This window comes from Mesoplodon mirus, assembly GCF_964341445.2.
Source record: "Mesoplodon mirus genome assembly, contig: HAP1_SCAFFOLD_664, whole genome shotgun sequence".
NCBI lineage: Eukaryota > Metazoa > Chordata > Mammalia > Artiodactyla > Ziphiidae > Mesoplodon > Mesoplodon mirus.
In genome coordinates this window covers 181,445-325,623 of record NW_028295365.1, presented here as the reverse complement: position 1 = coordinate 325,623, position 144,179 = coordinate 181,445, and the positions used below count along the sequence as shown (strand labels likewise).

The 144,179-nt window shown below is 37.9% G+C and overlaps 3 long non-coding RNA genes and 1 pseudogene across 11 annotated transcripts; 3 read left to right on the top strand and 1 right to left on the bottom strand.

Annotated features, from left to right (window-relative positions):
* The first annotated feature begins 3,699 nt into the window (after positions 1-3,699).
* Positions 3,700-45,671, top strand: LOC309797506. Of its 8 annotated transcripts, XR_014292674.1 has the most exons (5): positions 27,660-27,674; positions 37,364-37,408; positions 41,311-41,384; positions 43,836-44,044; positions 45,562-45,671. It is a non-coding gene; the product is annotated as an uncharacterized lncRNA (long non-coding RNA). The 8 variants fall into 8 exon arrangements; XR_014292672.1 differs by lacking the exon at positions 37,364-37,408; XR_014292673.1 differs by lacking the exon at positions 41,311-41,384 and having other exon boundaries at positions 43,823-44,044.
* Positions 45,672-59,869: 14,198 nt separating this feature from the next.
* LOC309797509 lies at positions 59,870-77,488 on the top strand. The gene is made up of 3 exons (XR_014292677.1): positions 59,870-59,937; positions 62,393-62,583; positions 77,402-77,488. It is a non-coding gene; the product is annotated as an uncharacterized lncRNA (long non-coding RNA).
* A 16,375-nt stretch (positions 77,489-93,863) lies between these two features.
* Positions 93,864-118,512, bottom strand: LOC309797511. The gene is made up of 3 exons (XR_014292686.1): positions 118,366-118,512; positions 108,703-108,778; positions 93,864-93,969 (listed from the first exon to the last, which is right to left on the bottom strand). It is a non-coding gene; the product is annotated as an uncharacterized lncRNA (long non-coding RNA).
* A 23,972-nt stretch (positions 118,513-142,484) lies between these two features.
* Positions 142,485-143,499, top strand: LOC309797508 (ferritin heavy chain-like; annotated as a pseudogene). The gene has a single exon. The product of its transcript is annotated as a ferritin heavy chain-like (transcript).
* The last annotated feature ends 680 nt before the right edge of the window (positions 143,500-144,179 follow it).

The following is a 144,179-nucleotide window of genomic DNA, read 5'->3' as shown; positions in this document are numbered from 1 at the left end:
GAAAACAAACAGCCATAATAAAAACTCTGTTTCTTCCTAACCATGGACAAACTAAATGGCAAGAGATCCAGGCTTTGCATATTGACTTTGGCTTTGGAAAAATAAGGGAAACTCTAAAGGACAATATGCCAGTCCACATTTCCTGACACGCACAACACGGATAATCTCACTTACCTTGTGCTAAGTGAAAGAAGCCAAAATCAAAATGTTACATACTTGTTGATTACATTTATATGACTTTCTGGACAAAGTAAAACTATGGGGACAGAAAACTTATCAGTGATTGTCAGGGGGCTACAGGTTGACTTCCAAGGGGCAGGGAAAAATTTTCAGGATGCTGGAACTATTCTCTATCTTCATTATGGTGGAGGTTGTAAGACTATATCCATTTGTCAAAACTCTTAGAACTGTACGCTAGAAAGGGTGAATTTTACTGGCTGTAAATTATACCTCAATAAACCTGACCGAAGAACAAATAAATGTTCTTAGTGTTCCATAAGAAGAATTACAAGTAAAATATGAAATAATGGTCAAACCAAAACGAAAAGCCACAAATACCTGCAAATCATTTCTTGAGGGTGGAGAAAATCAGTCTCAAATTTCAAATTGATTTACCTTGATAGACAGCCTCTTAATCTGTATGTCTAGAGCGAAAATATCAAGTTTATCCTTTTATACAAACTGTTTCCATTCAATCTTTTTTTTTGTTCACGACTAGATTCATTTCCGCCCTACTGCTCCTCATAGTTTGAACAATTTATCATGGCAAAGCGTGCTTTCTCTGATCGGGTATTATATTAGTACATCGCTGTCAATGATTGCGCTGTAGCAGTTTTTTTCATATAAAACACACTCTACCTTTGGTACAATTAGGGAATGCCTAAGAGTGGAAATGATGGAGAAATTAGGAACATAAAAACTTTTGGAGATAACGTACTCCGAATTAGTTCGGAATGGCCAACTTTTAAAATAGTGTGATCAGGTACAGATAAGGTTTGTAGCCCCTCTTGCCTTGCATGTCCCCCTGTCCCCATGCTCATCAGATTGTATGGAAAATTTTGCCTCACCTGGGTGTCTTCAGTCTGTGAGTTCCTTAGGAGCAAGAGACATATTCATTTTTGTATCCTATTTCCTAGCACAGTGCTTGTAGGAACTAAAAATTGCTTCTGAATGAATAAGTGAAAACTGACGGCTGTCTAATTATCCTAAATGAATCATTTCCATGTAAAAACGGACTTTTGCAAGGAGTTGGGCAAGTGACGTGGATCCTGACGCGCCAAGACGGACACGTGGGGCCATTCGTCTGTGATACTCTGCAGGTGTAGCTTTTCTTGGAGGCATGTGGCTGGACTTGAAGTCTCCTTGAAACCTGTTCTAGTTGCTGGTTGGTTAAAGTAAGAAATTCTCAAAGCTTTTAATGCATTAATTAAAATTTGTTTAAAGTAGTATAATAATGAATATTAAGTCATTTAGGGGAAAAAGTGATGCATTTTTAAAGGTTCCTCTGCCTTGCAAATATAATGAATTAGCAAAGGTTACACATATTTTATAGACACAGTTTTTATAGGACTAATTGACTTTCTTTTGAAGCACTGGTATATTGTTGCCAATTCAGATCATTCCATAGTTCAAATAAGAGGTCCCTTTTCCTCATGGCTTTTTAGGGAAGTCTTTTAAAGTAATACATGAAAATCCGATTAATATATAGTCTAGTTTTCATAATTGTATCTGTTGTGATTCAAGGACTGATTTAAGATTTCTGTTTTATTTTATTTTTCTTGTTTTGTGGCAATCACAGACAGTTAGCCATGTTCACCCTCTGATACCTATGACACAATTTTCATATCACAGAAGGCAGAACTCACCTTACCAAGCCCTCAGGATTGTTTACTGATTGTAGACTCAGTTAATTCTTCTCAAACAGTGCAAACAGTCAAGGTCAGCTCCTTTTTGTTGATTTGTTTCCAAGAGGCCTCGTAGGATACTGCCCACCTGTGTAGCTCCATTTCACAATTTATCTTGGCTGTGTTTCCCTTCACACATTGTATTTATCATCATTTCACTTATCCCAGACTTACTAATCAATACATCAATTAACAAATATTTGCTGAGTTCTTTTTGTGGTGACACATGATATTTATCTTGCCCAGGAGACATTGCCTTTCCTATGGTAACTACATTTAGGTTCCCCTTTGGGGCGTCTCTCCCTACATCTCTCAGTCATGTGCTTTGGAAGCAGCAGAGCTCCGGCAGTGGGCACATGACTCAGACTGGCCAATCAGTGTAGTCCATTTCTCTGGCCCCAGTGAATTGTGTGGTGATGGGCACACGACATAAAACAGTCCATTAGGAATGAATTCCATGACCTTGGACTAAAACTGTTGGGAAGAGAAGCTGTCTTTCTCCCAGGGTTACTAACCAGGTGCAGTATTTCTGGGGCTATCTTTAATCCCACTATTAGAGGATCTTTGAAGAATGAAGCCAATATAGAGAAAACCAGACCCAAGGAATGGAGAAAGAAATTCTTATGTCCTCTTTAAAAAGCCTGATCCGGGCTTCCCTGGTGGTGCAGTGGTTGAGAGTCTGCCTGCCGATGCAGGGGACATGGGTTCGTGTCCCGGTCTGGGAGGATTCCACATGCCGTGGAGCAGCTGGGCCCGTGAGTCATGGCCGCTGAGCCTGTGCGTCCAGAGCCTGTGCTCCGCAACGGGAGAGGCCACAACAGTGAGAGGCCCGCGTACCAAAAAACCAAAAAACAAAAAAGCCTGATCCAACTGTGTCTGAAGCTGATATCAGGCTACACGTGTACCTTAGAACATACACAATTTCTGTCCTTCACTAAAAAGGACTACTGATTAAAATACTCACGTGCAAAGATTCTGAAAAATACAAATTTCTGGTTTCCAAGGGTTTACAATAGATCAGAAAGAATAAAATATAATCATTTCAAGTTAGCATTACTCTTCAAAAGTATGCTATTTTTTCACTCTAACCCTGAAATTATGTCAGGATTGTTTGCATATATTCCTTTCTTCAAAGATAGATTGCAGAGAAGAGAGCCTGGTCTTCTATTCACCTCCATTTTCTTAATATCTAGCAAAGTGCTTGTACATGGAAAATAGTCAATAAATTTTTATTGAATTTATCTGAAAAGACAACTAATGGTACTCAGGGATTTATGGTAAATGCCAAATGAGTAGTTTAGATCATGACATCCTATTTTATGTTAAATCACATTTTTTGTCCTCTGGGCCAGGTCTTCATTCAGATTGCTACCACTAGATAATTTGTGTTTTGTTTTGCTTTCTTGAGCAAAGCCATGGCTCAATACTAGACAGAGGCAGCTTTGTGGGGATAGAAGAAGGCGAATTGAGAAAGCCTCCAGGGATTTATGTTTTCCAAGGAATATGCTCCATTATCAAAATAATGTTAAATTATCTTGTTCACTTATCAACTTTAAATTGATAAACCATAAAATTTTAATGAGGAAAAGAGAGAGGAAAATTCACTCCCAATAATCAAAAGTATATGCAGTAATAATAATATCTTGATCATAATCATTGTTTTTGACCTTTCCTAGCTCAAATAACTCAGCCACTTTTACATAGTTGCAGTGTAGAACCATTTTGTCACTAGTTAATTAGAACCAAATGCCCTGACAAGGTCTGATTCTTTCTTTATTCTCAGAGCTGTGAATCTTTTTTCTTCCTGGACCAAACTAAAGTGAACTTCGTTCCTGTCTGATATTTATCCAGCTTCAAAAGTGGAAGCACCTGAAGCTACTTTGTTCAAGGTAAGAGAACTAGATATCTGCAGTTAATATTTGTTTCTTTTAAATTTTAATCGATACAGGCATGTGTGGTCTTATATGAGGATGCATATAAAACAATGCTCAAAACAATGCTTTTATTACAGTAGCTAAGATTCACAGAAGGAACTGAAAATGCATGAGTGATATTCAACACCTCTATCTTTTTCTCTTGGGTTATGTCATTCTATAGGATGAAATAATGATGGTTAAAGTTTAATTCGTTTCTATTTTTTAAACAACTTTATTGGAGTATAATTGCTTCACAATGGTGTGCTAGTTTCTGCTCTATAACAAAGTGAATCAGCTATACATACACATATATCCCCATATCTCCTCCCTCTTGCGTCTCCCTCCCACCCTCCCTTCCCCACCCCTCTAGGTGGTCACAAAGCACTGAGCTGATCTCCCTGTGCTATGTGGCTGCTTCCCACTAGCTATCTATTTTACATTTGGTAGTGTATATATGTCCATGCCACACTCTCACTTCACCCAGCTTACCCTTCCCCCTCCCCGTGTCCTCAAGTCTATTCTCTACATCTGTGTCTTTATTCCTGTCCTGCTCCTAGGTTCTTCAGAACCTTTTTTTTTAGATTCCATATATATGTGTTAGCATATGGTATTTGTTTTTCTCTTTCTGACTTACTTGACTCTGTATGACAGACTCTAGGTCCATCCACCTCACTACAAATAACTCAATTTCGTTTCTTTTTATGGCTGAGTAATATTCCATTGTATATATGTGTCACATCTTCTTTATCCATTCATCTGTCGATGGACACTTAGGTCGCTTCCATGTCCTGGCTATTGTAAATAGAGCTGCAATGAACGTTGTGCTACGTGACTCTTTTTGAATTATGGTTTTCTCAGGGTATATGCCAAGTAGTGGGATTGCTGGGCCATATGGTAGTTCTATTTTTAGTTTTTTAAGGAATCTCCATACTGTTCTCCATAGTGGCTGTATCAATTTACATTCCCATCAACAGTGCAAGAAGATTCCCTTTTCTCCACACCCTCTCCAGCATTTATTGTTTCTAGATTTTTTGATGATGGCCACTCTGACTGGTGTGAGGTGATACGTCATTGTAGTTTTGATTTGCATTTCTCTAATGATTAGTGATGTTGAGCATCCTTTCATGTGTTTGTTGGCAATCTGTATATCTTCTTTGGAGAAATGTCTATTTAGGTCTTCTCATTTTTGGATGGGGTTGTTTTTTTGATATTGAGCTGCATGAGCTGCTTGTAAACTTTGGAGATTAATCCTTTGTCAGTTGCTTCAAATATTTGCAAATATTTTCTCCCATTCTGAGGGTTGTCTTTTCATCTTGTTTATGGTTTCCTTTGCTGTGCAAAAGCTTTTAATTCATTAGGTCTCATTTGTTTATTTTTGTTTTTATTTCCATTTGTCTAGGAGGTAGGTCAAAAAGGATCTTGCTGTGATTTATGTCATAGAGTGTTCTGCCTAGGTTTTCCTCCCTTTCTATGGTTTTATTAGATAACTAACATCATAGGTTTTTCATGAGACGGACCCCTGAAATAAGTTTGAATTTCAGCACCACCATTTGTCAGAGCTGTTAATTGTAGACAAGTCACTTACCTTTTCCAGCCTGTTTTCTCATCTGTTCCTCATGGAGTTGCTGTGAGGACCGAGTATTCTAATGTATGTGAGGTCAAAGGACAATGGTAGTAGTAGCAATAGTTACAGATTAGCTGGAGTGGTAATTCTGTACAAGCTTTCCCTATATCCTCCCTAGGAAACTTGATGTAAAGGCAGTTCCATTTTTCCCCAATGTTGAATGGGCCATATGGCTGGCTAGGCCCCCTCTTTCTTCACATTCCGCCTGTGTCCCTCAGGGATGCGTATGCGGTTGAACTGGTATCCTTCCAGGATGGAGGGAAACTGTTCTTCAGTTCAGGGTACACCTCTAGGAAACATGGGAATGACAAATAATAAAAAAGAACCAGCCCCAAATGCTGTCAAATTGTGAGTACAAAACTAGTGTTGGTTTTCATGTCGCTGAATTTTTTGTTAAAGAAATTAAATTCTAACAAAACTAGCTTTGGTCAAAGAAGTTGACCCAATTTCATACAAGAAATAAGGATGTTACGGGGAATTGAACTGTTTATTGCTAGAATAATAAAGACAACAAGAGGAAGAATTATGGTCTCTTTTGTTCTCTCTTGAATCCCAGCTACTAAAGTTGTGCCTGGACTATAAGAGGTGCTCAATATATAATTATTGAATAAATGAGTGAATGCTGCTAAAAAAAAATAACAGGTGGACTTGGGCTGATTTTTAAGCATGATAAGTGTGGCCATGTAAAATAAACTAGATAGAAGCAACGTAGCTAAGCCAGGAAGCTGAAATTCCTCTTCTCTGAAGATCTCTAAGAGTAGGTTCAACTCCCATTTCTCCAAGATCCTGTCAGTTTACCTTTTGAAAAGAGGATAGGCCAGATATATTCTGAGGTTGAAAGGCTCTAGAACTCTCATGGAAAGTTCCATATATGCGTGAAAGGTCTTTCCTCATCTTGAAACTTGGAGAGCTTTGCCAGACACCACAAATATTTATCCACAGTTAGTCTTTTACCCCCAATCATGCCTTAAGACAGATTTTCCTGCTACAGATCCATTTTGCTTCTGACACTATTTTGTTGCAAGCCACCAGTTACCTGTGTGTGCAGGTGATAATGACCCCAGTGATATTTATTCATAGTTCACTTTTCCTTCACAGAAAGCAGGAAACAGTTCCTCATTAGTATCTGGGCCATATGTAAATAGCTGAATGACATTGTTGTTTTCTGTCCACAAAGGAGAGAAATTTTGCTCAGGGTTTCACAGATAATACTGATTTTTTTGTGTCCCAGATCATGTTCAGGATATCATCATACATTGTGGTTCTACTTTCCTTTTGAAAATAATGTAGTAGATCAAAGTACTTATTTCTCTTATGTGAATAATGCTTTATTCATTTAAACTCCTAATATGAAACAAGAATATTTATTAAAAGATTTCATGGAGGAAGAAGAAGGATAGACTTCCGGGGAAGATGGTGGAAGAGTAAGACGTGGAGATCACCTTCCTCCCCACAGATACACCAGAAATACAGCTACACATGGAACAACTCCTACAGAACACCTACTGAACACTGGCAGAAGACCTCAGACCTCCCAAAAGGCAAGAAACTCCCCACGTACCTGGGTAGGGTAAAGCAGAGAGATTCCCGCACAGAGGATCGGTGCCGACCGGCGCTCACCAGCCCGAGAGGCTTGTCTGCTCACCTGCCGGGCTGGGCGGTGTTGGAAGCTGAGGCTCAGGCTTCGGTCAGAGCGCAGGGAGAGGACTGGGGCTGGTGGTGAGAACTCAGCCTGAAGGGGGCTAATGTGCCACAGCTAGCCGGGAGGGAGTCCGGGAAAACTCTGAAGCTGCCGAAGAGGCAAGAGACTTTTTCTTCCCTCTTGGTTTCCTGGTGCGCGAGGAGAGGGGATTAAGAGCGCTGCTTAAAGGAGCTCCACAGACGGGCGCGAGCTGAGGCTGAAAGCCTGGAGCCCAGAGATGGGCGTGGGACGCTGGGGCTGCTGCTGCCGCTGCCAAGAGACCTGTGTGCGAGCACAGGTCACTGCCCACACCGCCCTTCCGGGAGCCTGTGCAGCCCATCACTGCCGGGGTCCCAGGATCCAGGGACGGCTTCCCTGGGAGAACGCACGGCGCGCCTCGGGCTGGTGCAACGTCACGCCAGCCTCTGCCGCTGCAGGCTCGCCCCGCACTCCGTGACCCTCCCTCCCCCCCGGCCTGAGTGAGCCAGAGTCCCCGAAGCGGCTGCTCCTTTAACCCCGTCCTGTCTGAGCGAAGAACAGACGCCCTCCGGCGACCTACACACAGAGGCGGGGCCAAATCCAAAGCTGAGCCCCGGGAGCTGTGCGAACAAAGAAGAGAACGGGGAATCTCTCCCATCAGCCTCAGAAGCAGCGGATTAAACTCCACAATCAACTTGATGTACCCTGCATCTGTGGAATACATGAATAGACAACACATCATCCCAAATTGAGGAGCCAGGAGTCAGTGCTGTGCCTCTGAGGTGGGAGAGCCAACTTCAGGACACTGGTCCACAAGAGACCTCCCAGCTCCACATAATATGAAACGGCGAAAATCTTCCAGAGATCTCCATCTCAACACCAGCACCCAGCTTCACTCAACGACCAGCAAGCTACAGTGCTGGACACCCTAAGCCAAACAACTAGCAAGACAGGAACACAACGCCACCCATTAGCAGAGAGGCTGCCTAAAATCATAAAAAGTCAGCAGACACCCCAAAACACACCACCAGACATGGACCTGCCCAGCAGAAAGACAAGATCCAGCCTCATCCACCAGAATACAGGCACTAGTCCCCTCCACCAGGAAGCCTACACAACCCACTAAACCAACCTTAGCCACTGGGGACAGACACCAAAAACAACGGGAACTACGAACCTGCAGCCTGCAAAAAGGAGACCCCAAACACAGTAACATAAGCAAAATGAGAAGACAGAAAAACACACAGCAGGAGAAGGAGCAAGATAAAAACCCACCAGACCTAACAAATGAAGAGGTAATAGGTAGTCTACCTGAAAAAGAATTCAGAATAATGATAGTAAAGATGATCCAAGATTCTATTTCCAAGATCCAAAATCTTGGAAATAGAATAGACAAAATGCAAGAAACAGTTAACAAGGACCTAGAAGAACTAAAGATGAATCAAGCATTGATTAAAAACACAATAAATGAAATGAAAAATACTCTAGATGGGATCAATAGCAGAATAACTGAGGCAGAAGAACGGATAAGTGAGGTAGAAGATAAAATAGTGGAAATAACTGATGCAGAGCAAAATAAAGAAAAAAGAATGAAAAGAACAGAGGACAGTCTCAGGGACCTCTGGGACAACATTAAACGCACCAACATTCGAATTATAGGGGTTCCAGAAGAAGAAGAGAAAAAGAAAGGGACTGAGAAAATATTTGAAGAGATTATAGTTGAAAACTTCCCTAATATGGGAAAGGAAATAGTTAATCAAGTCCAGGAGGCACAGAGAGTCCCATACAGAATAAATCCAAGGAGAAATACGCCAAGACACATATTAATCAAACTGTCAAAAATTAAATCATATTAAAGAAATCATAGAAAAGCAGCAAGGGAAAAACAACAAATAACACACAAGGGAATCCCCATCAGGATAACAGCTGATCTCTCAGCAGATACTCTACAAGCCAGAAGGGAGTGGCAGGACATATTTAAAGTGATGAAGGAGAAAAACCTACAACCAAGATTACTCTACCCAGCAAGGATCTCATTCAGATTTGATGGAGAAATTAAAACGTTTACAGACAAGCAAAAGCTGAGAGAGTTCAGCACCACCAAACCAGCTTTACAACAAATGCTAAAGGAACTTCTCTAGGCAAGAAACACAACAGAAGGAAAAGACCTACAATAACAAACCCAAAACAATTAAGAAAATGGGAATAGGAACATACATATCAATAATTACCTTAAATGTAAGTGGACTAAATGCTCCCACTAAAAGACACAGATTGGCTGAATGGATACAAAAACAAGACCCATATATATGCTGTCTACAAGAGACCCACTTCAGACCTAGAGACACATACAGACTGAAAGTAAGGGGATGGAAAAAGATATTCCATGCAAATGGAAACCAAAGGAAAGCTGGAGTAGCAATTCTCATATCAGACAAAATAGACTTTAAAATAAAGACTACTAGAAGAGACAAAGAAGGACACTACATAATGATCAAGGGATCGATCCAAGAAGAAGATATAACAATTGTAAATATTTATGCACCCAACATAGGAGCACCTCAATACATAAGGCAAATACTAACAGCCATAAAAGGAGAAATCGACAGTAACACAATCATAGTAGGGGACTTTAAGATTTCATGGAAATTTTGGGTAGAAAGCAGTGCTCATTTTATAAGCAATTGGAAATCAAATGGTAATTATTTTGAGAAAGAACTTTCTTATTACTGTGGTGGGCTACTGATAATTGTTTAGGATAAGGTAACTAATTTAATAATTAAGTGACTATATTTGTTGCCAAAATCTCTGAAAATGGACAGGTTTCATGTTAAATGGTCTAATGTATATGAAGCCAAAGCACAATTTTTGTTGTTTTTCTTGTTTGATTACTTAATAGATACAGTACCAGAAATAAACCACAGCCTAGAAGCCCTCATCATAGCTAGAATACATCTCAGGAAGACATAATTGGAAGATAAGTTTGAACCAATGAAACCCACAGAGCAGAAAGATACCATTACAGATCTAAAGATCATATATCTTATACATTTTAAGATAAAGTTGATGAATCTGAAGGACCCAGATCACTAAAACCAATTTGGTTACATTGCATATGTAAAGAAAAGACAATGGGTCTAGTGAAACTAACATGACTAACATAGCAAAAGACTTCAGTGCTCTCTAGTTTGCTTTGAAGGTATAATTTATGAAGATGCTTTAAGGTCATATGTAATACAAATGACAGTATTTCTAGAGATATATTTGTGCTCTGTAGGATTCATGAGTAATAATGCCTGGAGCACTCCAACAAAGGTAGTTGCATGAATTAATGGAGCCATCTGGGCATCAGTCCAATAAAAATGTTGGCTGAATGCTTCCTTGGGGGGAAAAGATGCTGAGAACAGGATAGTTATAAGCAATTGATGCTGGTTAAATAGAACATCTTCCTTACTCTTTTCAGCTTGCTTCTGAACTAAGTCAGCTGTGTGTCTTTGAGAGAGGAAGAAGAAGACTTTAAGGGGCAAGTTTACTTTAATGCAAAGAGTCAATTTTCAAATAACGTACTTCTTTTTGGGTAGACTGACCTGAGTATGAAAACCCAGGCTTACTAGCAAGCCCTTAGTTATAAAGTCTCTGCATTTAATGCTGATATCTCAGATTTATGCTGCACACTTCCTATAAGATCAAAGTACAATATGTAATTCTCAATTTCAATGCAACTACATATTTGAATAAATTTATTTTGTGTTGGAACAGTGGGAAGAAATGGAGTCAGTTAACTAAGTCTAATAGGAAGAGTTCCCTTCTCTCTTGGCTTGAGGTCTTCCATGGGGACATAAAGAAATAAAAACTCTAGGCTCATAAGAACTTCTGTGTCCCACTTGCCAATCAAAAATAGAAGGCAACTGGTTGTCTTTAAGTGATTGGTAGTGAGCATGGAAGAAAAGAGCATGCTGTGGAATAGCTGAGCTGGGTGGAGTGTCACATGCTTTTTAGAATTGGTCTGAAGGTCACTCTCTCCATTTATAGCCATGGAATGGATGGAGACCAAATTCAGTGTCAGAATGTTTGAAATCCATCCTTATTCTACAACTTTCTAGCCATGTTACTCAGGGCAGGTGGCTTAACTTCTCTGAGGAGAAGTTTAACTTTTTTAATTTACACAATTGGAAAAATAAAACTCTCCTCTGTGTCTTACAATCATTTCCTGAGACGCTATTGAAATAATGTATGCAGATGTGTTTTGCTGGTTGAGGAGAACTATGCCATTGTGAAGTGTGGACATTATTATTCTCTCTAATGGAAAGCTCCCTGAGGGTTTATACCGTTCATGAACCTCTTCCAGCTGCCTACTTTATTTCCCAAACCCTCCTCCTTTGGCTCTTCTTTTTGTTCTAATTACATCCAGGAGGACAACTCCATTAGGAATTAACGAGCTTTAGTACCTTCATTTGCCATCTGCTCCCCTCCCCCTTTTAACAAATGAAGGTGTGTCTCAGCCTCAAGACCTTATGTTGACTGTAGCGAGGCAGATGCGAGTGATTCAGATGAGAAAGATTCTTTATTCCATGGTACCAAGGTCACATTTGGATTTGGTGCTGCTTTTGGAAGCCAGATGGTGACTGGAAGGTGAGAAGAGCCTCTGTTTAGAGCCCTGCTATGGAACACACTGGCCCCACTGGCATTCATTTATTCAAGCAGGCATTTATTCATTCAATTAACATTTACTGTGTCTGTTATATGGCAGACACTGTGCTAGATGGCAAGGATATAAAGTTGAATGAGATGGACTCTTTTCCTTGAATTGCTCACAGCCTACTGGAGGAGATAAATACATGTATCCAGGTAACTATAGTGCAAATATTTGATGTGCTCTAATAGTCCTATAACACTGAGTCTAGGTTCAGATATAGGGAAAGTTAAAAGAGCTGAATTGCTCTCACAATTGGGCTTCTCAGAGAAAGGACTGTCTTCTCAGTTCCCTCCATGTCTATTAGCAAAAGGAACTGGTTTGTGGACCAGTGAGTATCTAGTTGATAACCCCCAATTGCACATCTCTCTTTTCCTTTATTCCTATATCTGCTGTGTCCAGTTTGGGAATCACCTAGGACATAACTGCAATACTGGAAGTATTTGCAAATGTAGAGAATAATAATCTCCCCATCTCTATTTATAATAACTGTGTACCATCTATTGTTTAATGAGGAGGGTGGTAATTAGGGTCCTAATAGATAACAGATGGCTCACAAAACTGTTACGAGGGTGTGAGTACAGCCCCATAGGAGGGATTGTGCAGGAACCTGGGGCTAGGAGCTGAGACAATCTCTATGTCCAAAGGGAAGAAGAGAGGGATCAGTTTTAGGACCCCAGCAGAAAAAGGACCCCTGGAGAATTGGTCTCCTTGAGAGGTACGGTAACCTTCAGTAAAAGGTCATAGTTAGCCCACTTGGAGGCTATCTAGCAGGGAGAAAGCCAGGGAAACAAATCCCCTGCCTTCACTTTCCTCCTCCCTCCCTCCCATCTCTCTGATGCTCTCCATGGCCCAGACCCAGTTAGAAGTCTCAGGGGCTGGGATTCTGTCAACCTCACCCTTCCAGTTCACCAGAGAAGGGTGGAGAGGGGACCTGGGAGGGCAAACAGAAGATAACCACCCAGGAGTGATCAGGATCCTCACCTGTAACATGACCGTGTAAGAATGTAGACTTGCCTGCCCCCAAAAGTTATGTTAATTATGTATATATGTGTGTGTGTGTGTATATATATAACATAAATTTTTATGCACATTTTATTATGCCTACATATATATGCACATATATACATGTGTGTTTTTTTAAAATAATAGCACACAAGTTCTGTCCAGTAAGTCCCCTACATACAAACCTTCAAGTTGTGAACATTCAAAGATGCAAACATGCATTCTCATGTCCAATCACGTAAGTTCAAGTGTCTGGGGTAAATTGTCACGTGCATGCATCTTCTACAGGTGGTTGTGCTTTTGTGTAGTTTACAGAACTGTATAGAGGACAGTAGTGGAGTATCTTTATTTCAAGCCCAGGATGTCCAGAAGCAAGCGTAAAAGCAGAGGTAAAGTAGCTGGTACCACTGTACTTTTCAGAGTACTGTACTGTAAGATTAAAAATGTTTTCTTTATTTTTTCTGTTTGTTTTGTATGTATTATTTGTGTGAAAAGTATTATAAACCTATTTCAGTACAGTACTATATAGCCGATTTGTTAGTTGGGTACCTAGGCTAACTTTGTTGGATTTACAAACAATTTGGACTTAAGGAACGCGTTCTCGGAATGGAACTCATTTGTATGTAGGGGACTTATTGTTTAACTTTCTTACTTGAGATGCTTTACCAAACACTCTTTTTTGTCCTTTTTAAAAATACTTTCTTAGTTATGGAAAATGTCAAACACACACATACATAATAAATCCCTAGATGCCCATTATTTTGCTTTAGTACTTATCAATTCATGACCAATCTTGTTTCATCATGCTCACATCCAATCTTCATAATCCTATGATTTTGAAATACATCCCATGTTTGGCTTTTGTTAGGCCAAAGGCATGTTAAAGCTATTTTTTAAAATGAATCCCCTTTCTCAATCACAAATTAAGCATATATTTTTAAGAGCTGAATCATAGGCAGTAATTAATATATTTTAAAAGGTCAGTCAGCCTCTCTTAACCCTAGATTGTTTTAAAATGATAAATGATTGCAAAACACAATGAATAACATGATTTATATAACTGTTTACTGTGTTATAGTTTAAAAATACTGGCTTATACCTTTTTTTTACCTCTTTTTCTTTTCATTGTTTGGTAGTTAACTAAATTCCTAAATGAAGATTTCTTCCGTTTTATTTATCCCCCACCCCTATATTGGGAACCTATCATGGGGTACCAATCAGTATATAGAACATTGTTCCACTCTGATTTGTAATGTCCCATCTTCCATATATCAGATTTAAATACATGCATGGGCCTGTGTTGGGAACCTCTTTTTCTTCTGTTGGTTTATTATTTTTTAAATCATTGTGCCAACATCATACTTTATAATATACTATAAAGTATCACTTTATAATAATTCTTCATATCTGGCATTTGGAGTCTTTAGAAGTATCCTAGCCTTTCTTGGCCCGCTCTTCCATATAAATAGGTTCAGCTTGTCAAACTCCATGGGGAAAAAATCCTATTGGTATATGGCAGTTGATTTCTAAAATGATCTGAACTACAAAACATATTTGTTGAGAACTTTGAAAGTTTTCTAGAAGTTTATGAACTGAAGGCTTCATGAGGCTTAAGACAAGCAGGAATAAAATATGATTTTCTCTTTGTGCATGTGAAAGCTTGATTAAAAGAAAAAGAATATATTTTTGTAATATTTGTGTGTCGAGCATAGGATCCATATCTTTTTGTTTAATGTAGTTTTCTACTCACTTTAAGATCTTTCTTTGCAATATGGGCTCTCAGTGACTAAAAAGGCAAGGTTGAGAAGAAATGAGAAATGATTGACAGAATATCTCAAGAGCTCAGTGGTCTCAAAAAATATGCACCATGGACCCAAGGGGCAATGAATAGAAGGAATATATTAATTGGCCGGTGATTTAAAGTTATTAATGATGAAGACCATGGCTGCAATACAGCTGAGTCACCAGTCATTTAAAAATGTAGGATCTGAATGCTTAGGAATTGTATTAGTTATCTGTTTGCTGAGTAACAAATTAGTGGCTTAAAACAACCCAGGTTTTATGGGTCAGGAGTCCAGGCACTGGGTCCTCTGCTTGGGGTCTCACCAGGCTCTGATAAACGTGTTGAGTGGACCACATTTTCATGTGGACATCAGTCTGGGGGGGAATGACTTCCATGCTCATTCAGGACGTTGGCAGAATTCATATCCTGGTTGCTCCAAGACTGGGGTCCCCAGCTTTTTGCTGATTGTCACTGGAGGCCACCCCAGATCCTAGAGGCAATGCAGTTCCTCCCTGTGGGCTTCTTCAGTGTGGCTGCTTGCTTCAGCCAGCAAGGAGGGTCTCTGGCCTGTAGAAGGCCTGGTGCCTCTTTTATGAGCTTTCACCTGATTAAGGCCACACAGGATAATCTCCTTTTTGATTTACCCTTTTGACTTGGGACCTTTATAACATCTGCCAAACCCCTTCACCTTTGCCATATTCAATTGTTTAGAAAAAAGTCACAGGTCCTGTCTATGCTCAGAGGGAGGTGGTGATCATACAAGGTGTCAACACCAGGCGAACAGAGTCATAGGGCCACGCTAGAGGCTCTTTGCATAGGGCTAAAATAAAATGGCAGAAAAATTGTCATCTGTGGTCACAGTTCTGGCCACCTGGTTCTTTAAAAGTAAAGGGCGTTTCTGGGATGAGACCTGCAGAGGCAGAGGTGTTAGGGTGAGGTGGGTGCAGCCCGTTTTGCCTTGTGTTTGTGAGAAGCAGAAGGAACACACATTGCCCTCCCCGAGCTTTCAGGGTATCTGTGCTGTAGGGCTTGGGAGCTTGCTGTGGGCTGTCTCCCCTTCAGAGCAGTAGATGTGGGGACGCAGACACGTGGCTCTGACGGGCAGGCAACACGGATCTCCTTGCAGTCAGCAGCCAGGAAAGAGTTAAGCCTTGGCTTTTGTTCCTGAGCTAGGAGATTTGGATTAGATGCTTAATTGCTAGTGGAACCTCGTCTGTAGGGTACACGCTTAGCGACCTGAGACAGTCAGAGACCGAATTTAGTCCCTACTCTTAGGCCTGCTCCCAAGGACAAGAAGCAAAGGAGTTGTGAGGTCCATTGTTGGCACAAACGCTGGGTGAACAGTCACCTTCCTGGCCCAGCAGCAGTTTCCTGGTGCAGGTGATTCTGTGGCATTTGTGCTGTGCAGCTCCCTTCACCTTTCTGGCCCCAGCCGGCAAAAAATTTCTGGCACAGCAGGGAATTAGTGCCTAATGGCAAGAGAAAAGGAAATTAGCATTTCCTAACAGCTAACCAAACACAAAAGCCTCCCCCAGCCTTGCATGGAACACCTCTGACCATCCATCCCTCTATGGCCGAGCCCTGCACCTTACAATTTGTGATTAATTATACAGGAAAAGAGAAATCTGTTTCTCTGGGAGAGCCTCTGAGAACCTGTTGGGGAAAGCTTTCTGGCTGAGGCAATGGTGAAAAGGAATTACCTTTCCTTTTCTTCTGATTTTGCAAAACAGCTGGCAGCAGACACTGGCACATAGAAGGTGTGTAGGAAATGTGTGTCCAATAAATGAATAAATTTGTGAATGAAAAAAAAAACTGTGAAACACTTACACAAGAATATTCTTCTTTCAAAAGAATAATGAAAAATAATTTCATTCAATAAGAGTCATTCTTAGTTACTGATACATTCAATTTAAAATGTTCCATTTTTTTCTGATACTTAACAAGTTATTAATTAAATGTTGCTCACTTTTAAGGTCAATCTGTGAGACATTATTTATCATGTCTACTCTAAAGTTCCAGCATCAACTCAGGCGGGGCTTCACCATGTACTGATCATGGGACCTTGGCCTCTCATTGACTCAGTTTTCTCATTTGTAACATGGGTATAACAATAGGCTTATTTCATAGGCCTATGAGGAGGAAAACCTCATATATATTTGTGTGTGTCTATATATATGTATTTAAACAGTGTCTTAGAATAGTGTCTGGCACATGATAAGCCTTATAGAGTATTGACTGGTGCTACTAATACTGATATTATGAGAACTAACTGTTGAGAATAATCCTTCATATACTGCTTTGTTCCACTGAAGATAAAGGAAACCAATAGAATACTAGAAATCAGATTAAACACAGAAAGCCAGTAAAATATACCAAGACAGAAGATGATGAGTGTGTAAAAGCATAGAAGAAAAAAAAACGGTTTTTGTTTTTCTTTTCCTTTTTTAAAGAAGGAAAGAGCCTAGAAATAGGACAAAAACTATTCGTTGGCTATACTGACATGGAGATCGCTGGTGACCTCCATAAGTAAAATTTCAGGACAGTGGGCAGTGAGATTACGGTGAGAGAAGTCAGATGGATGTAAATTATAGAGTACATGGGACGTGAGGACATGGAAACAATATATGAAGATAACAATTTTGAAAAGTTCAGACATGAATTGGCTAAAGAAGATATGCAGGGAGGAGGGGAGGAGGGAGGCTTTCATGTTGCACGTAGAGTTTTTAACATTTTAAGTTGGAGTCACTAGTCTAGGATGAGGTTGAATTTTGGCAAGAATCGTTCCTAAGGAGTAGATGGGCTGTAGAAAACGCAGGGCTGTGACGTACTTGAGGAGATGAGAGAGAATGAAATGCTTTCTGCAGTGCACATGGCCTTTTACCTTTAACTCCTGTAGTAAAAGGGAACACAAAGACCAACGCAAACGCTAATGAATTAATGGATTTGGCAGTGGACTATTTACTGACTTCTGTGTTCTTAATGAGTCATGAAGCACCTCACCAGCTCAGAGAGAAGGAAGTAGAGAGGATGGAGGAACATTTGAGGAGGGCAGGTAAAGCTTCTCAGAAAATAGTCCTTAAGGAGAATTAGAAAGAACGTACTGTAGGTCAGAGCACTATTTCCAGTCTTGAAAATCCATTTGAAGCTGGTGATTATTAATTTATTGGAACACCAATTTGCCCTGCCACATGATTTTTCTCCAGCTACCTGGATATAAGTTACACAGAGCCAGAAAAGAGTGAGAGATAACAATCGAGGGAAAATACAATTAGTATTTTTTTTACCTTTTTCTACTTCCCCGCTCCAACTCTGGGGAGCCTTCATGGACATGGCTGCCCTCCCAGACTCCAGCAGCACTCTGTTATCAAAGAATTCAAAGAAATGGAACATAGGTTTCCAACGTATTAATTTAGCAAAATCAAAAATTATATATAATGTCTTCTGTTGGCAAAGATTTTTGCAATATAATTTGGTTCCATCTTTTGACAAGTAATTTGGCAATGTCTAGCAAGATAAAATGTTAATAGCTTTTTACACATTAATTCTAATTCTGGAAGCTTATGCCAATAAATAATTTATAATCCAGAAAATTATTATATAAAGATGCTCATTGTCATGTCATTTGCAATAACAAAAAATTAGAAACACCTTTAATTGTTAACAATAGGAAAACAGTTTAGGAAATTATATCCACTTAGTAGAAAATTACACTGTTACTATATTATAATGCTTAATAAAGAAAGAATGAAGAAAGCTGACCTAAAATTGTGTCTTCCTTATGACAGTAATTATGTAAACATATAAATATTTATTAAAACTTAAAATCAAAATAAGGTTTTAAAAGCTCTGTACCAGTAATGGGGATTTTATGTTTGTTTCAAAATATTTTTTAACATAACTCTTATAATTTTGTTTTTTCTACTCCTTTTCTTAAGAATTTCTTATTATTACCTCATTTTTCATTTCATAGTTTCAAATAAAGTCAGCAATTTTATCATCAGAGAAGATTAGACTTATTTCACAGTACATAATTCCAAGTTATTTGGTAGAAAAAGACCATATACACTTGTAGGTGCTTTCAAAATAAAATTTCGAGAATTTTTTTTTTTTTTTTGCTTAGTCTTTCCTAGTATGGAGATTAAGCAAACGACCTAAAATTGCTAGCCATTCTTTTTTCATTTTTCTCATTTTATTCAATTATCTTGCCCTTCACAGAAATGATAACAAATGAGTCTGCAGTTGCATCTGCCAATTTCTTAAATCCTCTATTATCCACAATATGAAATCATACTGATATGAATGCTTCCAGTATTCTCAGGGCTCTTTAGTTATTATACTTGAGCATTCTGTATGAAGTATCTTATGTAAGTGTAAAATTTAGACACAACTTCTGGAAGCTTTTGATTTCTTAGTTCAGAAGTGAGAGATGCTTAGTCCAGCCATATGATTAACAATTACTTGTATAGTAGGAAGCTCCTAAATTATTGTTTTATGGATACCTGGCAGTTTTCTTGCCATTTCTCAGAAGTTCTCTATTAAACACATTCTCTCTCTCTCTCTCTGTTTCTCTGTTTCTCTCTCTCTCTCTCTCTCTCTCTCTCTCACACACACACACACACACACATTGTGATTAAAAGCAGACTTTGGCATTATGAAGTCTAAGGTTCAATTTCCAGTTCTGTAGTTTCTGGGCCACTTCACTTGAGGCAAGTAACCTAATGTCTCTGAAGCTTGTTATTTTCATCTGTAAAATGGAGATTACAATTATATCAGACAATCCTCAAAACATCTGTAATGATTTTAGAGTTTCAGAGTCAGGTACAAGCAGGCACTCAGTAAATGGCTAGTGCTTTTATTACTTTATTATTATTTAGGTCTTGGTTTTCCTTGAGTCTGTGAGTCCCCGTAATGAAATGTAATTTCCAGTAGATTAACACCTGTTTTCACCAAAAATTTTAACTGAGTTCATTACTTTCTGTGCAACCCAGATTAGTTTTCTGCCTTTTTTTCTGTGCCGTATGTAGGTGTTCAATAGATTTATTTAATAAATGTATGAATGCATGAGTGCGTAGATGAATTTTTAAATGCTTCTTTTTGAGAAGGTAGAACACATGTGACACAGTAGAACAGATAAGAAAATAGTCCATGGAAAAAATGGCAAAGTCACGTATGTGCCCAGGGCCAGCCTAAGAAGAGTTGCTTTTTTTTTTTTTTAAGGGAAAATGTGTTGAATAGCTTATTTTAATTATTTTTAAAAGTTAAGTACAGGTACCTCCCTGGCGGTCCAGTGGTTAAGACTTCGCCTTCCAATGTAGGGGGTGTGGGTTCAATCCCTCGTCGGGGAGCTATGGTCCCACATGCCTCGCAGCCAAAAAACCAAAACATAAAACAGAAGCAGTATTGTAACAAATTCAATAAAGACTTTAAAAAGTGGTCCACATCAAAAAAAAAAAGTTAAGTACAAAAATTTGCTGATGATTTACATATTTAGCACCAATAAAATAATGTGAGATTAGCTGTACTAAAACAGAATGTTGAGCTACATTCACATTAAGTGACATTATTTAGTCTAAATTTGTGGAAAACTTCTGAGATGGCTGATAAAAAGTAAGATGGTGAGTGACCTTTGAGCAGAAAAAGACAGAAAGAGAAATGGCCTTTTCTACATCCTATTGTGCCTCTAAGTAAAATGCTGGGTAATCTAGCTACAAAGCTATATTTCATTTGGCTTTAGGCACCTACTGTGATTTACCTTGTGAAGATCAGATTTTGCCATGGAGAGGATTTGTAAAAGTATCACACATTCCAGTACCGTTGGCAACCACAGCTACCAAAAACTGCAATTTAAATTGATGAACCTAATATCAGATGATAGTAGCATTTCCTTGTGGGTGTTTTGGGAAAAGGTGGGTAGGAAATGTATAAAAGTGAATACTTTATTCACTGAAATAGCAATTCATCATTTTGAAAACATAAAATACATTAAAGTTGTTATAGCATCAGGCATTAATATTTCACTGTACTTTAGACATTGCCTACAATCAACATTTTCTGCCCTTTGAAACAGAATCATGCTTGTGGTATGCATTAATCATATAAAAGATTAAACACTGAAAAGAAATTCAGCCTTTAAAGACAATTTGCTTTGATTTATTCAGTGGGTTCTTCCAAAAAGTTAATACCAAGAATTATTGCTTGTTGAATTGGAGTTACAAATTCTTTCAGAGTTTCTTAGTATTTTCTGTAATATCAGTATCAAGGAAGGTAAAGCAAATTTACATATTTATTAGGAAATACAGGTACCTAATCATAAAACAAGAAAACACAGTGTTTTTACAGACTTTATTTTTTAGAAGTGTTTTAATTTTACAGAAAAATTGAGAAGATAGTATAAAGTGTTTCCATGTACACTATACCCATTTCCCTCTATGATGATCAACTTATGTTAGTATGTTACATTGTTACAATCAATTAACAAATATTGATACATCATCATTTACTATACTCCATACATTAGTCCAGTTCCTTAGTTTTTACCTAATGTCCTTTTTCTATTCCAGGATTTCATCCAAAACACCACATTACATTTAGTTGCCATGTTTCCTTAGGCTCCTCTTGGGTTTGATAGCTTCTCAGATTTTCCTTGGATGACCCTGACAATTTTGAGTAGTTAGGTTTTTGTAGAATGCCCACTACTAGAATTTGTTTGATGCATTTTTCATGATAATATTGGGATTATGTGTTTGGGGGAGGAAGACCACAGAGTAGAAGGGTTATTTTGTCAGATCACATCAAGTGTACAAAGTATCAATATGCATTATGAATGCTGAGGTCAACTTTGATCACCAGGCTGAGGTAGTGTTTTTCAGGTTTCTCCATCGTAAGATTACTGTTTTCCCTTTTTCATACTGTACTTTTTTGGAAGGAAGTCAATATGCTCAGCCCACAACAAAGGAATAGGGAGTTATGCTTAAGATGGAGTACTACATAAAGTATTTGGAATTCCTTTGCACTGGAGATTTATCTATTCTCCTGCATTTATGTATCCAATTATTTATTTATATCAGAAGAACTCATGGATTTTTATGTTATACTTTGGGTTATAATCTAATTCTACTTTAGTTACTTTGTTCCTCAAATTGCTCTAGTCCTGACCCTTGTGAACTCTTTTCAGTTGGCTCTTGTGCCACTCTGAGGTATCCCCATCCTATATATTTTTTTGGAACTTCCTTACTTTCTGACACTATAAGATGGTCTTGTATACAAATCTTGTATATTTTCTGCCCCAGTCCTAGAATCAGCTATTTCTTCAAGGATAACTAGGTCTTTTTAGTGGAGAGCGGTATTAGACAGCAGGATCTGGGTGTGGGGTGTGCTAATTGCTGCTCGGATGTCATTGCTTCTAGATCTTCTCAGCTGACAGAGCAAAGAGATAATATGTGTGTACATTACCCATGTATATGCACATATCTATAAGTATCTCTCTACATAACCATGTGTATTAAGGTAATATGAAGCAATATTAAGCTAAACATAAATGTATATTGATGGTTCCAACTTTAATCTGTTACCACATAGATCATCTTAGCCTCATCTCTTGCTTATCTTTAAATTTCAACTCCAGCAAAACACTTGGCTTTTAGAAGTATGAAAATCAAATTGTAGCAACTTTGGGAAGCCACATCATTTAGCAGAAAAATTTTTTAAAGGGCAAGGTGTATATCATCAAATTTGAATTTACAGTCAGCAGTACTTTTTAACATCAAAAGGCCTCCAGACCTCTGCTTCCAAGAAGATGAAGTAGCCCATTTCTCCCAGGTTCTCCCACTTAAAACTAAAACCCTGAACATAACAACAAACAAACATAGGAAGACGCTGAAAGGTGGAAATGAGAAGGCAGACTTAACTAGGGACTTTGGGACTTGAGGAATAACATGGTGATGAGTCCCCTGTGTTTCCTGTTGGTTCCCATACATCCTGGAGAGGGTATTACAGGAACCCCCAATCAATAACCACCAACAGAACAACAGACAAAAAAGCTTCCAAAAAACCCAAAAAAACCCTGTTCCCCCTAGCCAAAGTATGAGGAAAGGTGTTGCTAAAGACAGAAGACATTTGGGCAATAATATACACACTACTCGAGCCAAGTGCCAGTGGAATATACACACAACTCGAGCCAAGTGCCAGTGGAATATTGCACCCATCCCCTATGTCCTGTGGTTTCAGTTGGGCCAAGGTAGGATTTGATCTTCCATACCACCCCACTCCTGCCGTCCAGAAGAGCCAGCGCTCTGATTCCCCACCAGGGTTGTTTCAGTGTGGCCCAGTGGTGAGCTGAGCCTCCACCCCTTTCCATTAGCAAAGAGACTTTAAAAGGTGGTGCCTGACAGGCTAGTTAACACTGGGCTGCCCTCACACAGTCGTAGGGTCCAATGGTGGGACTTAGCCTCCATCTCTCCCTGACATCAATAAGAATAGGGTGTTACAGGTTGGAGGGAGTAGGCACCCCACTAACCCCCAACACATGGTGTCAGTGAGACCCACTGGGGTGCTGAATCCCCATAACCATCCTGAGGCAGTAAGACAGAATGAGATGCCCAAGCAGGGCTAGTTGGCAGTTCTCTTCCTCTTACCCTGGTGTCAGTGGGGCCAGCAGGTAGCTGACCCTGTACCCACACCCGGCATCAACAAGAAGGAATGAAGTGGGAGGAAGGACAGAAAGCACTTCACTTCTCCCCTCCCCTGGTGTCAAGAAATCTACTGGGGAGATGAACTTCCACTCCTACTAAAAGGCAACACAGGGCCTCCCTGGTGGCGCAGTGGTTGAGAGTCCGCCTGCCGATGCAGGGGATACGGGTTCGTGCCCCGGTCTGGGAGGATCCCATATGCCGCGGAGCGGCTGGGCCCGTGAGCCATGGCCGCTGGGCCTGCGCATCCGGAGCCTGTGCTCCGCAACGGGGGAGGCCACAACAGTGAGAGGCCCGCATACCGCAAAAAAAAAAAAAAAAAAAAAAAAAAAAAAAAAAAAAAAAAAATAAAAGGCAACACAATGATATTAACGTTCCCACTTTTGGGGGGAAGGTGTCAGAAGGGCCAATAGGTTAGCTGAACTTCTACTTGATCTGTCTGCAGTGAGACAATGTAAGTGCCCACTTTTGCTGGGGTATTGTCAGTAGGGCCCAGTGGAAATCTGTACATAACCCCCCAGTCCTCATACTACGCCTCAAATAGGATGACTTCCTTCTAAAAAGTAATAATAAAATTAAATGGGTTACAGAGTCATATAATAACTCACAATGTTTAGAATACAATGGAAAAATACTCATGACACCAAGAACAAGGAGATCACAGAATAAATGAGAAAAGACAATAAACATACACCAACACTGAGATGAAACATCTATTGAAATGATCAGACAAGGATTTTAAATAAGCTGTCACATAAATGCTTCAATTAGCAATTATGTGTTCCTTGACAGAAATGGGAAAAATAGAAAATGTAAACAAAGAACTAGAAGTTATAACAATAAAAACAAATGAGAACAGTAGAACTGAAAAATACAACAATCAAAAAACTTTGCTGAAGAGTAGAGTGGAGATTACAAAGCATAGAATCATGAACTTAGAAGAGATCAGTACAATGTACCATATGTACAGAGAAAAATAGACTGAGGGGTAGAGATGGGAGAAAGAACAGGATCTCAAGAAGCTGTAAACAGTAAGAAAAGCACTAACATTCATATCATCAAAGTTCCAGAATGAAAACAGAGAACAAGTACGACTGACAAAGTATTCAAGAAATCATGGCTAAAAAGGTCCCAATTTTTTAGAAGACAAACACAAATTCAAGAATCTGAGCAAACCCAAAGAGGAAAAACGCAAAGATATCCTTGCCAAGATGCGTCATAATTAAACTTCTGAAAAGTAGAGACAAAAAAAATCTCGAAAGTGGACAGGCAGAAACAATGCATCACTTATTGAGAAACACCAATTCCAATGACAGCATATTTCTTGCCTAAAACTCTGGAGTCAGAAGCATTGACGTAACATTTTTCAAGTGCTAACAGAAAAGAACGCTCAGCCACAAGTTCACACTTTCTATATCCACTTTCTTGTTTGACTTGTATTAATGGACTACTCACTCATCTTTCTATATCCGGGACTGCCGTCAGCCTTCTCCAAAAATCTAGTCACAGCATTTCCAGAGTGATCTTTCTGAAAATGAAACAAATTTTTCTTATAAAAATATCTGATTGTGTTATGAAACTTTTCTCTCTTCTAAGTTACCAGTTAAAATCCTTCAATGGATTCCCATCTTTCTTGGAGTAAAATCTCACATCCAAACTCTCTTTGTCCTTTTGGGCTGCTGTAAGATTATACTGCAGGTTGGGTGGCTCATAAAAAACACGCATTTTTTTCTCACAGTTCTGGAGGCTGCAAGTGCAAGAATAGGGTGCCAGTATGGTCAGATGAGGGCCCTCTTCTGAGTCACAGACTTCTCATTGTAACCTCACATGGCAGAAGAGCTTCAGGAGCTCTGTGGGGTCTCTTTTATAAGAGCACTAATACCATAATCATTTCCCAAAGGCCCCACATACTAATATTATCACCTCCGGAAATTAAGATTTCAACGTATGAATTTGGAGGGGAACACAAAGACTAGACCATAGCACTTACTATACATACATGGACCATTCATGGTCTGGCTTCTACTACCCTCTCCATCGTCTTCTTTTCTTACACTCCAGTGAGCATTTCTTTCTTTTTTTCTTTTTTTTTTTTTTTTTTTTTTGCAGTACGCGGGCCTCTCCATGTTGTGGCCTCTCCCGTTGCGGAGCACACGCTCCGGACATGCAAGCTCAGCGGCCATGGCTCACGGGCCCAGCCACTCTGCAGCATGTGGGATCTTCCTGGACCGGGGCACGAACCCATGTCCCCAGCATCGGCAGGCGGACTCTCAACCACTGAGCCACCAGGGAAGCCCCAGTGACATTTCTTATACTGATTATGAATGGAACTCCTTTCTGGACTGATGCTTAACCATTCATTTTCTGGCAAACATGAATTTATCTTCTCTTTTCCTCAAAAATTCACCCTTCCTTCATGTTACATATCCATTTCAATTGCCTTCTACAGGAAGCCCTACTGATATCCCCCATATACTACTGTCCACAGCATGAATTAAGGTCTTACCGTGTCTTCCTATATCACTCTGTAATAATTTTTATGGTAACTATGGATTTTTTTATTTGAGTGTCACAATACATTGACTTCTAGGTGGCACGATAATGATTTTAGTAACAGTAACACTGGTGCCTAGTTTAACCCATGGCATACTTTAGGTGTTCAATAAATGTTTGTTGAATGAATGAATGAATGAATGGTCAGTTTGAAATCTTAATCATGTTACTTTTCAAAAACCTGTTAAAAAGATATCCACAGTTTTCCAGAAGATTAGGGACTTAGGATCTTCAACTTGATTTAATAGAGGAAATTTTTACTCATACATCATGCTTAAATACCTCAAAGTAAAACCATTAACCCAGGAATTTAAGGTTACCCATTTGGACTTGCAAGCCAATAATTAATATCTCCTGCCCCGACTGTATTAGATGGTTTCAATGTTCCACTCATATCTCCCCAGCACTCATCATTCCAGTATATGCTGATAGAATCATGCTACCACCTGCAATTTTCCACCTTAGGGCAGGCCAGAAATGTACAGGAGTTAATGTATCTGGGTGTAGCTTTCAACCAAGGAAAGAGGGGACTGGAAGATAAGTACTTCAAGTTTCTCACCGATTCTTGGGATAACTCTGAGACATGTTCTGTAGAGTTTCACAGAACTCCCCTGACGTACTGGCAGCAGTTCCCTGCAGGAGTAATTTATTCAGTAATGCACCTCTGTTGGCTTCCTTCCATGCCTCCATTCTCAATTCCCACTCCACTTCTGAGTTTTCTGGAAGCACCTCCCAGATGAACAGTTTGCATTCAAATTATTCCCCCAGGTTCTGCTTCTAGGGGAATTCAATTTACAGCCTCCTAACAATCCAGTGCTCCTTACAGAGCCATCACTGGTACAAGTACCAAGGCATGGCACATTATGTATCACCCCTCCTAAATCCTAATATTTTTAAACAGATAGGAAAGAGCATGACCTTGAAGAGAAAAATCGTTTATATGAGAATAGCCAATGGATAAAGGGAAGGAGAGACAGTGCCATTTGTTTTCCATTAATGATAGTGTGAAATTTATGGGCAGATGATCTAACAGGTGTGACTATAATTTGAGGAGCCTGCTCCCTTGGTTACAGAAGACTGCTATTGTTATTATTATGGAAGCACAACCTCATGACTTTATTGCTTCACTTGATGTAGCCTTTTCCTTTACCCTTAAATCTTTCTACATCACTGAACTGCAACCAATGGATTTATTTTCTCCCTATAGCTCCATCACAAAAAAGACACACATGTGCACACACACACACACAGAGTTTTGTGTATGCCAGTGCTAGAAAAGACAAGCTCATGGTGCATGTATGCAATGGATATTGTACATTACAGGTCTCTGTGAAATAGTCTTCTGCAGGTTCCTATGTTTACTTTATGAATAATTAACTTTAGTAAAGTTAATTTCCTGAAGATCTTGATGAAGACTGAAGAAAAGACGTAAATTTTAAAGAAAAAGACTTAGAAACTTGCTCTTTTTGCCCTCTCTTTGTGTCTTAATGAACAAAGGATAACTGGGCCTTTTTTGAACTCTTTGCTTGAGTTGAAGACACAAAATGCAACCTGTACTCTTATAATATGTTCAGTTTATGAGTACACAAACTTATAAACCGTGAATTTCCCTAAAATTATTATACCATTTAGAAGATGTTTGCTTGGACGTTTACTTAAAACCAAACAATTGAGGTCTATATGTCCAAATAATTTCCTTCTCTCTTGCTGTCTCCATTTCAGTTTCCTGAGTTTCTGGGAAGGCCTGGTTTCCCCAACGGAATGATTTCTGATAGAATTCTGGAGGTCTGACCCAAGAAAAAAAATCCAGTATAGCCAATGAGTTGAGGACAAGAAGGTTTCCAATCAGGTAGGAACATTTAATCTCATACATTACAATCACCTTAAGTAAGGTGTGCTGATAGCTGGATATGATTTAACTGCTTGGAAAAAGATGCATATATAACCTACCCCACAAGGAAGCTGTTCTCAATTCCCTTAGAGGTTGTGGTGTTTATCAGAGAGTGCCTTGGGAGAAAATGAATACAATAACAGTATGATGCTTTTTTTTTTTTCATTTTTAGCTCATTGTTGCCAAGTACACTTGGTGACCTTGGTGCCTGTGGTTTAATCCCAGGAGGTTAGACATGTGGAACAGCACATTAACCCTTTTTAGTATTTTCTCCCAAGACAAATCATTTTTATAGGTTGTCTCCATGGTCTTCTAGTTGCTTATCAAAATTAAGCATCAAGTCTCCGAAGTGAGCAATAGCCCCAGTCAGTGTGAGGAAATCAGCTTGGTTCTTATTGGGGTACATCTTCTTGGTCTTGGCACAAAGTGAGTTCACATAGGGAGTTAGAAGGAGAAGAATGGGGCATGCGAAAGGGGAGTTCTCTGTTCTCATTTACCTATGCATGTTGAAACTCCACTAACAGTTTTATTTTCATTAGCAATTTGTGATAAAAACTTAGGGTAAAGGGAATAATGAAGCTGTCCCATTATATGGCAGGACAAAAGATAGTAGTGACATCAAAATCAGGGCCTATCCATCTCATTTGCAGTTATATACTCAGTGTTTAGCATAGCATTTGACCCCCCATCAGTATTCAATAAGAAGATGCGTGTTGAATGACTTAGGGATGAATTAATGAATGAAAAAAGTTAATATGGTAGAAAATGTGTTTTATCCTTGTATTTTTGTGCGTTGACTTCTATATTCCAAGACCCAGCACTGTAACTGACACATAGAATATAAGCAATAAAATTTTGTTGAAAGAATGAATGAGTCCCCACAATTCTAAGAATAATTTTAAGACCAACACAGACCCCATATCTGCCAAGGTCTATGACAGAAGTATCCAGAGATGAAAGCCTGGATCTCAGCTAGTGCTAGAGCTGACAGAATTTATCTAGTTTTCATAATTTACAGCTCATCCCATTACATCTAGGCATAGTACCTACGTGAGCCATACAATTAAATGTTGACTGAAAAAAAATGCACAACCTAAAAGTTGAGAATTATGTTTTATTTGGAGGACATACTGAGGACTTAAGTCAGGAGACAGCCTCTCAGATAGCTCTGAGGGACTGTTCCGAAGAGGTAAGGGAGGGCACAGGATATTTAGGGGTTCTTGCAAAAAAAACCCCAGGTAGTTGGAACATCAAAAGATTACTGTTAATTAAAGAAACTAGACATCTTAAGTTAATAAATTTAGCACTTTTCTATATATGGTGAGATGCAAGAATCTGGTCTCATGGAAATCATTCCCTTGATATGCACTTTAATTATCTAGGGCCAGTATCCTGTTTTCTCCATCCTGAATCCCCTCAGGGTGCAGCATTGGGGGTGGCTTCAGTGGCTGATGGCTTGATGGCTGTAACATCCTTTGTTACTGAAACCGCAGGCTACATTCTTTGTCCACGTAAATGACTTGAGTATGGATAGTAAATCTGTGGATTTGCAAAACGTAATTCTTGGAGCATTTTTAGAAGGACAAAGTTAAGGGCAATTTCAGAATCACTAGCAGCTAAAATTGCTATTTATACTTTTCCACCGGTAGGTAGTAACCTGCTGTTGCTATCTTCAGTATTCCCAAGGGATAACAAAAGCCATTTAATTCAAGAAAGAAATGTAAACTTTAGCACAATGCAACTTCCACAAAACCAAACACACACCGAACTCTCACAGATATGAAGTAATAATCTAAAATAGAATCCTGGAACTAACTGGAAAAAAAGAGCAAATGTACTCATATTGGATAATTTTATTCTTTTATTAATGTTTGATATATAGATATGTATTTATTAATAAAATTCAGAGGTGCTATATGGAGAAATAGCTTTGTACGAATATTGTCTTTGTATGTGTTTATCAATAATGTATGAGATTGCCTCCTATGCTCCTTTTCCTTTATTCTCTTGCAGGCAGTAGATGTAGTTATCAGTTGTTTTTAAAATTTCTAGGCAGCCAAAGGACTAGCATCACTTAAATAAAGAAGGCAAATTGTCCCAAAGTAGGAACAATTTTCCTTCATTATGGAACATAAAGTCCTCATATGAAGGGGGAAGAATTTCATAGCTAAAAGCTTTCAACTACAGAAGATTTATGAGTAACTATGTATGTTGTTTCAAAGTGGACTCTCTATAATTAATGTCTAGGGGTTATCTTTGGTATATAATGGATTTTGATTTTTTTTATATTATTAGATAATATACAAAATAATATGTTTAATTATATGTAAGTTATGAGAGATAATAAAAACTCCTGCAAACACACCACCGAAACTAAGAACTAGAATCAAAACTGCTGAGTCTTCTCTCTGTTCTCTACCCTGATCCCACCTTCCTGCTTTCACCAAAGAAATCACTCTGATCTTGGCTTTATGTTCAACATCCACATAATTTTGCTTATTATTGAGATTTATAAAATTGATATCATACTTTAGTCTTCTGTGCTTGCTTTTTTTACTCAACATTATGTTTCTAAGGTTCATCCACTTTGCTTTAACTAGTGTTCATTCATTTGTACTACTGTATAATATTTTATTGTATAAATACAAGAAAATGTGTTTATTATTCTATTAATGATATTTGGGTTGTTTTGGGCCTATTACGGACAGTACTTCCATGAACATTTATTTTAATGTTTCCTGGTACACATGTGCAAGATTTAACATAAGTAAAAGAGTAGACATACTAAGAGTAGAATTGCTGAGTTGTAGGGAATTCAAATATTCAACTTTAAAAAATAATGCCAAAATGTTTTCCAAGTTATGGAATCAATTTTCAGCCCTTTTGCTCTATAGCTTCACCAGTTAGAATGGCCATTCTAGTCTTTTGTTCCTTGTATTAGTCTGCTCAGGTTGTCCTAGCAAAATACCTCAGATTCAGTGGCTTAAAAAACAAGAGATTTATCTTCTCACAGTTCTGGAGGCTGGAAGTCCAGGATCAAGATGTTGGCAGTTTTGGGTCCTCCTGAAGCCTCTTTCCTTGACTTGCAGATGACCACTGCTTTCTAGCTATGTCCTCACATGGCCTTTTCTCTGTGTGTATACATCCCTCTTATCTCTTCCTCTTCTTACAAGGACACCAGTCATATCAGTAAGGGCCCCACCATTATGACCTCATTTAACCATAATTATGTTTTTAAAGTCCCTGTCTCCAAACAGCCACATTGGGAGATGGGGCATCAACATACGAATTTTAGGGAACACAATTCAGTCCATAACAGTTTTAATTTGTATTTCCCTAATTACTGACAGGCTGCGAATCCTTTCATTTGTTTAATAGTTGCCTCTGTTTCCTATTCTGTGAAGTCCAGAGAATATCTTTTGTCCATTTTTCTACTGTTTATCTTTTTCTTACTTATTTCTATGGTTCTTTAAATACAAGCAAATAATCCTTGGTCAGCTATATATGACACAAATAAGTTATTTCATTCCTTATCTTTTGATAAATAGCGGCTCTCAATTTTAATGAAATCAAATGTATCTTTTAGCTTAGTGTCTTTTTGTTCTACTTAAAATGTCCTTCCCTAGTTTAATGCTACCCAGATATAGTATATTTTCTTCTGAAAGTTCTAGTGTATCTTTGTTTTATATTCAAGCCATTAATGCACTTACAATCGACTTGTCTGTATTATCCAATTTCTTTGTTTTCTTATGAATAATTAAGTTTTCCAGGACCATTTTGGAATGAATGGATTTTTTAGGTGTGTCTCAGCTGTTCTTGCACATTCACATAAATTTCAGAATTGGCAATCCTGTAAAACCTCTATTAAGTATTTTTATTGTAATTGTATTGACTATATAAATTAAGTTGGGGGAAACTTACACCATTATGATGAGTCTTTTCTATCCATAAACAAGATGTATCTCTCCATTTATTTAAGACTTCTTTAATATCTTTCAATAAGGTTTTATTTTCTCCATAAATGTCTTGCACAATTTTATTTAGATTTATTCCTAGGTAGTTTTTTTTTCCATTTTAAATAATTTTTAAGCTCTCTCTTTGTTCCTGGATTTCTATAGAAATCCAATACATTTTTGCATCTTGATCTTATATCTAGCCATCTTGCTAATATTGTTTTTTAGTAAGAGAGAGGATTTTCTTAGCAAAGAGGAATAAATGTAAAATTAAATAAAAATGTTATCGGTCAGCTCTGGTCAATAGAACTTTCCATGATAATGGAATTGTTCTTAGTGCTGTCCAAAACTATAGCCATTAGTCACATGTGTTTTTAAATTTTTAAATGTAAGTTCAATAAAATTAAAATTTAAGTTCCTAAGTCAAACTTGCCCACATTTCAAGTGTTTAATAGCCACTTGTGACTAATGGACACTATACTGTACATTGTATGTCTAGACTATTAGACTGTGAAGCCATGGCGTCCCAGGATTTTATCTTTGTCAATGGCATAGTGAGATCTTTCATGTGACAGTTATTCTGTTATTAAAAAGAGAAGTTACTTAACCTAGTCATCCCTAACTTTTTAAAATAATCCAACATAGCTTTCACCATCCATGAATTTCTTGAATCATATTTATGTTTCTTAACTATTTCTTGTGTCAAGTGTTCACTTTGTAACAAGTTCACTGTCCTAAAATGGCACATACCAAAGTATCAAGAGTTTCCCTTATTCCTGATAAGCTGTGATTGGATGAAGAAGACCTTATTACCCTGCCTATCTGATTTTTATTATAATCAGATGTTAATCTGTATCAGTCTCCATATTCAAAATTACCTTCAAAATTATATGTTATTCACATGATGGTTGTCTTTATTTCATTTAGCTAGTATCATGACCTTATAAATGCAGTTTTGGTCATTTTCTCCTAAAATCTCATATTTATCTGTGTGGAAATACATCTCCTACTTCTTTGCCCTCTTATAAACTCTTCCTGTAATTTAATCCTCATGAGCTTTATTTCCCCTAATTTTAATTACTTGATATTTTGTAAACCATTTAAGAAATGACTGGTATGCTCTTTTTTTCAATCATCTATACATTTAAACAGTGTGTTGCAATAAGAAATAGTACTGGTAATCAGAAGACCAGAGTCCTAGTTTTACCCATAAAAATGAACTATATGTGCATTTAAATAAGGTTTATTCTGATTCTAAAATTGTTATGATTATTTAGAAAATTATGTTTGAAATATGACATTATTCAAAACCAATAGAGGTTTGAAATCTATTAAAAATCTACAAAGAATTCACCTATTTCACCTTTTTCCCTGATTTGATATTAAACTGTAATCCTTCATCTTTCACTTACAGCATGCTGTAGCTGCTGTTGACACAAAAACAAAATATAATGTCTAAATATTGTGTGCTTGTTTTTTAAATGAATACTTTTGTTTAAAATTGTCTTTTACATAGATCTTGATTCCCTTTTCACAACTTCTCCATTCCCCATGCTACTGCAATCAATCACTCATGATAGAAAATTATTCTCTTTTCTGTTTGCTAAAGCTCTTTTTAAAATACCAAGTTTCAAATTATCATCAATTCAAGAAACTTTGGGAAATGAACTTCATAATTTCCAGAACGAATATTTTGTTTCACTGGCTACCAGGACACCATCTTTTCCTAGATTTCTCCCCTCCTCACTCACCATTCCTTGGAAGTATCCCTTGGTGATGCCTCCCATCCCTCAATGTCTGTTAGAATGCCCTAAGTCTCATTCCTGGCCCCCTTCTCTCTCCATCTACCTTAACTACTCATGAGTTTTAATCTAGTCCCATTACTTTAATGGGAAGATGACTTATGACTCCCCAATTCATACTTCTAGCCCTAAGCACTCACCTAACCTCCAGACTCCTAATTCCAATTTCCCACTAAATATCTCCAATCTATGCATAATAGACATTTCAAGCTTAGCAAATAAAACTAAATATTTTGCTTTGATCCATCCACTGCACTCCAGTTTTTCCTGGCTCCATAACTCATCCAGTTGCTCAGGCCAAAAATGTTAGATTCATCCTTAAACTCTCACTTTCCCACAATTCCTATGTCCAGTCCATCAGAAATTCTTGCCAGCTCTAACTTGAAAATACATCCTGAATCCACCTACCTCTCACCTTACTCTTGCCGTCTTTACTTACTCCAAGCCATCATTGCTTGCCTCATCTAATGCAATAGGCAGCCTCTTCCACAACCTCCTTGCTTCCTCCCCTCTTGCCCCAATCCTTATAGTCTATAACCAATACAATAACCAGAATAATCACAAAAAAAACATGAATCATATCACATAATTTCCCAAAACCTGTTCCCATCACTTTAGAATAAAAATTAAACTTTTTACCTGTCCTACATGCTTTATTCAGTATTTCTTCTGCCCTACTCTCCAAGCTCATTTACTACTACTATTCTCTCACACACACATCCAGATTTTCTTTCTGCAGTGGCTTTCCCAACATCAGGGCCTGTGCACTTGCTATTCCCTAAAACCTGGAAGATTTTAAAAATCTGTAAGATTTCTCCAAGAAGATCTTAGGAGGTATTTACATTTCATTTTGTAGAGACATTTGGTAGAAGACATTTTTGCAAAAGATAGATACATTTTACTTTGGCGGCTATTCACACATCTGGCAATTTCCAAGTTGGTTAAATAACAAATGTGAATTGATGAAGCTAAAATAAAAGAACTGTAGTTGTTGAGACCTATGTGTTTTAAACCGTGAACTATGAGGAACTGTAGACATGCAAACTACACCATGGTTTCAGTGTTAATGTGTGAGAGTTAGCTAAGGTATTTTCCAAATACTCATTACTCTCTAAAGAGCTTCTGAGCAGGAAATCAGGACAGGGCCTGTGGACCTGAATTTTATCCAGTACCTCAGTTGATTCTGTTGCAAATGGTTTTCAGTCAGCCCTTTGAGAGACACCAAGCTGGGGTATTTGCCCAGATATGATTGCCAGTGGTCATGCAAGTCACCAATGAGATACAGTCGAGAATCAACAAATGACTGAAAAGAGTGACAAAAGAAGAAGAGGATCCAGTAAGGACCAGTAGAGACACTATCCCAAGCACTCTTGGCTAGGAGTTTTACAAATCCATTCATATACATGGACTGATAGTTAACAGCCAAATGGCACTGCATATTTTTGTAAGTTGCTGAGTATTAAAGTGTATGGCTAAGCATCATAAGTTTTGTTAAATTCTATTTTGGTTGCTATAAAATTAGTTTTACATTGTGTGTCATAGATGTGGGGATATAGATGTGTAAATATATGTCATTGTTTCAGTTCTTCAGCTGATACTTCATAATGTCTTTGTAACTTCTAAATGAAGGACCTCTTCAAACATTGTTTAGAAAGAAAAGAATCTGTTTACCTCTGTCCACCTCCCTGTCTTCATCCCCTTCCTTGTCCCTTCGCTTCTTTTTTTTTATATCTTTACTGGAGTATAACTGCTTTATAGTGCTGTGATCCCTTCCCTTCTTGAACAAATTAGTCCATTAAGTGAGGTAAAATAACCCTTTGTCAGCATGGGGGAGGTGGGCATTCAAGGAACCACATGACTTGGCATTGGGTCTCAGAGTCTGAGAAAGGGGAGAGGATGTCTGCATAAGGGAGCCTGGTGTTGACTGCTGAAGTCTGATTCGTGTGAAAGGGCATCCACATGAGGAAGTGGCCTTGGCAACCACTCTGTACAGATAGTCATAACCCATGCCAGGTGGAGAAAATGGGTGGGATGGGAAAGTGGCAGCTACATGAAATTACTTAAATACAGGAAGACTGATCAAATAAGTAAGGATATTAAGGATATGGTAATCAGTGTTATTTTAATATCTGTGGAGGGAGTTAAAATATGAAAAGGGCAAAAACTAGAAGGAAAGGGTGTTGAAAGGGAATGGAGGATGTTAATGTGAACAGATGATTTTCAATATAGAGACATTATAGAAATAAACATAGACAATATGTATGCATATGTTTATGAATGTGTTTATGAATATGTGTAAATGGTTATGAATGTGCGTTTTCATATGTGTGTATGTATATATGTACCTAAATCCCCTAGCTCTGCCCATTGAGAGTACCTGGGACCACTACTTCCCAAGAGCAATGAATACACCTAGTGTCCAGATCTTGGTTTCTAAATACAGCTCTCCAACTGAAGAAACTAAAGCTCTTTGGAGAAATGGCTGATTCTAGAACCACTACAGGGAAAATATAAGTTGACCCTAGAACATATTATTGTTTCAAGAAGTAAGGGATCAGCCATAAAAAGAAATGAAATTGAGTTATTTGTAGTGAGGTGGATGGACCTAGAGTCTGTCATACAGAGTGAAGTAAGTCAGAAAGAGAAAGACAAATACCGTATGCTAACACATATATATGGAATCTAAAAAAAAATGTCATGAAGAAACTAGGGGTAAGACAGGAATAAAGACACAGACCTACTAGAGAATGGACTTGACGATATGGGGAGGGGGAAGGATAAGCTGTGACAAAGTGAGAGAGTGGCATGGACATATATACACTAGCAAACGTAAAATAGATAGCTAGTGGGAAGCAGCCGCATAGCACACGGAGATCAGTCCGGTGCTTTGTGACCTAGAGAGGTCGGATTGGGAGGGTGGGAAGGAGAGCGATGCAAGAGGGAAGAGATATGAGGATACACGTATAACTGATTCACTTTGTTATAAAGCAGAAACTAACACACCATTGTAAAGCAATTATACTCCAATAAAGATGTTAAAAAAAGAAGAAGAAGGGAGATATCAAAGAATAATTGGGAAACATCAAAGGATATAGAAGCCAAACTGAAGGGGTTTCCACTGGACAAATCTTGAACAACCTAAGCCTCAAAATAAATAATGGTAGAAACGTATTATAGTCAATTGAATAAAATAGGAGTCTATGAGTTCATACTGATTTTAAGAATTAAATTGAGTAAATTATGTTTGATGAGGAACAGGATATTTACATAATTACAAAGTGCCTTACCACAAAAATTATTAATAATGAAGGAGAAAAAAATAACGTTACAATGGAGAAGACTGGGTGATACACCTTAATCAAATGAGTAACGTGATATTCCAGTAAGGTTACAAGTTAAAAGTTTGCCGAAATTGTTTGATAGGAAGCAGTGAGAAGAACAGAGCTTCACCACTGAGTTATTCCTGCCAAATACACATATCCTGAATAATCATGAGACAAATACAAACGGCTAAATCCTACAAAATAACTGATCCATATTCTTTAAAATTTTCTAGTTCATGAAATTCAAGGGAAGCCTGAGAAAATTTTCCAGATTAAAAAACTAAAGAGACAGGACAGCTAAATGCAACATGTGACACTGGGCTGATCCTTTTATTATGAAGGACATGATGGGGATAATTGACAAAACTTGAAAGGGGTCTGAGGATTAGGAGCTCTGTGGTCATGTGTCAGTGTTAATTTCCTGATTTTCATGATTATATTTGGATATATGTTTGTAGGAAATACTAGAGGATTTGGGGGAGACATTGCATTGTGTTGGCAACTACTCTCAAACGGTTTGGGAAATAAATTATTTGTATTGTCCTTTCAATCTTTTTTTAATTTTTGAGATTGTTAAAAGAAGGCAAAGAAAGAGGAGAAGACCCCTGAGTCAGGTAACCCTCCTTTTCCTGGCGACTGCCATAGTTAAAAGCTCAGTTTACAATGGTGGTCAGTTTTTCAGTCTATTTGTGCTAATTTCTGTTACTAACAACATAGCATCTTATTTTCTATTTGAGGTTTTTGGCTTTTTCCTAATTATGCTTTTGCCTTTTATTCTATCAAATGTCTATGAATTTGATAAAGTCCTCGGTATTAAAACAAAATCAGTAAGATTCATAAAAATAAAAATAAGTTCTTGGAGAAATTTATAAATTTCTACCTGCATTCAAATTGGAGTAAGTTGGCAAGAAATTTATAAGGGGAAAATACTATAAGGAGCACTCCCATTCAGAAACTCAAAATGGTTGCACGTGTTTCTCCTGTAAGAGGTCTGTGATGAAACAGCAGGATGAAGGTTATATGTCCAAACTTAAATGCAATCTTTTAAATCACCTTTCATGTCAGGCCATGTAAGAACTGGGCAATTCAAGAAGTAAATTAGAGCAATTCTTATTTTCAATAATTTCTTAGGTCAACACTTAGAATAATGAAAAACTTATCTTTAACTCCAAGAAATCTGGACAGTTATTAAAGCAAATGTGTTGTCCTACTGGCCTACACCTGGTTATAAACAGCAGTACGACTTCAGAAAACCCTGGACACTCAGTGGACTTTCTAAATATAGCTTTTTCTTTCTATAAAGGTGCTTTACAAGAATGCTATCTTTGTGAAAATGTGGCCTTTATAAAGGGTACACTAAGGTCTGTGACTTTTAGACCTAGAAAAGATTTGAAATATTTTCTTAGCCTGGGAATCCACATTTTAGAGGCATAGAAAGAGAAACCCAATGAAATTAGATATTTTGCCCACCATCACATGGCAAACAAGTAATAACGACAGCACCCGAGCCTCTGTCTTCTGAATCCATTGAACGCAGCATAAATAGACTTGCAATAACTGCTGATTTTCACTGTCCTCAACACTACATTTCTTCTGTGCCTCATCCCTCTTCTTTTAAGAGGGATGACAACATTATCTGCAAACTTCATCTATAACTATTTTTAAATTTTGCTATTTTGTAACTCATTTTTGAAAAATTCTGTTTCTATGTTGAAAACGTGTAAGGACATTTACCTTCTTTCTTGAAACACCTTTGCCTGCGTTTATCACATTTTACTGTTGAACTATTGTGCAGCAATAAGGACAAAAGCACGTCTAGTGGAGGAGATAATGTCAGAGGCAACAAGGTGTGTGTATGGGGGGGCGGGGTTAGAGTTGACATACCTTAAGGGAGATGAGGAGAGAGGGAAGAGAATAGAAATTGTATTTATTTGAAAAAATATGGCAAGTTAGAGAATTTTGGCTAAACTTAATACAATATAGCTTTCCTTAACTTAAATTCCGGGTTAACTTCCACTGTTTACATTGCCACAGACTAGGGAATAAACAAACTAAATAGATTTTTGGTAACACCATTTTGTGTTAATTTCATAAAGATTTCTACAAGACTTTTTAAAACTAAATTGAAAAACGAAAGTCTTGTCTTTAGCTTATTTTCCCTGCATGCTTGCACTTTAATAAGTTGATAAATGACATTTACACTCAATAGTTATGATTAATTCTGTCCCACAATTTTTAAAAGCACTGGGAATTGTGTGTGCGTGCATGCGCGCACCTTTACAACCAGTAAAATAAAGTTCTTGATCAAAAAATTATTATCACTTAGACTATTGAATAAAATCAGATATGATAGAGGGGCCAGCTGTTGGTAGGTTTAAAAGTCACCGTAGGTGATTAATTCATGCAGCAGTGTTGCACGTCTCTCTTTAGATGAAGCACTTAGAAATATAACCATGTATGGCTCTAATTTCATATCTGAGACCTGTTTTATTTAGAGTTCTTTGGCAAGTGCTTGCTCTATGTGTTTTTATAGTCTTTGGTTGTGTTATAAAAATCAAAATTATGAATTAACAGATATGCAAAAGTGAAATCCTAGAAGATAGGATAAACACGAAGTCCTCTAATTATCACTCAAATAAGTTAGGTTGACACAGAACTGGGAATCAGATAAAGACATTAATAATTCATAATGCTGAAATTAAAATCTTCTAGTCGCAGTACAAAAGAAATCCTAATTTGTACCACAAGGTAATGAATTCAGTACTTTTCATTTGTTAAATATTTGCTTATTACCCTGCACCGTGCATATAACACTGTTCCCAAATTTGGAGGGCAAACAGGAAAAACAGACACTCTCTACCCTCAAGTTGTTTATACTGCAGTCAGTGAAATTTCTCTACTTTGAGATCTTTTAATTCCTCAGTTCACTGTAACATCTTCTTCAGATGAATTGTTTTTTATTTGTTAAAACCAATGTTTAGCACTTGAAATAGTTTCTTCAATGTTCCTGATAGTGAAATAGTCATAATGCTAATTTCCAATACTAATTTTAGAGTTGATAGGAGAAATGCTCAAGAGTGATAGTAAAGTGATTTCGATAATTTACAAAATGTCTTGAGGTTTCCCAGATAACAACTTGTCTCCCAGACAAAAATGCACTTATTATTTATATTCCAAGCTTATAAAAATTTTTGTACTTTAATCATATAGAGATTTTACAACATCTTTTCATTCACATTTTAAGATATTTTGTTCAGTAGATTATCTCATTTTGAAACTATTGATTTAGATATACATACTATGTAAATATTAGTATATATTTCTCAATGACTAGATTAGTGCTTTCTTAACCACTTAATTTTTTTTAATTCATATTGTTGTTCTTCAGCATTTCTGTTACTCACGGGAGCCTATCCTACTGACTAAAAAGCCTGAAAAATCTGAAAATCGCATTTAAAGTAACTGTATGGAAAGTCTTTAAAATAACGTATAATAATGGTAGAGAAGAAGAGTATTTAACATTGTGCTGAGATCATTCCATTAATAAAGAGATTAATCAATAATTCTAACATTCAGACATATATTAAAAATGAAAAACAATCATAATACTGAGCAATGACATTTTCACTAAAGGGAGATATTAAATATTGTATAGGAAACTAGTATCTGCAAAGCAGATAAGTTGGCAATGATTATACATATATTTAAAATATGTTGGAACAGTCATAGACAGTTTTTCTTCTTGGCTGAAAAGAGGCATATTGAAGTGTTTAAGCACTACTTCGACTGGAATAGGTTAGACACTATACAGAAAACACGATTGCAGAAGAGCAGGTATTAGCAGGTGTGTGAATGTGTGTGTCTTTAATTAATGCATTTTCATTCATTCAAAAAGGAGAAGAACGCCAAATTTAGTTTAAAGGTGGCATTGTGATACGTTAAAGTTCCATTCTTAGACTTCTGCTGCTGTTGCTGTTCCTTCAGTATTCACAAAGAGTACCATCCTGTCATTTATCCAAGTTAGAAATCTAGGAGCAATCCTAGGATTCTCATTGTAGGATCCCCTACCTTCATGCTGCCCCCTCAATAAGTAACAAGTTCTTGGCTCTCCTGTAGAGGAAAGCTCTCTCCAGTGTACGCCTGCTCTGTCGCTCTCCGGGTCCAGCATCTCTGCCTCAGCCTCCCATTGAAGTCACTTCTAGTTCATTCTGTGCCATTTTTAAACCTTCCTCAGTCCTAGGCAATTGCCCTTTTAGAAGCTCTACCCTAAATGTTATCAGATGCATTAAAATGTGCCCAAGTCACATATCCAATATAATTTCTAGGTAACTATATGAAAGCTGAGTAACATTTCTGTTGTAGTGATATTAGTTGAAAATATTAATTACACAAGTTTTTCTCTCAATTTTGCAGATTTTTTCTTCATATTCTGGAGCCGTTTTTTTCAAGTGTCAAACAATTTTCTAAGTCCTTCTCAAACTCCTAGTCCCTAGTGAGTGTGCTTTTACTGTCACAGGGTTGAACAGCCCAGACAGCAAGATGTCTGAAGATGAAGACCATCACATGGGTGAGTAAATCAGATACGTGGAAGTTGGAATGCAAAGTGTTTGTAGAAAAAAAATACAAATCAAGGAAGAAATTGCAGTGTCAGTTAATATGATGTATATCAGATGATAGTATTAAAAAGCCAGGTGAAAATAAAATAACTTAATAATGTACATATTTGTCAGATTGTTCACTAGTGATATACTGCTCAGTGTAAGGTGAGAACCACAGATACTATCTTCTGGAAAAAAACCCTTTAAGCCCTAACAGGTTCAGTTTACAAATTTCCTCTCTAATAAATGGGAATAAAATAATTCACGATAAATTAATTATTTCCTCTTCTGAAGGTACTAATACTACAAATTCAGTCAGAAGATGGATCAAGTTTTTCGTACATTTCTCTCATTTCACATTTTTTAAATAAATGAGACTATATTTTGTCTAATGACTTCCAGAACAACTATCTGGAAACTGTTACTTCATTATATGTGAGACAGTATTTTAGGAGATATAGATGTATATTTAAATGGAGATATAAATATATAGCATATATACACAATATTTAATAAGACACAGGAAATGTGGGATAGCTCCAGAGTGGTACAACCTATGTTCTGAGCTGCTTCGAAATGCAGTTCCTTTTTCTTTTTTTCTTAACATCTTTATTGGAGTATAATTGCTTTACAATGGTGTGTTAGTTTCTTCTTTATAACAAAGTGAATCGGTTATACATATACACATGTTCCCATATCACTTCCCTCTTGCGTCTCCCTCCCTCCCACCCTCCCTATCCCACCCCTCTAGGTGGTCACAAAGCACCCAGCTGATCTCCCTGTGCTATGTGGCTGCTTCCCACTAACTATCTGTTCTAATGGGAGTTCTCTGGGCACAAAGGGCTTTATTTTCTGTAATGAGATTAGAAGAAAGGATTTGCTAATAATTGCTTCAATAGCAACTAAAAATCTTGGAATCCCACCTTTCAGCGTTTTGAAAATCCTAAAGGGGATGTTGTCAGTAACAAAAAAATTGAAGACTGATAATGTATTTAAATTAATCATTCTTCAAATTCATCTGCCCTTTCACCTTTTAAATTGATTCATGCTTCTCAGAAAATAAAATATGCTAATCCACATATCATTTTTCCACTGCGTAGAGCAACTATATCTAAAAACAAAAATACTATAATTTTAGTTTCCTTTACTATATTCCTCCACAACTTGTGTTGTACTTTCATATCTTCTTTTCATTCTGCTAGTGAGATATATTTACATATATGTATATATACATATATGTATATATACACATAATATTTAGATTTTAGATATTTGCATTATGCAGGGCAATCCATAAGATGGATAGATGCTTAATTTTAATACCATTGAATACAATTTTCATAATTTTATACTTTAATTATTTTTGGAAGCACACACCAGAAAGGTTAAAGCAAATTTGAAATGAAAAAAGGTGACCAAGCTGGCATTTTTCATTTCAGACTTTATATTTGGACTACTCAGTGGGACAGATTATATTATAATAACAAAATTTTGCTTTTGCAAGGGGGTCAATCTTTGCTTCTGCATTGCCTCATCTCTTTTAATCCCATCCAGTTTATTTTTCATCTCAGAAACTATATTTTTCATCTCTAGGAACTCAATTTGGGTTATTTTTATATCCTCTATATGTCTATTTAAGATGTTGATGCTTTCCTTTAACCTTTTTGAACCTATGAAAATTAGTTATAATAACTGTTTGAATGTCTTTGTCTACTGATTGTACCATTTTCAGTCTGTTTTCATTAATTAATTTTTCTCCTTGTTATGGGTTATATTTTCCTTTGTTTTTTCATCCCTGGTAATTCTAGATTGCATGTCAGATATTGTGAATTTTACTTTACTGGTTGCAGGGCGTTTTTGTATTATTTTTTAAAAATATTTGTAACTTTGCTCAAAGAGGTAGTTAAGAAATAGTTTGATCATTTTGAGGATTCCTTGTAAGCCTTATTAGGCCGCAACTGAAACAAGTTAGTCTAGGGCTAATTTTGTCCCACTACTAAGGCTATACCCATTGAATAGTCTGTGTATTGAATACTCTAGTTGATGCTGCATATATTAAATTATATCAAAACATATTTGTATAATCTTAAAGCAATAAATGCAACACATAAAAATATAAAAAAATTAACTTTTATTAAATAAAACAAAAATGTTTTCTTCTAGTAATTGTAGTATTTTAACATGTTTAAATACTGCATCCCTATGAAATTCATTTTGTTAATAAATATGAAAAGAGAATCCACCTTTATTTTTTACAGGTGACCAGGGGCTTGTTCAAACACCAACATTTAACTGTATTACACAAAACATATGTCACTGGTTTTTATGTGTTATCATTATAATTAACAGCTTTATACAACCGTTGTCTTATGCTGTTTGTTTTTCAATGTCTAAAATTATTGTTTAATATATATATTTTTTTACTTTTAGCAGTTTAAGCCAGGAGAGTAAATCCAGTTCCTATTACTCCATCCTGTCCAGAAGCACAGGTCTTAAGTGAAATTTAATACCAAAGAAACAGTTGCAAATTTTACAACGGATCTATCACTGGTTGTTAGCATATCTTCCCACACCCAAGACACCAAGATAACTTCTACTCACTGTTAAAGCTTTATGATGAGCAAAACTTCCACCACTGTGCTTCCTTAGCATGTGAGTATATTTTTAATTTATTGGTTATATATATTCTCTAATTATCCATTATTTTGTCCTTCTTTTTGATTAGATATTGATATCCACATTTTCTTTTCTAATAGCTCACAGAAATTTCTCTCATTAACAACACCAATAGAAATAACAATAAAAATCGCCTTGGGGGACCAAATTTATATCACATTACCAAGTTTTCATTTTGCTCCCAAAAAACTTCTGCAAAATACAAGCACTATCTATCATCAGTATCCTTAGAACAAAAACAAGGCATTCTAATCTCAAAAGCAAAATATTTTATTTAACTTAATAAATTTCACATTATAAAAATGTTATCATAGCATCATCCTTAATTCCTGAGTAATCACTAATATTGGGGGATTTTTCTTTCAGTTATTTGAGACTAAGGATGATTTTATTCATCTCTACAGCCTGGTACATATATGTACAATGTTTGTCAAAAGGTGGATATTCAAAAAAATTCTTGACTAAATTATGGTAATTCATGTGATCAGTTCTGCAGTTCTTAAAACTTTAAATTACTTGTTAATTCTAAGAGAAAGTCAGATAATTTTTAGAAGGATTTCCAAACCATGCTAAAGTGTCAGCCTTCATTTCCTTGTCTGAGGGAAACAGGAGAGAAATAGATGGTTTTAAAGTTCTCCAAGCTTCTGTGTCCTTTATACATCCACAATTTTAATCCTTATCATTTTCAAGATTTGCTAAATTATTTGAGGTGATCCACTCTCTTATTAAAGTTACATATTTTATGTCACATACTGAGCATATTAACAAATAACTTACTGATAAATGACTATGCCCATAACATCAGGTTAATCTGATTTCCATGAAATGAGCTATAACTTCAAGAATATTAATTCATCTAATAAGGGTGATGATTTACATAATGTTGCCTAAAATATTTCTCTTGATTATTTAAGAGAGTTTTCCTAGGGGGAAATAGCTGGGAAGTCAATAGAAAAAAAAAATACAACCATGATTAATTTAATTCCAGTCTAAAGGACTCCATATATAATGTATTTGAGAAAACCAAGTCACTCTTATAGATTCAGATAAATGGCTGTAAATATGAGATATTTTTAATGTAACCCAAATTATAAGAAATATTTTTTTGTATACAAACAACCACTCTTTTACCTAAAGAAAAATATAAAATCTGAGTTCATTGAAAATTTGCCTCATTGCCCTCTGTTAGTTTGTGCCTGCCCCATCCATAGGGGCCCCGTTAAGAACTATTCTATCATCCATACATCAGAAGAGAATGTCTGTGTTCTATGTTGATAGTCAGTCTAAACAAATATTTATACAGTTGAGATCAGAGATATACAATGTCAGTTCCAAATCCACCCATGATGGCACATATACCAGAGAGATGACAAAGGTTATACAGGCCTGTGAAATACTTGAATCATATTTTGCAACCCTTGAAAGAATTCAAGTTCGAGATTAGCAGAAACCAGGCTCAGTTCTGTCCATAATCCCCTTTATCTGTCTTCTAGCCAACAAAATGAAAACCTGAAGCCAAGCTGACAAATAGAGTGTGAAGGGCCTTCTACTGCATTTAAGAAAAAACTGAGACTTGCTACAGGTAGAAATTATCTTTTCTATTACTATTATTGTTGATGTTGTTGTTATTCATAGAAATAATGAAAAAAAGACCCTAAATAACATTATTCTGCTGGATTCTTTACTATATGTAACACAATAAATTAACTCGCTTCATATTATACTGGGCATATAACATGAAAACATGTGCAGAGAATAGAAATCAGTATCTGTAAAGACAAATGCCCCTGTGATACAAAAATCTATTATTTTAAGTCCAGACAATTAGATCTATTAAGGTGTAAGAGTATTTCAGTACAGTCCTGCTAAAAGTAAAGCTTAAAAGTAAATCGAAAAAAAAAAACCAGAAAACTGATGCCAGTTAGAAACAAAATATAAGATTATGCTATGTATATGGGACAGGATAGAACTCTGAATGCACTCACATGTAGAAAAGCAATATTAATGACAAGTCAACTAATGTCCTTATTGAGCATAGACATTCCAAGAAGGGTGAAGAGTACTGTATATTAGATGTAAGACTCATAATATTCAAGTTAGTTGTAAAAGAAACAAGGTAAATGCTTTCAGTCAATAGGATAGGCTGAACTGATACTGAGAATCCTTTCTTCCAATCTGAACACACAGTTTGTTATACTTGTGTTTTCTTTTATATGTTGCTTTTACATGTAGCAACACATAAAAAGCAAATGAACAAGCTTACAAAAAAGGGGGGGATCCCCAGTCTCAGGATTTAAGGGGAAAAATCAAATTCGACATTAGAGTAGTGAGGAGGAGTTGAAACCAAGAAATTCAAGGAGGGCCTGGAAATAATAAGCCTTGTTTTTGAGGGCTGGCTTTAAATATCCGTTGTCTTATCAGAAAACAGGTAGATGCTGTTGTCTTATCAGAAAACAGGTAGATGCTGGAAAACAATAGAATAATATCTTCAAAGTACTGAGGACGTATAGCTATCCAAATTAAAATTCTATACCTCATTTTAAAAAACTACTCAAGAACAAGAAGTAAAGAAATTTTCATTCATAGACAAAGAGGAATTACCACCCACAAACTGTAACAACAACAAAAAATGACTAAAGCAGCAGCAGCAGCTATTGGAATTGTCTGAAGGCATTAAAAAATATTCTGATGCCTGAAGCCAATGCTTGGAGATTTTTTTTTTTTAACCAAAGTGATCTAGGTGGTGTTTCAATAATGGGAGCTTTAAAAACTTCTCACATAATTCTCGTGTGTTTTAGGCAAGATTGGAGACCATTGTACAAAGAATGTTCTTCAGTAAGAAAGAAAATAAGCATAAAAAGAAGTAGGAGGGTGCACCGAACAGTGACCAGCAAAGAAATTTGTAATGTTGGAATGAATCTGAATAACGGTTGAGTGTAAAAAATAATAGCCAATGGGGGTATGTACAAAGTAAAACTAAAACACTAGATAATATACTGAAATACTGGAGATCAGATTTAAAATTTGAGGGGTCCATGAACTGCTTAGGAGGAAGATGAGATAATTAGTTTTCGACTTTTTAAAGTTAGAAATATATGTCGAATTTTTCAGAAAACACTAAAAATGAATACTTCATATATGATTCATAAAAAGGTAGACCATAAAAAGAGAATGAAAAATGTGTTTAAATGAAGTTAGTACCAGGAGGGATAAAACATGGAAAAATAAAGGAGAAATAGATCAATAATCACAATACATTTGATCACAGAGACAATAAAAATAAATTTAAAAATTCCAGTTTATGCTGCTTACAAAAGACATATATAAACTATTTTTAAGATGCAGTGCCATACTTCACTCAAAATAATTAATTATATACATGATAAATGATTTTCAAGATTACACATTTGGCATGATGACATGTATACAAATTGTTAAAACTCAAAGCAATCATGTATTTTTCATGGATTCATTTGCATATAGTAAAAAATTCAAGCATGGATTCAAAGTATTTATATTCAATTCATGATACCAGTTATCTAAGAAAAGGAAAAATGGGACTGAAATGAGAATAGAGGAGAAAAAAGAAATGTGTGTGTATCTGTGTGTTTGTGTGTGTGTGTGTGTGAACACATGTACAACAGTCAAATATGTGCTTCTTTCACAGCATGATTCACTGTATTCCATCACAATATTAATAAGATTTCATACAATATGGGCATCTCCGCAGAAATTAAAATTGTCACCTGCTTATATGTATTGGGCAATGAGCTCACCTTACTATTTCCATCCATTCTTCAATTAAAATCTAGAAATGTGAATGGGCTGTTAGAATTTAGTTAATGAGCCAATTATCTTTACAGAACATGCTAGTTATTCACAGCCTTTCCTTGGCTTAATTATGTTTTAAAATAGCAGGCATTCATTTTACGTCTTTAATTGATGGCTATCACACACAATTAGTTTGAAAATTCTTATCAATATGCTTGAAATATATTTGGTTGAATCATTGGAGTAATCTTTTTTGAACTTACCCAAAAGTATGTGTTTAGCCTTCCTAAACACAGTGGCACATTTCCAAATACAAAGTAGTTGCATTAGAATTATTCCTAATATGAAGACATTCAATATTTGTGGAAACAAATTTTCTCTTGAAAACTTAGCTTCCAGACGGAAGAAAAATAAGGGTAGAAATGTATTTAAAGGCAAATTTGAAGATGAGAAATCAAAATTCACATTCCATAGTGAAAGAAAAAGGGTTAGTAATTATATAGAGAAAGGCAAATGCAATGCAAAAATTATTGGAACATATTTTGCTCAATTACAAACAAACTTACATGGTAAGTTGTAGCTTCCATTATTGCACCAATTTTTAGCATATTTTAATATTTTCATTTTGAAATGAAAAATTTTAAAAAGTCATCTATTGTTTTTTTAGAAAGTAGAGTGGTTGAAGTGAAATAACTTCCAGAAAATGTGTTAAAATGGGGCTACAAAAGACTTAGGAGGACATAAGCTTGGTTCTTATTATTGACAGTTTGCAAATCAGCCATGGGAATACACATTATTTCCAATTTAAAATGAATGATGATTCTATATACATATATATGCATCTTATCATATTGATTATAAACCAAGTAAAATCTCATGAAATCTAAGTATGTTTGAAAAACTTAAACCTATTTTTATGTTTTTCCAAACACTAGAAAATGAAAGCAATTTCTGTTGTTTGTCATTTTCTTTTGGACTCTCTTGGCTTCCTGAAAACGATTATGTCAAGATATTGGAGAAATATTCATAGGAAGCAACAGAGGCCATGAGAATAGAAAACTACACTGCTTCCTCATTAGAAAAAATAAAATAAAAATTCCTGTCTATCCATTTCAAATTACACTCAGGGATGCTTATAATATACAATTTGAAAATTGAATACATACTAGTTGTCAAGTAGTCAGCCCGTTTGATTACTCATGCATTCCATCCTAAGTATGTTGTTCTTAGAATTCAGAGGGGTCCTTTAGTCACACCCCCCATCTTGACCACTCACATCTCCAGATTTTCCTACTTCATGGCATATTGGTGTTTAGCTTATTAAACAAATATTTGTTGAACAATTACTATGCATGCTAAGCAATGGGGATCAAAGATGAATGAATATTCATTTGTCTTTAAGGAGACACAGTCTACCGGAGAGAGGCAGAACTGTGAACAGATGACTGCATAAAGAGGCAAAGTCAAGTCTTATTTATTCAGAGGAAGAAGTCCCCGTGATCAAGCAACAAGTAAAATCATTTCATTGTGCAAGACATGGATTTGTGATTGAAAATGCACAAGCATATTTCTCTTATTATCCATCATAGATGATCACCTATTATAATCAGAGAGATTTCTTACTGGCACAGCATCTAGAGGAGGACGTCATGCACGAACCTGTCACATTCAGAAAGTAAGGAAGTGGCACAGTGGGAACAATTCAGGAAAGTAAATAAACATGACAGTAGATTTAAAATCTACTTTAATTGTTCTTACTATTATTAATCTATTTGAGCAAGTAGTAGTTTTCATTGATGTTAGCATTTTTTCATCCATGACTTGAAATCAGACATTAAATATTAATATTATAAAAATATTACAAATTGAATTCATTCACAAATTTATAAAAATAGATCACACCAGAGACCTATTTATTGGAAACAAAGTAGGTAGAACAATCAAACTCATTTATAGTTCCTCCTCAACAAAGTGGACAGAAGTTTTATATGTAGAGGTCAATCCTGGGCCAGAGGCTATTTAATATTTTCATCAAGATTAGGATGATAGAAAAGCATGTGGATTTAGTAATTTACAGTTCTCTTTAGTTGATAAGACTGATTAATACTTTGTCAAGATCAAAATTCAACATGGCCATAATATGACCTTGACAAATTGGAGAAGTGGTTTAAAACAATGCAATTTAATAAGTCTAAGGGTCAGATATGGGCTTTAAAGGGATTGGGAAGGAAATGGAAATTATAATAATGCAGGTGATACCATGCCAGTGAGAATGCATTTGCGTGAGTAATATAATATGTAACAAATAATATTGAGTATGACTTGAGTCAAGAATATAACAATAGCTTTTATTTTTTTCTCTCTCTCACCATGGCATAGTGCTTACTCACTCACGAATATTTCTAATACATTTCATCAAAATTTAGTCATTAAATCCTGTATCCCTGCTGATAAAATTAAAAGTAATTCTAAGATATATAAATGAAGAGAAGGGTATAAAGGTACAAGTAAGTGGGTGGATATTAATGAAATTACTTTGTATTGTGCTTTACAAGTACGATTTATGCATTTATCTTGTTATTAACACATTCATTCATTCATTCATTCATTCATCAATCATTACATATTTATAGAATTTCTACTATGTCCCAGGCACTGCATTAGGTGCTGGTAATACAAGGTGGGGGAAAGCAAGCATTGTCCATACTTCTTAGAGCCTGCAGTCTAAAGAAGAATTACTAATTGTAGTAAATATAGACAAGATACTATGAGCCATGGAACAGGCAGCCTTTCTCACCTGGAAGGATGAGGAAAGGCATCCCTTGTGAAACGTCTTCTTAATTGATGTATGAGGTAGGTAGCCTAAGGGGACAAGGGAGTAAAGGAGTAAGTATTTCTTGCAAAGGGGAAAGCAAATATTAAGAATTTGAGCCTCAAAAAAGGAATGCTTCACGTTGATATTACTGTCTCAACAAATACAATTAAATTGCTGGCTGTTAATACATTGCATAAAAGTGGAGGAGTGGATTTCTGCCAAAATTAGGGCATACAGTTAGGATTAGAAATGTGCTCTGTGATATCAGTGACTTTAACATTGCTGTGAGACTGGGAGAAAACACGTACAAAGAGGTTATCCTCTGGACCCAATGGCACTGCTGTACATCAAGGCTTTTGCTGAAGTAGAAAACCTGCTATTGATATTGAGATGCTCTTGAGTGAAACAATGACTTCAAATAAGAGTTCCAAACTGAAACTCAGAAAGACCACCAATCTGACATGACTTAAATTTGAACTGCTTCTCAGATAGGCAATTTATACTTTGGGGTAAGTGGAAACTGGGCTTGGTTTCACTAATGACAAAAATGACATTTTGCTATTAAATTTGGTTTAATATTTTCATTTTACAAATCCCTAACTTCAAAAACTCTCTAAGGGAAAGTAAGGGGAAAAGGATAGGACTCACTTGTTTAGTTACATTACCTTGAATTTTAATTTAAATTGAGCTGCGCTATCTCCACCAATGCTTGACTAGAAGCCTGCACAGTGAGTAGTTGTAATGGAGGAGATTGGCTCATTTTAATGGCCACATCTGATGGATCTCAAAGAAATTCAGGTAAAACAACTCTTTGCATAGTTCATAGTCAATTATTTCTACTTACAGAAAAATGCCAAAGCCTAGAAAACTTTAAATGGTGGATAATCAGCAACATTCACATTTTTCCTTGAGGTTTGCCAGGATTGTACAAACACATTTAGGCTTTGAAAGACATGTTTTGGAACTTTATTGGAGGTATTCTAAGAAATACCTTCATGTTAAAACAATTTCCAAATATTTTAGGAATAACTAGAATCTCTCTGTAAATAATTCATGCCTTAATTAATTATAATTATGAGAAATTAATACTGAAGTATTTCAGAAAAATGACATATTAAGAATGTGACACTGCTTCCATGTCATATAAGAGCATGAGGATATCTGTATTATGAAACTTACTGCATTTTGCTACAACATTTTTGTCTATCTTCCCTTCCAGATTACAAGCTTCTTAAAAAATAGACTGTGCACAGATCTAACTTTCTGGCCTACATTTGCAGCACTGGAGACTACTATTGAAATATTAATTCAAAGGATATTTTAGAAAACATTATAGACAGAACTCTACCATAAAAGAGCATATATAAATATAGCATATTTTCTGATGTTATTGAATCATCTTAAATATTGGTTAATGCAAATTTCAATCTCTAAGGCACTTCTACAACACACCTGAAAAATGATTGTCATCTTGTACTTGAATGTCCTCACTGAGAAAGAAATTGCCAACCCAAAATAAGTTTATTTCATTTTTAGGAAGCTCTAATTGTTAGAAAACTCACTCTTAAAATGAGTTAAAATCTCTATTCCTCAACTTGTATGCATTTTCTTGGTTTTTAAATTAGGGGCAACTTGATCTTTTTTTGATTTTACAGCTCTAACATAGCTAAAGCTGGCTTTCAGGTCCTTTGCCCCCTTACCTACTCTTCATAATTATTTTTATTAAAAGAAATATATTGTGGTATAATCTAAAAATATACTGACTTGAATGTACACTTTAATGAATTTTGACAAATGTAAATATTTTGTAACTTCTGTTTCCATCAAGGTAGACAATTTTCCTATTACCCCTTTGCAGTTTTCCCTTTCCTCTTTGCAGTCACTCTCTACTCCATATATGATACAGGCAACTGCTGATATGTTTTCTGTCGCCAGAGATTCATTTTTCCTTTTCTAGAGAGTCATATAAACAGAAACATAAAGTACATACTCTTGTGTGTCTCTCTTTTTTCTCACCATAATGTTTCTGACATTCATCCTTGTTGCATTCCTCATAATTCTATCCTTCTGCTGTATGATATGGCATTGTATGGATACACCACAACTGGTTCACCCGTATAAATCTTTTTGGAGATTTTCTGATGATGGCCATTCTGACGGGTGTGAGGTGATACCTCAGTGTAGTTTTGATTTGCATTTCTCTAATGATTGGTGATGTTGAGCATCCTTTCATGTGTTTGTTGGCAGTCTGTATATCTTCTTTGGAGAAATGTCTATTTAGGTCTTCTGCCCATTTTTGGATTGGGTTGTTTGTTTCTTTGATATTGAGCTGCATGAGCTGCTTCTAAATTTGGGAGATGAATCCTTTGTCAGTTGCTTCATTTGCAAAGATTTTCTCCCATTCTGAGGGTTGTCTTTTGGTCTTGTTTATGGTTTCCTTTGCTGTGCAAAAGCTTTGAAGTTTCATTAGGTCCCATTTGTTTATTTTTGGTTTTATTTCCATTTCTCTAGGAAGTGGGTCCAAAAGGATCTTGCTGTGATTTATGTCATAGAGTATTCTGCCTATGTTTTCCTCTAGGAGTTTGATAGTGTCTGGCTTTACATTTAGGACTTTAATCCATTTTGAGTTTATTTTTGTGTATGGTGTTAGGGGAGTTTATTTTTGTGTATGGTGTTAGGGAGTGTTCTAATTTCATACTTTTACATGTACCTGTCCAGTTTTCCCTGCACCACTTATTGAAGAGGCTGTCTTTTCTCCACTGTATATTCTTCCCTCCTTTATCAAAGATAAGTTGACCATATGTGCGTGGGTTTATCTCTGGGCTTTGTCTCCTGTTCCATTGATCTATATTTCTGTTTCTGTGCCAGTACCATACAATAAATGCTGGAGAGGGTGTGGAGAAAAGGGAACCCTATTGCACTGTTGGTGGGAATGTAAATTGATACAGCCACTGTGGAGAACAGTATGGAGGTTCCCTGAAAAACTAAAAATAGAACTACCATATGACCCAGCAATCCCACTACTGGGCCTATAGCCTGAGAAAACCATAATTCAAAAAGAGTCATGTACCAAAATGTTCATTGCAGCTCTATTTACAATAGCCAGGACATGGAAGCAACCTAAGTGTCCATCATCGGATGAATGGATAAAGATGTGGCACATATATACAATGGAATATTACTCAGCCATAAAAAGAAACGAAACTGAGATATTTGTAGTGAGGTGGATCGACTAAGAGTCTGTCATACAGAATGAAGTAAGTCAGAAAGAGAAAGACAAATACCGTATGCTAACACATATATATGGAATCTAAGAAAAAAAAAAGGTCATGAGGAACCTAGGGGTAAGACGAGAATAAAGACACAGACCTACTAGAGAATGGACTAGAGGATATGGGGAGGGGGAAGGGTAAGCTGTGACAAAGTGAGAGAGAGGCATGGACATATATACACTACCAAACGTAAGGTAGATAGCTAGTGGGAAGCAGCCGCATAGCACAGGGAAATCAGCTCCGTGCTTTGTGACCACCTAGAGGGGTGGGATAGGGAGGATGGGAGGGAGGGAGACACAAGAAGGAAGAGATACGGGAACATAGGTATATGTATAACTGATTCACTTTGTTATAAAGCAGAAACTAACACACCACTGTAAAGCAACTATACTCCAATAAAGACGTTAAAAAAAATCGTGTTGGATATTTTGGTCATATCCAGTTTTACCTATTATGAATAATGCTGTTACACAGTTTTTGAACAAATTTGTGTGACATGAGACTTCATATCTCTTGGATAAGTATGAACTATTAGGTAATTGCTTGGTCATATGTAAATGTATATTTAACTTTAAAGCTTTCTTGCTACAAGCCCATTAACAATGTATTCATGTTTCTCTAGGTCCACATCAAAAGTTGATATTAACAGTTTTCTAAATTTTAGACATTATAGTGGTATGTAGTGGTATCTCATTATAATTGTAATCTGTACGTCTTTGATGGAGCAATCTCTAAATCTATACAAATTATATATACTTAATATATATGTTATATACAATATATGTCAATATTTTAATTAATTTTTTATTGGAGTATAGTTGATTTACAATGTGTTAGTTTCTGCTGTACAGCAAAGTGAGTCTGTTATACATATACATACATCCACTCTTTTTTACATTCTATTCCCATATAGGTCATTACAGAGTACTGAATAGAGTTCCCTGTGCTATACAGTAGGTTCTTATTAGTTATCTATTTTATATGTAATAGTGTGTATTTATATAAAAAATATAATTAGGCACTTAAAAATAAAAGGAAGATATGCAACTAGCCAATAAGCATATATTCATAGATACATATACTTTACATTTATATATATAACATATCCATAAATATATTTTTGCCATTTTCTCCCATTGGATTGTCTTTTTATTTTTGAAGTGTAAAAGTTCTTTAATCTGTATATAAGTTCTTTGCCAGATATCGATATTGCAAACATTTTCCAAGTTTGATCTTTCCTGTTGATTTTCTTAATTTTGATTTTTATACAATAGAAATTTTTTAAAATTTTGATACATACTAAATTGTCAATATTTTATTTTATATTTCATAATTTTTGTATTATCTAAAAATTGTTTTCTTGTCTTTAGACCATGTGTTTCCCTTTGTTTTCTTCTAGATGTGTTATAATTTGGGTATTATGCTTAGATCTATGAGTTAATTAGAGTTATTTTTATGATTATTTCATATAAAGGTCATGGTTACTTTTGTCTGTATAGATATCCAATTGTTCTGTTATTCCTCAAAAGCAGTGCTATCCAACAGAAATATAATATGAAGCACATATAATTTTTTTATCTCATAGTAGCCACATTGAAACTGTAAGAATAAAGACATAAAAATAATGTTACCATATAATTTATATTACCTCATATATACAAAATAGTATTATTTCAATACATAATCAATATAAAAATATTAGTGAAATGAAGAATAAAGTTCAATGAAAAACAAACTACAGTGTCTATAAAAGGTATACCACAAAGTAAAAGTGTAAATTGTCTGTTAAATCTGAGAGTGAACAACTAAGAGAGAAGCAAAAAGGCAAAGTTATGTATGAGATGTGGGATCTAAACCACTGGAGGATAACAATGATTTTAGAAAAAGAAAAAGAAAATAGTATAAAATACAGTAATAAACTTTATGAATAGGAGCATATCGACCAGAACAAGGGAGGTGGCAACCTACACACGATTACACAGCACCTAGAATGATGTCTTTGCTGTCGGGCTTGATACATTGCAAAGATGTGTGCAAATTCTGCTTCCCTTCTCTTAGGGATCACAGTCCTTAGATGCCTGTTGTAAATTTCTACAAACATATGATTAATGTATTTTGCAGTTTTCTAGTTGCTAAAGAAGGGCAGAAGTCTCTTATCCTTAATAGACAGGATCGGATTGTGGCATCCAAGGTTGGGAGTTTCTTTCTGGTACTTTAAAAATGCCATTTTATATTATTTTGGCTTACAAATCTTCTGACAAGTCTGCATAACTCATACTTGTATTTTCACATACATAACGTGTCATTTTTTCTCTGGTTGCTCCTAAGATATACTCTTTATGGCTGTTTTCAACAATTTAGTTATGATGGTAGTGGTGTTTCATGAGATTCATTGGCATTTATCTATTGTTAAATAGTTTTCATCAAATTTGACCTTTTTTCTCACCATAGAAGATCTACAGGTGACAAGTTAGCATATGAAAAGATATTCAACATTATATGTCATTAAGGAACTGCAACTTAAAATAACAATGAGATACCACTACACATCTATCAGAATGACCAGAATCTAGAACACTTACAACACCAGATGCTGATGAGAATGTGAAGCAACAGGAACTCTTTTTTTTTTTTACTGAAGTATAATTGATGTACAATATAGTGATTCACGATTTTTAAAGGTTATACTCCATTTATAGTTATAAAATATTGTCTCTATTCCCTGTGCAGCACAATATATCACTGTAGCTTATTTTATACATAATACTTTGTATCTCTTAATCCCCTATTATACTGCCTCCACTTTTCCCTCTCCCCACTGACAATCACTAGTTTATTCTCTATATCTGTGAGTCTGCTTCTTTTTGTTATATTCTCTAATGTGTTGTATTTTTTAGATTCCACATATAAGGGAATTCTTATTCCTTGCTAGTGGCAATACCGAAAGGTACAGTCACTTTGGAAGACAGTTTGACATTTTCTTACAAAACTAAACATGCTATTTCCAAATGATCCTGCAATCATCTTTGGTGTTTACCCAAATGAATTGAGAACATATGTCCACACAAAAACCTGCACACTGTTTACAACAGCTTTTTTGATAATTAGCAAAACTTGGAACCAATCAAGATGCCCTTTGGTAGGTGAGTGGGTAAATAAAGTGTGGTACATCCAGACTGTGGAATATTATTCAATGCTAATAAGAAATGAACTATCAAGCCATGAAGACCCATGGATGAACTTTAAGTGCATCTTACTAAGAGAAAGAAACCAATCTAAAAGGCTACCAACTGTATGATTCCAACTAAATGACATTCTGGAAAAAGCAGAACTGTGGAGATAGTAAAAAGATTAGTGGTTGCCAAGGAGGAGAAAGAAATAGATGAGCAGGCAGAGCACAGAGGATTTGAGGACCGTAAAACTGCTCTGTAAGACACTACAATGGAGGACACATATCATTATACATTTGTCAAAATCCATAGAATGTACAACAACAAGCATGAATGGAAACTATGAACTTTGGGGGATGATGATGTATCAGTGTAGGTTCATGGATTGTAACAAATGTACCATCTAGTCTGGGATATTAATAGTGGAGGAGGTTGTGGAAACTGGGAGTATATGGGAACTCTCATTCTTTTCACTCAATTTTGCCATGAATATAAAACTTCTCTAAAAAAAATGTTCATTATTTTAAAAGTTTGACTTTTATTTTTCAAATACCTACATGATTTACCTCTTGATATTATCCCATAAGTAAGTGAATCTCTGTTTACTGTGGTTAGACTTTGTTTTCTCTTTATTTCAAAGATTTGGTATAAAAAAGAAATGTAAAAATGTAAAAAATTTTATTAGTAATTTTTAGGAATCAGTAATTACAATGATTCTTCCAGTAGAGCAGCTTATACACCTTCGTATAGTTGCACTTGAATAGTAACTCTAAAGAAGGAAAATATTTTGTATATGCTTCTTACTCAGTCTTGCTCATTATGAAAACCAGAATCTTGACTAGAATGGTCAGTTGGAAATCCTTATATTTGAAAGGAATTTTTAAAACACAGGACTTGATGGAAAATATAAAAATATCCATGAAGAATAACTTAATATAAAAAGTAACACTATATTCTATATTATCATAACAGCTTTTTCTGTGTGACAGGTATATACAATATATGTAGCATTTGATAATAATTACTAATAATTCATGTAGAAGAACTAGATCTGCATCCTTGCCATATTCACCATCTCTCTAATAGTCAACTATTTTTTTTTGCGGTACACGGTCCTCTCACTGCTGTGGCCTCTCCCGTTGCGGAGCACAGGCTCCGGACGCCCAGGCTCAGCGGCCATGGCTCACGGGCACAGCCGCTCCGCTGCATGTGGGATCTTCTTGTACCCGGGCACGAACCCGCGTCCCCTGCACCGGCAGGCGGACTCTCAACCACTGCGCCACCAGGGAAGCCCCCTAGGTTCTTTTATTAACTTAACCTTTTTCTACCTCTCATTGAAATCTTGCTAACCACTGTTTATTAATATTCTTTCCATGTGCTTTTATTTTCACTATGATCATCCCTGAGTACTTCTGGGAAAATAGAATTTTGATGGCCCACAGATTTTTTTCAGAAAAAGCAACATTTAGATTCTTTGCAAGCTGTAAATGGAAATATGAATACCACTCTTCTTATATGAGAGCTTTAATATTTAAATCATTTTGTGCAATATTTGTGGAGACTGTAACAGTGTAAAGTTATTCTTCCTCCAAATGCTGCCTGATAGATTCTTGAAAAAGCATTGCTGTTAATAAATAACTTCTTATCTTGATATAACTTCAACATTTCTGTTCCCAAATGTGGGAATAATATATAGAAATACTTAAGTGACATCAAGATAAAATGCCAGATATATATATGTATATATATATATATATATATGTGTGTGTGTGTGTATATATATATATATATATATATATATATATATATATATCATTACTGATGTAGAATCTTTGTTTAAAGAAAATAACTTCAATAGCAGAGGGAACTTTACCATTGCAGGCTTCAGGTAACCGCTATATTTCTCAGATTTCATGCTAAATCATAAAATGTGCCATATTGTGTCTGAAGCTATTTTTTCAACAGTCCATTTTCTTAAATGAACTAGCAAAGCAGTTAATACTGAGGAACATTTTGGCTCCCAAATTCTAAAGCCATTCTGATTATGCCTGGATGATCATGGGGACATCACTGGAACTACCAGAGGACTGGCTGAAATACCAGTGTTCTGGCCAGCTTATAAATTAGAAATTATACAGAATCCAATTTCATTTTTTTGTTAAGTAGTTCCTATGAGGCTTTTGGGATGTCAGTGTAAAGTCCTTTGATGTGTAACCTTTATCCATTAGATAGGGAACAATGCCAATCCCCGTCATAAATACTTTCACAATCTGACACTGAAAATCCACTGTAGGGCATAGGACCTGCAAAGAGGATATGAATCACACACATCCATCCACTCATTCAGACAATCCACAAATATTCATTTTTAAGTCTACTATATGCCAATAATGTACCGGGCTCGAAGATGCTAAACCGTGCTAAATGCTGAAACGGACATACTGAGTTCTGGCCCTCCTGGAACTTATGACCTACAGAAGTGCCTTCATTGTAAATGGTCAGGTCTCAGCCAATGCTATTATCATCAGCAGGTGACCAGATGATAGAGCTTGCTTTCTAAACCAGCTCCACACTCTTTGCTTTCAACATTTTTGCTTTCCTTCAAGGCACAGAATCCAGTGGTCAGTTTCTCCCAGTTAGTGAGGTTTGGGGAAAATGTACCCAGTGAACAATTCCTTGCAGCCTCACTCTTTCCTCACACTCCCCTCTGTGCTCTTGAGCTAAAGAGACCCGGATTCAAGTCACTTGCTCTAACCTTATTATTTTAAAATAGGGCTGCTCCTGCTTTGAGGATTTCCACTGGACCAACACAGTAGCAAAGCAGCACTGAATCAGAAGCAGGTAAATTTCAAAATGACAGCTCTAAAAATATCCACTCTCCTTTTCTTCTCCTCCTATCCCTTTGCTCTGAACACCTCTGCCCTGAGGCTTTGCCTTTACCCTCCTCTGATTACTGCTCCAAAAGGGTTTCCAAGAGCGGGGAGTATTTATGGTTTCATTTGCTCCCAAGTCCTTGGTGGAAAAGGATGCTTTCTTCCTGATTCTTACCAATTCCACACTCACATCGTTAACACAAAAATCATCATTTAAAAGAAAAATTTCCTCAGCTTCATATATCTTCTGGGCCAACACTGAAAGAATATTTTCAAAGAAACTATATCCTCTCTCCATTGCTTTTCTGAGTTTCACGTTCTTACCTCCAGTCTCATTTTCAACCCTTATTACGGGATGCATCACAAAAATAGAAGAAAGTTCTTTGTGCTTTCCCTGTACCAGCCAATTACTCTAATTTCTTCTATCTCTAACGAACAGAATGCAAAATCAACGCAAAGCCTGATTATGCGACCTCTTCCAAGGGAAAGGTCTGAGAGTTGTCTATTTACTGATGAAGCTCAGTGTGTATTAAGGGTTGACTGAAGCAATCATCAGGAATTTTCATCCCTTAAATTAGTATTTTCCACCAGATGCACATCTTTCATTTCGGATAATATAACTTTTAAGCTCAGGATACAACTGGACAAAAGAAAAGAAAAAAAGGGTAACCAACACAACATCTGCAGTAATAACACAGTAACAGCTATCATCCTTCCCTGAGGAATTCAGCCGACTTTATGGACACAATTTCGTACAAACTCATAAGAGAGCTAACAAAACCCAAAACCACTTCACAATAGCGTAGAGAGGTAAAGGTCAAAACCTATTACTGCCAGGCCCAGCAGACCATGGCACCTACCGGAAAGAGCACAGGACAGGAAAACCTGGAAGCCTGTATTCCAGTTTCAGTTACTCCTGTAAGCATTAATAGGATCTGAGTGAACTCAGCCTGCCCTGCTTTTTCCTTTTATAAAAGCCTACATCACCCTCTCAGTAGAGTGAAACGCCACATCTGAAAAGTTGCAGATCTCTTTAGGAAAGAAACAAAACTCACGCTTTCCAACCAAAATGGAATAATTCAGTCAATGGAGACTTAATAAAAATCTGCCATAAAGCAACTGTTTACTTGAAATCTATCGTTTGTGGTATAATTTATTGGGGTAAGGAGTGTAAGGAAATCATAATTAGAGTTACCAATTATTCCAGAAATCAAGGTCATTGAGATCAGATTCCAAGTTTGACCTTGACCCAGGCTTACAGAGATGTAACATGTCCCAATACCTCATATCCACCATACATGGGAGAAACAAGGTATGCAGACAGATCCTCTTATGTAGTGGTTTTAATACAGGGTCTCAGATTCGTTGCCATTCTTCGTATCCAGATGTGGCCATTTTCCCTTGAATTTAGGCAGGCTTTCCATGGCTTCAAACAATAGAGCAGGGGTCAGTAAATTATGTCTGGTGGGCCAAATCTAGCCATCTACCAGCTTTTATAAATGAAGCTTTATTGGAACACAGCCATGTTCCTTAGTATATGTATTGTTTCTGTCTGTTTTCACATCACAGCAGCAGAGCTAAGTAGTTGCAAAAGAGACAGTATGGCTTGTAAAGCCTAAAATATTGAGTGTCTGACACTTTATGGAAAAAGGTCCCCAATGCCTGCAATAGTATATAATGAAAGTGATGCTTTGTAACATCTAGAACTAGATCATAAAAGGTCATGCAGCTTTTGCATGATTCTCGTGGAATGCTTTGGCTCTGGACACTCATTCTTGGGATACTCTATCTTGAATCCTAACTACCACGTTATAAGAAGTCCAAGCCACATGGGCAGCCATCTATAGGCACTCCAGGCAACAGTCCTTGTTGGGCCCAGTCTTCAAGTCATCCCATCTCAAGAGCCAGACATGGGAATTAAAATTATCTAGATGATTCCAGCTCCAGCCATTTGAATCCTCATGGGCTGACGTTTCAGATATCAGTCATGGAGTAGAGACAAGCCATCTCCTCTGTGTACTCTTTGAACTGCTGACCCACAGAATCTGAGCACATGTTAAAATTTTTGTTTGTTTCACCACTAAGTTTGGACTTCTTTATTATGTAGCAATAGACAACTAGAGCACTGTGTACACAGGAGATCTATATTTCACAGAGCACATACTTTTAGATGTGAATGTTGACTGCTCAATTTCTAAGAACGTACACACACATATAGGTACAAAATGTTTATGTATATGTAAATATTAGACCTATATAAACTAATCTATATTATCCATAAAATGAGGGGCCCTTGATAATGGCTAGCATTTCTTTTCGGTATTTGTGTTCCAAGAACTGATAAATTCTTGCATTGTATGAATTTTCTCTTTTAACCCTCATAGCAACTCGCTGAGAGAAGTAATGTTATCTCTATTTTATAGATGAGAAAACTGAGGCAAAAACAGATAACATGTTCAAGAGAACTCAACAAGTAAATTTTAGAGTCAAGATTTGAACCCAAGTTCTCAAGTTTTAGATCGTTTACACATAGTCACCAAGCTATATACTGAGGAAGGGGATGAAAGCTGAAGCCATCACCTCATGCTCAAGAAGTTAGACCGAAACTTAGCAGGTATGGTTGAAAGAAGACAGGACTTGGAGTCGTAAGTCCAGAGCCTGAGTGATGAAATGAATTCTCCTCTCATCTAGATACAGGTTTGTTTTTAGAAAATGAAGAGAATCACTGCATATTTTGATTGTTAATTTCTGTACTTAATGATTACCAAAGAGTGGAAGTTTACCAGGGAGCTATTTGGCAATGACATAAAATATTGAGTCAAAATCAAACCTTTATTAAGTCTCCCTTGCATCAGAAATCTTTCCCACTCTTCATTTCTTTTTAAACCCTTTCCTGTCTACTCTTGGCCAAAGCTTGAAGCCTACCTTAACATTTGGAAATAAAATAATGAAATAGACATAACACAGCAATTCCAATGCCTATTGAAACAGAAGCTCTAAATAATTTTTCAGATAATTTAGGAAATTAAAAATATTTACATCATAGATGCAAAGACAGAAGTTATTTGTGTAATAAAATAAATGGTGAGACAAAAGGTTTCTGGTCAAGTAGATTTGTTTAAATATGAACACTAATCTGAGTTGTACTCCTGTGCTAAAACCCAGTGACAGGTTGCATACAGCTTCTAAAAGGATAGTTCAGTGCATTGGGTCAAATTCATGCCCTAAAATGTGGTATTATTAATAGTACTAGAAGATAGAGTGTGACTGTCTTCTGTGGGACATAGATGAAGACCCCAAGATAGACAATATCAAGGACAAGTTATGTAGAATAAGGTATTATCTCAGTCCTTGGAACATGTCATCCATCCAGGATAGAATAAGAAGTAGATTTATTATCAAGTACATGAAGCCAGAGACAGTAAGCAATGAGTGGTAGTTGGTTAAAATAGACAAGTTTTAGAAGTAGAGGCACAGATGTAGAAAACAAACTTAGGGTTACCAGGGGATTGTGGAGGGGAGGTTAAACTGGAAGATTGGGACTGAAATATACACACTACTCTACATAAAATGGATAACTAATAAGAACCTGCTCTTCTTATTAGCACAGGAAACTCCACTCAATACTCTGTAATGGGCTATTTGGAAACCACTCTAAAAAAAATAAAAGTGGGGCTTCCCTGGTGATGCAGTGGTTGAGAGTTCACCTGCCGAGGCAGGGGACACGGGTTTGTGCCACAGTCCGGGAAGATTCCACATGCCTCGGAGTGGCTGGGCCCGTGAGCCAAGGCCGCTGAGCCTGCGCGTCCAAAGAGTGTGCTCCACAACAGGAGAGGCCACAACAGTGAGAGGCCCACGTGCTGCAAAAAAAAAAAAAAAAAAAAAAAAAGTGGGTATATGTATATGTATAACTGATTCACTTTGCTGTACACCTGAAACTAACAACACTGTAAATCAACTGTACTCCAATAAAAATTTTCTAAAAAATAGGTTTTAAGAACCATAGTCAGGGAGCAGTGTGGATTGGAAAGACCTGGCAAGAAATATTTCTGCATCCTCAGACAGTGCTCCCCAAGCTGGCTATTGCAAGGGTGAGCACTTGAGAGATCTTTGACCTAAGGAGGACATGAGATTAACAATCTATCACAATGTGCATGAATTATTCTCCTCAGTGCTATCAGAAAACAGATGGCATCCTAGAGCAAGGGTCAGCAGATCTTTTCTGTAAAGGGTCAGATAGGAAATATTTTGGATTTTGTGTACCATACATCTCCGTTGCAACTGCCCATCTGCTGCTGTAGCACAGAAACAGCCATGCACAATACGTTAATGAATGGGTGCGGCTGTGTTCAAGCAAAACATTATGTACAAAACCAGGAGTCAAGCGAGATCTGATCAGTGGGCCAGAGTTTGCGGACCCCAGTTCTGGGTCAGTGTTCACAGCTGAATGAGTCATGAGGCCTTAAGTTCCAGGTCTCATTGTACTACTTTCTACCTGGGTGAACTTGGGTTCATCCTTTTATTTATATGGGACATTATATTCGTCAAGCTTCTCTAGAAAAACAGAACCAACAGCAGGTGTATACAATGTGCCCATATATATTGATAGATATAGATCTAGATATCGATATTAATACCTATATCTATATCCATATCTATATATAGATAGAGAAAGAGAGAGCGATTTTAAACAACTGGTTCACACAATAATAGAGGCTTGGTAAATTCAAAATCTGCAGGTTAGGCTGTCTAGAGACTCTAGGAAGAGTTGCAGTTCAATTTCTGTAAGCCTTCTGGCATAATTCCTTTTTGCAACAGGGAAGTCAGTCTTTGTTTTATTAAGAGCTTTAACTGATTGGATGAGGCCCACCCATATTATGGAGGATAATCTGCTTTACTCAAAGTCCACCACCAATTTAAATATGAATTTCATCCAAAAACACCGTCACAGGGACTACCCTGGTGGAACAGTGGTTAAGGATCCACCTGCCAATTCAGGGGACACGGGTTTGAGCCCTGGTCTGGGAAGATCCCACATGCCATGGAGCAAATAAGCCCATGCACCACAGCTACTGAGCCCATGCACCTAGAGCCTATGCTCTGCAACAAGAAGGCATTGCAATGAGAAGCCCGTGCACCACAATGAAGAGTAGACCTCGCTTGCTACAAATACAGAAAGCGCACGTGCAGCAACGAAGACCCAACGCAGCCAAAAATATAAATAAATAAATAAATAATAAAAAATTTAAAAAAACACAAAAACGTCATCACAGAAATATCCAGAATAATATTTGACCAAATAACTGGGCATGGTGGTCCAGACAAATTGACATGGAAAATTTACCACCTAAGCCATAGTTTTGTCATCTTTTACTGAGAAATTTGACTTATCTGAACTATTTTCATACCTAGAAGATACTTTCTACAGTATCTGTAGAAACATGATTTGGCTCCAAAAACCATAAGCTAGAGCATTTCATTCCAGGTCCCTCCTCAAATATCCATGATAGGTAGAAATTTGACATCAGTAGTTCTTGAAATCTCCCCAGGTGATTATAATATGCAACCAGGGCTGAGAATCTGGAGATGTAGAGAGAATTTAAATTGAACTTTAGTTAAACAGTAAAACAAGCTCTGACTCTACTGGCTGGAGCTAGACAAGGGATATGCATTTAGTGGGATGAGAAGATAAAAAACACTAGGGAGTAAATCAAATGCTTTACACCTGTGCTTAGCTAATTGTTACTCAGGTAATTCAGACAATCTTACAGCACCTGAACCCTGAAATTCCTTAGTTCTGTTTAAAAAAATGTAACTCTTCAAGTAACTGAACTCTGAGAATCATGTAAATCATAAAGAAAAAGAAGAAATCTTATTTTCTGAGTTAGTTGATTTCATATATACTGTTTCACTTTCATGATATTAACTAGTTATCTTTCTTTCCATTTTATGTTTGAGGAAAGTAAGGCTTTAAAAATCTCAGTCATTTTCTCAAGGTCACTTGTTAAGTGTGTGGTAGGCAGCATAATGGCTCCTAAAAATACCCTCACCCTAATCCCTGGAACCTATTAATATGTTACCTTACATGGTGAAGAGGACTTTGCAGATATGACTGAAGTTATAGACCTTGAGATAGAAAGATTATCCTGAATTAACTCATGGAACAAATCTAATTCCATGAGTCCTTAAAAGCAGAAAACCATTCCCAACTTTAGAAAGTGAAAGAGAGAGATGTCCTAATAGAACCAGAATCAGAGTGATGCAACATTTTGGGTTTTGTAGGCGGAGAAAGGGGACTCTGAGTCAAGGACTACAAGTGACCACTGGAAGCAGATAAAGTCCAGGGAACAGAAACACCCCTAAGAGCCTCCAGAAAAGAATGTAGCTCTGCCAACACTTTTTTTTCTTTTTTAACCATCTATATTGGAGTATAATAGGTTTACAATGGTGTGTTAGTTTCTGCTTCATAACAAAGTCAATCAGCTATACATATACATATATCCCCACATCCTCTCCCTCTTGCATCTCGCTACCACCCTCCCTTCCCTATCCCACCCCTCTAGGTGGACACAAAGCACAGAGCTGATCTCCCTGTGCTTTGTGGCTACTTCCCACTAGCTATCTATTTTACGTTTGGTAGTGTATATATGTCCATGCCACTCTCTCACTTCATTGCAGATTACCCTTCCCCCTCCCTTTGTCCTCAAGTGCACTCTCTATGGCTGCATCTTTATTCCTGCCCTGCCCCTAGGTTCTTCATAACCATTTTTTTTATATTCCATATATATGTGTTAGCATATGGTATTTGTTTTTCCCTTTCTGACTTACTTCACTCTGTATGACACTGTCTCGGTCAACCCACCTCACTACAAATAACTCAATTTCATTTCTTTTTATGGCTCAGTAACATTCCATTGTATATATGGGCCACATTTTTTTTTTTTTTTCAGTACGTGGGCTTCTCACTGTTGCGGCCTCTCCCGTTGTGGAGCACAGGCTCCGGACGTGCCGGCTCAGTAGCCATGGATTATGGGCCCAGCCACTCCGCAGCATGTGGGATCTTCCTGGAGCGGGGCAGGACCCGTGTCCCCTGCATTAGCAGGCAGACTCCCAACCACTGCGCCACCAGGGAATCCCAGTGCCACATCTTTATCCATTCGTCTGTCGATCCTGCCAACACTTTTACTTTACTCAATTGAGACCAATGTCAGACTTGTAAGGTAATAAATTTACCTTGTTTTGAGTCACTAAATTTTGGGTAATTTGTGTGAAAGCAATAAAAAACAAATACAGAGGTTCTACAAGAGCCAGGCTATATATTTATACTTCAGTATTTCAGAAATGAATTTAACATTGTAATTGATAGCAGCAGCAGCAGCTTCCATGTGATCCCATCACACACCTGAGGAAAAGCAGCCTAATACAAAGCAGTGACAGCAGCAGGTCACTGCCCCACACTTGGAGTAGAGGGGGACTTGACCTACTGTAGCAGCAGCATAGCCTGAATGGGAACCCATCCTCCTGTGGCACTAGTCCCATCAACATTAGTCTAGTCTGCTAGCATCTGCTGAGCCAACAGGCCCCACATATACAAACCGTCCAACTCAGCAGTATTAAGTGAGCCAGGCTCAGGGTTTCCTGAAACTCATATCCAATGGCACTGGAAAGACCAGATGTCACCTACAGTTATGAAAACATAAGAAAACAAAAACAGAACACTGGGAGCTTCAGAAAGAAAAGGGGAACAATGGAATGGGTGTAAACAAATGGGGTAAATATAAGAGACTATCATTAGCCTCTTGAGTTTCTTAAATACTATATGATGGTCAAAGCAAAAATTATAACATCATGTGATGTGGTTCTCAATGTAGAGAAAGGAAATACTACAGAAAGTCATACTTTAAAACTGGGGAATATTAAGAGACCTAAATGGAAGTAAAATTTTGAAACTTCACTTGAAGTAATAAAACACTGATTGCAGTAGGCTATGATAAGTTCCATATGTATACTGTAATGCCAAAAGCAACCACTAGGAAAACTATACACACAGTATACACACATGATTATAAATAAATAAATTAAAATGGGCTTATTAAAAAATGTTTAAGTAACCCACAAGAAGGCAAAATAAGAGAAACACAAGATTGAGAAACTAAGGTAAAAGACAAAACAAAAAATAAAATGGTAGACCTAATCTTTAACATAGCAATAATTACATTAACTGTAAATGATCTAAATAACCAAGTCAAAGACAGAGATTGGAAGAGTAGATTAAAAAATCACAAGCATGATCCAACTATATACTGTCTATAAGAAGCTTACTTTAAACATCATGATATAGGTGGTTCAGAGTAAAAGGATGAAAAAGATATATCATGTGAACGTTAATCAGAAAAAGCAGGAATGGCTAAATTAATATCAGATAAAGTAGATTTCAGAGCAAAGGAAATTATTAGGGGCAAAGAGGGTCATTATGTAAAGATAACAGGAATAATCCACCTATTTGACCTAGTGATACTAAATGTGTGTGCAACAAACAACAGAACTGCAAAATACATGAAGCAAACACTGAAAAAGGTAGTAAAAGGAGAAAATTTTAAATCCACAATTATTATTTAAGACGTCAACACAGCAATTTATAGAACAACCAGACATAAAAATCAGCAAGGATATGGAAGAACTGAAAACATCATCAATCAACAGGACATAACTGACATTTAAAGAACACACTCAATAAGAGCAGAATACATATTCAAGTGTCTGTGGAACATTCACTCATATACCATATACTGGGCGATAAAAAAACATTAGCAGATTAAAAAGAATTAAAATCATAGAGAGTATGTTCTCTAGCCATAATGGAATCAGACTAGAAATCAATAACAGAAAGAGAACAGGAGAATGTTCAATCACATGAAAACTAAACATCACAATTGCAAATAACTCATGGGTAAAAAAGACGGCATCAAGGAAAAATTTTTTAATGCATAGAATAAAAGAAAATGGAAATATAACAGATCAAAGTTTGTGGAATGAAGTGAAAGCAATGCTGAAAGGGAAGTTTATAGCACTAAATAGGGAAAGAAAATATTTCAAAGCAATAATCTAATTTTCTATATTACAATAGTAAAAAAGGAATAGGAAAAAACACTAAACAAGCAGAAAGAAGGAAATAATAAAGATGAAACAGCAGTCCATGAAACTGAAAAAGGAAAATGGGGGGGGGGAATCAATGAAAGAAAAGGCTGGTTCTTGGAAATAAACAATTTAATCAATAAAGATCTAGCAAGACTGATAAAGGTAAAAAGAGAGATGGCACAAATCACAGCTATCAGAAATGAAACCAGGGATACCATGACATATCCTGCAGGTTAATAAGGGACAAGTTATTATGAACAAGTCTACACTATAAATTCAAAAATGTAGATGAAATGGGCCAATGCTTCTACACCCAAAACTACCAAAACTCAGCCAAGATGAAATAGATAATCTCAATTTTCCTGTAACCATTAGAAACACTGATTTTTCATTTAAAAACTCCCAAAAGAAATATTCAGGCTTAGATGTTTCACTTTTACCCAAGACTTAAAGAATTAAAACCAATTTTACATGTGACAAGAAATAGAAGTAGAGGGAACAGTTCCTAATTAATTTTATGAAGCCAGTATTACCTTGATACCAAAACCAGACAGGAATAGTATAGAAAGAAGAAAACTACAGACCAATATGTTTTATGAAATGGCCTGTAAAAATCCTCAGCCAGATATTAGCAAATTAAATCCAGAAATATATAAAAAGAATAATATACCATGACAGGTGGTATTTATTCCAGTTATGCAAAATTGGTTAAATATTTGAAAATCAAACAATGTAATCTACCATATCCAATAGATTAAGGGGGAAAAGTCATGTGATCCTATCCATTAATGCAGAGAAAGCATTTGACAAAATCCAATCCCATTCATGATTTGGCACATATATACAATGAAATATTACTCAGCCATAAAAAGAAACGAAATTGAGCTATTTGTAATGAGGTGGATAGACCTAGAGTCTGTCACACAGAGTGAAGTAAGTCAGAAAGAGAAAGACAAATACCGTATGCTAACACATATATATGGAATTTAAGAAAAAACAAATATCATGAAGAACCTAGGGGTAAAACAGGAATAAAGACACAGACCTACTTGTGAATGGACTTGAGGATATGGGGAGGGGAAAGGGTAAGCTGTGACAAAGCGAGAGAGAGGCATGGACATATATACACTACCAAACATAAGGTAGATAGCTAATGGGAAGCAGCCACATAGAACAGGGAGATCAGATCGGTGCTTTGTGACCGCCTGGAGGGATAGGATAGGGAGGGTGGGAGGGAGGGAGACTCAAGAGGGAAGGGATATGGGAACAGATGTATATGTATAAATGATTCACTTTGTTATAAAGCAGAAACTAACACACCATTGTGAAGCAATTATACTCCAATAAAGTTGTTAAAAATAATAATAAAATTAAAAAATTTTTAAAAAGAAGAAGAAAAAAAAAACTCCAAGCAAACTAGGAATGGAAAAGGAACATACTGAAACTCATAAAGAGGATCTACAAACAACCTATACCGACATTATATTTCACTGTGAAAGACTGAATGCTTTCTCTGTAACATCAGAAACAAGGCACCGATATCTGCTCTCATCACTTTTATTAAATATATTAATGGAGGTTCTACTAAGAAAATAAAGCAAAAATAAATAAATACATAAATTTAAAAGTTAAATTTTTAAAACGTTTATTTAAAAGATAAAAGGACTATTCCTACTACGTTGAATAGGAAGGAATATAGCCTACTGAATGTTGAATAGTAATATATCCTATTATATTGCCTAAGGAAAAGTAAAGCTGTCTGTATCTGAAGATGAGATGATAATCTAAATGGAGAAAATACCAAGGAATCCACAAAAAGCTTGAGAAATCATATTAGTTTGTAAATGTTTTAGAGTACAAGATCAACACAATTTTATCAAATTATATATTAATAACAAATGTGTAGAAGCTTAAATAAAAATATGTGATGCCATTTACAATGGACCTAAATAAATACTTAAATATAAGCCCAATAAGACATTTATAGGACCTCTATACTGAAAATTACAAAATGCTGATGAAGAAAAATTTAAAAGTCCCCCCAAAATAGGGAGACATACCTTGTTCATGGATTAGAAAACACAACATAATAAAGATATCAATTCTCCCCAACTTAAGAGGCTTAACATAATTACTCTTAAAATGCCCTCAAGGTTTTTGTGGATATAGACAAGCTTATTCTAAGATTTATATGGTAAGAAGAGGCTGAAGAATAGCTAAAACAATTTGTAAAGGAAGATTAAAACGGGAGGAATTAATCTACCCAATTTCAAGATTTTGCAGTCATCATGGAGGGTAGATACACAGATCAATGGAATGGAATAGAGAACCCAGAAATAGACTGACATAAATACATTTAACTTGTTTTTGACAGCAGAGCGAAAGCTATCAAGGAAGAATAGACTTTTCAAAAAATGGTACTGAAACAGTTGGACATCCCTCGACAAAAACAAACAAACAAAAAATGAACCTTAACCTAAACCTCCACACCTTACACAAAAATTAAATCAAAGTGGATCATAATCTTAAATGTAAAAGCAGGACATTTTTAGAAAAAAAAATAGGAGAAAATCTTTGGCATCTAGCACTAGGTGAATAATTCTTAGCCGAAAGTATGATCAATAAAAGCAAAAACTGATAAATTGGATCTCATCAAAATGAGTTAAAAATGCTTCATAGAAGATCATTTTAAGTGGATGAAAACTCAAATTACACAGTGGGAAAACATATTTGAAAATCCCATATGAGACAAATGACTTGTATCTATAATATAAAAAGAACTCTCCAAAAAACTTTAAAAAATCCAACTAGAAAATAGGCAGAACAAGACTGAATCAGGAAGAAATAGAAAATATGAATAGACCAATCACAAGCACTGAAATTGAAACTGTGATAAAAAATCTTCCAAGAAACAAAAGCCCAGGACCAGATGGCTTCACAGGCAAATTCTATCAAGCATTTAGAGAAGAGCTAACACCTATCCTTCTGAAACTCTTCCAAAATATAGCAGAGGGAGGAACACTCCCAAACTCATTCGACGAGGCCACCATCACCTTGATACCCAAACCAGACAAGGATGTCACAAAGAAAGAAAACTACAGGCCAATATCACTGATGAACATAGATGCAAAAATCCTCAACAAAATACTAGCAAACAGAATCCAACAGCACATTAAAAGGATCATACACCATGATCAAGTGGGGTTTATTCCAGGAATGCAAGCATTCTTCAATATACGCAAATCAATCAACGTGATACACCATATTAACAAATTGAAGGAGAAAAACCATATGATCATCTCAATAGATGCAGAGAAAGCTTTCGACAAAATTCAACACCCATTTATGATAAAAACCCTGCAGAAAGTAGGCATAGAGGGAACTTTCCTCAACATAATAAAGGCCATATATGACAAACCCACAGCCAGCATCGTCCTCAATGGTGAAAAACTGAAACCATTTCCACTAAGATCAGGAACAAGACAAGGTTGCCCACTCTCACCACTCTTATTCAACCTAGTTTTGGAAGTTTTAGCCACAGCAATCAGAGAAGAAAAGGAAATAAAAGGAATCCAAATCGGAAAAGAAGAAGTAAAGCTGTCACTGTTTGCAGATGACATGATACTATACATAGAGAATCCTAAAGATGCTACCAGAAAACTACTAGAGCTAATCAATGAATTTGGTCAAGTTGCAGGATACAAAATTAATGCACAGAAATCTCTGGCATTCCTATATACTAATGATGAAAAATCTGAAAGTGAAATCAAGGAAACACTCCCATTTACCATTGCAACCAAAAGAATAAAATATCTAGGAATAAACCTACCTAAGGAGACAAAAGACCTGTATGCAGAAAATTATAAGACACTGATGAAAGAAATTAAAGATGATACAAATAGATGGAGAGATGTACCATGTTCTTGGATTGGAAGAATCAACATTGTGAAAATGACTCTACTACCCAAAGCAATCTACAGGTTCAATGCAATCCCTATCAAACTACCACTGGCATTTTTCACAGAACTAGAACAAAAAATTTCACAATTTGTATGGAAACACAAAAGACCCCGAATAGCCAAAGCAATCTTGAGAACGAAAAATGGAGCTGGAGGAATCAGGCTCCCTGACTTCAGACTATACTACAAAGCTACAGTCATCAAGACAGTATGGTACTGGCACAAAAACAGAAAGATAGATCAATGGAACAGGATAGAAAGCCCAGAGTTAAACCCACGGACATATGGTCACCTTATCTTTGATAAAGGAGGCAGGAATGTACAGTGGAGAAAGGACAGTCTCTTCAATAAGTGGTGCTGGGAAAACTGGATAGGGACATGTAAAAGTATGAGATTAGATCACTCCCTAACACCATACACAAAAATAAGCTCAAAATGGATTAAAGACCTAAATGTAAGGCCAGACACTATCAAACTCTTAGAGGAAAACATAGGCAGAACACTCTATGACATAAATCACAGCAAGATCCTTTTGGACCCACCTCCTAGAGAAATGGAAATAAAGACAAAAATAAACACATGGGACCTAATGAAACTTAAAAGCTTTTGCACAGCAAAGGAAACCATAAACAAGACCAAAAGACAACCCTCAGAATGGGAGAAAATATTTGCAAATGAAGCCACTGACAAAGGATTAATCTCCAAAATTTATAAGCAGCTCATGCAGCTCAATAACAAAAAAACAAACAACCCAATCCAAAAATGGGCAGAAGACCTAAATAGACATTTCTCCACAGAAGATATACAGACTGCCAACAAACACATGAAAGGATGCTCAACATCTTTACTCATTAGAGAAATGCAAATCAAAACTACAATGAGATATCATCTCACACCAGTCAGAATGGCCATCATCAAAAAATCTAGAAACAATAAATGCTGGAGAGGGTGTGGAAAAAAGGGAACACTCTTGCACTGCTGGTGGGAATGTGAATTGGTACAGCCGCTATGGAGAACGGTATGAAGGTTCCTTAAAAATCTACGAATAGAACTACCATATGACCCAGCAATCCCACTACTGGGCATATACCCTGAGAAAACCATAATTCAAAAAGAGACATGTACCAAAATGTTCATAGCAGCCCTATTTACAATAGCCCGGAGATGGAAACAACCTAAGTGTCCATCATCGGATGAATGGATAAAGAAGATGTGGCACATATATACAATGGAATATTACTCAGCCATAAAAAGAAATGAAATTGAGCTATTTGTAATGAGGTGGATAGACCTAGAGTCTGTCATACGGAGTGAAGTAAGTCAGAAAGAGAAAGACAAATACTGTATGCTAACACATATATATGGAATTTAAGAAAAAAATGTCATGAAGAACATAGGGGTAAGACAGGAATAAAGACACAGATCTACTAGAGAATGGACTTGAGGATATGGGGAGGGGGAAGGGTAAGCTGTGACAAAGTGAAAGAGCGGCATGGACATACATACACTACCAAACGTAAGGTAGATAGCTAGTGGGAAGCAGCCGCATAGCACAGGGAGATCAGCTCGGTGCTTTGTGACCGCCTGGAGGGGTGGGATAGGGAGGGTGGGAGGGAGACGCAAAAGGGAGGGGATATGGAAACATATGTATATGTATAACTGATTAAATTTGTTATAAGGCAAAAAAATTAAAAAAAAATAAAATAAATAAACATTAAAAAAAAAAAAGAAAATAGGCAGAAGACAGGAACAGACACTTCATGGAAGAGAATATACACATGGCAAAGAAGCACATGAAAAGATGCTCAACATGATTAGCCATTGGGGAAATGCAAATTACAACCATAATGAGATATCAGAGAATAACTAAAATTAAAGTATCGTGACAACATCAAATGCTGGTGAGTACATAGAAAAATTATATCACATCACTGGTGGGAAAATAAAATGGTTTAGCCACTCTGAGAAACAGCTTGACAGTCTCTTTTAATCTTAAAATTAGATTCACCCTACAACGCAGTAATTGTACTCTTGAGCATTTATCCAAAAGAAACAAAAACTTAATTAAGTTCTCACAGAAACTTACACGTCAATGTTCATAGCAGTTTTATTTATAACAGCCAAAAACTGGCAACTACCCAAATGTCTTTCAATGGATGAATGTTGAAACAAATTGTGATAAAATCTTATGACTGAATACTACCGAGCAACAAAAAGGAACAAATTATTAATATATGCAAAAATTGAAATGAACTTCAAGGGAATGATGCCAAGGGAAAAATGTTTTAAAGCCAATCTCCGAAGATTAAGTAATTCATGATGATGTTTACACATTATTCTTAAAATAACAAAACTGTGGAGATGGAGAACAGATTAGAAGTCGCCAAGGGTTAGAGATGGGGGTAGATGGTACAGCGGGGGAACTTTGTGAGGTTTGTGTGGTCCCAGTACAAATAATACAGCAATCTTGGTTTTAATCCCTAAAGATGTTTAAAAGCAATTCCTAATAAGAGGTGTCTAGATATTTAGCAATGGCAGCAGATTAGAGGTATAGCTCCCCAACATGACAACTTCAAAAGAGATGGTACTAATTCAATGCATATGTTAATTTTTAAAAGACCAGTCACAATACTTAAGTGGTATATATCTTAACGATACTAGTCTAAGGATCCAGCTATACCAGATGGACTAGCAGGATTTTCTGTACATTCAATCTTATTTAAGACAGTAAATCTTATAATAAGACAGTTAAAAAAAGAAAAAGAAAAAACAAACAAACCAACTACAGTTGGATATTCTCATAGGAAGATGAGGTGAAAATATGTAGCAGCGGTTCAAAAGCTTAAGCAGTGGCACCTAAATTTGGCTGCACATTAGAATCATCTGAAACACTTTTTAAAAACCCTCACACCAACATTTGGGCATCCTAAACCAATAAAATCATTTTAAATCTCCTCAGACGATGCCAATGTCTAGCCAGAAGTGAGAACCAGCGGACTAAGCAGAAGGGGATGTTTCTACAAAGATTTCTTAACAATAAGTCTTTTCACCCAATCAGATTTACACACTCACCCCGCCGCCGCAACTGGGTAAAGAAGGCTAGATGTTGTCCATACTTGCTTAGCTTTAATTAGCACTTGTGACTTGCCCAAAACCTAGATCATGTTTCCCCTAAATTTCATGTTATTCCCTAAGTTTTTCAAATCCAGGGCTAAGGGGTTTGCCAGGATGAGATTTTAAGTGCTCACACAGGGGAAGTCCCTGGCAAACCAGGACAGAGGTCACTCTACACTGAAATGTAAAGCATCCTAAATAACCCTGCCACTGCCCCCAGATACTAGTCTGTGCCAACCAGTGGAGAAAAGGCATTCTCCATTACCACCACGGCAAATGCTGCTGTACTTGACTTGGCTACTCCCTAACTTTTCCAGGTGCCACTCCCCTTCACCTGCTGGTGGACGCTTTGGCCAGCTGACAATGCAGATATTTTCGAACTTTAAGGTGAATAAAAATCATCTGGAGGGCCTGTTATAACAGAGATCACTGAGCCCCACCAGAGTTGCTGATTCCATAGGGCTGGGACAGGGCCCTAAAACTTGAATATATGACATATTATCAGGGGAAGCTGGTAAAGCTGGTCAGGTTGTTACCGAATGCAGGTTCGTGTGTCTAAAGCACAGTGAGGCCAAACAAACCTAAAGATTGGAGTCTGGAGCAGAGAAAGGTTTATTGCAGGATCGAGCAAGGAGAGGGGTGGCCCGTGTTCCAAAACACCCTGAAATCTCCAAAGGATTTCAGCAAAGCATTTTTAAAGGTCAGGTGAGGGAGGGACGTCCCAGGGAATGTGATCATCTCATGCACAATCCTCTGATTGGTTGATGTTGAGGCCACAGGACAGGTAACATTATCCATCCTTAGGTGCCAGAAGGTCTGGGGGCTACGTGCTCATGATCATCAAGGAGTTCATTTCTTCCCTTGGGTGGTGGTTTTTAGCATCTGAAAACTCCAGAAATATGCCTGAGATACTATTATCTGAGTACTTCAGAGAGGAACTACAGCAGAGGCTATGGGGGATGGGTGTGTCCTAGGAAGGCCCCATAGGGTACTGCTTGGTTACAAGGTGACCATACTTTGAGAACCACTGCTCTAGTGGCTTGGAATGTTAAGAAAGTAATGGAAGAATCCCTACCCAGATCTAGATTCTAGTATCGCCAGCTATTTTGGTGGGGGGAAGGGTAAGTTTGGTCCTTGCTTGGACTTCTTGTTCACTTATATCAAAGCCTATTTGAGGCAGTGCGCTCGGCAGTCCTGCAGATCTGCCTTTTGCTTCAACAGTGTTTGGAATGAACAGACCCAGGGACGCTCCTTGCTCCAGCCACCGACAACCGTCCAGCCTTTCTTCCTGTCGCAACCTTTGGAATCAGCTATCCTCAGCCTCCAGGACAGGCCAACACCGTTTTTTGAGCTTAGCTCCTTATCACTGATCAACCACGAGTTCCCAGGTTCGTCAGAATTATTCCATCGAGGTGGAGGCCGCCGTCCACCGCCTGTTAACATGCATCTGTGGACACTTACCTCTCTCTGAGCTTCTATTTCGACAGCAACAATGGGACTCTAGACAGTGGGGGCCACCTTTTTCGCCAACTGCCTAAGGAGAAGTGTGAGGGCGCCCAGCGACTCTTGAAAATGCAAATAAAGTGCTGCGTCCGCGCCCTCTTCCAGGATGCACGGAAGCCTTCTCAAGATGAGTGGGGTAAAAGCCAGGACACTGTGCAAGCCGCCATTCTTAGGGAGAAGAACCTGAACCAGGCACTATCGGATCTGCGCGCCCTGGGTCCTGCCCGTGCAGACTCCCACCTCTGTGACTTCCTGGAGAGCCGCTTCCTGGAGGAGCAGGTGAAACTCATCAAGAAGATGGGCGACCACCTGACCAACCTCCGCAGGCTGGCTGGTCCGCAGGCTGTGCTGGGCGAGTATCTCTTCAAAAGGCTCACCCTCGAGCCAAACAGGAGTCTCTGAAGTCCAGCGGCCACTGAGGAGCCCCTCTGGCGTCAAAGCTTCTGCCTGAAGCCCCGCTCTGCAGCCACTAGGCAGCTTTGTAACCGCCCTGGAGCCCTCTCCCAAGCCTTGGACCAAATGGAAACAATAACGCTTTTTGTAGAAGAAAAAAAAAAAAAAGCCTATTTGAAACACAAACAGAATAAAGAGAAAGAAAGAAATATATATATATATATATATATATATATATATATATATATATATATTCATGTTCTTTTAACATATGAATTGCCCCACTTTATCTGTGTGAAGTAAGTTTGTTCCCGTTATTGGGCTAGTCCTCAAGCTTTGCTGCTCGTATTAATTACCTAAAGAGCTTTGAAGAAGAACATTGGTGTCTGGGTCCCAGCCCCAGAGATTTGATTCAGTAGGCCTAGGGAGGAGCCTGGGCACATGGAGGTCTCAGAGTTCCCCAGGTGATTCTAATGTGCAGCAACTTTGTGAACCACCTTTTGGCTTCAATCCAGCTAGTGATCAGATATTAAATCTAAGACACATGGGCTAGTGCGTGAGCTCTGTTGCTAGGTGTATTCCATTTTCTTCCTCCTGGAAGATTCGTGCCAGGGAAAATGATTGACAGTTGTGTTACTTCTCTGAAGTGGATAGAAATTTCCAATTAGCGTGAACAGGGGAGGGTGAATGGGTGAATGCAATAAGGTGTATCATTTACGTATTGCCCTATGTGTGTGGCTAGAAGCTTTTGCAACTGATGTCTGCCCTACTTTTCATGCTAATGGTAATGCTTGTCCTCCTAATGCAGCTGTAAACTTTATAAGCCCATAGGTAGACAGCATCACAAAATATTTACCCCTCCCCACTGGCCCACTCTCAAGCTTCACTCCCCTTCCCCAATACACAAATGTACATCAATGCGCTTGAGACCAATATCAACATACTGACCTTCAATTCTTCTACTTTGCAGCTTCCCTCTTATCAGGAGATGTCAGCATTTAGTGCAAGGACAAATGCTTGCCTCTTGGTGAGTAATGTAGACAATGCCTCCAAGAGACAAATAGCCCTTACGGAGGGGGAAAAAGTCTTTCAAAATGGTTGATGCCCAGAGGAGGCATTTTCAGTCATCTCAGCTTAGAGGTCAAATATCCAATATTAAAAAGGTTAAAAAGAAGAAGAAGAAAGCAAGGAAGAAAAGAATGAAACAATTTTCTTATCTCATAGTAATAAGGCAGTTTTCCATTAAAAAAAAGACTTAAGCCTTAAATTCTCTTTCCTAATCAAAATGTGCTTTTCCATCTTTAGACTATTCCTCTTATATCCTGTATTATTAATGATGCTTAATTCTTGAAATAGCACATGGATGAAAACAGAAGCTAACCTCTTGTCCACTATGAATGAAATCTTCTTTTCCTAGGACCCGTCTACAATGTACAATTTGGGGTTTGCCAACATAATTATTTTCTCTGAAATAAGGTACAGCATTTTGCCTTTTCAGTATATAGTTATACAATACATTGTTAACACAACATAGTTAATATAGTCAACAGAGTCAACACAACTAGAACACACATGATATGATGCCACTTTGGTGATTTTCTTCATCCATGTAATTCTGAAATTTGACAGTATAGTTTTCATATTCTAATGAGCTGAGTATTACCTTTGCAAGGATAGAAAAATAAAATAAATTCATAATATTCTTGTGTGGTTTGCCCTTGGAGTGGATTACCATAATGGGGGGATATTTGAGCCTTTCCCCAAGTCATTAAAAATCCTCCAGCGAGCAGCCCCTTGTCCTCTCCAGGGAGTGGGGGGAAAGGATCTTTAATCATAAAAATCCTGGGGGGAGAAATCTCGGAAATAAGACATCTGCTTCTGTGCCTTGTTGTTTTGCAGAATAGCGATGATTGCCTTAGCAGCTTCTATTGCCATATGTGTACAATAAGTAAATGAACATAAAATTGAATGAGCGCATAAAAGAAGGATAAACCCACCAGCTTAAACCCACTCTCTCACCTGCTGTGCCCCGAAACATGAAAGAAAGAATCACGGGATCATAAGGATTCATAAAATAACAGTCTCTGTTAACAATATTGACAGGAGGTATAAGGATAATTTGTCTGATGTGGGACCAACAGCTTAATTGCTTAATTCTTTTTTTTAAGGGCAATTCTTTCATTTATTGTTTAAAGATTGCAAGACAACATCTATATTTTTGTAGCATAATTTAAATGTTTTACTTTTTTGATAAAGCAGAGTATAATAGCAAAAACAATTAGTTTCCAGTAATATCTATATCTCTATTCAGAATTAAGTCTTCCACAGACATGTAACCTGGAAACAAAAGCCTGTTACAATAAGCAAAGCTTCAACGGAGTGGCTACTTTTCGGGCCAGGGAAAGGTTCATCCCTAAAGGAGGATGATGTGTTATGTAAAATGGCTGCAAGGTCACAGCCTTGAGGGCGTTGGAAGTCTATTATCCTATTCCACATTAAGTAGTTTGGTGAACTTCAAACGTCCGTTCATCTGCAACCAAGCTGGCAACCTTTAACTGATATTTCAAGCAGGTAAGAAATAAATGAAAAGAAATCCCTACACTGATGTTCCTTGATTTACACTGTTAAATGGTTCATTAACATGTAATTCTGGCTAAGAATTACATTTGAGACTCCTTGCTCAGATTTTGGTTAACAGTACTGATCTTTAGAAATTCAAGTTCTCATTAACCAATACTTTGTCAGCTAGGATACGTTCAGGCATCAGCTGCAACTGCAGAGTAGGTGCACTGCCTCCGCGTCTGGAAAGACATAATCTACGACAGTACTAACAGACACAACTTCTGTCACTCGACAGCATGTGTGCAGGACAGCAGGACAGAAACATCTATTCGTATGTGCCGCGGACCAGCCGGAGAAAGAGGACTTCACCGCCCAGGGTCAGAAGGGACGGGGTAAGGAACTGAAGCAGCGCCGACGAATGGGGTCAGAAGGACCAAGACAACTGATGGTTGCAAGGCAAGTTTTAGTATGCTACGGTTGCAGATTATATAGACGAGAAATGGAAGGTTGCCAGACGGTGGTTTACATTATCTATAGACTGTCTCCGCTCAAGGTTAACTTCCCTGGGAGAAAACCCATAAGCCCAGAATCATCCAAAATAACCTGCACGTGCAGGGGGGAGACAGCTTTGCTTGTCTCATTTTACATTCTTTCTGATTTCTGGGCCCTGGTGATTTATCTCCCGTGGAATGGAACAAGGAGGGGAACAAGTAGGGACAGTCCCTTCGAGCAGCGGTGGCATGCCTGGCATGTCCGTAGCCTGATCTCAAGGCTGAGTGTTTCCCTCAGTTCCCTCCTTTTTATTTTTTAATTTTTGCTGCAAAATAATTCCATGAAGCTTAGTGCCGAGAGTAGTATATTGTTGCATGAGGATACGAAACAGACATGAGAAGATTATTATCAATAAAGGGCAAATTATGGCCAGGGTAATAAATCCTGACCACCCTCCAGTAATCCACGACTGAGGGTTTAACCACTTTAAATGGTCCAGTAAAGTTTTAATTACATCTTCTTGCGAAATATCATCAAGATGTGCATTTTGTATATCCTGAATTTCAGCATTTAATTTCTTAAGATCAAGACTAATATTATTCTCTGACCAAACACTCAGCAGATGCATTTTTACTTTTTCCCATTCCCAAATACAGTCATTGTACTTGTAAGGAGTCACACAAATCCATGTATACTTTTCATGACAAGCTAAACGCATCCTCAATTTTAATGCTGCCATCTGATCTCCAATCCCCCAAATTGCGTTTTTAAATTCATCTAACTTGTTATTCATCTGTAAATCTATGTGGCTTTGTAAAGATAAAGCAAGACTGGTATTTTGAGATAACTGATTAGCAAAGTGAGCATGATTAATACTCTGTGAAAGAGCAAGACCGGCAGTAGCCGCGGTAGCAGACAGAGCAGCCAAGGCAAGTAAACTTACTGTTAGCCACCCAGTAAAGCGTCCCCTTCTCTGCAAGGCTTTAGAGAGTTCCACCCATGCCTGTACTCCAGTATCTTCATACCAAGGTTCTCTCAGCTGTACAGGCACCATAACATATATGGGTTGCCTTAGTATAAGCACAGATTGTGTTCCTGCAGAAGGGAACATACAACTGTAAAAATACAATGAACACAGCTAATATTCTATCCTCCTTTGGAAGAATTACCAATGTTAATAGAACCAATCAAAAGTGTATATGGAGGAGCAACACAAGTTATAACAGGTGTATTGGAATAAGTTAGAGCTAGTTTCCATATATCCCAGATCTTTTGAAATGCGATAAACCTATCTATGACGGGAATAGAAGAGATGAGAATTTACCCCTTGGTATAATCTATAGTACACCATATTTGGTTACTATTCCAAGATGCATTGCAACATTCAAAATTGGATCCAGGAAAGTTAATGGTCATAAAAGGAGGAAATTGAGTTTTTGATTTTCTCTTAAGAATAGTAACTATATGTCCAGCCATAAGTATCCCTTGTCCTCCAAGTAAACGCTTCATACACAAATAATTTCCTGAATCTTCACCTGTAACCTTGGCTATAGTAATAGCGGAATCCCTAAGTGGTGAGGCGTATGAGATTCGACCTCTAATATTAATAGGTTGCCCATTTTTATAGCAAATGATGGTATCCTTAAGATCCTCTCGTCGGCTGGTAGCCGGGCATGTAAGAGTAATGTTGGTTCCTGTAAAACGAAGGATGCCTGGAGAGCCTGACAAACTAATTGATTGATCCGTTCCCTCATCAACATCTGTATGCTCATAACTAATAGCCTTTACACATCCAGTTTCCAGATTCAATGGGGTAAGACAGACAGGATAGGTTCTAAACCAGTTAGTATAATTTACAGACATATTGATTTGTTTTATATTCCCAATAAGAGGCCCATAAACAGTATCATTGTAAAATACAGGAAACTCTGCTTCAGACCAAGATATGGGTTGTAACAGTGGAGGATCAGGTACATAGGCCCAGTAAGTTGCTGCATTAACAGAGGGAACACATGAAATGGTTGCCAACATAGCCAAAAATAAAGTCACAGGTGTAACAGGATTATTCTGTTGTTTCACTAACTCTTGAGCTCGTGAAACCAATTGTTTAATTTGTCCCCAAGTTGGAACATCACTCCTTTGAGTCGTCCTGGCAAGTGGTCTCCTCTTCTTCTTCTTTTTCTCAATCAACACTGTCAAATTTTCGGGAGAGATACAGAGCTTCTTCATCTTCTGAACTAGGTGTGAGCTGTGGTGAGCCATCTATTTGCCTGACTAAACTCTCAGAAAGCCAGAGAGGTCCAGGAGCTCATCTGGGAAATATACACAGGTGACCACGTCCCCAAATCAACACAGGATCAGGACCACGCCAAGTGCTGGTTAGCGGATGTTTCCCGAGGACCTCCAGAGATTGAAAGGCCAATCTTGGCTCAGCCACCAACCTTTCCCCTGTCAACAGTGAGAAAATTTAAAATAAACAGAGCATGATTTATAAGGTTATGTAGTGTTGTTCTATATAATTCCCCCTTTTTTATTTTTTAATAGTTAGCTTTAAAGATCAATTTGCACATTCTATAATACCTTGTCCTTGAGGGTTATATGGAATGCCTGTAATATGGGTAATTTGTGATGAATCACAAAATGTTGCAAAAGCAACACGAGTGTAAGCGGGCCCATTATCTGTTTTAATAATTTTGGGAAGGTCCATGAAAGCAAAACAGTGTAATAAATGAGTGATAACATGTTTAGTAGCTTCTCGGGTCTGTGCTGTAGCACAGAGGAAACCACAATAAGTATCAATAGTGACATGAACAAACAGTAATGTCCCAAAAGACGGGATATGAGTAACATCCATTTGCCATAAATGACTAGGTAATAATCCACGAGGATTAACACCATAATGTGGAACAGGAAGGTGAGGTAAGCACTGTGGGCATTGCTTAACAATTTGTCGGGCGGCTCCACGAGGAAGGGAAAATTGTTTGCGTAATGTAGGCGCCGACTGATGGTGTAAAGCATGCGATTGCTGTGCTGCTTGCGAAGCAGTTGGATCGTAACTTACCATAATATGAGGGTGTCCAGGACATGGACCATGAGCATCAACAGTGTGAAGATAATGAATGCAATACCTTGGCCATTCTTGACAGCATGACGAACGGAAAGGAGGAGGACGGTAAATTGGGATATGTCCTGCTTTAGGGAAAAGAGATGGAGGAGGAAGAGTAACTTTAACTTTATCTTTGGGAGGAAAATGCACAGGATAAAGATCACGTTTAGATCGAGTTAAAACATCTGCAGTCGCATTCATTTTAGACAATGGACCAGACAAGTTAGAATGAGCATGGATATGCAGAGCTGCAACAGGACCATCGTGGGAACGAATAAGCTGTTGAAGCAAACGAAAAGAGGATGATAATTCAGGGTCATTAGTATATCCTCTGGTCGCAGTCTCCAGAAGAAATAATAAGCGAATAAGATATTTACTATCAGAAAACAAATTAAGAGATATAGAAGGCAAATGTTTAAAAGCCATAATGACAGCATACAGTTCACCCCGTTGAGCTGAAGTCAAGGAAGTTTGTTTAATGAGTTTTGTTCCGTCGTCAATGATTACAGTAGCCACTCCTGAAGAAGAACCGTCTGTAAAAACCAAAGGTACATAAGGAATAGGCTGTTGCCTAATTATAGAAGGAAAGATATAAGAGTTAGGTTTGCTGAATTGGATCGATTTATCAGCAGGCTAATGGCATTCCAAGGTACCTGAAAATCCTGCAAGAACAAGACCCCATTCATTACTATGTTGAAAAAGCCAATTTTGTTGACTAACTGAATAAGGGATAATAATTTGAGAAGGTTCTATACCTATAAGTTGTAAGCATCTAGTTCTACCTTGCATTATTAACTTACTAATAAGTTCATAATAAGGGTTAATAACTTTAGAGGATGTAGTTTTCATATGAATCCATTCAATAATTCCAACAGTTTGCCATAAGATGGCAGTAGGCACATGAGGTGTTGGACAGACAACTAAAGAAATTGGCAGGTGAGTGTGTGTTCGAGTTCATTGTGCAGAGCTGAAAGCTCTAGTAACTATTTGTAAAGCTTGAAATCCTCTGGAGTCATAGATCGTGAAGTAGAAGGATCTGAGTCATCTTTAAGAATATCAAATAAAGGCTCTAACTGAGCAGTAGGAAGTTCTAAGGAAGGCCTTAGCCAATTAATATCTCCAAGTAATTTTTGAAAATCATTTAATGTTTTTAAATTATCAACTCGAATTTGCAGTTTTTGAGGCCTAATGGTAGAGTTATCAATATATTTTCCCAAATAGAAAAATGGAGATTGTCTTTGAATTTTTTCTGAGGCAATGACCAAGCCAAATGATTGTAAGGATTGTTGTAAAAATTGAGAAGCAGTCTCTAATCAAGAAATATTATCAGTGGCTAAAAGTATATCATCCATATAATGTATGAAATATAACGTTGGAAACCTTTTTCTCACAGGACTTAAGGTCTGAGCCACATATATTTGGCATAATGTAGGACTATTTGCCATGCCCTGAGGCAATACTTTCCATTGAAATCTCCTCATGGGTTCCTTAAAGTTTAAGGAAGGCAAGCTAAAAGCAAAATGTTTTCTATCTTCAGGAAACAAAGGAATAGTGAAAAAACAATCTTTAAATCTATAACTAAAAGATGATAATTGTGTGGTATGGCTGTTGGAGAGGGTAGGCCTCGTTGAAGGGCTCCCATTATTAGCATAGTTTTATTAACAGCTCTTAGACCCTGTAATAACCTCTATTTTCCAGAGTTTTTTCTTGATAATAAAAATAGGAGTATTCCAAGGACTATTGGAAATTTCTAAATGCCCTAATTGTTCCAGTACTAATTGTTCTGCAGCTTCTAATTTCTCCTTTGTGAGGGGCCATTGGTCCACCCATACAGGGTCATCACTCAGCCAAGTAATTGGATCCGCAGTGAGTGGAGGAGAATCCAAGGCCCCTAAGAAAAACCCAAACCTTGTCTATCACTTTTTATTTTCACATCAATAGGATAGACAGTTCCTTTTTGATTTGTTCCCAGCCCTTTTGTGGGAAGAAATCCTTGATCCAACACCATATTAGAGACTTGAGAATTTGGACTATAAAGTAATACTCCCATTTCTTTTAATATATCTTGGCCCAAGAGGTTTAAAGGCAGCCCAGGCAAAACATAAGGCTGGAAGTATCCTCAATGGCCCTCACTATCTTGCCATAATAATAACTGACTACTTTGCATAGGAGAAGAACTCTGTCCTATTCCTTGAAGTTCTGTAATAATAGGACTAACGGGCCAATGTTTAGGCCAGTGCATCTGCGTCATAGCAGAGACATCAGCTCCAGTGTCTAACAAACCTGAAAAAACCTTTCCATGAATGGTTCATTTCATTTCTGGACGTTCTTTCCCTATCTTCTGAATCCAGTAGGCAGCACTAGATGACCCAAAAGCCTTTGTTTCTCTCTTTTGATGTTGTAAAATTTGTCCATGAGGTACAAAGGGCAAAAGTAGCAATTGTGCAATTTTATCACCAGGAGAAATCGTTATTATATTTTTTATAGTTTGTGCCATGATTTTTATTTCTCCTTCGTAGTCAGAGTCTATGAGTCCTGGCATAATAGTTAAACCCTTCATGGCGACACTACTTCTTCCCAATAATAGTCCAATCAAACCCTTGGGTGAAGGTCCATAGATGCCCATAGAGAGGGCCTGAGGACCCATTTCAGGGGTTAATACATATCGGGCGGAGGTACTGAGGTCCAGTCCTGCGCCTCCTGCTGTTGCTCTGGAGAGCGAAGATATTGTATGTTTTTGTTTTTGGTTAATGTCTGATTGATAGTTTAAGGAGGATACACAGACGTTGCCCCTATTATTCGTTGGGGCCGGGGAAGGCCCCGGGAGGAGTTTCCCGACAGTGGTGTCCCATCCTTGTGGGCCACTGAGCGACAGTCTCGTGCCCAACGTTTTCCCCTGTTGCATTTAGGGCATAAACCAGGGATTTTCTGACCAGCTGGAGGGTTTTGAGTAGGGAAGGAAGGACCAGGGTGACAATGAGAAGATCCACATTCTCCAGCAAAATGACCCGCCTTTTCGCACTGAAAACTAGTCTTTGTTCTCTTTGGATTGTTTTGAAACCCCACTTTAGTTAATCCTGCAGCCAAAGCAGCACCCTGTATAGAAGCAGGCCCCAGGTCTGCACAAAGGCGAGTATAATCCTCCAGTGTTCCCCGTTTTCTCCAAGGTCGAATCGCAGCCTGACGTGCATTATTAGCGTTTTCGAAAGCAAGTTGCTTAACTACAACTGTACCCGTGAGTCCATCCACAGTGAGTCTCCCGACCGCCTGTAACAATCTGTCTACAAAATCAGCATATGGTTCATCAGGTCCCGTCTCATTTTTGAAAGATCCTCAGTTTTGTGTGTAGAAGGTAATTTCCTCCAGGCTTGTAATGCCAAATGATTTATTTGAGGATAAGCAACAAAGTTATAAGTTAATTGATCTTGTGAAGAAATATATGGTCCTTCCCCAATCAGCATATGATAATCAACTGGAATATCATGGGTAACGTTCTTTTCTGCTTGTTCAGCAGCCCGTTCATAAAAATCAAACTTCCATATTAAATAATCTCCACCGTTTAAACAAGCTCGTGCAATAGACTTCCAATCAGCGGGGGAAAGAGCTTCTCCTGCAATAGTGTCAACCAGAGCAGTAGTAAAAGGAGCAGTGGGCCCATATTGAGCACAAGCAGATTTTAGATCTTTCAAGACTTTAAAAGGAAGAGCCTGATGCTCCCTAATACCCTGTTGAGGATTATTAGGATCAGGTCTTTCTAGGACAGGACAACAGAAAATAGGATCTTCTCCTCATTTTATTGCTGCTTGTACAGCACGTTGCAAGAGACTGAGCATTTTTACAGATGTAGATTTTTGAGGAAGACAGTCCTTACTAACTTGCAGCTTTTTCACTGACTTATCTATCATAGCCATTAGAAAATCATCCTCAGGATATTTCTCTCTTTTATGTTTAAAAGCCTCATCTGTCAAGTCAAAATGTTCCTCTTCATCTGAAATATTTAAATTAATTAGCTCTTTCGGTTTAGGAAGGGGCGACACAGTAGCTGATAATACAGTCTTTTCTTCTGTCGGAGGCTTATGTTTTTCTGACTTTACATTCAAATCAACACTATCATGAGAAGAACCTAAACATATTTTTATCAGATTCCACAAACTAAATGTAACAACGGCAGTATGAGTAGGCCCTCGAGACTCATAATAATTTTTTAAATCTTCTCCAACTTTCTGCCAGATTTCTATGTCACAGAGCCGCCCTCAGGAAACCAGGGAGATACATCATGGATATGCTGCAAAAATTCAGTCAACTGTGAGGTAGAAACTTTATTACCCCGAGCTTTAAGCATCGAAAGTAAAACCGGAGCAAATAATTCACGCTCCTTTGAGCCCTTTTGCCCCATCTTATTTTACTTCTGACTGTTGCCTTATGCCTCTATTAGTTTCACTTTTACTCGTGTCCACACATATGTTGCATAAGGGTTCTCTTACCTGCACTTTCTTTTTCTTTTAATTGCCTTCACGCTTCAGGTCCCTGTTCGGGCGCCACTTGCCGCGGACCAGCCTCAGAAAGAGGATTTCACCTCCCAGGGTCAGAAGGGACGGGGTAAGGAACTGAAGCAGCGCCGACGAATGGGGTCAGAAGGACCAAGACAACTGATGGTTGCAAGGCAAGTTTTAGTATGCTACGGTTGCAGATTATATAGACGAGAAATGGAAGGTTGCCAGACGGTGGTTTACATTATCTAATTAATGACTGTCTCGGCTCAAGGTTAACTTCCCTGGGAGAAAACCCATAAACCCAGAATCATCCAAAATAACCTGCACGTGCAGGGGGGAGACAGCTTTGCTTGTCTCATTTTACATACTTTCTGATTTCTGGGCCCTGGTGATTTATCTCCTGTGGAATGGAACAAGGAGGGGAACAAGTAGGGACAGTCCCTTCGAGCAGCGGCGGCATGCCTGGCATGTCCGTAGCCTGCTCTCAAGGCTGACTGCTTCCCACACATATGTTGGCTTGCTTAAGCCTCAAGCCCTCGATCCTTTGTTGAAATACAATAATTTCATTCCTATGATTTTCAATACCAAAAACTCAACCTCCAGGAGGGCTAAAGTCTAATTTGTACTCCAAACCAAGTAGCAGTGCAGTTCGCTACTACTGAGGCTGAATCCATAAAGACCTCAAGACCACGACCAGAAGACAAGTTATTATATATAATACCCTAGAAGGCCTGAAACATAATTATCATATACATAGCTGGTCCTTCAGAGCTTTTTACCTTCAACATGTGTTTTTTTTTTTTTTTTTTTCCGGTACGCAGGCCTCTCACTGTTGTGGCCTCTCCCGTTGCGGAGCACAGGCTCCAGACGCGCAGGCTCAGCGGCCATGGCTCACGGGGCCAGCCGCTCCGCGGCATGTGGCATCTTCCCAGACCGGGGCACGATCACGTGTCCCCCGCATCGGCAGGCGGACTCTCAACCGCTGCGCCACCAGGGAAGCCCTATAACATGTTTTTTGATGAAAGTTATTTAATGTACTGGAGATAACTGTGACTTACTGATCAAATATTTGAATACTTATACTTACCTGGGATTTCATTTCTGCTGAAAGAAAAAGGAAGAACAGGACTCACCTAAAAAAAACAAACTTTAGAAATGAAAGTAAAAATCTTATCACACACTATCACTTTGGGAAGCAGCATAGAGGGGCAGTCAACGGTAAAACACTGGTGAAATCGGACAAAACTCTAGGCCAAAAATCCATTATTATTATCATCAGTGACAGGACCACAACTGTGCCCTTCATAATTAATAAGCACTCCTAAGAGTCTTCATTTGGCACCAGATGATGTGTTTAAGAGGTTTTGAATCACACTTGGTTTTGTGTTAGCCAAGTTACAGGAGAATTTTTACAGTGGGGGGAAGGGAAGAAGGAAACGGAGCAGAAAAAGAACTGAAGCCATCGTCTACAAACCAAGAAAGCACTGAGCGTTCCAAACGTTATGTCAGACACTAAAGTGACTGACACAGGCTCAAGTGGTTTATAAAACCTATAAAAAGACTACAGCAGCAAAGTCCCCATTTATCTGTAGAGTTCAGAAACTAAAACAAGGACTATTTTAGCTTAAAACCTTATCTCAAGAGAATCATATACACTTCACATGAATAAAAATACCTGAAACCAAACATTTTTAAAAGCTCCAATACCCAAAATATAAAGAAAAAAATTAATTCAGAAGACTCAATCAATCCATGATAATCACAAAACGGCTGGGCAATCTCTATCTCCCTTCCACACTAACCATCCATCCCCTGGAAGGCCAAGGGAGATCAGACCTTCCAGACTTACCTTCTAGACCTTCCAAACACCTGGCTGCTGCAAAATTCGATGGAGACTCCTTGTGGAACAGCAGTTTCCCATCTCTTGTGTCTCTCCCTATCGTGATCATGCAGGAAGCAAGTCTGGCTGTGCTATTTCTTATCATTGTCTGTCACCCATCTGCAACATGATATTGAAAAAGTAGTTCCCTTTCCCCCAGAAGGTTGAGGCTCAGCTACAGGGGTAATTCTCCTGGGCACACAGTCATGATTTAGGCCAACTCAGTGACTTCAACAGGCTTAATCATGTGATTGGGTTGGTTGCCAGCTGCATAATGCTCCCACATCTGTAGATAGAGCTGCTCTAGTTCCATCGTGTATTGTTTGGTGTTGAACAGAGGGCTAGATGTTCTCTGCTTCCAGACTTTGCCACGAATTTTCTTCAGGTATTCGAGATCAGTACCCAGTTTCACAGCTATCTCTTCATATTCTTGTCTATTTTTAGCAATCAGCTCAAGACAGCCTAAACAAGTGAGCTGGGAAGCTGCAACTCGGGAAGCAAGAGTCTCTCCTGGCATAGTCACCATGGGGGTCCCTGCCCAAAGGACGTCCATCCCTGTGGTGTGTCCATTACAGAGTGGAGTGTCCAAGCAGACATCAGCCAGCTGGCCTCTCCGAACATGTTCCTCTTTAGGAGCAACAGGGGAAAAAATGATACGGTTCGGGGGAAGGCCCATATTTTGTGCGTACTGTTGAATATTCGCTTCTCCTGCTGCTGGAAAACGCAACAGCCACAGTACACTATTGGGAACATGCTTCAGAATATTTGCCCACATCTGTAAAGTAGATGGGTCAATTTTGTATAACTGATTAAAGGTACAGTACCCAATGGCATCTTCCGGTAACCCGTACTGAGAACGTGTGGTTACAATAATGGTACGGGGAACCTCCTCTCCAGTGGCAGCCTTATTGTTGATCAGGGTAGTTGCCAGTCCATTGCTAATACTGAATCCATTAATTGTAATCTGAATTTGTCCTCTGTTAATCATTTCAATAACTGCTTCTGCAACAGTATTCATAGGAATGACAGGCATATTAAGAGCTGTATTACTGCTGTCTGCGTTGTCTTCTCCATCAGGACATTTCGTCTTGACTATTTGCACATCTGATAGACTATCAAGAAATGCTTGGAGGTCGATGCCATTCAGCACAATCCGATTGTCATAAATGTGCCCATTGGACTTAAAATCGATGACGGCTTTTTTCTTCAGGTGAGGGAACATATTAGCATGATCACCAATAAAGAAAGTATGGGGCATATAAGCCAGTTTCTCAGAATACTGCTCAGCAACTTCAGCAGGTGAAGTTTCCTGATCAGTGATGATATAATCCATGAAAAGCACGCCACTAGTCCCAGGGTACCCCAGCCACATTGCCTGAATAGGAGCTGGCCTGAGAGCAAAGAGTTCATTTCGAGCACCCCTGGTATAACCATTCATGTTTACAAGGATGTGTATACCATCTTGATGGATGCGATCAGCTGCTTTCCCATTGCATGGAATCTGAGAAAGATCAGTGAAATGATTGGCTTCTGCCATCACCTTCGCTCGGAAGTTTGTGCCATCATGTGGGCTCAGGGCATAACAGAATATCTCAAATTTATCAGGATTGTGCATGCCTGGAATAGACTGCATAAGATGAGAAGTAGGATGATTCCCAAAGTCAGAACTCACGTATCCTACACGCAGTCGACCATCACTGAGCTTCAAGTCTTTTGGATGTTCATACGGTGGTTTATGAAGGACACTTATATTAGCCAAGCAGAGGTTCCCATGCCTCTCAGCAATAGCCTTCCTGAAGCCATGACAAAGAGGATAGAGCATACTATGATGAGGCTGCACAGAAGGCAACCTATTCTTCTCCAACTGCTCAGCCACAATGCTGGCCAACTTCTTCATTCGCTCCTCATAGTCTGTCCAATCACAGACAACCTGCAGGCAATGAGCCAAATTACAGTAAGCGTCAGGAAAATCAGGTTGAAGCTTCAGAACAGTGCGATAAGAAGCAATTGCTTCTGGAATATTCCCTGAATCCTGGTGAATGGAAGCCAGATTGCTGTGGGCATCCGCAAATGCAGGGCTGATCTGAACGGCACGAGTATAACACTGCAAGGCTCCCTGAACGTCCTGCATGTCCCATAGAGTGTTTCCCATATTACAGTAGGCCTCAGCAAAGGTAGGACTGATTCGAATAGCCTCCTTATAATGCATCAGAGCTTCTTGCAGTTTTCCCTGCTGCTTCAACACACATGCTAAATTTGAATGGGCAACAGCAAAGTCTGGGCAGAGCTCTAATGCTTTACGATACAAGCGAACTGCCTCTTCCCTGTTTCCCTGTTCTCCTTTGATGTTGGCTAGGTTATTCAGAGAGTCTGCATGGGTGGGACACAGCCGGAGAGCTGTATGATAACAATCTTCTGCTTCGGCAACACTGCCCTTCTCTTTGAGAGCGTTGCCTAGGTTGCAGTAAGCATCAGGGAAATGTGGTTGCAGTTCAATAGCTCGCCTGTAGGCGTCTATTGCCAGATCCATCAGGCCTTGCTCATAGTATACACAAGCCAGGTTGCCATGTACCACTGCATGATTCGGACTCAAGCTTAGGGCACGAAGGTAAGCTGCCACAGCTCTGTCAAAAATCCGGGCCTCATTGAAGACATTTCCTAACTTGATATAAGCATCCAGGATATTGGGGGCAAGAGTGACAGCCTTTTCAAAGTGATGAACTGCAAGCCAAATCTCCCCTTGTGCATTGAAAACACAGCCAAGATTACTCCAAGCTACTGCAAAGTTCGGTTGCGTCTCAATTGCTTTCAAATAACATGCCTTGGCTTCTTCTAAGCCACCCAGGGCTTTGAGCAGGTTCCCCAGGTCACTGCGAACACAGGACAAATCAGGATTGTATTGAAGAGCAGAGACGTAAGCTTGTGCTGCCCCTTCCATGTCGCCTGCTGCTACCAAAGCGGCTGCCAGGTTAATAGAACCATCGATGAAATCTGGTTTGAGACGCAATGCATGCCGGTAATGCTCAGTTGCTTCCTGCAACTGCCCTCTTTCCTTGTACACATTCCCCAAATTCGACTAGGCTTCTGCCAGAAGAGGGTTCTGTTTAATTGCCAGAGTACTAAAGTGGGCAGATCTGTCCAGCCTTCGACACTGGAAGTGTATAGATGAAAGTAATAGAAGTACACCAGTATTGCCTGGCTCTTGTCTCCAGAGTTGCATGCAGTGTCTCTCAGCTGCCTCAAAATCTCCTGCCTGATATTCTCGATGTGCCAACTCAGATAACCCTTGGAAGGAAAGCATACGTTTCGTTGCTTCTGTGCTGTCGGCCACGTTGCCCACGGAAGACGCCATCTGGAGCTTCTGGAGAGAGTGAAAAAAGGGGGTAATTGAGTCCCGCTGCCGCCACTACTGGCAAGAATGTTTCTAGTGGTAGCAAGCAGGAGCGCAGCAGCCGTACCACTGCTTTGACAGGCTTAAGCGGCGGCAACAGTTACAGGCACCGAACCTTAGGTACTCTGGTTGGCCGTCTACCTCTCATGCTCTTGAAATCTTAATTCTTAACCCTGCCCTCTTCCACCATTTTTCTCCTAATCAGGGAATAAAAATTACCTATCCATTTGCCTTAGAAGAAATCAGAAGTCAGTAGGCCAAACACTTTTTAAAATATTTTTTTCTGTCCATTTGGAAATGAAATTCATGATTGACTTTTCTTCATCATTCATATAGTCAACGTGGAAAACATTAGGGCCGTGAATTTCAATACAGTAAGATGAGAAAATTTTAAATTGGCCTTCCCAAACCACTAATAAGTAACCGATGTTGTATATAATGCTAAAATCTTAGAGACTGAGTTTGATATTTTAAAAGTTCTGAAAACATCAGCTAATTTCTCCTCATCAAATTTCTTATGCCTCAAACCTGAGTATTACTTTTTAAAAGATAAATTTATTTATTTTTATTTATTTATTTTTATTTTGGCTGCGTTGGGTCTTCAGTGCTGCGTGCAGGCTTTCTCTAGTTGCAGCGAGCAGGGGCTACTCTTTGTTGCAGTGCCCGGGCTTCTCATCACAGTAGCTTCTATTGTTGTTCCACAACTCTATGGGTTCCTTTTTAGGTCCTACGAAGAACCCTAGGAATTAGTTCATGTAATTATAGGTTTTTGCAAAATTGTCAAAAGTGAGATATTTTAATTTCCATCAGGTAAGACCAGCGTGTCTTTCTTTGTCAATTTTCCTTCTATCATATTCTGCTATGTTGGATCATATTGGATTGGTCACAGGCTTTTTGGAAATCTGGCTAAGGAGATGTTTTCAGTGAGGCTATTATGTGATTTTCAGACACCACCATATGTAATTGACTATATACTATCCCATTAGAGGAATAACTTCCAGTACTCTTACTGACTACTCTACTGACTTAACTAGCACAAGACACAGAAGCATAAGGACAAAAACCACCTTACAATATAGCCATGTCTTGCACTTCACAGCTCTCAAAGCATGTGTGTTTGAAGAAGAAAAAAAGAACTGAAAAGTATAAAACCAGAAGTTATGCTGTAGAAAATTCTTTCAATCATCAGGCATGTGAAAGATAAGTCAAAGATTCAGTTTTCTTCAATGCTTAGTCAAAATGGAAATTTCCTTCTGTCAAGAATATACTCCAGGGCTTCCCTGGTGGTGCAGTGGTTGAGAGTCTGCCTGCTGATGCAGGGGACACGGGTTCGTGCCCCGGTCCGGGAAGATCCCAAATGCCACGTAGCGGCTAGGCCCGTGAGCCATGGCCACTGAGCCTGCATGTCCGGAGCCTGTGCCCCGTAACGGGGAGAGGCCAGCATACCGCAAGAAAAAAAAACAAAAAACAAAAAACAAAACAAACAGTATACTCCAGGGGCTTCCCTGATGGCACAGTGGTTAGGAAGCCACCTGCCAATGCAGGGGACACAGGTTCGAGCCCTGGTCTGTGAAGATCCCACATGCCGTGGAGCAACTAAGCCCGTGTGCCACAACTATGGAGCCTGCGCTCTAGAGCCCGTGAGCCACAACTACTGAGCCTGCGAGCCACAATTACTGAAGCTTGCGTGCCTAGAGCCCGTGCTCTGCAACAAGAGAAGCCACCGCAATAAGAAGACTGCACACCACAACAAAGAGTATCCCCCAGTCGCTGCAACTAGAGAAAGCCTGCGCACAGCAACGAAGACACAACACAGTCAAAAATAAATAAATAAACAAATAAAAGAATATACCCCATCAATAATGTGTGTAATGGAATGGTGTGAATGAGTATTTTATCAGAATTCCTGTAATGCACAAACCTAGAGCAGTACTGAAATCAGTAATGCATTTATAATAGTAAATACTTATGAGGAAGTAATCCATAGAGGTTTTCTCAAAGATAACAATGAAAATTAATGTGACATTATCAATAATAAACTGTGACGCTGAAATAAACTTTTCTAAACTATTAATAACTAAAAGCAAACTCTAATCAACCATGTTAAAAGAAATCTATGTCTATAAACTACAAAGTTTATTTCTTAAAATTTTATTTCTAAAACACATAAACTGTCATACGAGGAGGCAGTTAAAGAATATATAGCTACAAGAGTGGGGAAAAAGTTTTATAGAGACACATCTGGCAGGAGTTAATTTTCAAATGTCATTTTTCTAGATTTTGTGACACCTATAGTATTGATATTTGAAAGCATTTAAAAAATTGTAATTTGAAGATTTGCTACTTCCAGGTAGAGTAAAATATTTTGAAGCAAAACAGCATTTCCACTGAGAAAAATTTTAAAAAGCCAAATAAAATAGTCAGCATTCAATCAAAAAGTTCTAGACATACCAAGAGATAGAATCATATGACTAAAAGTCTAAGAAAAGAACAGATAATACAAAAATATTTATATAAGATATTGTGTATATTTATCAGGAAAAGTCTTTATCAAGAAAAGACTTTAAAATCATCAGAATTAATATTATATTGTATTTATTTGTATATTTTATTTATATATAGATATTTATATAAAGAACTTAAAGATAAAGCCCTAGTTAAGGCAGTGACAAAAGCAGTAGCAGTGGGAGTGAAAAGAAATGGTTATATGCAAGGATATTTTGTCAGTAAAAGTCCAGGATTAAATGTCTGACTGCATACATGGGATGGATAGATGGAGTGGGAAAAATCAAAGTTAACTATAGAGGTTCTAGTGAAGATGGGGTTGCCATCATCCAACCCAAGGGGTTGCGATCATCCCCAAGGTCTAGGAGACTCCACGGGAAGGTCATGGTCGAGGAAAAGTTAATTGCTGGGAAAATAAGACTCCCAGTCTCTCCATCTCCCTATATTAGTTTTTTTTTTAACATCTTTATTGGAGTATAATTGCTTTACAATGGTATGTTAGTTTCCACTTTATAACAAAGTAAATCAGTTATACATATACATATGTCCCCATATCTCTTCCCTCTTGCATCTCCCTCCCTCCCACCCTCTCTATCTCACCCCTCTAGGTGGTCACAAAGCACAGAGCTGATCTTCCTGTGCTATGCGGCTGCTTCCCACTAGCTATCTATTCCTTATACCAGTTTTGTTTTTCTCATATACGTAGCGGCATTTCATTCAAGGGAAAAGGCATTGATCTGACTGGTCAAATTAAACACCATAGTTGAAGGCACATTTACAGTGGTTACTTCCTCCACAATTTAGAAAGTAACGTTCACAATTTCCCTCTTCCTACACCGCAGAACACATTGGCCATTCCTCCAAAGTTTCCACTCCATAGAGTGGACCAGAGATGACGTTAGCCCAGAACTGAGAGCTTGGCATGAGATGCCAACCCCACCTAGAGCTCTGGCATAAGTTATGACCCAACCCAGCTCTACAGAGGGCTCTGCATGGAATCTTGTCTCAGCCATAATAATGTCATTCTGTTTTTCATTTGGTTTTCTTCTTTGCTTAACTTTCCCTGGCCACTCTGACAAACAAAATTTCAGGCAATCTTGGGCCACTCACTAACTTTATTCCATCTAATGTTATCCAGATTCCCAAGAAAATTACTAACAATAAAGGGGGAAATTTGGAACATGGTGAGTTTTAAGTGCCTGAAATATACAGTTAACTGAATCCAGTTAAGTAGCAAATTCTTTGGATCTCAAATATGCCAGTAGAAGAGCAGACTAAGCTCAATTTAATGTACTCTTACTGGAGACACATGTAAATTCTGGGTCAATTTTGAAAATGTTAAAAGCACATAGCTGAGATTAAAAGAAAGAAAGGAACACCTGCATGTTTCCGAAAGTAACAGAGAAATTAAATCCAGAGAAATAAGAGCAGACTGATGTGTATGGGTTCCGTTCCTTAGTATAGGCCTTATGTAAATAGGGGCTGGAGCTAGAAATCTAACATTACCTTGAGGCCAGGAATTTAGACTCAGAATGGAACAATATTGAGAAGTTAGTACAGATATCCTACAGAAAATTCATGAGGAACTGCTTAGTCCATTAAGAGGGCCAAGGGAGGTGGTGAGGAAGATTGATATCTCTTGAAAACCTTCAGGTACAGAAAACATCAACACCTCTGAAAAGTAGGCCTGTCCTTCCCAGAGTTGTGATGGCCAGGTTGTCACTAACCTCTAAGGCCCTGTAGGAATCAGAAACTGCAAGGAGAGTAATTCAAAGAAAAACAGATGCAGGATGGGTGTGGCAATAAATCCTAGGACCCTATCAGAAACAAAATTAAAACCACTCTAGAGGGAAATTTTAACAAACCAGGGCAGAGAGTATCCTAACCAGAATAGAATAATAATTCTGAGGAAGTTACTTTACTTATTTAAGTAATATTCAATGCATTTCCATGGCCAGGCCCTTTTGAAGAATTCTAAAAGATATACAAACAATTCATTTACATCTTATATATCCCACCATCCAGAGCCAAATTCACTTAAGAACTGTACTGGTGGAAATTGGGCAGCACTATGGAGAAAATAAAAAGGTGTTTACCATCAAAAAACATGAAGGTAAGAAAGATAATGTCTAATTTTTTAATTATCCTGTGGTTTCTTGAAATCTTTTGGAAACCCAAAATAGAGAAACCTTGGAGGAAATGAAGATTTAAATATTTAGAGATTTATCAACTCATCTATAAAAGCTTTATTCATCTCTTCTTTTAATAACATTCCTGAGAGGTATAAATGTGTCCAGTGATAGGGTTGAATAAGCCTGAGAGAATTTCAATTGTTTACTATTCTTGGTCAGCTCTTAAGACCTTTCAGGAGCATCTTGATTTTCATGGCCTCATCCAACAAAAGCAGGATATTTTACAGAAAGTCCTGGGCCACTTTTTGCCTTGCTTTTGTGTTTATGTTTTTGGTTTTATCACATCGGGCGGTACATTAGGCTACCTATTGCATACTCCCTCATTCATGCATGCATTCATTCAAACAATATTTACTGAGTTGAGACATTTAATTAACACTCAATAAATGATGTTTAGATGAATGAATGCGTTTTTTATCAAAGTAAGTGTAAGTACTGAGAAAAATTACAGAATGTATGATCCCAGTCCCAAAAAAGCTTATAACTGTGTTGAGGATAAAACAGATGCTGATGAAATAACTAATATATCATATTGGACAGTTTCTAACTTCAAAAATGAGTTTTTATAAATAATCAGAGCCTAAGGAGGACAAAGAAGGGACAGTTCATTATGGGTTGAATCTATCAATAAATGTACATTTCAGATGAGATTTGAGATTGACCTCAAAGAGGAGGACTTAGATATAGGAACAGAGAACAAAAAAGGCATGGTGATAGCATGTGCATAGATAGTGTGGCCAATATTTATGTTCTTCATTACAGATAGTCAGAGATAACCCAAATGTAACTGTTTCCATGGGTCCATTCTCAGTATCCAAAGAAAACGGCAAATCCTATCTCAGTAAAACTAATGAAAAACACAGTCTTTCACAAAGAGATTGTGAAGGAAAGGGGGAGAGAAAGGCTTGCATCCCACACCACACAACAAAACTTATTGAATTATTTAATTTTCTCCCTCTGAAAATTTCCTCTCCATCTCTCTGTACGTGTCTCTTCTCCCACATCTGGCCACACTCTACCAGCCATCTTTCCAGATCTTTCCAGAACTCTCCATCCTAGTTTCATTAGGCCACAATTTAAACATCTCACAGGTCTCCAGGATGTATCCCCATCACTTATTCCACAAAGGCAAACAAAGGACACTTCTCAGGATCACGTTTCTTTGAAGGAAGAGGTCATGAGGAGTGATTATAAATAATATAAGGTGGAGAGCAGTGACTTAAAATACCATTTTTCACCTTAGAATGTGAATACAGGGAACTTTGGGAAACTAGAAAATCTAGAAAGGATTCACTGATAAGTACTTATGTTCAATGAATAAAATAAAATGTAATAATATGGCTAAACTCTGAGAGATGAACTTTTTCAAAAGTTGCTTTCACACACCTTCACTATTGGGATGTTTGATAAACACACCTTTCCTTCTTTACTTTCTTCTTTCTTTGTAGATACTGGCACCAAACTTTCAAACAATAAGAACCTTCCCATAAGTCCCTTGCCAGGCAAGATTAAGGTATAACAATCCAAACAAATTTTTGAAGAAGATAACTGGTTGAAAGCACAGGAAAAGAGCTGGGTTTCTCTTATTCAACAGTCACATAATGAGTAATGTGGGAATTGGTTTAAAAAGTCTCTCTGCATGAGGGGCTAAGGTTAAGATTAAAACTTCTGAGGCCAGAAGAGCAAAATGACTACAAGAATCCACATATTTTCAAGAGCTGCCCTTTGGATGTGAGAGATTGATTTTTCCCACTATTTTTTCAGCAACCCAACTGGTGTCTTTATTAAACGACATAAGAGAATACAGTGTGGCCAAGAAGGCTTAGATCTCCTTAGCCCCAAGTCAGATATTCTCCAGTGACTGTCCACTCAAATGAAAAAGAGAGATTTACAACAGGAAACTGGATACAACTGAGTGTACTTTAATTTTACCTGAATTATTTATTTTGTTTTCAATTTTCCACTGAAGTGCCTACATTAATATATTTTTAAGAACATTTCCTTAAGTTGAAGTATTCATTCAGTATATTCATTTACTATAATTTAGAAAAGCCAAATGATTTAGGCAAATTCATTTCTATATTGACACAGCAGTGTATTGTGAACTAAATGACACCTGGCAGTTCTTTACTCAGATACTAACTCAATTAGAAGGCAGAACAAGGATAACTACCCATTCAGGGAAGGAAAGGTCACTTAGCCTCTGTAGCTGTCTTAGGTCTCTCATCATCACAGTAACAAATTGAAGACTAAAAACCATATGATCATCTCAATAGATGCAGAAAAAGCTTTTGAAAAAAATTCAATACCCATTCATGGTAAAAACTCTCCAGAAAGTGGGCATAGAGGGAACATACCTCAACATAATAAAGGCCATATATGACAAGCTCATAGCTAACATACTCAATGGTGAAAAGCTGAAAGCATTTCCCCTAAGATCAGGAACAAGACAAGGACGCCCACTCTCACCACTTTTATTGAAGGTAGTTTTGCAAGTCCTAGCCACAGCAATCAGACAAGAAAAGTACATAAATAAAAGGACTCCAAAATGGAAAGGAAAAAGTAAAACTGTCACCGTTTGCAGATGGCATGATACATAGAAAATCTGAAAGACACCATCAAAAAATTATTAGAGCTCAAAAATGAACTTGGTAAATTTGCAGGATACAAAATTTATATATAGAAATCTACTGTATTTCTATACACTAACAGTGAACTATCAGAAAGAGAAATTACGGAAGCAATCCCATTTACAATCACATAAAAAAGAATAAAATACATAAGAATAAATCTGCCTAAGGAGGTAAAAGACCTGTACCCAGGGAACTATACGACACTGATACAAGAAATTAAAGATGACACAAACAGCTGGAAAGATATACCATGGTCATGGATTGGAAGAATTAATATTGTTAAAATGACCATCATACCCAAGGAAAGCTACGGATTAAATGCAGTCTGTATCAACATATCAAGGGCATTTTCCACAGACCTAGAACAAATAATTTTAAAGTTTGTATGGAAACACAAAAGATCCTGAATAGTTAAAACAGTCTTGAGAAAGAAGAACACAACTGGAGGAATCATGCTCCCTGGCTTCAGACTGTGCTACAAACCTACAGTAATCAAAACAGTATGGTACTGGCACAAAAACATCGATCACTGGAACAGAATAGAGAGCCCAGAAAGAAATCCATGCACTTATGGTCAATGAATCTATGGCAAAGGAGGCAAGAATATGCAGTGGAGAAATGTCTGGGCTTCCTTAGGGATGGTTTCATCAATTAATTTGTTTTCTTAAATGGACCATACTTTTCCATGTCTTTGTATATCTTGTGATTTTTTTGGTTGAAAATTTGTCTTTCAAACATTATAATGTGGTAGCTATGGAAATCAGATTCTCCCACTTTCCCAAGGTTTCCTGGGCTTTTGATTGTTGAAGGCTGTAGTAGTCTGTTTGTTTAGGGACCTTTCCAAACTATTTTTGCAATGACTGTTTTCCTTATCGTATGTACGCACTGAAGTCTCTGTTCCTTTAGTTCATGTTTAGCTAATGTTTTGACAGAGATTTCCTTGAATTCCTGCACCTAAAACAAACAAAAATAAATATACACAAGCACATCCACATGCACACTCAAAACCACACACCTCTGCCCATTGTGCAGATTGCTGGATCACTCCTTCAACATTTAGCTGGCCTGCATTGAGTTCAGGGCTCAGCCCATGGTAAAAGCTTAGAGACTCCTCTGGTGTTTTCAGAACATGCATCTTATCTTGAGTATGCATGTGGCTTTCTTAATTTCTCTGGACACATGTGTACTTTCTGTAGGTTCTAATTTCCCAAAGAATCTCCCCTGACTTTGGCTCCTGCATCTTCTGTGGTCTATTGTATTTCAGTGCACAGTCTTCTGCCCCAGCCATCTGTGCTTTGTTAGTTCACCTGGCTCTTCTTTTGAGCAATGACCGCCGCTTTTCCATACTGTGTTCCAAGTTAGCTAAGACAGAGATAAGCATCTTGTGTCAGTCCTTCAGGTAGCTCCCAGACAGGTTAGAACAGATACACAGAATAATCTGACAGTACGGTCTCTTCTGCTCCCTCCTCAAGCACGATTGAGGGTCCCATACTAGGAATGGTCTGCTGCTACTTTAAGACTCTCACTGCATTAAGACTCCACCACTTTAAGACCATCACTACACTAACAGTGGATGGGGCAAGGGCAAGTAAAAATGCCACAAAGCTTTCCTGCCATTTTCAAATTGCCTCTTCCCTGGTTCAGTATGTGTTTGGTTGCTATAAATCTTTGACTGATTTCAGGACTAAGAGAAACTCCAAGAACCCCACAGCAAGAAACAGTAAATCAAACTCTCAGAAGCCAAAAGACACAGAAAGAACCTTTTCTCACAAAGGAGAAAGAAAAAAGAAATTTGTTACAAAGCAGGGATCCTCAGAAAGATGAGAGGTAATTTCCTATATGAAACCACGGAATCAAGAGGCCAGACATATTTAAAGTGCTGAAAGAAGAAAATTGTCGACCAAAAATTCTATATTTGGCCAAACTGGTTTCAAAACTTAGGGAGAAATTAACGCACTCCCAGATGAACAAAGGCTGAGGGCGTTTGTTTTACAACTTCCTACCACTGCCCTATGAGAAATGCTAAATTGAACCTTTAGGTTGAAATCAAAGGACACTAGACAGCAACTCAAAGCTGTAGAAAGAAATAGAAATCTCCAGTAAAGATAAATACATGGGCAAATACTAAAGCCAGTATTGTGCTATTGGCTTGGAACACTACTTTTTATTTCTTACATGATTGAAAAAACAAATGCATAAAATAATCATAAATCCATGTTATTGGGCTCACAAAGTATAAAGGTGTAATTTGTGACAACAATAATGTAAAGAGGAAAACGGAACTGTAGAGGAACACAGTTTCTGTGTGCTACTGAAGTTGGTTTCAATTGAAATTACATTGTTTTAACTTTAGAATGGTAAATGTAATCTTCTTGATAACTACAAAGAAAATATCAATAGACTATATGCAAAAAGAAATGAAAAGGGAATCAAGAGTTCACCACAAGAAAATCGGCTAAGCACAGAAGTCAGTAATGGAGTAAATGAGGGGCAAAAAATGCATAAGACATACAGAAAACAAGCAGGAAACAGACAGAATTAAGTTCTTCCTCATCAGTAATTTTTGAAAAAGTAAGTGGATTAAGCTCTCCAATAAAAAGATGAACATTGGCAGAATGGACTTTAAAAACAACCATAATCCAAGTATATGCTGTCCGCAAAAAACTCACTTGATTTCAAAAGACACAAGTTGCTTTAAAGTTAAAGCATAGAATAAAATATCCCATGCAAATAGTAACAAAAAAGAAGGAAAGAGACACAGAAAAAGAAAGGGAGGAAGGAAGGAAGGAAGGAAGATAGATCTGGGATGGCTATGTTACTATCACACAAAATAAACTTTAAATCAAAAACTATCACAAGAGGAAAAGGAGGCCACTATATGTTGATAACAAGTTCAATCTATTAAGAAGATAGAACAACTAGAAACATATATGTACCAAACAACCCCCCAATACGTGAAGCAAACACTGACAGAATTGAAGGAAGAAATAGTTAGTTCTAAAATAATAGTTGGAGATCAATACCTTGCTTTCAATAATGGATAACACATCTAGACAGAAGATCAGTCGAGAGGTAGGGGGACTGAATAACACATTTACCCAACGAAACCTAACAGCCATATATAGATCACTCCACTCAACAACAGCAGAATACACATTTTTCTCAAGTACACGTGGAACATTCTCCGGGAAAGACCATATGTTAGGCCACAATACAAGTACCAATACATTTTTAAGAAATTGAAATCATGCAAAGTATCTTCTTTAGCCACAGTGAAATGAAGGTAGAAATCAATAACAGAACCATTGATAGCCATTTCCCAACATGCGTGCCTCACAAGATATAAAGCAATGAAGGGAAAAACATAATTTACCATATAGAAAAGTGGGAAAGAGGACATACCATTGACACAGGGTGTGTGCTGTTTCCCGTTGTCAGGGATAGAAATAAATTAGCATCATTTATTCATTAGTGTGTTAATTTCTTGGTCAATCATTGGGCAGCCAGTGTTTCTCCCTGATGGGAAGATTTCCTATACTCAGTGTTGAGTGGAGCCAACCTTGAAAGGGACATTTTAAAGGATTATACTGTGATGGGCTTCACACTACCCTTCCTCCTATGCCAGTATTTAGGCTGGGGTATTTCCATGGAGTGTGTACAATCGTAGGCCCCAGTTCACCAGAATTTAGTTTGACTCGTTTTGTTAATACATTCCCTCAGTACTTTGTCTTTTGTATCCTTTTGCATTTACTTCATTCTTTATTATCACTGCGAAACAACTTTGTTTCCTGTTCAGATGCCAAAAAGTGGATATCAATACCTCCTGAGTTTTACACATCACAGATCAGTTTTGGATATCAGGGACAGAGACAACAGCTATTTCCAATGACTTTGAGACATACTTTGAACATGTGATTAACATGTTGAGTGTTGAAATGTGTGTCGAGCTCATTATACTTGCTCTAAAAGGTTTCAAGCTGCAAAGATTTAAAAATCTTTATCTTTGAATAGTTTTCCTGTGCTGTCCCTTTGTGTCAGACTGTTAATGTGCAGTCTGGCACCTTCAAATAATGTGGCTTTGCAACCAATTATTTACAGGTTGTTTTATCCAGGGAGAACCTTTTTTTTAAAATAAATTTACTTATTATTTATATTTGGCTATGTTGGGTCTTTGTTGCTGCATACGGACTTTGTCTAGGTGGGGCGAGCGGGGGCTACTCTTCGTTGTGGTGTGCGGGCTCCTCATTGCTGTGGCTTCTCTTGTTGCAGAGCACGGGCTCTAGGCGCTGGGGCTTCAGTAGTTGTGGCACGCGGGCTTCAGTAGTTGTGGCTCATGGGCCCTAGAGCACAGGCTCAGTAGTTGTGGCACATGGGTTTATTTGCTCCACGGCATGTGGGATCTTCCTGGACCAGGGCTCGAACCCATGTCCCCTGCACTGGCAGGTGGATTCCCAACCACTGTGCCACCAGGGAAGTCCCCACACAGAGAATCTTAAGGTCAAAACATACAACCTGATTAACTACACTTCCTCCTGTTCACATTTCCCTCATCTTTTCTTCATCTTCTGTCTATGTTTCCTTGGCCCTGTTTATATTAAGTGCTTTTGCCATTATATTTGATTGTATGTATTCCGGTGAGTTACCACAATGCTTTAGGAGACATGCTAGGATACAAATGCATTTAAGTAATATATATATACACATATATATGTAGTTTGCTTGAGTGCAGTGTTTTTTGTTTTCTCTACTGAATTCATTAGCATGGGTCGGTATAATATTTAGCATAGGTTGATATATAATTTGTAAACTAATGAAGTCTTCAAAGTGAGGAAATAAGTCTTTCAAATTTAATTATTTATTTTAAAGAGCAGAATAGCATACATAAACAGGTGCCTAATGAAAACTTGTATTCTAATTTGGAACTCTCATGAACACCTATTTCTTTGTTCTTCTAATGGTATGATAGTAAGTCATTTGATTATTTTTATTTTTATGGCTTTAACTTTAGAACAATGAAATATTCATAAACTTTAAAAAGTATTTTTCTTTATTTGATGGGGGTGGGATACTGGAGAAATGAAAGGTCAAACACCTATTGAGAAATCCATACTTGTCTATATAGTGTGTACTTTTATTTCAATAACTGATTTAAAATTCCTAAAAGGATGCTATAATAAGTTATTATGCCATTTTACAGACTGAATTAAGTGAATTTCAGGGAGGTATGAAACTTGCCGAAGGCTATCCAGCTGCCAAGTGGTAGAAGTGAGAATTAAATCCAGGTATACCTATCGCCAAAGTTTCTGCTCATCTCTTTACATCATCCACTTTTAATAGCCAATGCTTTTCTGCTTACAAATATGACTGAGGTTTCCAGACAGTCAACATTGCTTGTTAATCAGATAGAAAAATTACTGTTGCTTCTCTAAAGACATGTTCCTTTTCCATTAAGTCACTTTAGTTGTTCAAATAATACTTCCAGACAGTAGTCATCATACAGTTGGAGACTAAGAACAGAACTCAGGGATGTCTCTAGCAGTCAGTAAAGACCAACTGGGCTCACTGATGATACTTACGGTCATTTCCTCTAGACTAACATAATGTTATTAAGAAGACCCTAATAATTCACAGTACTGCCCTTGCCTGATTGTTTGTTCTTCTCCCTCTATCACTCTCTCTTTCCCCATATTATTATTATTTTTGACAATTTTTGGTGAATTAAATTCAGGGATTAGTATTCAGGAGCGCTAGTCACAAAGGCAGAGAATCTTAGCTCACACCAAAGGAAGAAAATAGAGAAAAAGTATAAATTATATGAATACACACATATCACACATGTACCAACTATATGTTGCACTTCTCCAAAATCTATTCGGTATCTGCACATTTATTGTATGTTAGCAGTAAGACTAGAAATGAGCATAAGGCTCTGTTTACAACATACAGAAAACAGACCCAAATATGAAAATTACTAGCAATAAGAATGGGGAAGAAAGACTACAACAAGGAATGTAGATGATATTTTTGTTTCTTAGCTATGATGTCAAATATTGAACTTTCAACTTGAGACAAGGAGGCCATAAAAAGTTGTATTAGTTTCCTAGAGCTGCCATGACAAAGTACCAGAGACTGAGGAGGTTAAACAACAGAAATGTACTCACTCACGTGTGTAGAGGCTAGAAATCTGAGAAAAGGTGTCAACAGGATTGATTTCTTCTGAGGTATCTCTTCTTGGTTTGTAGAGGCCATGTTTTCCTTTTGTCTTCACATGGTCTTCTCTCTGTGCATGTCTGTGTCCTAATATTTTCTTTTGATAAGGACACCAGCCATATTGAATTAGAGCCCACCCATTTGACCTCATTTGACCTCAGTTACCTATTTAAGGGCCTTATCTCCAAATACAGTCATATTACGAGGTACTGTGGGTTAAGACTTCCACATATTAACTTGAGCAGGACACAGTTCAGGTGATAATAGAAGATAAGAGTAATTTAAGCAAGTAAGTAACTATTGTTTACAGTGAGCTGCTTAAGGATATGAATTTACTCAAGAAAAACAAGAAGAAATTACATAACACTGTATGTTATACAAAGACATTAAATTAATCATCATAACATCCTGTGAGATGGGCATTAAATTAGACTAAGTAAGAGTAAGCAACTTATCCAGAATTGTATAGTTGGTACTTTCCAGAATTTAAACCAGGTATTTTCCCAGTTCCAGTCTACGTTATATATTCATTTCATTATTTGAAATGAATTTTGAGTCTTCATTTTGCTTAGTTTCTGAAGTTATATGGGGATAGAATGGAGTTGGACATTTTCAGTGACATTCACACATGGGGAAGGAGATTGAGTCCAGAAGCTTCAGCAATGTTTCCATGGAGAACGCTAACAACAGAACCAGAAACACCGTTATTCTTTTGGTTCAGTGATCTTTCCTAAAGCACTACAAGAATCAATCTTAAGAAGCCCAATGTTTTCCAAACTTTCACCAATGGGCTCTGTAGGGTCCTCTAACAATATCTAAGAGACTAACTAGTTTCACGTTCCAAGCCACTTAAGACAAGGAGTTCTGATTGTTCTCTGTGAGGAAATCAAGTGACAATCATAGCTGGTAATTTAGGATAGTTTCTTCAGGGCCCAGGCAAAACCTAATACACAAGTAATAATCATTGTTAAGTGCATCTTTGACAAGGATTCATCAAGTATCAAAGAGGTCTATAAATTGGGAGAAATTATGATCAAAGACAAACATAGACCACAGATATTTAATTAATGCTCAATTATTTATGAGTTTAACTTTGGTTAACCTCGTTTTCCTTCTTCTAGACAATTTCCAATTCATCTCCACAAAGAGACCAGAATACTTACCTTCCAAAACAAGATTTATTGTGTTCCTTTAATTCAAAGCAGACAGTGACTTCTACATTCACTCCACCAAGTTTTGCTAGGAGAGAAAAGGAGACATTATATTTTGTCTTGAATTACATATGCCACCATACTTGACTTAGCCCATCCTACTGGAAGCACTTTGACGTAGATTCTACAGTCTTGTCTTACATCTTCTATGGAATCAAGCCAAGGGAATCACACATAGTTACAGCTGGAAAAACGTTTGTTCTGGGTTGATACTTTTAGCCTTTACCACCAAGACTTTATCGCCAAGATCTATCTTTACAGTCTCTAAACAGGAGACCTTCTTGCCTTCCATTTTCATATTGACAAGGAAGGTAAAGGGAAGAACTGAGAAGTACCCAAAGTCAGCTAGCAGCCAGCACAGATAAATCATCTGTGGACATATTGTTTCTTTCAAAAGATATAAACATAAGAGGAAGTCCTAGTGTTTGAAACGATTGTGCATAATAGAATTCCATGAAAACCTAGAAATCCAGATGCAGATCAGTAACATATTGGCTAAATAAGCCGTTATGTTCATGCAATGGACAAGTGTACAGACATTAAGAAGAACGAGATACTCTTTTCTATGAGATTGTCTTTTCACTGAACTCATCAGTGCTGCAAAAACAATGTTACATAATACTTTTTCTTTAACATTATACCAGGCATCCTCATCTTGTCCTGCATATTGCCAGTGTTACTAAAGTTTATCATTTACCTCTTTCTCTTTTAGACATATAATTTCTTCTTATTTTGGAAGCATTCATCAATCCCCATTTTACTCTTTCTTTTAAATTACAAATGAATATTGAATTTTATAAACTATCTTTTGTGGGATATTTCAAGTGATTGTATAGTTTTGCTCTCCTTGGGCCTTGTTATATGGTAAATTATATTTTGTTATTTTATATATTCTATTTATTATATATTGTATTACATTTACTAATTACATTTATTATAGTATAATTACATTATAATTAAGGTAGCATTTTGTTTTAGATAGACAAAACAACCAGTGGAATAGGAAGCATCTTAAAATTAGATGCAAGAGCATAAGGGAATTGAGATTAAAATAAAATTCACCTTTTGGATCAGGAGCAAAAATTATTCAACAGAAGTGGGAAAATATGGCTATCATTACTAAATTCTAGATACAGCAACTAGTTAAATGTTAAAAAATAATGAAACTGTAAAAGTATCAGAAACCTGGGAGACATGAAATAAAGTATTCATGAGGAATACCTTTCTAAGATACAAAGAAAAAAGGATACATTTAATTATATAAGAATTAAAATTTGCCTCATGGCAAAATGCACTACAAAGGTCAGAAAACAAGCAAAAGAAATTGGGAAATATATTAAGAAATGGATATGCTTTCTTTACAACTTTTGAGAGAAGCACATGTTTCTTTTTCCTTTAACCTGTTATGGGGGTATTAATCTATAATGTAAGTGCATGGTTCCTTTCCTTTAACCTGTAATGTGAGATTTAATCTATATGGTAATTGCATGGTTCCTTTCCTTTCATCTGTAATGTGAGTGTCAACATGCGGCACTGTTTCCAAGCACAGACTTTGGATGTTCCTGTACTGGTCCCATCACTGACCATCCACAAAAACTTACAAATGTTGCTTCACTTTCCTGGGGGTTAGAGTCTTAGCTACGAAATGGAAGCAAAACAGAACTTTCCCGCAGGGATGATAGAAGGTTTAAAGGAGTAAATATGTAAGTGACAGCACAGTGCCTAGTACAAGAGAGATCAATAGAAGTACTTATCAATTTTTAAAGAGACAGATGAAAGAAATCAAATGTGGTGATTTCAATCTATTGATATATATTCTTGACTTTAAACTACCTTTTCATTCATTGGATGACCTAACTTACTCATGCTTTTTCTTAATCTAGTGAACTTGGGTAGCTAATATCACAGTTTAAAATTTTTGCTTTTATATTTACAAGTAAATTTGACCTGTAAATTTCTTTTTCCTTACAGTCCTAATCTATTTTCAGTATTAGGATTATATAGACTTCATAAGATGAATAAAGGAGCATTCTTCCTTCGCTACTCTCTAGAAGTTTTTCTTTGTTAATATTGATGTTATCTGTTTAATAGTAGTTCGATAGAATTCACCTCCCAAATGATCTGGCTGGGTCTGGTCTTTTCTTGGTGAAAGATTGTAAAGTATTGACTTCATTCCTTTACTGGTGAAAGAACTCCAGCTATAAATTTCCTCTTGTGTCAGTTTTGGTAAACTTTAGGAGCTAGGAACTTGTCCACTTTACAGAAATGTTCAAATTTACTGGCATTTCATATATTCTCTGTTTGTACTCTCTGCTATAACATGGTCCTGATTCTTTCTGTATATTATTTACTTATGTTTTTGTTTTGCTTAATCAAAGTGTGTTTTCTAAATCTTTTCAAAGATATACTTTTGACTTACTAAATGACCTCAATTTTATACTTTTTTCTGTTTTATTAAGTTCTGCTCATATCTTTATTATCTATTTTTTCTATGTTCTCAGGGTTTATTGTTTTACTCTTCTGATGTCAATTAAAACACTTGGGTATTAATTTTAAGAAATCTTTTTAGTTATAAATAGTTGAACTTTTTGAAGATTCCAGCTTAGTTGTAAGTATCTAAGGGTCAGCTCGTCCACATTGTTGCTAGCCTAAGGCTTAGTTCACCCTATCGCAATGTATATATTGACATTTTTTACCCTCGACTTTCTGTGTTTTGCTACTTCTCACTTTTCTTTGGAGAGAAGCCCTTTGAAATACCCTTAACTTATTTTACAGCCAATAAGTCTTTAAAATAATGTGTATTTTTTAAAGATAAATCTACTTATATAATTAGGCAGAAAATCTGATCTGCCATATTTTTAAAAACAGCATAAATTCACTCTTCTCCATGATTAATCTGCTGTATTACACGACCTTTCAGTTTTTAGATTTATGAATGACATGTACTTGAAAAATGTTTTAAAGATCCTACCCAGTCTTTTAAAACATCCTTGTTCCTTGTTTCAGTTCTAGTTTTATGTATATTTTCTGCCTTGCACCTGATTATTGCAACATCTGATGAATGGCCGTGGGAATCTAATCCTGGTATTGATTGTTTTTTGCTGATTCTCTCCACTTCTAGCTGATTTCTTCATTATTGGATAAATTTAGACCATGAGTTCACGTTTAGCTAAACTTTATCTGTGGGAATGCTATAGGCCTGTGTTGAAGGTCTACCTCTCCAGAAAGGATTTAGTTTTGTGTTTGGAATACCATCGATTTGGGAGCATTTTAAGTTAATTTCTTAGCTTCTGTTTGCAAGACCGCACATAAATTTGCAACCCAAACACTGTGAACACAGTTCTGGGGTTCAGAATTCTCAAGATTTCCTACCTGTTTCCTACCCAGAGCAGAGGCCAAGAGAATTTGGTCTTAGTCTCCCTTTGCCACCAGATATTTTTCCTCCTGGCACACCCTTTCATTAAAGGTGAAGCTAGGGATATATAGGTTTAGTTCTAACTTCCCATCTAATAGGGATGGTGTCTTACCTCCTGCCTCTCATGTGGTCATGGCCATTTAAAAACAAGTCTCTATGTCAGGTGTGTCATTAAACTAAGGCATCCAGACAGATGTCTATTTTTATGGCCTATGAGCTATGAATAATTTTCACATTTTAACTGGTAACATTTTAAATGGTTACCTAAGTACCTAAATAATATCCTCAATTTTGCCTCTTTGGTCTACAAAGCCTAAAATATTTGCCACTTGGCTCCATAATAACAGGGTTTCCAGCTTCTGTTCTAAGCTATCAAGATCTTCAATCCACTCCTAATATAGCTATAACTCTCACACATGTTCCACCCTTCTTTCATGGGTCCTGGAAATTTCTACTGCATACTTCAAAAATCAACCACGCACTTAAAAATAAGTTGTGTACACTTAACCTAGCATACCTAACCCTTTTCCTTTAGGAGAGTTTTTCAAGTAGTCTTGCCCACCGTATTCTTTAGAGCTTCATTAATAATGGCAAAAAATTAAAACAACTTAACATTCAACAAATGGGAATTGTTCATAACAATTATAGAAGCACATACAGTAGAAAACTATAAACTGTTATTGAAACAGTGAGACATAACTAGTTTTATTCTTAGAGAACTATGTTTATTTAGGTCCCTTTTGTTTAAATAAGTATATTTCTGTGTATGTATGTACATAGTCATGTATTTATATACACATACATTATTTGTATGATATAGTTATATAAACATATGAAATACATACCTATACACATACCTTTGATTTATATTTGTATACATACACAGGAATATAATTATATATATTATATAGTTATATACATTGAACTGAAAACTGGTAGTATACATATATATCGTGTATAAATGTGTGTCTATGTGCATGTGTAGAAAAGCAGGTTGAGAGATATGGAAGCATGAGTTAGACAGGGTTCACGATTGGAAAAGTAGTTATGTGGAGGTAGTGAGGTTAAGGCCCATTTGATTGAAAATATTGCATATTTTTACATAAATTGTTATGATGAACAGATTCCTATGTAAATAAAATTATAAATAGCTATACATACTTGTATGTGTAACGTATAATTAAAATATATATAGTTTTATAGATGTATTATATTTATATTACATAATATAATTGTCTTATACTAATACATTATGTATTGTGTTATAGAGAATATATTAACTATAGTGTATTATATCAGATAATAATAATTATATATTTATAATATATATATAAATATATCTATTTATAATTTATATATTATGATATAATTGTTTTATAATCAATATTACAGGATATATCATATTAATATTATGAACATATTAACCATATAAATACATTTCATTTCTCATATATTTTGTATATAATATATGCTAGGCAAAAATATATATTAATATAATACATAGTTGTTATACATTAATATAAATATTAGTATATTACATTTATATATCAATATAATATTTAATACTGGTATATTTATATTATATTTAATATATACATAACTAATGCTCTTTAAAGCCATCTGCTACAAGTAGAATAAGACCAGGAGTATGGCCAAAGCAAATTCTAAAAATATTAGATTACTTATATTCATTTATATGTCATTTTCCTGGAATTTGCATCTGGCTATTAGAGAGGACACACAGCAAAATCAACAAAAAGTGCCCAGGAGGACATAGGATCCTTTATTTATCGGAACCTCAAAGGAAACACAGTGCTGTCCAGTCCCCCATCAAAGAGCCAAGAGCAAACCTTGAAGCACCCAGTAAAAGCCCATTCAAAAAAGCTTTTCCACTTAAACTGGAAAAACTTAAGTTCCCAAGAGACCCCCTACATCAACCACCGAAGCTCATTTGGCAGTAAAAACAATAATGTTCACCGAACAACAAGAAACCCAAAACAATAGTTGTTTTAGCACAAACAAAAAAAAGCAGCTAATGAGTGTCTCTCCTGTTTGAAAGAAGGGGGTGGGAAGTGGGCAGAAGACCTGATAGGAAAGATAAAAAGAAAAGGAAAAGGAAAATAAAAGTTTCCAGTTGGACACTCAAGCTGTCTTCTCCATCCATTTCGTCAAGACCACCAAGTCAATGTGGAGGCTTTTTCCTCCTTCCCTTTTCTTTTCATGACACTGGTCACAACCAGCACTGCAGATCCCATCGAATTAAGGAATGCTGTTGCCTACACGTGTGAATGAGCTGTCAGTAAAGTACTGAAGTAGAGGAAACCTAAAGTGAAACGTCCTCATGAATGTCCATGTGGCTGAGCAGGAAGTTAGCCTCTCATAGATGTGCTAAAGAAGAAGAGTCGGCTTTTATTTTATTTACTTTTCCCCGGACTGTGTTGAATGACTATCATGTACACGTTAAGGCTACTTTTTGCTGAGGATTAATGCACTGGGAGAGCTGAGAGAAAACTGAACAGTAGAGCTTTTTCTTGACCAGTTCACCTTACTTTCCCAAACTCTAAGTCTTTCCCTAATGCTTTCTCCTTTTTATTGTAGTAAAATGAACAGAACACAAAATTCACCATTTTGATCATTCTACAATTCACTGTACCATTCAGTGGAATTTAGTAGTCACAATGTTGTGCACCTATCACCTCTGTCCAGCGGCAAAACAGTTTCATCACCCCAAGAGGAAACCTACACCCATTTTAAGGAGCCATTCCCTATTTCCCTCTGTTCCAAACCCCTGGCAACCACTAATGTATAATATCTGCTGTGTGTATGGATGTATCCACTGCTGGACATTTCGTATAAATGGAACCATACCATATGTAGCCTTTCGTGCCTGACGATAAGTTGTGCAGTGGTAGGAAAACTAAAATGCAATGTGTACTGTATGATGCATGTTTTACTGAAGTGGCTTGGTCAGATTATAATGATTTATGATAGAAATCACGTAAAGCAAGCATCACAATTCTCCAGGAATGTCCTTTCGAATGCTAATGATAATTACGAATATGTGAAGCCCCAATCTTTCATTTGTATTGACCTTATCTCAATAATTCTTCTCCCAGCAGTGCCATAACTAGAGTTGAGTTCTAAAATGTACCTTCCTCTTTTCCCATAGAAATTGTCCCACAATTTCCAAAAGTTCTCAAAGGTGAAAAAGTGCACACGACGTTTATCACGTTTGCAAATGCCAATGGAAATGCTAAGCTAACACTGTCCAAAATGCAATCTTCTTCTGTGAGAGCACCCAACTTTAAACAAATACACATATTCTAAATACAGCTTAGACCTGTGACATGTTTTGGCCACTGAAGTATGAGCAGACATGATGGCCTTAAATGAGCAGAAGAGGCCTTAAATGGGCTTGTGCGGTTGGGCTCACCTCTTATGTTTCAGTGAACTTTTAGAGAAGACAGGGCCTGGGAGCTGTGGCCTCACAGTTGGGCTCCAGACGAAGAGGTGTGTGACAGACCTCAAACTGACCCAAAACACGGAGCAAAACTAGCCATCTAGAGGTCTAAAAGAGAGCCACTGCAGCTGGCCCAGAGGTCCAAGAAAAATAAATTCTTGTTTATGTAACTGACTTTGGTGTGATTTGTTCCAAAGCATTATCACAGCAAGAGCTGACTAACACAACATCCTCCAAATCATTGTTATGTAAATGAATGCCACCATGCCTACATTTAAGGCAACTGTGTACTCAAATTGTGAGAATTGTGGAACTCTTGGTGCCTCTCCAACACAATATACCTGGCTAAATTTCCACAAATAAGCTCACTAATATGCCACAAAGATCTCCCTCAACTTTTGTTAAATGTAATGCAAAGTTCTTTCTTTTCATTTTCTGCTTCTACATAGTTAAAATGATGTTTATCAATGTAAAAAGGTTCTTGCCGTTTGGCTTCTGTCGTTAGAGTCTTTTGAACCCTTTGGCTTTTCAGCTCCTCGGCTGTAACATTTGAACCAGCAAATGCCCCAAGGAGAAAAGCTGCGCCAAATGTCAAGCTTGCGTCTGTGTTTCCCTTCTCTCCAGAACTTGGCCCACATGTCTTGGTGTCTCTCTAACATTCAGACGCCAGCAAACAGAAGTTTTCCTACTCTATCCAGCTTTTCTAAAATTTCTTTAGACTTCGCCTGATCTTATGTTATTATTCAACTATCATCTCAATTACCCCTAGGAAGAAAATTTACAATTTTTAGAGAAAACGGAACCCTGGTACATGTTGGTAGGAATGTAAACTGGTGCAGCCTCTGTGGACAACAGTATGGAGGGTCCTCAAAAACTAAAAATAGAACTACCATATGACCTCACAACTCCACTCCTGGGTGTAAATCCAAAAAGAACAAAAACACGTGTTTTCAAAAACATGTATTTGAAAAGATACATGCACGCCAATGTTCGGAGCATCAGTATTTACAATTACCAAGATATGGAAGCAACCTAAGTGTCATCAAGTAATGAATGGATAAAGAAGATGCGGTACATATAACCAATGGCATACCACTCAGCCTTAAAAAAGAAAGAAATTTTGCCATTTGCAGCAACATAGATGGACTTGGAGGGCATTGTGGTAAGTGAAATAAGTCAAACAAAAACACTGTAGGATATCAACTATATATGGAATCTAAAAAATCCAGCAATCTACCGAATATAACAAAAAAGAAGGGGAGTCACAGATATAGAGAACAAACTAATGGTTGTCAGTGCGGAGGGGGAGGCGGGGGCAATACGGGGTGGGGAAGCGAGAGACGTAAACTACTGGGTGTACGATAGGCTCAGAGATGTATTGTACAGCACAGGGAATATAGCCAATACTTTGTAATAACTGTAAATGTAAAGTAACCTTTAGAAAGTATACAAAATTTTTTTGAAACCGAAATCATACTGAAAATTGGAAACAATTTACATGTCCATCAACAGGAAAATGCACATATAAATTATTGTATTTCCCTACACGGGAATCCTACATAGTGAGGAAAGTACGTGAACTAGACAGATCTTTACGTGTCAGCATGGATGACCCTAGCCAAGATAACAGTAAAAAAAGCAAGGAAGAAGAGAAAACATAGTAGAATACTATATGAGGTTTAAGAGTACTTCAAAATGGAGCCTAAATAGAAAGACATGCATGCAGTGATGGAGACCAAGTTCAGAAGCGTGGTTACCCAGGGTCAGCTGGGGAGTGGCTGTGTTGGGGAAAGTGGTCACAGCAGGCTCTTGCACAGGAATGGTCATGTTTCAGTTCACACGCCGGCTGGAGGACGGAGGAGTGTCTGCGATGTTATAATGTGAGCACGCTGCGTGTGAAAGCCATTGCTGACCACATCTAGGGGACCTGATACGCGGGAGCTGGTAGTGGGTGGAGGCAGCCAGAAGGTGGTGGTAGAAGAGGAACGCTGTGTGCATAACGCCTAAGGCCTGACCAGAGGACGACCACTGTTCTAGAAACTGGACACCAATCCAACTTCTACGGCCAGTGTTAAAAGACAGACTGAGCCTTGTTTAAAATAAGACTTTCCGTGAGCAAAAATAGATTCAATTCAGGCACCACCAAAGCGGAAGTGGTGAGGAGCGCTCCAGCCACAGGAGCTGCAGAGATGTTTATCTTAAAAGGGCCGAAGCCAAGCAAGGAAATGCCTGACTTGCTATCGCTTTAAAGCCTAGTCGGTGGTTTGTGACTGGTGGTCCTCAGCGGTGTGCGTCACCCTGAGCCGTTGACAGGCTTAGATTTTGGTTGGTTTACGTAGGCGGCCGCATCACTCGAGCCACCGCAGGCTAACGGCCCCCTGCAGGGTTCATTTACTAACACCAGTTGTCTGAGTCCTTCCTCTTACTCGGTCACTTCACTTCCTACGCCTCAGTTTCCCTTCTGTGAAGTGGATATTCAGTAGTAAATTCTCTGAGGAGTTGTCAGTACACAACAAAGTGATTATTAGTAACCAGGATCATGTCCTGAATGCGTGGAACACGTCACCATTTGCCAACTACCGTGTCAAGTTAGCAGACACTCCAGAAATTAAGAGCTCTCCACATAAATTCACACACCCGTGCACCAGGTGAGGGACCACAGGCAGACGTTCACTCCGCCTTTCGTGTGTCCCTCACGGAATACACGCTCTCTCCTGGGCGGGGGAGCACAGACACTTACGGGAGTTTACGTTTAAAATGCGTTGATACAACCAGGTCTCACGTTTGTTAGGATGAGTCAGCAAACGCTTTTTGGAAACCCCGAAGTCTCCACACCTCGCACGTTTCGCGCTGCCTTAGTCTCAGGGCTCAAGCCCCTTCTCTTCAGGCCGCGTCACCATGGGAGACAGGGCTGCGGGGGGACGCGACGCACGGCGAGCGTGATGACGTCCTCGAGCCCCGCCCCCACGGCACCGCCCGCCGACGTAAACCGCCGCCCCGCGGCGTGGAGGGCGTAGCTGCCTGCGCCAACACCAGGCCACGCGGGGTCTCCGGAGAGCGGCATGTGGGGTTGGTCTAGCTGGGGCCCGTAGCCCTATGTCTTCTGGCTGCGACGCCGGTCCTGCGCACGCTGCGGGGCTGCAGCCGCCGGGCGGTGGGCGCCCGAGGGGCCGGGAGGCGAGCCGTGTTCCCCAGGCGGGTGTGGCCATCGTGTCCGCAGCCAGCGTCCCCGAGGCCGCGCTCGATCCATGATCACTTGGTGAAGCTGCGCCGGGACAGCGCGGCCGACATCTTTCCGCGCTCTGAGGACCTCTGCGCGCTGCAGGACTCGGTGCCTCTGCCCTCCGTGCGCGCTTCCCTACAGGAGGGCCTGTTGGACTTAAGGCCGACCGCCTCCGCGGGGTGCACTGGGCGCCACTCCTGAGCACCCGCTGCCCCTGATCTGTATCCAGAGCTTCTTCCAGCCACGGCTTGTCGAGACAGGTTTGTACTTCCCGCTTCCAGGGCCCCTCGTGTGGGCGCTGAGAAGCGGGGTGTTAAATGGTGCAAGGTGGAGAGTGGGCACTAGAACCAGTGCCCAGTGCCCGGGTGTGCGTGCACTAGACGGGGCGTGCGGCCTAGGACTCCTGCCAGCTCGGTGACCCCGGCCGCGTGCCTTAAGGCTTCAAGGTCTCAGTGTTCCCATCTGTAGCGTGGGCTGAACAGGACCCAGTCTCTGTGGCGGATACAAGGATGCACTGTGTTAATGCTTCTAGACTCTACAAAGTAGAACACTTTGCACAGTTTGGAGCATCGTTAATTGTTGCACAGATGTTACCTGGTCTGTTGAATGACTTTGCCTGGTGCACACCAAAGCGATTAGGAAATGGATATATCCCGGCTTCATTTCCTTTCCATTAAAACAGGGCTCAGGAAAAAAATTGTTTTTCAATAGTCGTATCATATAGTGCAAAGAGCACCGGTGTGAAGGGCCTAGCTTAGGGTGTGAATTCCAGGGCTTATGCTCTCTGTGGCCTGGGCAGGTTTCTTTTGCACTGCAATCCCCACACTTGTAAAATGACGTTAATAACCACTCTTTCTGTGGGTTCTTAGAATTAGTTAAGCAGGTTATGTGTGTAAAGTAGCCTGGCACTTGAATGAGTTGTCAGAACCAGTGGCTGCTGGAGACGATGCTTCTGCCGTATGTAATCTTCCCTTCTACTGGGCAGCAAGTAAACACAAGCACAGTAGTCAGTGCTCTGGAAGAAGTGAGTTCTGGTGCTACAGGGCACAGAATCTCTTTTTTCTTTAATTTTTATTTTATATTGGAGGATAGTTGATTTACAATATTGTGTTAGTTTCAGGTGTACAGTAAAGTGATTCCGTTATACAGATATCCATTCCTTTTCAGAGTCTTTTCCCGTCTAGTTTGTTACAGGATATGCAGTAGAGTTCCCTGTGCTGTGCAGTAGGTCCTTTTTGATTATCTAGTTTATATACAGTCGTGTGTATATGTTAATGCCAAACTCCTAATTTATCCCTCCCCCCCACCTTTCCCCTTTGCAGAGCACAGAATCTTGGAAGGGAGACTTCAGGGTAGGATTCTTGGAGGAGGTGCCATCCTTTCTAAGGATATGTAGAAGGTCCTGGGGTGGCAGGAGAGAGCAGTGTGTGTTGACGTTTGAGAAATATAAGAGAATATGGCAAAACTAATGTACAGGACTGGAACTCAGGGTTTGGGAAAGAAATGAGAGTGGATACTGGAAACTTAAGGGGGGCCCAAGAGATGGGGGCCTTGTTTGTCGTCTCAGAAGTTTGGATGTTTATCCTGAAGGCTGTGGGAAATTTCCACCAAAGAACAGTGAGATGGACTTGTGGTTTAGAGGCTCACTCGGACCTCCATGTGGAAGGCAGTTGAATTCGTGCAGGGTGAATTGTAATCTGAGGGTCCCACTTAAGTTATGAAAGGTGGGACTGGGTTTTGCAGATCTGAGAGAGAATGGGTGAGGCCTGGTGACTAGTTAGAAAAGGGAGGGCAGCAAGCGTGGGTGAAAGTTTACAGCTGCATCTTTTTGAGAGATACAGAGCACAGTACGAAGGGATTGGGGGTGGCGAGAGTGCTTTAGAGTGGCCTGGTAGACGGGTCTGGACCCAAGATACAGATCTGGGCTTTTTGGGAGAACACGTGTTTGAAGGCATGGTAGAGACTTAGTTATTCACAAGAAGATCCAAAGAATCCTAGGACTGAGAGATTTTTAAGTGGGTATATTTGAGGATGTTTATAAGCTGTGAGAAAGTAGCCAGCAGAGGAAGGGTGTAAAGATCTGGGACAGGACATGATTGTTCATTTGATTTTGAAAAGCTGAATACTCATCGTGTGCCTGGCCCTTTTCTAGGATCTGGGGTTCACACCATCTGTTATCTCTTCTGCAAGGACAGTTCAACTCATCCCCTGGTGAAGAGAAGTCAGATTATTCTTTGCATCCCATGCAGGTATAAGAACTGTTCTGTACCTCTGAAGGGACTTTACTCAACCAGAGTAATAAGTTAGAAATCAAAAGGAATTAGAGCTGGAAGGGACCTTAAAGGCCACTGTACTTAATTTTGCCTAATATTTTACACTGAATGTAAGAAAAGTTTATTGCAGAGCCCATTCTCTTCAGAGTTCCTTCACTGAACTTTCTTTATGTCTTGCATCCAGTGGGTCTATCCTGTAAATTTTGGCCTCCTCCTCAATTTGCTTCTTCATCCATATTGCATTTTGCCCAGACTATGGCAGAAACTCCTGGGTGGTTTCACGGCCCCTGGGTTCAGTTCCTCTAAGTTCATGTGCCTACTCGGGTTAAGTGATCTTCTAACATAAACAGATGTGCTTAAACTAATGCTGCTGATGGCTTGCCCACACAGAGTTAGTGCAGACTAGCCGCCCAGCGTGTGCTCTGCACGGAGGCGTGTAGTCTGAACTGTGTTCGGCCAAGCCTCCTGGGGCTCTTTGCCCTGAGGAAGGGGAGCTTTTTGTGATCACTCCCTTTATCTAGTCGGTCCTTCAGCAGCGGGGAGCCTTTTTCTAATCAGCGGAGGCACCCTTGCTCAGCCAGTGGTAGCCCCAGGTCTCACCACCTGTGGGATACAAGCCATGCTCTCTCCCAGGCTTGCTTGGGCCAACACCTCTATTTTCATTTCTGTCTCTTCTCACACTTGGACCCCTGGCCTTAGTCATCCCCACCTGCAGCGTTTACAGTGCCCAGCAGGAGTCAGGCTTGAGTGTCTTTTCACAGATGTTCCCTCTGCAGTTAATGCACCTCCTACTCCAGCTCTGCGTAGCCTCATCTTTCTAGACTGTACCTCAGGGTTATCATGAAGCCGTCACTCAGATATAACTTTTTGCCTCCATGGGAACCTCTGTGCATAAAGGTTACGTTTATTTGTCTCATGTGATTGAAATTTGAGTTTATACATCTTCCTCCTTAATGAAGGCTTTAAGGGCAGGAGTCGTTCCTAATCCTTAGCACAGAGCAGATGCTTTTGTTTTTATTTAGATACTTTTTAATGATGATAAAACGTATGGTTTAAATCACTCATTTTACAACAATTTTGCTTTAGGTTGTGACAGAAATAAAGTTTACAGAAGTCGTGTTCCTGCGATAAGAAATAAAGATGTGACCTTCCAGTCGTGTAAAGCTCATAAATGCTGTGTAAGTGCGTCGGGTGCGCTAAGGAACGCGCAGCGAAGTGGGCTAGTTGTGAGAGAGAGACTTAACTGTGTTAACAAAGGTAAGCCGTCATTGTGTCCTGCCAACATTTGATAGTTGCTTTTGGGGCGAACTTAACCAATAAAAGTTTAAACTGTTCTTCCCCGTTAAAGGGATTGAATAATTGGCTTCTTTGGTGCACCTGTGTCTTGTGAATTGTCCATCTGGGGATGGAGGTTTAGAAAGTGAGTTTCAGTCTTGTTTAAGTCTCTTCCCATCAGACTGGTCTCGTGATTTCCTACACACCATGACTCTCTACCTTTTGTTGGTGTTGTTCAGGCCTGGATTGTCTCCTGTAGCTGCTCAAACCTTGGTCCATTCTCATTTGTACCATGGAAGTTTGTCATACTGGATACTGTCAGAATTAATCTTACTTAAGTTTGTGTTAAGCCACAAACCACATGTTTTGTAAATTTTCTGTTTTCTCTGTTTGTTTATATTTTTATGGTTTCTCTTCAAGAAATAGGAAGGGAAATAGCAAGATGAAGAGCAAAAAAGTCATCATTCTCTTTCAATTGTTAGAACATCTATCTGCAATCATAATTATGATGCACCGTGGTATGTGTTAAAATAGGAAATACATGTAACGTCCCGTAGGAGCCGCAAACTCAGTGCTGTTGGTGAGGGTGTGTCATGGAAGTAGTCACAAAGCAGGTGACTCTTGATTAGGGTCCTGAAAGATTAGTGTGCCTTCCCTGTGTCCAGTAGTGGTCTGGAGGGGTCAGGAAGCCTGCCTTTCAATTTGAGGGAACACAGGGTTTGAGGTCCTCTCTCTTCTATTGCTCTAGTACACTGCAGAGCAGATAATAAAATACCGGGTTTATAGTTGACATTTAAATCGCTGATTGATCATCAAGATTGGCATGTATCTTTGGAAATGAAAATCGGAGGAGTCTTATGCTTTTTACGTTTTTCTTTTTTTTCCTTTGTCTCAAAAGTATGTAGTACTTTACTGAGTGGTTGGGAATAAAGTTTGCAGTATTCAGTGTATTCAGTTTTCGTACCTAAATAGAATTAAACTATTGCTGTAAACTGGAATAACACTTTGTTACTGACAAGTTTTAGGATGCATCAGTTCATCAGTTACCTGTTTGGGAAGATTGTAGTTAATGATTTTAAGAATGTGGCTATAAACCTCCAATTGACTCAAGAAAAGCAAATAAGTCAAAATTGACAAATGCTTAGGCTCTTCATCTTATTGTGTGTGTGTGTGTGTGTGTGTGTGTGTGTTTTCCTTTTAGTTACTTGTCAAGGTATAAAGAACTCTATCACTGTTAAGACAGTAAACTTCACGGGGTATAATCTGATATGGCAGGGAACAGATCACATGGTCAAGATCTTAAAGGTGGTTTTATGTTTAAACTTTCATGAAAACATATGTGATTGAAGCACATTAACATATTGATACAGATGACAGTTAATTTTTGTCTTTTCATACGTGTGAGTGCAGCTTTTACTTTGTAGAAAGAATATGACCAAATGGCGATGTGAATTGCTGTTGCATAAACTATAGTGTTGAATCCCCAGTGTTTGCACTTGAGTTTAACAACTCTGTGGTTTCCTGTCTTCTTGAGGCACTTTATCTCAGGTCCATCCTCATTACACAGAGTGGTAAATTAGAGAACGATTAATATCACCATTTAAAGAAGTGAGACTGAAATCTCAACCATCCTGAACATAGAAACTGAAGGGGCCTCTCAGCAGTTCAGAGAGTTATTACCAAGCCAGTAGGCTTAATGCTGTTCAGTTTTTTCCATAGCAGAGCCTTCCAGGTCCTTCTTTTGAGCTTATTTATTTTTATACACAATTCTGTATGGATACTGTACATAATACTAAATAGTTGTATTAACTGGGTTTAACTGGTGATGTATTTACATAAAGATCTAACTTCGTTTTGTTGATATCTTTTTAGGGGCTTTCCATTCATCAAAGCTCGTGATGTATGTAATCAGTTGCTGGTGTGTAGCTATCATATTTTTGATATATAGGGCTTGAATTGGGAAAGGTGGATGGTCATTCTTCTTGCTTTTTAAACTGACAGAGCCTTACAAGAAGCATTTCCCTCTCTGAAATAAATCCATGTAAAACATGTTTGGTCGCTCTCCCAATGCAACTGTGTAGTTGTGTGGATTTGGCACACAGCGGGCAGCCTTGTGGCTATGTCTGTAAACAAGGAAGCCAGTTTTCCAGTCCGCAAATCAGCTGTTACCAAGTGAAGCGAACTTGACTGCCATTTCTGACGCCTCACATGGAGGAGCTGTCATACTCAAGAATGTTCACGTTTTCAAGAAACGTTGTTTGCGGGCTACATGTACAAATTCCTGATCTGAAAGCCAATATAAAGCAACATCTCCCAAACCTCTGCTCTCTCACCAAGGCCACACACATTCCCTCGCTTATGGCCTCATGGCAAGCTAATACTGTCAGTATCAGATTCTCCTTCCCAGTGGTCTTGGGAGACTGCATAGTTGGTCTGTGAAAGGCACCACTGCTGAGGTTGAGAGAAGAGTGTCTTGGGAGTCAGTACTGGCCTTGCGTTCCCGGAGAGAGGGCTGTGCACCTCGTTCTCCTGTTAGGGTTTTCCTATGCCGCAGGGTTTGCTGCCTGTTGTCAAAAGGATGTCCTAGTGACTTGTCTTCTGCGCGGTTATATAATCCCAGCACACTTCTTTATGATCTGTAGACTTTTATGGGGTTGTGGCCAGGTCAGGTTTTAAATGTTTGGAAATGTCCTATTGAACAACTTTGCATTGGCAGTGAAGCTTGCTGGGAGAATTGTATTACTGTTGCCCTAGTTTTGGCTTGAGGGTGGTGAGAAGATGAAATTTTTGATGGGTCAGTTTTAGTTGTGTATGTGTATGTGATTTATTTTTTAAAATTCTAATGTCTGTTATTCACAGCTTAGATATGTTGACTTTCTGATTATTCATCAGTCCCTTTACTGATGTATTTTCCTCTGAAAAACTACATTTCCTTCCAGACTGTTTTTGTCTGATGGTGAAGAATAAATTTTTCATTTGCAGTATAAAGTTGATCTGAGAAAAAATGTTTACCTTGGACCTTCACTTGGCTTCTGTGAAAGAAACTTAATAAAATAATATGGACAATTCCCATTACTAATCCTAAGCACGTACAACAGAGGTCTGTACAGTAACATAGCAAAAATAAGTTCCTGTAATTTTACTTAGTCATTGCCTGTTTTAGACTAAGGAGCAGTGAGAGACATTTATAAAGAATGATACCTCAGATCACTTTTGTTAAATGTCCTCTAATATTTGGATACTTGGTATCTGGCTTGTGTTATCTTTTATACAATCTTGTCTTCTTTCTTTGCACTTTAGTGTAACAACTCTGTGATCTCTTATCTTCTTCCTCAGACACTCAGGTCCATCAGAATTTCCTGTGACTGTGACAGTAGAGAGTCCTTCCTCCTCAGAAGTCGAAGAGGCTGATGATTCCTCAGAACGTGTTCACGAAGAGCCAGAGAAAATCCGTTTGAAACAAGAAGCAGTGCAGGTACAAAGTTATCACTTTAAAGCTATAGAGAAGACTGTTTTTCAAATGAAAGCCTGATTGCAACACGGCACAGCTTGTGTGAGGGTTCTGTTTTCTCCTCCCATCTGCATTGTATCCCCTTGAATGGTTCCTTAAGCTTAGACCAAGGTGAATGGTGGACATTTGAACTCTAAGAAATAAAAATCAAAACATGTCGTTAGTAATATATTTTCCTTTCCTTAGAACCTTAGTATATTAGATGTAGGGAGAACCTTAGTGATCATAAGATAAGGAAATTGAGTTCTGAATGCAGTCAGCTGATTCAGTGATCTTGTTTAAAGATGAGGAAACTGACAGTTCTAGTTGAACTCTCTTTTTATAAGAGGAAAATATGGCCTCATTTTAAATAAAAGTAAAGTTCAAAAACGTTTCGATGTTGATATTCTCCTTTCCTAAAATCAAAAATATCAAGAAGCTACATTCTATTACCAAATAAACCTGACCTCTAATGTCATTGCATACTTTTGTTTGTATGGACAGAAAAGAAAAATTGATTTTCATAAGAAATTTTTGCACCTCAAAAATAATATATTTATTTTATTTCAACTTCAATGCAGAGCTGAACACTTCTAGTAAATAAAGGAACACCATTTGGGGGGACCGTGTCTTTGTGCTACGAATTCCATGTTTAATTTTTAAAAATTATTTAAATTTAATTACTTAAATTTAAAAATTATTTAATGTGATTTTCTTTTCATATGAAACATGAAACTTGACAGGTTTCAGAATTAATTATCCCATTATTGTAGGACTATGGGAATTACTCTTTCATTTTCAAAAGAGAAAGTTAGATTTTTATTTTTTTAATGAAAATTAATGATAATATAGAGAAATTTTAAGAAACGAACTTAGAAAATTATGAGTTAGAGTAGGAGAAATCTATAGTTCATGTAGAGTTACCCCCTTTCGTTTTATAAATGAGCACCTACAATTTGTAACACGTACGTGGTTTATTAGTAAATGGCAGAGTACGACAAGACCCTAGTGCATCTAACCCGCATTCCTTGTCATTTTAGATGTGGTGTATTCATTTCCTTCACAAGTAGACCAGGAGATTGTTTTTCTAAAAGCAATGATAGACACTGGGGAAGACCAAGAAGTTTAAATACTGGGACCACAGAATAGCAGATTCAGATGCACGAGATCCCTTTTAGCTCTTCTCCATTTTGACAAGACACTACAATGATGGTATCAAAGTGTTTCAGTATACAAGCCCACAACAATCAAGAGATTTCAACATAGTTTAGAAAGACGGAAGACAGGTGGAAGAGTGTGAAACCGAAGCAGTAGGACAGAGGAAAAGCATCACCTAGAATATGCACAGGGACCACCTGCAACTGAGGAGGATTCTGACCCCACCTGCAGAAGTAGCTCCGTGCTTTGATGCGCATGTAGGAGAGAGGGTGGAGTTAGTTAAAAGTGTGACTGAAATAGGGGAGCTCATTGAAGGGTTGTGTTTGGAGGAGTGGACTCCCAGGCCCGCCCTCACACTCCTGAAATGAGATGATTTCATTTTGAAAACAGTGAAACTGGCGAGAACTAGGGCAGCTAGTGTGAGTTTTTACACCCGAGAAAATTGTGTTTGGGGGAGATCCTGTTACAGTTACTGCCCGCTTCTTCCTGCATAAGAAGCCAATCAGTCGTTGACTTCAGGGAGCTTTCTGCACTCATTCTTAAATAGAAAATAACTGTCATTTGCCTGATAGTTGAGTAAAGCTTACAGCATCAGAGAGGGAGAAAAAGAGTGAAAACATATCCTAGTAGGACAAGGGACAATTTAGGGAACAAAATAATTTAAGGAAAAACCTTAATTAATATCCTGAGAGAGGTTTAAAAAGAGCTAGCAACTATAAAATAAGACTAGGGTGTTAATTAAAAAGAGAATGGTCAGAAAGCAAGAGAGGTCTCCTGGAAATGAAAATATGGTTGCTGAAATAAATTCAGTAGGAATTTAAAAAATTTCTCAGTATATAAAAAAGAAAGACACAATGGAAAATGTGATAGAAATATGTTAGAGGCTGCATCTGGGAGATCCCACATGTTACTATTAGAAACTCCAGACCCAGAAAAAAAATGGAGGGAAGCTGTCAAAGGGCAACAAAATTCCCCACATCTGAAAGTAGACATCAGGCCTCAGATTGAAAATAGTTATGCAAGATGAGCAAGAATAGACTCATACCTAGGCACCCTTCATTGTGAAACTTTAAAATACTGAAAAAATAAAATAGAATAAAATACTGTGAGGATACATCCATACCAGAGAGAAAAATACTTATCACTTTAAAAAAAATTTAAATCTGACTTTATCAAACTTGTCATCAGCACCATGGATCCTGGAAGGCATTAGAAAGATACCTCCAAAGTTTTTCAGGCACATAATTTTCACCCTAGGGGTTTGTATCCAGCCAAACTATCAGTCATAAGTGGAGGCTGAAGAAGATATTCTGTACACAAAGAAATTTGAACAATTGGCCTCCTGTGCTACACCTTAAGCTATTTATAGAAATAATCCAGCAAAGTGAGGCAATAAACCAAGAAGGAAGGTAATAGGGGATTCAGTGCAGATTGCATCTAGTCTAGAGTGGAGAGGCTTCTATTGATTGTGTGATTGAGAGCTTAGAAGCACCTTGAGGCATATTGTACTTACTAGGTGTTAGGCACTGTTGGAAGGGAGGAGGGAGAGGAAGAGGAGAAGGAACTTGAACTCCAGAGGAGAAAGGGCTATACGGACATAAACCTGAAGCCAACTAAACTATGGTTGATTTTTAACCTACTATTGGTGAGGAAGGGAAGAATCCACTTCAACTGGACACTATAGATGTCCCCCTTCTCAGTGACACACAGGGGTAATGACCACCTATCTAGTTTGTTGTCCAAACCAGAACTTGTCCAAACTCCTTACACTTCAGTAGTGTAAGGAGGCGCTCTAATGCTGTAACATCAGGACAACAGGTATAAACTGGAACAGCCCAAGGCGGCTTGGGGTATGTGGTCACCCTGCACAAGGGCAGTGACACTGGCACGGTATGGAACGAGGTGTAGTCTATACACAGAGACACAGTACATCTGGGGTGGGCAATATTAATTTCATTGTAATAATGGCAATGCTGTCTTGGTTTGCAGCTTTTATTGTCAACTTGCACGTAATCACAAATAACTAACGTAAACTATACTTAGTATGTATTAGTATTAACTTGGTATGGACTGAAATGTATTGTGTACTAGTATGTATTTAGTATATATTAGACTCTAAGTGCTTTTGCATATATTAAGTCATTTAATCCTCTGAATAGCCTTATGAGGTTGGTGCTAATATCATTCCCATTTTTGAGAACAGGGAGCTAAGACAAGGAAGGAACTTACCCAGGCTGTACCTAATTTAAGGTTGGATCGAGGCTTTGAGTTTAGGCTGTCTGCCTGTTCTCTTAAACCTTACTCCGTACTGACTCTCAAATAACAGAAGACTTAACTGCACATAGAACAGAATATAAATTTCAACTTTGACAACGTAAAAGCTAGGTTTGGAAGGTAGACAGGAGGTAGAAAAAAGGGAAGATGGTATGAATATCCTCATTTTACAAAGCGTTACGTTGAGAGAGTTTCTAGTTGATCAACAATGTAGGTTTTTAAGTATATCACTACAAGTCAAAGAGATCATGAGCAGTGGAATAACTCATGATGACATAACTTTACTGAGCAGTGTGGACATAGGAAAGAGTGTAAAGGAGCTAAACCCTTACTTATTAGTAAGTTAGAAACTGAACAGATAATGCCTCCAATTTAGTGAGATAATAGTCATGTAAGAGTATTACTTGGAAATGGAGAAGAATTCAAAATAACAACAGTTGGACCTCCCTGGTGGCGCAGTGGTTAAGAAACTGCCTGCCAAGGCAGGGGACATGGGTTCGAGCCCTGGTCTGGAAAGATCCCACATGCCACGGAGCAGCGAAGCCCGTGTGCCACAACTACGGAGCCTGTGCTCTAGAGCCTGTGAACCACAACTACTGAGTCCACGTGCCACAACTACTGAAGCCTGCACGCCTAGATCCTGTGCTCCATAACAAGAGAAGCCACCGCAATGAACAGTAGCCCCCGCTCGCCCCAACTAGAGAAAGCCTGCACGCAACAGTGAAGACCCAACACAGCCAAAAATTAAAAAATAATTAAAAAATAATAAAAAATAACAATAGTTGATGTAAACCTCATAAAAAAGGAAATCCAAATAGCCAGTAAACACAGAAAAGCGTACGACTTCATTAAGTGATAAGAGAAAATTAATTAATTCTGTCGTGAAAAATACTGTGATAAAAGAAAAATCCAAGATGAATTTGTCTGTATTTCAAATCTTTAGAAAACAGCTTTTTCACAGGCATTGTTGTAAGCACCATAAAAGAGATAAAAATCTAACTGTTATTATTCATGGAAAAATCAAGGATTGCAATTGGATCTATAGAGTAACAAATGTAAATCTGTGATGTTAATGACCTACTGCTTAAGAGGTAAATGTCTCAGTTTTCAAAGTCTAATGTATATATTTATTTACTTATTAAATTTCTTTATTTTTAAAAATTTATTTATTTATTTTTGGCTACGTCGGGTCTTTGTTGCTGCACGCGGGTTTTCTCTAGTTGCAGCAATAATGTATTTATTTTTATTTCTTTGGAGATTTATTTTCTTCTTACAGATCATACGGTATCACCACTGTTTAAAACAGTTAGATTTTTATCTCTTTTATGGTGCTTACAACAATGCCCGTGAACAAGCTGTTTTCTAAAGATTTGAAATACAGACAAATTCATCTTGGATTTTTCTTTTATCACAGTATTTTTCATGACAGAATTAATTGTTCTAAACATGTTCATTAACTTATCAAGGGAATATTTCTCATTTCCTTTGTTAGATGTAGCTGAACGATGTTTCCTACCTTCCTAACAAGTATGCCTTAGTTTCTCCTTGTGAATGAGGAATGATAAAGGCCTCTTTTGCCTCTGGCTCTTCCTCTGTAAACTGGACACAATAAATATTCTTTCTAAATTTCTAAATATAAATTCTTTCTAAATTTTGAAATAAAGAATATAAATTCTTTGTAAATTCTTTCTAAATTTCTAAATATTCTTTCTAAATAATTCTTTCTAAATTTCGTATGAAATCAAACAAATGGGTTATTTGTAAATCAATATAATTTATGTAACACGGGTTTGTATGTTATCTGTCTCAGGATAAGCATCTAGTATAATATTGCTATTTCATATAGTATAATTATAATCAGAAAACAGAAGTAAACTATATTCATTGCATAAAGGGGAAGCAAAAGACATAGAGATCTTCTTATATCTCACAAATATTTTCATTTATTTATAGGAAAATGCTTTAAAGTCCCAAGACATTTAGTAGATGTCATGATGTTTATATAGTAAGAGAATTTTCATAAGGGTATAATTTTAGCTTCCTTACTTAGAAAAATTCTGAGGAACTTGTATAAGAGCCAATGTTTCAACCATTCCCTTTAATAATACTGTAACTAGCAAGCCTAATGAGTATTCACTTATCTAAAATATCCTAAAGTTCAACTGGGCAGCTTCAAAATTTTTCATATGACTGTTGATTAAAACTTTTATTTGTACCTTGTATCCATTTCATTTTTTTTACTTTCCAAAACAATATATTGTATAAAGGACTCATATCTAGGATATATAAAGAACTCTTAAAACTCAACAATGAGAAAACAAGCAACCTAACTTTATATATGTGTGTATATATATATATATATATATATATATATATATATATACACACACACACAATCTATAAGAACAAAAGGAAGAAAAATACATATATACATATTTTTACCAAAGAAGATATACAGATGGCAAATAAGCATATGACAAGATGCTCAACATCATATGTCATTAGGGAGATACAAATAAAACCACAATGAGATAGATATCACTACACACCTATTAGAATAGCTGAAATCCGATCACTGACAATACCAAATGCTGACGAAATGCAACAGGAACATACATTCATTGCTAGTGAGAATATAAAATGATATAGTTATTTCGGAAGACAGTTTGACAGTTTCCCTACAGAGCTAAGCATAGTTTTACAATAGGATCCAGCAATCATACTCCCCAGCTAATTGAAAACCTATGTTCACACAAAGGCCTATACCCAAATGGTTATAGCAGCTTTTTTTATAATTGTCCCAAACTGGAAATAATCATATCATATTATCCTTCAACAGGTGAATGGATAAACAAACTTGGATACTCAGGTGATAAAAGGGAAGAAACTATAGATTCACACAACAACATGGATGAATCCTAAATGCATGTTGCTAAGTCAAAGATGCCTTAATTCAAAAGTCTACATATTGTATGATGCCGTTTATTCAACATTCTGGAAAAGACAAATTATAGGGATGGAAGACAAATCAGCATTTGTCAGAGGTTGGGAGTGAATGACTACAAAGGCCACTCACAGAGAATATTTTAGGTTGATGAAACTGTACTGTACGGTAGTAGGCATAAGATACATGACTACACATTTGTCAAAACACATAGAATAGTACATCACAGGGTGAACTTTAATGTATGCAGTTTTTAATCAGAGTATCCTGGATGTAATGCATACATACTGTGACAAATAAATTTAACTGTATTCCCAATATATGATAAAATGTCACTGGAGGGGGTGGAGAAAAAGGAACTGACATAAGTGACTTTGGAAAATGATGTTTTGATTGGTAAATATAAGACTAGGTGCAAAAATAACTACATAAACACAATTTTAGTTGGTAAGTTTGTTTCTCACAGGAATACAGTTAAGAAATCTGAAAACACATTTACACTAGTGTAGAACAAATAAGTAAATGGTAAATAATTTGAGTCAGGTTTCTCACTGTTAGTAAAAGAAGTTACAAATAAGCAAGAGGCAAAAGCTAGAATGAACCATGTGATACTGGATTAGAGTCAGACATTAGTATGAACTCACGTTTAGTTTAATAGGTATAGAGATAGACACCTAGAGAAATGATTATAGATATGAGTGTATACATTGGTTAATATACGTGCATATATTTCATAACTTTGCGGAGAGACAAGAAACAATGACACCAAGTAGCAACAAACACATGTAGCATCCAGGCCTTAGTTTCTAAACATGGTTTAGAAAAACCAAACATCCTTGGAGAAGTGACTAATTCTAGGCCTGGGGCAATGAAAACACAAGATGAGCCCGGAGCATTATGTAGTGCCAGGAAATAAGGTGGCACTCAAAAATCAAAAGGAGAGAGGCAGATCAAAGGGACACAAGGACCCAACTGAAGGAGCACCTGATGGCCTAAGCTGGAACAATTTGAGTCATAAAATTAATTAAACTTTAAAGTTATAGAGAAATATGAAATATTCATGAGTCCATACTGACATAAATAACTGAACACACAGATAAACGGGGAAGAAGGTACAAATCTTTCTTACAAAGAATTTCAAATAACATATGTAAATACTCTTCCCTCCAGGAGATGGGGCTTAAACTCCCTCTTAGGTGTATTGGCTGGATTCCAAAAGATAGATTATGGAAAGGGAACAATAGTAACTTCACAGTGAAGAAATCTGGCAGACCTCACCTTAACCAAGTGATCAAGGTTAACATCACCAGTAATAAGTCATTGCTGACACAAGGTGATGAGAAAGACATTTCACCTCTATGGTAATCTTCCCCAAAACCCCCAAAACGCTGGTCTGTCTAATCATGAGAAAAACACCAAACAAACCCAAATTCAGGGCCATTCTACAAAAGCCTGGCCAGTACTTCTCAAAACTATAAACGTCATGGGAAACAAGGAAAGGCTGGGAACCTGTCAGAGACCATAGAAGAGAGATTATAACTAAATTCAATGCGATATACTTGATTACATCCGAGAACAGCAAAAAGACATAATTGTTAAAAAAATCGTTAAATCTGAATAAAGTCTGGAGTTTAGCTAAAAGTAATGCACCACTGTCTTTTTAGTTTTAACATATGTACTACGTAAAATAGTAACATTAGAGTAAGAAGGGTGAAGAGTACATGAGAACTCTCTGTACTATTTCTGCAATTGTTTGATAAATCTAATATTCTCAAAAAAAGGTTTAGTTTTTTTTAAGTGCATAGTTGCACTGCATTATGATGAATCAACACAGAATAGCTATTAAGCATAGTAGAAACTGTAGCTCCTGTAAAATGCAGATTTGCAGACCCCCCTCTCTCCATATAAATTGTATCAGAATTTTCTAGAAATGGAGCCAAGAATCTGCATTTCATATAGCTATAGGTGAATCGTATGCACACCAAAATCTGAGGATTCCATTTCTAGAGCCCTGTGCCTTTTATAGTGCCAAAAGACTTTTAAAGGCTTTAAAAGCCAAAGTAGTAATGGTATTATCCAAAGTAACCCAATTTGAAGAAAGTCAAAATTCAGCATATGCAAGATAGGTAAGGAAAGATAGTATGTATATAACTGGTGGACACACAGGATAACAGGGTCATGATAGCTTGGCAAGTGGATTCAAAGTATGGTAAGTATCCAAGTGGCAGCTGAAAGACTAAAAGTGGAAGCAACTTGCTTATTCAATCAACCCTTCCTGGGTTGAAGAAAAGTGATATTGCTATGGAGTGCAGAGAAATTACAACGGGCCTGTTCAATCAACAGGCAACAACTGCCTTAGTATGAAGTGATACTACTCCAAAAATGAACAGTGCTGTACTGACAACCAAAACCAACACCACCAAGCTAATACACAAATGCTCAAGCAAGTTGAAAGGCTCCGACTGGAGTGTTCTATAATGAACAGATGAACAAGGGAGTGAGAATTAACTATGAAAATCAACGTGATGAAACTCACTGGTTAAATGAAGCCTAATTGGTCTCAAGTATGACATCCTATGTACCTCTGCCATTTACTGTGGTGGACTTCATGCTGGCTCAGGGCACCATTTTTGAGCCCCAACAGATTCAAGTAGTCCACAACCTTGCTGCCTCCTCCACCCACACAGCATATGCCAGCCCTCCTCTGACACCCAATCACATTCCCTCTGAATGAACCCACTTCGGCATTCTTCTGCCTGCATCAGCCAGCCCTCACTCATGTTTACCATTTATGATGGTTAATTTTACATGTAAACTTAGGCTATGGTGTCTGGTTCTTTGGTCTAGAAGCGGCTGTGAAGGTATATTTTAGATGTGATTAACTTGTAAATCAGTGGACTTTGAGGAAAGCAGATGATCCCTCCATAGTGTGCTGGACATCATCCGATCAGTTGAAGGCCTTAAGAATGAAGACTGAAGTCCTCCCACGAATAAAGAACTATGCCTCCAGACTGCAAAAGAGAAATTCTGAGTTTCTAGCTTTGGGACTCAAGACTGCAACATGAACGTTTACCTTAATTTCCAACCTGCTGACCTACCCTGCAGATTTCTGACTTGCCAAGCCCCACAATCACATAAACCAAAGCCAATAGCCAATTCCTTAAAAGAAATCACCCCTCCCCACATATATACATTTGATCCTTGGACAACATGGGGGTTAGGGTGCAGTTAAAAACTGCATAATCCGGTTCTGCGTCCGCAGATTCAACCGACCACGAATCGTGTAGCACTGCAGTATTTACTGAAAAACACCCGTGGATAAGTGGACCCACACAGTTCAAACCCATATGGTCCAAGGGTCAACCGCAATAGGATAGCTTACCCTATTATATAAAATACAATGACCTATTATATATCCAATCCAATCCAATATAATATAAATATCCTATTAGGTCTGTTTCTCTGGAGAACCCTAACTAATACACTATTCTGATCATTTTTCTACCAGTAACACTGTAACCATCTTCTCTTACGATGAAATACACTGCAGCTATTTTACCATTGCTACACCCAATGACATTTTTTCTTAGTAAGGTATGATATTTAGATAAGTTATAATCAATATATAGACTGAGAGATCCCCATTTTGTTCTTTGCACCAAATAGCATAGAATCAATATTCCATATCCGGGCTGAGTATCAGAATTACTTGTGGCACTTCTTAAAAGTACAGTTGATCCTTGAACCACACGGACTTGAACTGGGTTCACTTAATCTACAGTACTACTCAGTCTGGGGTTGACTGAATATGAAGATGTTCAACCATAGATATGGAAGGCCAATTGTAAAGTAACACCTGAATTTTTGACTGTGTGAGGGTCCACAACCCTAACCCCAAAGTTGTTCAAGGGTCAACTGTATATAAGCCAGAGATCAACCCTGAACTTGCTGAATCAGAATTTCCTCAACTGATTTTGATTCACAGCCAACGGCTGAAATCCCTGGCCATAAAATCATTTGACCACAGTATCTGCAACAGGATCTAGTCCAAGGTCACTTTTTTAAATAGAGAACTTGAGGTTAAGGGAGAATAAATTACTTATTCAAATTCCCAAAAAGGGTAAGAATGAACAGTATCGGGATGCTATGTTTTTCATATTTCTATAAAGTACCTTTTATTTTCTTATATAGACATTTCCAGAAAAAAGATAACAAGTGGCATTCCAATCACTCAGTGCACACAGTTATGCATATCTTATCATCTGATCCACAGCTCCAGTTCACTAATATAGATAGATTATAATATTTAGGAAATAAAAAGAGGCAGCTCTATTTTATAAGGTAGTTCATGCCATGTACACATGAAACTATCTGGTATATAGTTAGAAGACCTCATAAATAGCTAAAATCTTGGCTATTAATTGTGTTGTAATAAAACTTTGAGGACATGTAAATGGTACTATGTTTGATGATTTAATCAAAGAAGGGTGACCTCACTTTCCTAGTGATGGAACTTCGGTAGATGTATTCAAAGAGCTAACATAAATCTTAGCTTATTTTCTAGTAGCTAGCAAAAAACTTCCAAAATCACTTCATATTGTGGATATGAAAACACAAAATAATGAATAACCTCAGTTTTCCACTACCGCTGACTTCTAACACTCCATGGCTTCTAATACAATATTTGTGTTTTTTAAAAAATTAAAAATTGACAGAGTATATACATACACAATCAGCTAAGATGCATGTTTCCACTAATGTCTACTTTACCTAACTAACGTCCAATATTGGAAGGGTAGGCAAAAGTATTCAATATTATTATTATTTTTAAATTATACCACTCTAACCCTAATTATAAAATAGAATACTATTCTATATTAATAATCATATCTCTTTATAATAATTTACTACATATATATTCATACTACAATCCACATTAAGGTACAAATTTTAGCGAACACTAACATTAGTGATCAAAGCCCAATATGTATGTACAAATGTGTGCACTCCATACATACATACACACAACATGGTTTTCTAAGATGTCACTGAACGTATCACAAAATGTGAATTGAGATGTTATTTTGTAGAGAGTTCTAATATTATATTATTACCTGTTTTCGCTTGTTCATTTGACACAACAGCATTCTTTTGCAAGAAAACAGTCTGAGGGATGCTCTACATCATCTGGCTATGAAACAGAGTTTTATAAACCCAAGTGTCCCATAGAGACATTTACTCCAATGAACTGGTATAATTCAAAATGTAATCTAACCAAACATGCTTAATAGTCTGGCTAGGAGAAGCAATACCATGGTTTATAGAATAGTGTTTCTGGAAAGAAAAGGAAGTGGACTCTTGGTTCTGCATAAAATCTTGTTAATCCTATTTCCATTTCCCTCTCCTACATTTGTAACAACTGAATAAACTGATTATGTTTTTTTATCTTGTAGCTGCAATCTCTGTAGACAGACTGATTAAAGTACTTATATTGATGTGATCAATATAGTTACCAATCAATAACGCTCCAGGAATTGATTTTTATAATTTGAGGAATTCTGCACCTTGATTCATTTATATGCTATTGTCTTTTTTCTAAAAATTAGGGATTGTTAATATGGAAAATAAAAAAAAACGATTAAGGGGAAAGGGCCACGTAGGGAAAATTGCAGTTCTCTACAGCATAATTGAGCAATACATGTGATTAAGGAAAAAGTGATAATTTAGGGGGGGATAAAACCATGGATAATTGATAGAGAACTCGTGAAAGAGGGAAGCAATTGTAAATAGATTATTGTGGATGTGGAACTGACATTTCCAGTTATCATTACTGTTTTTTGTCCTTGACAGTTAAGATCTGAGGAATGTTAAGCAATGTTTCAATAGCTGCATGTATAAGAAAATAATATTCCTGCCACCAGAAGCTGCTCTAGTACAGCTTCCCCCTTCTACTCCAGGCCACGGACAGATACTCAAAGGCAAGAGTGTTATCCCTTAAAATTGTCAGTAGTTCTCTTCCCCTCAACTCCCAGTTCCAACAGCCACTTCCCTTTCTAATGGGCTGCCTTTAGCCTCACCTTCCTTCCCAGATCCAGCAGTTACTCCACAATAGATCTGCACTGCACGTCCTGTAAAGGAATGCAAGGTTTTGTCTTGGCGTTCAGTCTCTCTTCCAAGAGATACACACACACACACACACACACACACACACACACACACACATATATAATGTATAAATTCATATTACTGCCAATGGTTTCAAAGAATCACTTTTCTGGCAGAAGAAAATCAAGGGATTACATTACTATTGGAGTATTGAGTCATACAGCTGACAGTATTTGGCAGATTATTAATGAGCCTTTAATCCTGGGTTGTTTGTCGTGTATGAAATCGGAACTTAAGAGCACCATCTACATTTGCAAAAGCAGGTTGATAATCTTTCTACTTAAAGAATATATGCCAATCTTTTAATTCACTTAATAATAAATGAGATTTAAAATAATTTGGGTAGAAAGTTACTAAATATCAGATATTTCCTAGAAATTTGAAACTTTAAATAGGTTTAACTGATCTTAACTATTCAGATATATTTGGAAAATGGCAAAAGACTTCAAGAAAATAAGTCAAAAGGACATTGTTTATTTTTCATGTATGAACTGAAATATAAAAAGCTCAGAGGAAAAGTAATAAATGTGAATAATACACAGGAAACACTTTACAAAACATTTACTTTGGAAACTGTGCTTTTTGCTGAGTTTAACAGTGGTTGGGCCTCCCTGGTGGCGCAGTGGTTGAGAGTCCGCCTGCCGATGCAGGGGATGCGGGTTCGTGCCCCGGTCTGGGGGGATCCCATATGCCGCGGAGCGGCTGGGCCCGTGAGCCGTGGCCGCTGGGCCTGTGCGTCCGGAGCCTGTGCTCCGCAGCGGGAGGGGCCACAACAGTGAGAGGCCCGCGTACAGCAAAAAAAATAAAAAATAAAAAAAAAAATAAATAAAAAATAAAGGAGCTCATGGTCCAGCCAAACTTCCCAAACTACCTAGAGAGGAATCCAATTCAGACTGTCACTCTCTGCTATTTACAAGCTCTGTGTTTGATCATGTTACATACTTTAATTCACAATTTCTTTATCTGTAAAATATGGGTAATAATAATCAAATTTAATCCAGTATCTGTAATAATGAGGTAATGCAGATTGAACAGCCCAGAGGTATATAATATTGATGTATCACTTTTCACTACCTCTCATTAAATGATTTATTTATACATATGTATACACACACACACACACACACACACACACACACACACCACAGAGTGAGATAAGCCACCAACTGCTGCTACATATGGTCTACTTCCTTAAGATTATACCATTGACCCTACTTCATGTATTAATTTTCAAAGAAGGAATTATAGGTAACATTTACTAGCACTTAGCTACAAAAGAAATACAAATATGAAGAGCTTATAGAACAAGTTTTATGTTAGTACCTATAAAATGCCTGTCATATAATAGGTGCTCAATAGAAATATGCTGAATGAATGAATGAGCGCTAATCACTGACACGGAGTCAGAACTTATTGTCTAATATCAGTTGTGTAACTATTAGTTCTGCAACATTTTTAAATTAATGAAGGGAACTGAAAGTCAAAACAGTTTTTGCAGATTATAGCATGAGAATTTTTATTAGTTGACTCTGCATTTATCATGAATAATACTGTGATAGCTAATTTTTAGATGTCAACTTCAAAGGGCCAGTGGGTACCCAGATATTTAGTCAAATATTATTGTTTGTGCCTGAAAGGGTGTTTTTCCATGAGATTAACATTTGAAATACTAGACTAAGTAAAGCAGATTGCTTTCCTTAAAGTCGATGAGCCTCATCCAATCATTTGAAGGCCTGAATAAAATAAAAATGCTGACCTTCCTCTGAGTAAGCGGGAACTCCTCTTGCCTGACTGCCTTGGAGCAGGAACATGGTTTTTTCCTGCCTTCAACTTGGATTTCCTGGGTCTTGAGCCTCCTGGCCTTTGGACTGGACCTACACCATGGACTCTCCTGGGTCTCAAGTATGGCAACTGCAGATTTTGAGACTTGTCAGCCTCCATAATCATGTGAGCTAATTCCTTATTTTATATAATATACAAATATATCTTCTATTGGTTCTGTTTTTCTGGAGAATCCTAACATAATACCAACACTGACCACAAATATTTCAAAGAAATCTTCATCTTATAGTCCTATACTGATATTTTAAAAGACATTATCTTAGCACATACCAAGTTATAAACTATAAAATTTGATTGTCAATATTTTTTAAATTTGGGGGCTTCCCTGGTGGCACAGTGGTTAAGAAAACGCCTGCCAATGCAGGGAACATGAGTTCCAGCCCTGGTCCTGGAAGATCCCACATGCCGCAGAGCAACTAAGCCCACATGCCACAACTACTGAGCCGGCATGCCACAACTACTGATGCCCGAGCACCTAGAGCCCGTGCTCCGTAACAAGAGAGGCCACCGCAGTGAGACACCCACGCACTGCAACAAAGAGTAGCCCCCACTTGCTGCAGCTAGAGAAAGCCCGCATCCAACAAAGACCCAATGCAGCCAAAAATTAAAAATAAAATTTAAAATTTTTCTAAAAACATGATCTGCTCTGAAGTTTTCTCATTCTGTGTTTGTATTTAGCTTTACATTCCTCATTAAAGAAAAACTGCATGCAATGTTTTTGTTTATATATATGTATATTTCCTTCATAGAAATTTGAGGTTCCAGTTCATGCTAGTTTATTCATTTCCCTTAAAAAAGTTAGATTTTAAACCTTAGGTTTCTCTTAGTTATAACATGTATTTTAACATTATCTTCTAACCTAGGAAGTAATGATGAGGGATAAAACATCTGAGAAACACCATTATCACCCCCTTAGTACACATATAACCATTCAATAGTATTATTTTAATATTTGAAGAGTAAAGTTGTCCAGATAAATTAATTATTAAATAATCTTGGAACATAATGAGAAAATGTCCTACAAAATCAAGATTTCTTCTATTTAAATAGATTCTTCCAGTGAAGTCTACAATGGACTCTTCCAAGGAAATTTTTGAAAGACTGCAATTATATTACGACTAAACACTGGTGTTAAGCAAACATAGAATACAGTTTTATCTCACTGAGAAACTGATCATGTAGTTCTTTTCCATCTCTAATGTATGATCCTATCATTAAAATCAACTTATCAAATAGACATTCTTATTATTCTATTTCTTTACAGACTCAACAATTAAATGCCTCTAAAATTGCTTAGATAAGTTTACAACGTGACAGTTGCTATTTGATTCTTTGCTTCCTTCATAAACAATGATTATAGCATAGCATGAGCTTTCAAAGAGAAAAAAGTACATTAGTCAAAGCCATGGTAATAAAACTTTAAGTGAAAACAGCTATTTTATCCAAAAGCTTTAAAACCATTGAGAGCACTTAAACAGTCCATCACTCTTTCTTGTACCTTGAGAACAGAGACCATGTTTGATTCTTCTGTGTATCTCCAGAGTCAAACAGTGACACATATTTGGAGTACTGTATATAAATGGCTGTTGAATTAATGTTGAATTAATTAATTATAAATACCTAGATTGGTCTTATGTCTTCCACTATAACATCCTTAACTTCTAAGAAAATATTGACTTTTTAATATCATATGTGTAATATCTTATACGTATTTACTTGAGACAATAAAGGGAGAAAAACAGTAGTTTTCTGTTTTGGTTTGTTTTGGTCTGCTTCGCCACTAGAATACAAACCTCATGGGAACAGACTTTGCCTCTCTTTGTTATTAATATATGCCCAAATCCCATACCAGTGCCTGGGCCATATTAAGTAATCAAGAAATATTTATTGAATGAATGAATGAAAGATAATTTGAGATCAATGGTATTTCCTACCACTGTGGCTCATTCCATACAACATAACTGAGGGGTTAAAAAAGTGCTTGCAGAGTGGCAGTGAAAGAACAAATGAGGTTGGAGGGGATAAATACATCCCCACAGTTAAGTTATTTGCTCTAAGAATGCATCTAAGCCTTTTGTTTTCTGACAAAGAAAAGAGAAGTCTGCACTTACCCAAGAGGAAGGAAATTGGCAAATCACGTGAAAGGGGCTCCGAGGCAGCTATCGCAGGCCCCGCGGCTTCGCCTTCACCTTGGCCTTCACGCCCGCCACGCTAACCGCGCCGCCCTCGCAGGTGCGAGGCCGCCGTCAACAGCCATTTCACCCTGGAGCTCCGCGCCTCTTTCGTGTGCCTGGCCGCGGCCTTTTACCTCGACCGCGACGACGTGGCCTTGAAGCACTTCAGCCGGTTCTTCCTGCGCCGCTCCCACGAGCACAGCCGGCGGGCCCAGGGCCTGAAGCGCCTGCAGAACCAGCGCGGGGGCCGCCTCAACGTCCAAGACATCAGGAAGCCACTCAGTGACGAGTGCAAGAGCGGCCTCAAGGCCATGAAGTGCGCCTTGTTCCTGGAGAAGCAAGTGACCCGGAGCCTGCTCCACTGCACCAGCTGGCCACCGACAAGTGCGACCCCCACCTGCGCCACTTCCTGGCAACTCACTACCTCAGCCAGTAGGTGGCGCTCATCAGAGAGCTGGAGGGTCATGTCACCACCCTGAGCACGATGGGGGCCCAGGACGTCGACCTGGCAGGGTACCTCTTTGACAAGCTCACCCTGGGCGACAGCGACAAGAAGAACTGAGCCTGGACTGGACCTCCCCGGAGCCACGGGGAGACCAGAGCCCTGGTCACCGTGCCTGCCATGCAGACGGCAACAGTGCCCTTGCGGAAGAAGTTCACTTACGTTTTGGTTTTGTTTTTGTTTTTCTTGCATCAAGTGCAGGACTCTTTTCCTGGACTTTATTTTATCACTTAAGTTTTGTTCTTCCAGTTTTTCCGTTTCTTCCAATAAAGTTATTGGTTCATAAATAAATAAAGGTCTCTGGTTGATTCACGTGGGCAAATCTCTCATTTTTTAAGTTTTAAAACAGGTATCCAGGAGTTTCTGAACAGCGCCATACGCCAACCATATGCAGCTCAGGATCTCCACAGTGGGAGGGAGAAGGTGTTCCATGGGGCCCTGGAAAACACAAAATCAGTCTTTCCCTTATAAATAATGTAGGTATATGCGGGGTAGAGTGGGGTGGGGTGGGGTGAGGTAGGGGTCCCTGGTGAATGTGGGTGCATGTGCATAGTGAAAGTATAGAACCATAGCCTGAAAATCATGACTGCAGTTGCCCCTGGGGAACAAGTGAAGGGAATGGGATTGGGCAGGGATTAAAATAAGGGTGTCTTCAGTTTCACCTGAAATGTGTATGTGCATTAATCATGCAAATACTAATGGTTAAGTATGAGTAGCAAGATGGGGGGTGGAGGGGTTTGGAAGTCTGAATGGTGGAGTATCTCTTTGACATGTTCACTCTGGGCAACAGTGACAATGGAAAAATGAGTGTTAGGCTGTCTTGCTCAGAAACACGGGGATGACTTCCCATGGTCACCAATGCCTGGCATGCATGTTGTAACAACAAAACATCCACTTATATATGTTTTCTTTGTATCATATGTATATATGCATGCTTCTGTGTGTATATATATATATGTAAATACATATGTATATATATATATATATATTTTAATTTCAACCAGCAGCAGAGTTCATTTTGAAGTTCATTAGGAAGACGCCCTTTGTTGAAAAGCAGTTCGGCGATCACATTATTGGAAATGATATAGCTGCTTCTTAGACCTTTCCTGAGCCTGGCTCTATTTCTGCCCTTGGGTTTCATATATCCAACTTTGATTTAGTTTTTGTTATTTGCTACCAAGAGAACCTAAGCTAATATGTCTTATTATCAACACACTTTTACCAGCCTCCACTG